The sequence below is a fragment of the Podarcis bocagei genome (assembly GCF_964188305.1).
Source record: "Podarcis bocagei genome assembly, chromosome: 1".
Lineage (NCBI taxonomy): Eukaryota > Metazoa > Chordata > Lepidosauria > Squamata > Lacertidae > Podarcis > Podarcis bocagei.
Window position 1 is genome coordinate 24,479,817 of NC_138125.1, and position 121,896 is coordinate 24,601,712.

At 43.9% G+C, this 121,896-nt stretch overlaps 3 protein-coding genes across 3 annotated transcripts; 1 reads left to right on the forward strand and 2 right to left on the reverse strand.

Annotated features, from left to right (window-relative positions):
* Window positions 1-766: 766 nt before the first annotated feature.
* Window positions 767-16,501, reverse strand: CALM1 (calmodulin 1). The gene is made up of 6 exons (XM_081174695.1): window positions 16,376-16,501; window positions 12,237-12,267; window positions 8,657-8,800; window positions 4,636-4,742; window positions 2,570-2,705; window positions 767-2,119 (listed from the first exon to the last, which is right to left on the reverse strand). Exons 1-6 carry the CDS (start codon window positions 16,376-16,378, stop codon window positions 2,091-2,093), a joined length of 450 nt encoding a protein of 149 aa, XP_081030821.1. The 5' UTR covers window positions 16,379-16,501; the 3' UTR covers window positions 767-2,090.
* A 41,789-nt stretch (window positions 16,502-58,290) lies between these two features.
* NRDE2 (NRDE-2, necessary for RNA interference, domain containing) lies at window positions 58,291-86,453 on the forward strand. Its single transcript, XM_081172516.1, has 14 exons — window positions 58,291-58,846; window positions 64,614-64,722; window positions 67,823-68,029; window positions 68,882-69,028; window positions 70,738-71,197; window positions 72,549-72,954; window positions 75,334-75,467; window positions 78,497-78,620; window positions 79,843-80,015; window positions 80,626-81,012; window positions 81,534-82,432; window positions 84,182-84,320; window positions 85,063-85,134; window positions 85,860-86,453. The coding sequence occupies exons 1-14, from the start codon at window positions 58,657-58,659 to the stop codon at window positions 85,983-85,985; spliced, it is 3,573 nt and encodes a 1,190-aa protein (XP_081028642.1). The 5' UTR covers window positions 58,291-58,656; the 3' UTR covers window positions 85,986-86,453.
* Window positions 86,454-91,439: 4,986 nt separating this feature from the next.
* PSMC1 (proteasome 26S subunit, ATPase 1) lies at window positions 91,440-104,740 on the reverse strand. Its single transcript, XM_081173957.1, has 11 exons — window positions 104,641-104,740; window positions 102,324-102,377; window positions 101,270-101,366; window positions 100,056-100,180; window positions 98,945-99,130; window positions 97,343-97,471; window positions 96,236-96,332; window positions 94,883-95,072; window positions 93,841-93,992; window positions 93,024-93,178; window positions 91,440-91,771 (listed from the first exon to the last, which is right to left on the reverse strand). The coding sequence occupies exons 1-11, from the start codon at window positions 104,641-104,643 to the stop codon at window positions 91,637-91,639; spliced, it is 1,323 nt and encodes a 440-aa protein (XP_081030083.1). The 5' UTR covers window positions 104,644-104,740; the 3' UTR covers window positions 91,440-91,636.
* Between the last annotated feature and the right edge of the window lie 17,156 nt (window positions 104,741-121,896).

Genomic DNA, 121,896 nt, shown 5'->3' on the forward strand with positions numbered 1-121,896 from the left:
CTTTAAAAATTAGTAGCTGAACAGGACATGCGGTGCTCAGGGTTTCAGTTCTCCCATCTCTTTCTGCCTCCCCAGGATTAGAAGTAGAAGACAAGACTGTGTGGCATAGTGGTTACAATGTCAGACTAGGGGTCTGGGAGACCAGGGTTCAAATCCCCACTTGGGTGTGACGTTGGCAGGGTGACCTTAGGCCAGTCAGCCTAACCTACCTCACAGGGTTGTTGTGAAGATAAAATGGGGGAAGGGAGAACCACGTACACCACTTTTAGCTCCTTGGAGAAGAGGGGTAAATGTAATAAATAAATAAAATGAGCAAGAAATCCTGGCAGCCCCAGAGTTCAGATTCTTTTTTGTTCAAGGTCCTTCAGTGTGTAATTTGGACCTCTCTCTTGAAACAATACTGCATGTAAGGAAATTTGTATTTAAAAATTGCTCCTAGCACACCTTTGTTGGACTCCCATGTTGAAAGCTGTTCTGCCTGTTCCCCATTTCTACCCTCACCCGAATTCTTAATCATGCTTGATAACTTGCTTCCATGCATCTCCCAACAGGAGTGGTTGTTAGTAATTTTTCATTTTATTTTTATTTTTGTGTGTGGAGGGGGGACACCCTCAAAAGTGCCCTTTTCTATATATACATATAAAGCCCAGCATCCCAGCTAAACACAGACAGGAGAAAAAACAGTGCCACTTCCCTGCAAACTACAGAACGCTGAGTTAGAATCAAGCCAGTTTTGTGAGCCACTGAATTAAGATTGTCATAAATATGAAAGGCAAGCACAAGTTCATTTATTTATAGCAAAGGTCTTGGGTTACAAGAGGTCAGTTCTTGCCATCTTGAAGAAACGTTAAACGGGTTAAGTTATTGCATACATGTGCATTATAATTTAGCAGCAAGTCATTCACAGAACACATTTATTTCCCCTTCCTACTGCCTTCTTTATTTAAATTTTTTGGTTTCGTCTCTCAAATTGTATATATATATTTATGTATTTATTTATATATATATATGTACGTATATAGATATATAGTTTCGGCTTTTACGAAGCATGTAACACCACCTTTAAGTTAATGGTCTTTTATTGGAAAAAAAGACTAGCATTTACAACTTGGAATGGACATAACTGTAATATCTTGAACAGCGATGTTGATAGTTGTGCTGAAGTCCACAGGCTACCCCGCCAGCTCCAAGTCTCATTACGGAAGGTTTTTTAAAAATGCAAAAGAGAGAGAGAGAGAGAGAGAGAGAGAGAGAGAGAGAGAGAGAGAGAGAGAAAGAAAGAGAGTTGTGTGTCCAAAAAATGCTCCCGCCCCTTCATGGAGGTTCTCTTTTTTTTAAATAAAAAATAAAAGTTTTGTGAACGGTAACAGCCCAACACCCGTTTCACAATAGTGCAATGCAGACAATATTAAAACCAATGTTAACACAGACATGCCACCCATAACCTCCGCTGCATTTGGGGGTGGGGGGTGGGGAGGACACTGCTTCTACATACAGGATAATCTTTTCCACCTTTGGGGGGGGGGATTCCTTCTAAACATTTTGCATCCTTCAACTATTTTTGCTGCATACCATCCTGAGGTATAGACCAATTTGAAAATAAACCAGCTATGACAATTTTATAACTACAAATTGAGCTTGAATCCACTTTTGGACAAAAGAGTGGATGATTTTTTTTTTTTTTTTAAGATTTGGTGTCTTTTTCCCCTCTCTTTTTTTTAAAACTGTTTTAATACAAACGTCTGACTGTGCTCAATTGTCAAGCTGCATGCATGAAAAACTGGCCAGCCCAAACAGTGTAATAGTCATTAGCAAATGGAACTTTGAGGAGTTCACTAAGTGCTTTCTTATTTTTAAAAGGTAGTACAATTATTTATATTGGAAAAAACTGATAAGTTTAACTCGATCTTTTTTGGGAACAGGACCACCAACCATTACATGCAGTTTGTGGACAGAAGGTATTTTGACATTCAGTTTTGCTATACAGAAACAGAATGAATAAATGAACATTATTATTTTTTTTGCAAGAGGTAAGTAAAAGATTCAATTTGATTCTTCTAGAGGAAAAAAAAAGGTGAAAGGAAGTCTCTTCATTTTGCAGTCATCATCTGTACGAATTCTGAAAAGAGACAAAAGAAATCCCACTACTTTTAATGCATTTTGAAAGCAAGTACTATAAATAGCTTTCAGCAAACACTGAAATTATGGGACAAGCAAGGAAAGTGAGCAACCTACAGCTTCTAGTAGGGCAGGGTTTCCCAAACCTGGGTCTCTAGCTGTTGTTGGACTACACCTCCCATCATCCTTAGCTAGCGGGACCAGTGGTTAGGGATGATGGGAATTGTAGTCCAAAATGATCTGGAGACCCAGGTTTGAGAAACACTGTTCTAGGGCATCGATGGGGAACGATTGATCCTCCAGCTGTTGCTTGTCCACAACTTCCCTCACCTCCAACTTGCCATGCTGGCTAAGGTAGACAAGAGTTGACGTCCCACAACATCTGAAAGGCCCTGTGTTCCTTATTCCTGCACAATGCTAATAAATAGCTACAGAGGAAACCACACCTCACCTTCATAGTTGACCTGTCCATCTCCATCAATATCTGCTTCTCTGATCATTTCGTCTACTTCTTCATCCGTTAGCTTCTCTCCTAAGTTTGTCATAACATGACGTAGTTCTGCCGCACTGATGTAACCATTGCCATCCTGGAAAGACAGGTGACAGGGGATTGAGATTACAGTAAAGATTTTTTTAAAACCCAGTAGAGGTTGTCATCCACTCTGAACTTCTCAAGCCAACCCAGAACCTATATCGTAGGTGGGATGGACACACAACCTGACCTGTGTAAGACAGCTGCCTAGGCTTTAGAGCAAGAATTTGATGGCTTTTGCATGTGCTGTGTATGCAAGTTCCACTTTGATTGCCCGTATTCCTAAGTAAGGTTTGCCCACTTAAGGCTGCACAACTATCTAGAGAAATGCAATTCTACCTTCTAAAATGATAGCCTGAGAAGAGGTAGATGGTGATTATGATTAATTGTTACTACTACTCCTACTACATTCCTATCCCACTTTTCATCCAAGGAACTAAGGAACTGAAGTCTGACTCAACAGGCTGTAGTCCTCAAGCCGCTTATTTTTGTTACCTTGATGGAACAGTTCTTTAAGAAACAAGATTTAACATCAATGATTCTTTTTTGTTTTTTTTATTTAATTTTATTTAATTTTATTTAATTTAAATTCTGTCCACAACCTCTCTGCCTGCCTTATGGAGCTATCTCTAGTATGGAACCACTTAAGAAATGTCAAGAAAGCCCTTGAATAATCATTTAACAAAACTCTTTGATGCAAGGGAAGCTGCTGGGATCATTGTTTTGCTTCATTTGGTGGGAGGTTCCCACCCCCCACTCCAATCTACAGGCAAGTCCGATAACTAGTAAAAGCTGGGAGCAGTGGAATATTCCCCACAACTCCCATTCACAGGGAACAAATCAAGAGTGTGACAGAATAAGATCATGGAAGCAAATAACACTGAAAATATTGGGGTCACATCACAATTTGGCTCACACAATCAGCTTCAGGATGTTCACAAAGATGTAATATTTTTCTTTCTGAATGTCAGCCACAAGCCAATGGCATCACTAACCACTTTTGAAATCCCCTGAACTGGTTTTTAAAACAGGATTCATGCAGCATGGGAAACTGCTATTAAAACATGATCCAGAATTCCTGCTGGGTATATATGGCACTAATCATGTAGTTCCTCAGATTTTGCCCTCTATTTAGCAGGGCATTTTATTTAAGCCAGAACCCTGCAATTGATGTTATCTGGTATACCAACAATACAAAGAAGTCCAGAGTGTTGGGGGCAAATTTGCATTGTTAAGTCATTGGCCTATTTCAGACATGAGATCATGGTTTGGGAGGAGCCTTTAACACATCGATACAGGGGAATTTGCTCCAGGAGAGGCACTACATGCAGTGGGGACCAGATGTTCAAATTTAGGCCAGGGAGACCAGGCCTCAGTTGTTTACATAGCCACAACCCTCCATGAGGCATCCATGGGGACATTACCCCCTCTCAAACTAACCTCATTCAACGGGATAAATACTGATGCAACAAGCTTTCCTCCTCCCTTACTTAGAATTCAGCTGAGTCTAAGTGGAAGAGTCATTTCACACATTACGGAGCAACAAACCAAACAATTTGCCACAAAGCATGCACTCATGAAACATCAGTCAATACTTGTTGTCTGACATTTGTCATGTTCTATATTTTTGTAGATGCCCATCTCAAAATGGTTGTGTGAAGAGGTCCTCCTTCAAGCTCTCCAGAATGCCTTTTGCCCTTGCAGTGGGAATTGTAATGTGTTTGGTACACAGTCATTTTATCATTCCCAAAAAAAGCTGGCTTGGTAAATTACACCAAGTAAGTGACCCAGTAGAAATTTGATTATGGCCTTCTACATAAAAAGCCATTGATGTATACTGAACCTTATGAGGGTGTGTGTGTGTGTGTGTGTGTGTGTGTGTATTTTTCAACTGTATTCAGCAACTGAGAAAACTCCTTATTTTTGCCGTAACCAAACCAACAACTCAGACATCCCAAACACCCAGTCAATGCCTCCAAATATACCTTGTCAAAGACTCTGAATGCCTCACGAATTTCTTCCTCGCTGTCTGTGTCCTTCATTTTTCGGGCCATCATGGTCAAGAACTCGGGGAAGTCAATAGTGCCATTGCCTTTAAAATAAAAAAGGAGTGGTGGTGAGAAGAGAATAAATTATAGCAAAACTTATTTTTTAAAAACTTTATTAAAAAAATGGCAAACACACTCCTTTTCCCTTTACGACAACAGAGTTTGCTTTCAAAGTTAACAAATCTCAACTTGTTTACCAGGAACAGGGGTGGGGAACATTTTTTCAGCCTGAACACAACATTCCCTATTACGCAGTCTTCCAGTGAGCCATGGACCAGAGGTGGGCAAGGCCAGAAGAAAAGTGGGCAGAGCAATGGGTGTTCATTTTACCTCTGTACCAAAGGCCTGTTGTCACACACACACACACACACACACACACACACACCTCTCTATCTTTCATCCGGGAAAGCAAGCAGAATTATCAGAGTCCAAGGACCCATTCTAGAAAAAGCACTCAAAGAGGGTGCAAAGGAAGGAGGGTGTGACCTGGAGAGAAGAGGCATGGCTAGGGAGAGACTTGAGGGACAGACAAAGAGGTCTAGAGAACTGGACTCAGCCCCCGGCCCTGAGGCTCCACATCCCTGTCCTAAAAGCATGGTTGTTCTGTTAATATATGTGAACGAGACCAGCCTAACTTGATTTAACATCCTTTGCAATTGGTTCACCTTCCAACAGGATTCTTCTCTGGACTGCCATTACAACCTGAAAGTCCAGCAAACTTGGAGCTACTCTTAATTCTTCTCCTTGAATCACTACTGCGGGTCAAGTTGGTAACTGGTGTATTTAATATACAGACACTACTTAGAAGTGCTGTGAGGGCTTTACAGCTTACAGTGTCCGTTGAAAGACCAGGTATTGATCTAGACATGTAAGAAGCTGGGCCTCCTCAGAAGGACTCTTTAAGATTGTTTAAGAGGTGTTACAATGCATTTTGAATTGAGCTATTGTTAGGAGAATACAATGCCAACAAATAAACTCTCTAGTATTGTCACCTCCTGCCCACTAGGGGCACTCCTGCAACTTCATACACTCAAATAGGTTTTTGAGCCAGAAGCGATAGCTTCCATCTCTACTATTAAAATCTTGAATTCAGGTCCTGCTTCCAGGTTTCCCACAGGCATCTGGTTGGCAACAGTGAGAACAGAATGCAGGACTAGATGGGGCACTGGCCTCACCAAGCAGGCTCTTATGATGTTCAACAGAACACAGAAGCGGGCAACAATTCTATTGCCAACCCCCAGAAACAGGCACATGTTCTTTGATTGCCCTTAAAAGGGGGCAATACTGCGACCATTTCGCTTAGCACCTGACTTAACATGTTCCATGCTTTCAACAGCAATTTGCTGAACACAAAAATCCCAATAAATTCCCTCAAATTATGCTCTACTCTTTTTAGTAGAATGGATGCCAACTGAACCATTTCTTAAATAATGGTTGTTGTTGAATCCCACTGGGGATAAGATGTGTTAGTCAAATGTTAGCGATGGGTAATCTGTTTATGGTGTCGATAGCAGGACGAAAAACCTCTTTAAAAATAAACTTTAAAATACGGTATGTGTAACACCAGCAGAATGTTTATATAATACACATACACACACACACACACACACACACACACACACACACACACACACATATTCACAAAATACATATACACAACAGATATAATACTTGGAACTGGAGTTGCTAACATATACTCTTGGGCATCATGTCACCCTCAGACACCCCCACTGCTACCCACAAGGCTGTCTATCCTGAGGGATAGCTCAGTTGTTAAGAGCATGAGACTCATTTCAGGGTCATGGGTTTGGAGACTCAATCTCAGGATCATGGGTTTGAGCCCCATGTTGAGTGAAATATTCCTGCACTGCTGAGGGTTGGACTAGATGATCCTCGTGGTCCCTTCCAACTCTAGAATTCTGTGATACCCCTCCAGCATTTTTGTTTTATTAGTTGGAAGTAGCAGGAGAGGAACTGCCTGCTTTTTGCCACTGTTTTATTTGTTTGGAGGAGGGGTATAACTGTATCGCAATGAGGTTCTGAATGCAGCCAGTTTTTCTCCTGTGAAATGGGTATTTGTGGTGCGCATTAACAGTCTTAGATTTTCCAGGCGGACCCCTGGCCCAGGAAGGTTGGGGACCCATGATTAAGAACATACAAAACATTAGCAAATAATAAGGCATCTGGGATCACCTCCAATTAGCCTATGTGATACCATCTGGGATCTCAGTCACTAAGTTCTTGCACAACACCCATGTGGTTTCAACATGGACTTGTTCAGGAGGAATTTCTCATATATAGTTTTGGTTCACCTCCTTCCAGGCGTTTCTTTTTAGGAGGCTGAGACTAGAGGATCATAGGGTAGGTGCCAGAAAGCATTGGAAGGGACATCAAGGGTAGTCTATAGTCTACAGCATTCCTCATAGGTAGTCATCCAGCCTCTGCTTAAAAAACTATTAGCAAAGGAGAGCCTGCCCCACTGTCATTCAACTCATACCGTTGGAGGAAGAGAACACAGGCTGAATAAAGAGCTGTGAGAGGAAGGGGGCTCTTTTCCCATTATTTGGACCTGCTGTACCTGAACTGAGCATGAAGAGTGCAGCTGAATGGGACATAGCTGCGGGCAGCCTGAGGAGGTACCATCCACTTTGGGCCTGCCCATAAAATGCAAATCTAGAGTGAGAGACCAGGATGTCGTCTGCTGTTTCCAGGAACCCTTCTCATTGTGAGACTTTTGTGGGTGAGCTGAGAGTTTGTTTGGGCCTTGAGTGAGAACTCGAAGGCTGAGAGGGAAGGTATGTCAGAAGGAGAATGAGTTGATTTATATATATTAGTAACTTTATATTAATGTAACATTTTATATGAAACTGCACATTTTTGTAATATTTTGTTTTAAATTTTCTGTTATTGCTTCAGTTTTTTGTACACCACTTAAGAGATATTTTTAATACACTAAGTGGTAGAGAAATTAACTAATAACATTGGAAAGTTATTCCTAATGTTTAACTGAAATCCTCTTTCTCGCCATCTGAATCCACAGGTTCAGTTCCAACCCTCTGGAGCAGCAGGAAACAAATTCGTTTCATCATTCATTTTGTCCTTTACTCTAGAGGAGGGGTGCCCAAACTTTTTTCAAAGAGGGCCAGATTTGATGAAGTGAACATGTGTGAAAGCCAAAGTTTTTGAGCTTTTTTTAAAGGATTTGACCGCAATAAATAAACTGCCATATGCCATAAGGGCCAGAGGAAATCAACCAGGGGGCCAAATTAGGCCCCCAAGATGGACATTGGGGGACCTTTGGCCCTCCCAATTTTGGCTGGACTGCAACTCCGATCATCCCTGGCAACTGGAGTCAAGCAACATTTGGAGAATCACAGGTTAACCACCACCCCCTGCTTTGGACCAAACAAATTCAACTCATTCCACCTTTCCTCACAGAACTTCTTATCCTGATGGATCAGGTCAATGGCCCATTTAGTTCAGCATCCTATTCTCACAGTAGCCAACCAGAACTTCCTCTCTAGGAAACTCAGCAACTTTGTTACTCTCCTCCAGGTAAATTATATTTAATATATATCCTTCTTAAATTGCAGGACCAAGAACTAGACGCAGAATTCTGGATGAGGTCTGACCAAAGAAGAATAGAGGAGTACTAATATGTCACCTGATCTGGACAGTATCAAGAAAAGTAATGGTACCACTATATTTTACTTTGAGCCAACCTAAAAAGAGAGAAATTCCCAGTGGATGTATATATATATATCCATATACCTGTTCACCTAAAATGCCACCATGATTTATGTACGAATAACCATTTATTAAGTCATGGTTGTACTTATCAGGAGCTTAAAAGCATTTTGAACAAGAAAGCCAATGTTTCATAGGATTTCTACAACTAAGCATTTCCAAAATTGTTCATGCAACAATGGTAAGAAGTTCACCTCTTCAAAATGCTTACCATCAGCATCTACCTCATTGATCATGTCTTGTAGCTCTGCTTCTGTTGGGTTTTGACCCAGCGACCTCATGACTGTCCCAAGTTCTTTTGTTGTGATGGTGCCATCACCATCTTTGTCAAATAGAGAGAAGGCTTCCTTGAACTCTGGAGGACAGAAAAAAGACCCGTCGCAATTTAGCACCATGACTGACATGAAGGGCATTATCAGCTGTAAACTGCTTAGTTCAAGCGATGATCCCCACAGACAAATTAAGACCACGTTCCACCTTGTTGATAATTTACATATGCAAATCTGATTGAGAATATACAGACCTACATTACTGGACACCAACACTGCATAAAACTGTTTTAATACCTTGCTTGGAAGTATCAATTTGCTTGTCCTAGGAATGCTGTTTGTTGTTGGGAGTAAATGAGAGCCAACATGGCAGCCTCCAGAGGTTTTGCAATACAATTCCAATCAGACAGCATGGCCAATGATGATGGTAGTCCAAAAAAAAAAAAAAAAAAAAAAAGAGGGCACCAGACTGGGCTTTCAAAAACCCCACTCAGCCATGAAGCTTACTTGGACCAATCTCCCTCTCTCAGCCTGACCTATGTTAGATGGGTGCTGTGCAACTAACTCCCATGTTCTGAGTAACTTGGGGAAGGTGGGATACAGGTGTGAAAAAAACAGTTATGGCATTACAGACTGCTAGGCAGAAGAGTAAATTTCCAATGGCAGTGTTTGCACATAACACTAACCCATGGTTTGTTTTAATCAAAGTTTATTCAACTGAAGTGGCTTCATAGATGACCAAAAAAACCTTGTCTTGTTTCTCTAAGGTTTGGTTTGTTTCTCAGCAGCTCATGTCTCATCCCTTTGTAGGTTGGTAAGGATCTGAGGTGGGGCAGCCAAAAAACAGAGTTAAACAAAGCTGCTGGGTCCAAACCAAAACTTAAAAACAAGCCATAGTTTGTAAGTCAACAACAAACCACTGTCATTTGTTGGCAGAAAGCAGATCATGGTTAGTCTGCTTGGCTGGCTCACACATTCAAACTGACTACAAGCCACAGCCTAGTGTTATGTGGTAACCAGGGCACGGTTATGCCAAACTCCTTCTGTAACCATTAGCAACCTCTGTTCAGAGTCAATGTCTCTCGGGTTAACATCTTTTTTTCCTCCCCTAGTTCATGTCAGTTGTTCAAATAATACAAGCTCCCCATTGTTATGAACTGCAGCACATTAACCACCATTTATTTCTTTAACCAGCCAGCATAATTCTTCAGCATACAATGCAGCACAGAGAGTGTGCGTTAAATGTAATTTCACAACACCCACCTCACAAACCCAAAGCCTGACAGGTTGAAAGACAGCGGAGAACCTTTTAAGCAATCATGGCCAAATGGAGATCTGAACCCAAAAAGTCTCTCACATCCCCAACCCATTCACTATAGCTCAAAATGTTCAAGTCAGTAAGTCCAGTTTTCTGTAACTGATGAACAGGAATTGTCTTTATGGTGAGACAAGCTGTCAATTAACACTGAGCTCTTAAGTCTTCAAACAAAACAAAAATCATCTTTCTTTCTTTTTTAAAAAACTAACGTTGTCTTTGATTAAGACCAGCTGTTGCACTCAAGATATGGTAGACATGATTATGTAAAGGCCTTTGCACCACGGATATTAAACAATAATACTTAACATTTTAAGAATGTTTTCATAGTACTCAGTACAACACAATCCTTAGAACAACCCAGCAAAATGGGTTTCTAATCTCTGTACGCTGCAGGACAGGGGATTGGGCACCGAGGAGGGAGAGGTATGCCCAAGTAGACTCATAGCAGGCTTCTGAGTTCAGCCACTATACTACATTACTTGGAGCAAATTGTACCAAGCTGGAGGGACTATTAAGTATATGTTAATAAGCATCTGTCTCACAAAACACACATCATCAAACCAGCAATGATTGGGTTCCGACCGCATGAACTACCATGTTTTAGTCCAGGGGTGAACAGACGTTATACGGTGGTCTACTAGTGAACCACTGGCCAATTTTTGTTGCTGGGGTTCTTGCAAAAAGTTCTGGACAGGATGGACTCTCGACTTGGTCCAGCAAGGTGCTTATGTTCTTTGGTAACAGTTCATCATCAGGTCTTTTAGAAAAGTGCCAAAGCCCATTAGCTGAACACATGCTCTGCATACAAAAAGGATCCACTCTAGATCCTTGGCATCTCAAAGCAGGGCTAAGAAAGACGCCAACCCCCGAATCTGAAAGAGAGCCACTACTGTTCTGAGCACTAGGCTAAAGTGACTAATTGTCTGATTTCATATTAAACAGTTTCCTATATAACTGTTTAAAAGATCCTGAATATGCATAGATGTTCTAACAATCTCAGCCTAACAGCATTGTCGTCGTCATCCAACAATGTTTCAAGTCAACTCAAGGCAGAGGTGAGGATTGAACCAAAGACATCCTAATTCATATCATAGCTCAGTCATCTAGCCACCGTGCTACATCAGCTTGTGGGGCTGACAAGAATAAAATGCATAGGGATGGAAAATGGATTAGAAGGGAGGAAAAGAAGTAGACAGCCCACACTTGGTCTAGTTCCGCCTCTGCCAACCAACTGCTATGCTGGTTGGGGCTGATGGGAGTTGTAGTCCGAAATGTTGGGAGGGTGGCAGGTTGATTGAGGCCGCTCTAGTCAGTGCAATTGCCCACAAGACTGTGCAATAGCCTTCCTCTAGTCCTAGTCCTGCACAAACAGAGCAGAAACTATGGTTTGATTAAGCCTCGAATTAAGTTCCATGTGGGAGGAGAAGGGAATTTGCAGTTCTCCAGTCCATGGTCTTGAGGATTGTCCAAATGCAGCCAACATCATGTGCTGTATTTAATATTGTGGGTTGCCAATTGGACTCAAGAACTGGCAAATTAGATCTGGGGAAAGCCAGTCTCCTGTACTCCACTGAGTGATCCTTATGCACTTTGAGCGATTTTGTGCTTGCTTTGTGTAGCTTCTACCTATCTGAACTTTCAAATTAGTACCTATTTCATGACTACCAACTGGCAAGAGTAACTGCCAGCTCCTGGGCATTTTATCTTCAAGTAAGTGATTCTTTTGTTATTTTCGTTATTGCACATTTACAGAAAGAGTCAAACAAATCCATCTATTTCTCTCCTTGGGTTGTATCCATGTAAATTCTACTCAGAGTAAACCCACTGACACTAATGGACCAAAGTTATTCACATCAAAGGGTTTACTCTTGTGTAGAACTAACATTGGCTGCAACCATTTTTCTTGATCCAGATATAATTGTATCGTGCACAAGAGGACAAGGGATGCATGATCAACCAGTATGTTTAAATGACAACGGTAATAAAGTGATATATTATGTTCAAGAAACATAGTACAAAGTGGGAAACATTTTCCTGCCCATTTTAAAAAAACAAAACAAAAAATCAACCTACTCAGATAGGAATGTACCATCCTGAGAAACAGCCAAGCGATAGCAGCCACCAAGAATGTTCTGCAATATTTTTGTATTCAGAATAGGTTGCTAGGCCAACAGAAACCATCTCCCTCCATTTAGGATACTTACCAGCAATCTGTTCTTCGGTCAGCTGATCGGCCTACGTAAAGAATAGAAAAGTATTTCAGAACATTGTTTTTACCTGTAGCTATGTCAGTCAAAACCACAAGATGCAATTGCAATTCAGAGGCAAGATGGCATAATGTTATGTTAACGTTTGGCACATCCAGAAGCGATTGGCAACAAATCATCGCTCTGTCCGCTAAAGGGAGAACAAACAGGATTGAGGCAGCACAGCAGGAGTGTGCACAGGGTGCCCAGCCAGAATGGTAGCTTGCCAAGACAGGGAAGCAAGAACCTGCTACATCAGTGATCAAGGAACAGATCCTACCCAGATTAATTTCGTATCACGGTTTCATTACAGCCAAGAGGCCACTAGTCTTAGCATGATGCAATGCATGATGTGGGCCATCTAGCAATGCTTAATCCTTCAGGTGCTCCCTCCAAAAACTGACCACAGTCAGACATATTCAGGACTAATTTAAAAGCTTGTTTTCCGTTTTTGGATAAAGTCTTAATTTTAAGGCAGCTGAGGCTGCCTTCGGCTGACATTAGCACTCTGCATACTCAGATATCACTACTTAAGACAAACACAGGACTGCGTTTTAGCAGGTCAGTGTGCTGAAGAGTACAGAGCACAACCCAAGCAGCATTTAGAATAACTACTGTGGGAAAATAATTTTTGTACATAAAAGCATGCAAAGTCTCTGTCAATTTCAATGGGACGTGCAAATTATGTACTGAACTCTGGCAAAAGCGGGAAAGAAAAGCTTAACTTGGGCAGATCACATCCATGCCCCCAAGAAATAAATTTGCCTTCCTGTAGTCTTGAAAACCTGCTTCCTCCACCTCACATAGGTGTCTTGACACTGCCAGGGTTAAACCCCACCAAGACAGGTCAGACAGACACAGCTAAATGGCTGCTGCGGGTGGGCTTTGAAGACGAACAAATGCGTCAAAAACACAGCTGCGGTTTGGAAGCCTTTGTTGGCAACCACCGATTTGCCAATGCAGTGGCTTGCCATTAAATTAAGGTCATCCCAAAGGAAGCTTTTCTATTATTATTATTTTTTAAAAAAGCAAGAAACAAAAAACTCACAGCATTTGTTGCTGGCACCTAAAAGTGAAACCCTGTCCTATCTCCACCCAGAACTCCAGCACTGGATTTCCCTCCAGTGAGGCAAGTTGACATAGTGATTTACATAACATATCAGAGCAATGCAGAACAGGAAACAGGGCCACACCTAATAGAGGGGGGAAATGATGCAAATCAACAGAAGCAAGAGTGTAGGAAACACTCTGCCTGACATGTGAAGGATAATAATCTAGGTTTTATACTTGCAAGTTGCTACATTATTCAGCATCCTTGTTTGCCAACCTTTTTTGGTTGGCAGGCACAAAACACAGAGTGCCGTGGCTATGGCCAGATAGCCAATATTGTCTTGAAGCAGCCACCCCACCCATTCAAGTAATTAAGGAGGAAAGGGGGGGGGACTGTCGGTTCTGGTGATGTCACCCTTCCTAAATAGGATGAAGGGGGAGCAGGAGATCCACCATGCGTGGCCCATATTCATATCTGGCCATGCAAAATCTTATCCTCTCCGTTCCAAGAAACCAAAGCAGAGATTTCCACCCAGAGCACATATACACCCCCCCAAGACATCACACTATTGAAGCAAATATCTGGTGTTTTGCTGTGGAAAGAAAAAGAGGGCCGAAGACTGAATGAAAAGGTCACAATCTAATAAATGCTCTTGGGGGGGGGAACCCTCAAGTCAGCATTGGATGAGGTTAAATCAAGTTGCACAGAAAAACAAAACAAAAATGGCAAAGAAAGTAGTCTGCTTCCATGGTGCAAAAGAGGAATAAAGGCTTCCTTTTAAACAGCTACTGCACAGGCAATAAATCTGTTTGTTTGACACTAACAGGAGTCCATCGGTAACCCATCCTTTTCTTGGCATCCCCATCTTGCCAATTATGCTTCTAACACACTTTCCTGTACGCAGATCATGCACCTTCCTTCTCACGCCCACCTAAACCTTATCTGAATCCTCCTCAGGTAGCAATTGCATTTCAGTGTCTTCCTTGAGGCTTACAGGAAACTGATTAATAGAGTCCCTATTAAAACCACCCCAGCTTTTCACCCGCTACTCTCGCTGCCTCTTGGGGTCAGGGTGGAGACCGGAGAGGAAGAAGAGGTGGAGAAATGATGTAATGCTGCCATCATCCAAGGCTTTTTAAGCACTGCTGCGTTTGAGGGGCTTGGGGAAAGGGGTGGGGGAGAAGGAGAAACAGCGCAATAACTGCAGATGTTCCCCCCTGCGCAGTGCAGCTGGTGGAGGAACCGGGATTGTTTCCACCTTCTGAACTGCCATCTCCTTCTAGCAAGCCTGGAAATTTTTCCAATTTCCCCACCCACCAAGGGGAAAGGGGTGATCTCTGTCTGCAATAGCCTCATCTATTCCAAAATCTTTGGATTTTTATATTTGTGTTAAGGTAGGGAGCCTTGCCCCTATCTGCAGCCACAGCTATGCCATGCACTGAAGATCACACCCTTGCCTAATGCACTTGGCATAGACCCTGGGAGGGAAAATAAAAAGTCGTCATTTCACTCATTAGCACAGGCAGAAAAGGAACCGGGAGAGAGGGCGCGCTAGAGGGGCTGCAGAGTCCAACCGAGGGGCGCCTTTTCTTTTTCTAAGGCAAGTGCTTTGGTGTCCCTGGTCTGCAATATGTGGTCTTGTGTCCCCAGGAAGTCAGACCGCGCCGGAATCTGTATTCCCCACTCTCCCCCTTGCGATTTTCCACGCGGGTGACAGCTTCTATGCCTTCTCAGCTCAGCTCCCCGATCCATCCTCAGCTGCAAAGAAGGAACCCTGCATCGACTCTTCTGGGACCCATCCAACTAACTACAAGCAAGCTATAAACATAAACACCCCTTTTCCCGTGCGGGGATGGAGGCTGGGGGGGTGGAAGAGAGACTCGCGCCCCAGGCAACCGCCTCCATCCTCGGGAGAGGCGGAGGCCCCACCGTGGGAACCCTCTGCCCACGGGCAAGGCGCGGGCGCAAACACTCCCTCACTCGTGGTGTGGGGTGTCGGCGGGGGCAGCGGCAGCAGGGCGCGCCTCCCGCGCACGCTGCCGCCCTCTCCGCCATCTGCCCCGGAGCGCATGCAAAGCGGAAAGAAAATAAACGAAGCCAAGCCGGTCTCGCTCTGCAGGCAGCAGCCTCCCTGCCCCGGCTGCTTCTCCGAGCCTTTCCCAACCGCGCGATCGGTGGCCTCTCCAGCATGCCCACCCAGCCTCCGGAGGCGCGAACTGCGAGGAACCCTGCTTGCAGTCATCATGCACCGGGGCAAAGCAGAGCGCGCCAGTTCCGGGCAAGCGGCTTCTCTGAAAGACAGGAACCGGCCGCAGCCCCGGGTTTTTATTCCCCTCCCTTCCTTTTGCTGCGGAGAGGAAGCGAGAACTGCAACGAGCCCCGGAGCTGGGAAGAGGGCGCGTGGGTGGCTGAGTTGGAGGGTGAAGATTTGGGTTGGGCAAGAAGGATCAAGGATCGGGAGCGAAAGCGCAAGTCAGGGCTCCCTCTCCACTCCCACCCCCCCTTAGGACATCCGAGCAGACCCCGCAGCGCAGGCAGCCGTGAATGGGGTGGGGGAAAGCAGGCGAGAGAGACCACCGATCCTGGCCAGCTGTGCCCAAAGAGGGTCGGCGATCCAGCTGCGCAGCAGCCGCCCGCCCGCCCCCCTTCTCCAACGCGAAGATCAGCCACACCAGCTCGCCAGCCGAGCTCCGGGACGCGGGCCTGACCGAGTCCCCGGCGCAGCCGCCGAAGCTAGCCAATGCACGGGAGCGGAAGGGTGAGAAGAAGCCGGGCTCCGGTTAGGCTCCCGCCAGCAGCAGCCCAGAGGATCCCGCCGCAACAGCAACTTCCGAGGAAGTAAAAGGGGGAAAGGAAGAAAGAAAAGACAAAAGCGCAAGGCGGCCACCTCCATCGCGCCCAAGCCGATCCAGATGCTCTTCGTCCATTTTTGCCAAACTGCGAAACGAAGCCAGCCCGCGCGTGCTCCAGACCAGCTCCAAAGCAACCCGGAAAGTTATCGATCGCCTAGATCAGCGCCTCTCCTCGCAGGTCCAAAGCTACCTACCATTGCGGCTGGTGATGGCGCTTGTCTGTGCACGGGCGAAGGTGCCGAAGGCGGGCGGCTGCTCTCAGCTCTCGCTGCCTCCTCGCTTCGCCAAAAATGCTGTAGGTGTGAGGCTGCGCGGCGCGCTTTTTATACGGCGCGCTGTATCCCTCCGCCGGAGCAGCGCCTTCTTTTTCCCTCTCCCTCCCGGGACTGGGGCATGTGGCAGCAGAGTGACTGCAGCAGGCAGCCCTGCCCCCCTCCCCTCCCCTCCCCTCCCCACACCCGCCCCGGCCCCTCCCCCGCTCCCTCCCAGCCGCCAGCCCAGCTGGCAGGCGGCGAGGAGGAGGAGGAGGAGGAGGAGAGGGGTCGCTGGGCGCGCGCTCCATCTCCCTCCAAGGAAACGGCGGGCAGCAGCAGCAGCAGCCGGCGCATTGGCTTCGGAGCGCCTGCCAGGGGTTGCAGCAGATGCTGCTCGCGGCTTAGGCGGCTTCCGTGTTCCTGCTTTGGTCCGAGAGGCCGAGCTGTTCCGCAGCAGGCAGGGAGAAGGGCAGGCTGTGTCTCTGCTGCTTCCCTCGGAAGCCCGGAGGTGCGGAAGCCTGGCAATAAAAACAAGAGCGAAAAGGGGCCTGGCGAGGATGCGTTTGGGGCCGGCCCTACCGTTAGGCAGAGTGAGGAGGAGAGATCTTGAGGCGACTGGTTTGGGGGTGGAGGGAGGGCAAGAAAAGGAAGCAAATTGTTGCCTAGTTCACTTATTGTTTCTGGAGTTTTGCTCCCAGGCAGGAGGAGAGGAGCCTGTGGGGATTTTGTTTCCTTTAAGTTAAGGTGCCAAAATGAACTTGGCAGACCTCGGGTTGTACTGTGCACCTTTGCACCTTGACGTGGAGGAGGAGGGTAGCTGTTCTGCCTCAGGTAGCAAAATGTATTGGGCCTGCCTTTGTGTAACTAGAATAATAACGATCATTATGATCATTTGTGTAATAAAACAATGCAAGGCTGCACACTAACTCAAAAGCCAGCCATTTTGAATCCATTTATGGGATTTCTGAGTAAACGTGCATAGGATTGGGCTGTATGCAATGGAAGGTTTAGAGTGGACATACGGCCCATTATCTCAGTAGAAAGAACCGGTCCTTCCTATTTCAGTGCTGGCGCTGGCCTAGTTCATTGTAAAGTTGCATAGTGAGAGAGAGATTTAGTTGTGGAATTTGTATTAACCCCTGGTTTAGTCTTGGTGGTGGCCAAGGAGAGGAAGGTTTTAAAGAATGAAGTTTCCATTTGCAATCCACATCTGCAAATACAAGTCTGATTATATTTTTGTACCCCACATTCAGGGAAACTATTTCCAAAAATTGGGAATATGACACAGAGGAATAGTTAATGCCCTTCCATGCCATTTTTCCTAATTACATGGGGTCTTTCAGCCTCAATTCAACTTTTTTTAAAAAAAAAAGTCAAGAGACCTGATCAAAGATTTCCCAGCATCAAACTTGCATCTTCGGTAGCCTTTCAGGCCTAAGCATTTTGGATGGGACCTTGAGTAAAATTGTGGGGATTACCTATGTGGGAGATCTCATTTTGCATTCTTACTGAGTTCAAAGGGATTCTACCAACAAGTTGTGCTTCAGATTGCAATGTTTGATACTGTTTTGAGTTGGGGATGTCTTTGATTATGGCAGGTGGATCCATATATTAAGTTTTATTTATTTCCTAGAGCTTATACTCCCTCCTTGGATATAAATTATACTCAGGGGGGTTCACAAGGGCTTACAGCAACAAAACAAATGTTTAGTTTTGCCTGAAGAGGTCAGGAATGATAAAAAGCTTACTATGCCTTGATGGCTGTGTAATCTTCAAAACAGTTATTGATCATCAAGCCCTTTGTAGAATTTAGGTACAATATGACGTTTAAAGCTTTTTTAATAACAATTGGCAAGCTGTTTTTTATACCATTTCTCTTCAAACAGGACCCCTCATGAGTGTTCAAGGAGTATGATCAGAAAACGTCTGGAGCAAATGGGTTAGTTCAGATTGGGAAGTGTGTGAGAGAAAAAGCTGCCATTTGGTGAAACTGAACCACAGGGACACTCTTTAGAAATCTGATGGGAGAACAGCAGATTTGTTTTCTGCTTATAGGAATCTCCTAGCTTCCACTGTGCTGTATTTGAACATTGTCAGTGAAGAAAATATTACAAAGACGATTGAGTTTCCAGTGCTCTCTCATTTGAAAGATATGAAACTCTATGACAGTGCTATGCACAAAGCCATGGCAGCAATCCTAACTCCACCTACCTAGGAGTAAATCCAGTTGCATTCAATAGGATTTACATCTGAGTATAGACATGGTTAGGATTGTATTGTTAGAAGGGCTATAACTCCCTGTTGCTTCTGCATGTCTGAACACATCTTTACCGTATTCCAGTGGGCTGTTGGAGAATGTCCAAAACATTTTATAGTAATGTTTTCAGCTCTGGGTGCTAGAACAATGCTCCCCTTTCAGATCCCCTCTTTCTTCCTCTTCCCCCTCCACCCCCCAGCAGATCTTGGAAGGTATCTCAAAAGTTTCCACCTGCAGATTTCCCTTGTTGGCCTTGATGACAGTCATTACTGAGAACAAAGCCCAGTTCTATTATGAAACAATTCACAATATCCGCTTCCCAGATATCATGTTACAGCAGACAGGGCCAATTTTTGTGCCTAACTTTCCCCCATTTTCTCTCTGGTGCTTCCTCACCAGTCTTTATCTGAGGCTATCAATACTCTCCATCTTTGTCTACCTTTCCCTCAAGACGTGTCTACATGTTGACTCTTAATGATGGAAGTACTGTATTTCTCTGTGTATAACACGCCCCCATGTATAAGACGACCCCTATTTTTTTGGACCACAACAAAAAAATGGGGGGGGGGAGATTGCCCAGAGTTGTTGAGCTTCTTGGGGGGGGGGGCCATCGCCGCTAATCACTCTCCAGCCTGCCCGCCAATGCAAATTGCACACATTTCTGCGGCCACCAATCGTCTGCACGCTCACCACCAAAAGCCCACCTGCACACTCGACACAACCACAGCCGATTGCACACATGCCTCGCCGCTGCCATAAATTGCCCACCCAATTGCTGCAGCAGCAGCCAGTCCTCAGCAGTCCTTGGCGCAGCAACCAATCACACGCCCAATCGCCGCTGCCAATCTCCTGCTGGTTGCTGCCACAAATCACCCGTCCCACCTCACTATCTGTGTATAAGACGACCTACAATTTTTACCTTTTATTTCTAAGGAAAAGATATCATCATATACGAGGAAAAATATGGTATTAGATTCCATGTAAAATATTATTATACATGTTATACCATCTATATCACTTTAGCTGCTTCTGATCTTCAATTCCCCAGATCCATGCATCATGCTGTGTGCTGTGGGACTGATTTGCATTCCCATAAGATTTACCACACAATCTATTTCCTGAAAAGGAAGAATTGATTTTTATTTTTTTTTAAAAAGGCACTTGCAAATTTCTCCTTTGACTTCAGTCGTCTTTTGGTGGCAAGTTTTATTGCAGTGCCAACAGACACAGCAGTTCCCCTCAAATTGCCTAGTGTTTTTCAAACAAATCAAAGCTGCAAAATGTTACTTCCCTAGTCAGCAACTTCCACATCCATGCCCACATTCCAGCATGAAAACCATATTCCATTCCAGTCTCTCCTATGTAACCTGCTTGCATAAACAGCTTTGTAGCAAGCATCCATTTCATTTCAGGTGCCTCTTTAAAGGCTAATTTGGAAGTCCTCATGACTTCCAAAGTCTGCTCTATATTGTTGTTCTATATTAATTTTATATTAAGATATCTTCTGGCATCTTGGTGGTGGTAGCAATGCCTCCAGGCTGTGCCAGCCATATCTTTTGTTGGAAGAGTTGCGAGTCAATGACTCAGGATGGAAGAGTGATGTTTCTTCAATAGGAGCTCATTTCTGGATTGTGGCAGACACCTAGGGAATATTTTCCACCCCAACACCACCGAGGGCGGAGGGGGGAGTGCATTTCATTTTAATCCCACAAGTTTTATTCATTATCTTTTTTGTTAATTTATTCCGTTTATGAATCACTTCCCATAAAATATCTTGAAGCAATTGCACTGTGAAAACATCGACAGAAATAGTTGGAAGTCGAACATGAATTAGCTTTTTCAAATATTTCAAGACAACAATCTGGATTTACACAATAAAGAATTAATAAGCTCTTTATCACAAGCAGCGAGACACAGCATAACCAGACACTGGAAGGATCTTTCTGGCACAACGATAGACAATTGGTACAAAACAGTTTGGGAAATAGTCCTCCTTTTGGAGATAAAGAAATAAACTCTGGTTAGCATGTGGATAGATGGCTTTCCCCCAGTGTGGTTTAATTTCATAACAGTATTCCAGAAAATGAACAATCCCTTCTATCAGCATTTGTCTCAAACTGACTGATCTAAATCTAAACCTAAATTATTATCTTCACTTTGAACCGCCTCCCACATTCATCAATATGGCAACACTTGATATTGTTTCATTGGTAACATAAGACGAAAGACGACTTATTACTCATGCTTAATCTAAGCACAACCACAAGGGTTCCTGATTGAACCTTTAGCTATGCGATGTTGAATGTTATCTGTTAACCCTGTTCTATCCTGTTTCCCCTTTGTTTTCGTTTAAATCAACTCACGAACCAAAAACTTCTACATTGACCATTAATAATGAACCATATGCTGTATGTATTACTGCAAATTTATTGTGCTGTTTTTGTGATACACAAATGACATGAGGAGACTTGGTCTATTTATTTGTACCTGCATTATTCTTACAATCCTTGTTCATAAAACCCAATAAAAGTTACCAAAAAATAAAATAAAAGGGAAGATCTTCAGTAGGTGCCAATAACACAATAGAGACAGCATTCCTGATGTCAAAGAAACTGTACTTCAGAGGTGTTCAGAGCGCTCTTCTTCCTTTCCTGTGAGACTCCTGAACAGAGTCCTGGATTGCATCTGCTGCTCCAAGCCACAGTCCTAAGGCTTGTACCAAGTCTGAAGAACTTTCCCTCTTTCCGTGGAGTGTTTTCTGCCCAACTATCGACTGGTCCAGTCAGATTGCTTACCCTGTTTCTGCCCAACATCCCAACTTCTTAAGGAGTTTACATCAAATTGGGAATGATTAAGTTTCCCAGGATATTTTCATAGAATCAGAGAATAGAACTTGTAGAGTTGGAAGGGTCGTGTAGGGTCATGTAGTTCAGACCCCTGCAATGCAGGAATCTCAACAGTCTTCTGTTTGAAGGTGTCCTTTACTTGAAGAGCTGCCTAGTTAAAGGTGAAGAACTGGAAGTATGTGGAACAGGGATCCCGAACACAATTCATTCAATCACAGTTTCCCCCACTATAGAGAAGAAGAAGAGTCTGGATTTGATATCCCGCTTTATCACTACCCAAAGGAGTCTCAAAGCAGCTAACATTCTCCTTTCCCTTCCTCCCCCACAACAAACACTCTGTGAGGTGAGTGGGGCTGAGAGACTTCAGAGAAGTGTGACTGGCCCAAGGTCACCCAGCAGCTGCATGTGGAGGAGCGGAGATGCGAACCCGGTTCACCAGATTACGAGTCTACCGCTCTTAACCACTACACCATACTGGATGTATTGTATTTCTATTTAAATTATAGTATTATTATTTTTAATCACAAGGAAGGTGTTTCAGATCCTTTTTTTCTGCACCATTTCTATTACAGTGGTACCTCAGGTTAAGAACTTAATTCATTCTGGAGGTCCGTTCTTAACCTGAAACTGTTCTTAACCTGAGGTAGCACTTTAGCTAAGGGGTTAAGATGGCACGGCCAGAATTGTACATAGCATTCCAAGAGTGGTCTAACCATAGAGTCATATAATACTCAGGAGCCAGAGGGGTTGAGGAATAAAATTTCCAGTGGAAGAGGGTGAGGCATCAGTGCCCCAATGTAGCTCTATGCGCTTCCCCAAAGACTACCAGAAGCAAAATTAATTATGCGAAATACCACAACTATGCACAGCAGTGCAATGGAAGAGAAACCATGCAAATTTTCCTGATTTATACAGGTCACAGAATTCATTCACCTTTTCTTTGCACAGAGTTGTGGTTACCTTGACAAATAATTCTGATTTATGTTTTCAGAGGGCAAATTACACCCAGATTATGGCATATTAATTACAAAGCACTAGAATAGGAAATCCATATCCAAACCAGAGGTTGAACTGCCAACTGGGCTTTTGGGTCCTGCAGAATAGAATGATGATAGGTTTCAACCACAGCATGCAGAGCTTCAGAGAAGCCAGTTATTTGTTTTTAGAGAGGGCATACACTGCAGTTTGACTGAGGTGAAAGGAGTCTTCAAAACTTCAACGTTCTATTTAAAGAAATGAAACTGTTATTTATTTATTTTTAATTTCCTCTGAACTGCCTGCCCTTCATCCAAGGATTCCAGGGCCATGCACAATAAGCATAAATAAAATTATATCCTTACACAATATAAATACAATAAACATGACCTTCATGACAACAAATTGAGAGGCAAAAAACCCACCCTCAAACACAGAACAAGAAACACTAAAGCAATGTAACTGTTTACAATGTTAGATTGGTGACCAAAATGTTTGCAGTTATATTCTAAGTATTTGTAGAACAATGGGGTTTACACAAATCTTTAATTAGATAAGAAGTCTAGGAAGTACCTTCAAAGATTAACTGGCTGGACAATAGGATCCTATTGTGAAGCAGTTTATAGTGATTTTCCACTAGATTAGGTTATGTCACCATTAAATATGGCGAATTATGCCAATTTGGATTCACATACCAACAAGAGCGGGCATTGATTCCATGAAGTCCTGATGATATATACTGTACTTGATATGCTTGACAACTTGGAATATATGAGTCTGCCTGTGAATTGGGTCAAACTTGGGTCTCCAGTTGTTTTTGGACTACAATTCCCATCATCCCTGACCAGGTCCTGCTAGCTAGGGATGATGGGAGTTGTAGCCCAAAAACAGCTGGAGACCCAAGTTTTGGCAAACAGTGGCATACATGCTGTATCATCCTTGGGAAACCTTTCTTCTCTCAAATCCACGGGAGGGCTGCAGTTCGGCAGAAGAAGAAGAAGAAGGAGGAGGAGGAGGAGGAGGAGGAGGAGGAATTTGGATTTGATATTCCACCTTTCACTCCCTTTAAGGAGTCTCAAAGCGGCTAACATTCTCCTTTCCCTTCCTCCCCCACAACAAACACTCTGTGAGGTGAGTGGGGCTGAGAGACTTCAGAGAAGTGTGACTAGCCCAAGGTCACCCAGCAGATGCATGTGGAGGAGCGGAGACGCGAACCCGGTTCCCCAGATTACGAGTCTATCGCTCTTAACCACTACACCACACTGGCTCCCAGCACCTGCTTTGCATGCTGAAGGTTTCAAGTTCAATCGCCAGTATCTTCAGGTAGGTATGGGAGAGATCGTCTCCATGAAATCCCAGCTCCAGTCAATATGGAGCAAGATGGACCAACTCAGTAGACCAACTCAGTAGAATGTGACTTCTCGTGTTATCTCAGGGGGAATTTGTTGGGGCTGGAGCCAGTGATGGGCAGGATCCGAGCCAAAAGTGAGAGTGGCACCATGCCTCTTCTCTTTCTGCCACCTCCCCCCACATCTTGCCCCAATGACAAAATTAGGAGGTCTACATGCAGCTCACCTTTGGCTTACATGGTGGTGTGTAATTGGCAAAATAGCCCGGAGTGGCAGTGTTGCCAGGGTGCTGCATCTTGAAGCACTGGTTAATATAACTTTTAACTGTTCTTTTGTTTCAAAATAGTAATTAAGCAAGCATTAAACTTGGAGCCAGGCCTCTCCCAGAGGTCCTTGCTGGCCAGCAATTTGTAGTTCCAGTTAATGTGTAACATTAAATAGCCCTCTAGATCTTCTCTGTAACCAACCTCCTTATCTTTTAGAAAAAGATTAGCCATTCGGCAGATAATATGCCTTTAAAAAAAAATCAGTACCTCTTGATTTTCTTCTCAGATTACCTTTTTGTGATCTGGGATGTATTTAACTTTTACTTCCCCCTTCCCCAACCCCCAGTTCTATATTGTGGATATTTAGTTAATATGTAACATTAAAGTTGATGTCTAGGTCTCTGCAGAATCAACGTTGTTCTCTTAAGAACTGAATGGAAGCTAGAATAGACTTCATGGATCAAGTGACCAAGCGGTTATAAAATTTATGTTCTAGGGAACCCCAGAATTCCTTGGAAGGTTACTGGATTTCTTAGCTTGGAAATGGAATCCTCAAACACTAGGTGCTCCCTTCTCCCAGTTCTACTTAAAAGCACAGGAACATGCAGAAGAGAATTAGGTGTGTTCACCGCTTCTCACTATCAGGCCTCATGAGCAGCAGAGGTCCCTTCAGACATTCTGGAAAAACAGGGAAGACAACAAATGAGAGGAGCCAGAGAGTTGACTATAGGACCGTGCTGTCCATGAGGCAGACTGAGGTACCTGCCTCAGGTGATGGAATCCCAGGAGCGCCTCTGCAACAATCTGGTCTGCTTTCGTATGTGGAACTGGGGAGAGTTCCATCTTGTCTTTCACTTCAAGCAACAAAATGTCTTGGGGCAGCCCTGGCTGAGTTCCTTTCACTTTAACCACTTTGTCTCGGTGCTTCGAAAGGCCGAAGGTCAGCCTTGCCATAAAGCTACTGTAAGATGTATAGAATACCCTGAACAAAGAGTTTTTCGAAAGCTGTTCACATGAGGAAATTGGGGGATTAAGTCCGAATCTCAGCTTTCACAGCTCACAAAAGCTCTGACAAATAAACTCCTCCGTACTACAAGTATATCAAGTTCCTTTTGTGTCATGTATTCTTGGATGGTTATTTACTGTTTTTCTTCCTCGTTAGGCCAGATGCCAAATAGCATTCATTACACGTTTCCCCCCCTTAATCCCAATCATGAGTAAGGGAAAACTATATATAGTTTCTAATGCCACAGTCTTGAAAAGCACTGAAACAGGCCCATGGAGTATTGCCGTGTAAACAGCTTCCAACTTCATTATACATTTCATGCACTCATACCTGTGAGCCATGGTGTTTTTAAGTGATTTTTTAAAAAAATGAATGACAGTTGTTACCAAGGTATCCAAGCAACTACAGTACAATCGCACCTTACTCAGGAGTTTGGTTCCAAGGCATGTGCCCAAACCCTTGGAACCTGTTGTAAATAAAAATATGCCCTTTTCCCTTATGGGGTATCCAAGAGCCCATATAGAGTCCTTGCATAGGTTCCCTATTGGTAGGAGAAAATAACAGAGGCCAACCAGAGAATATTGAGAAGCAAAGCAGCTAGTAAGCTTAATCTTTATTGATCTGTTGCAACAGGGTACTCCCCTCACACGCAGGAGAGGAAGAGGACCCAGAACAATGGCCTGCAAGGCCTTATAAAGACTTTTGAAATTTCCATTCTCTAGATCAAGACCACCCCCAGAAACATTATGCATACATCACAGAAGGGGTGTAACCTAAGACCACCCCTCAGATACATCCCACCTACATCACAGAAATTTAAATGTTGTTTTTCTCTTGTCCTTGTTTATCTCCTGTCTAGCAGGTTACTTGATTGGATTTCCTGGGGAGCCTGGCCATTCTTTTGTAGTGGTAAAATACTTATTTCCTGGGCCAGGTCACAGGCTCACACCTTATTCAAACACAGATTAAGACAGGATTTGTGAAGGAAGAGACAATGGGGAGGCTTTTCCATTTTTAACCTTGCAGAGAAAGGATTTGGTCAGTTTAGGAATCAAAATGGTTCCAGGTTGGCTTTCCTGTGCTGATCTATGTATGTGCAGTTATGAACATTACTATATATCTAAGACCATAAAATTCCTATCACAAACCAGTGAGCGGGAGAGAGATGCAGAGTGTGCTCTGCATGCCCAGAGCCTACACGACAAGCAGGCCTTGCCCAGCAAGCAAGGCTGAGAGGTTAAAAGCTCTTTCTGCAATGGGTAACCCAAGTGGACCTTACAAAGACAGCCTATAAAGGCTGAGTTAGGGGATCTATTTTCACTTGCAGGTCTGTTTTTCCCAAGCCACACCCTCCTGCCCCACCTCGAGCAGGTAAGGAGATCACTGGAACAATTGGGCTTCCGGACAGATCACATTCCTGCCAAAAGCAGAGCTTGGAGGCAACGCCGACCAGGTGGTTAGCATGTCCTTCTATGTCTGACCTTCACTCAGGAGTTTCCAATCAGGAACTTCACAAGCACAGCTTTCATTCAACCCATGCCTGCAAAGGAACATTTTTTTCCTTTGCCGCCTGGCTTGAACTCAAGGTGTATTGTGAAGGGAAAATGGGTTGACTGATGTCACAGCAATATCAGGTGACAGGCAGGTGTGTGGCAAAACCCACCTGTTCAGTGGCATGTAGGGAGTGGGGAAGTTCGGGATCTGGCCCACCAGTTGGATCCTGTTCTACATCCCTGATGCAGACTATCCAGAACTTGATAGAACAGTGATCTGGCTTTAGATGTAGATGTTAGAAGTAGTTGTGTTGGCACTGGAGAATAACCCTGCAATTACCCCTCTCCATACAGGTGTTTTTATTATTGGAATCTTTCTCACAGATATTTGCCCCATGTGCAGCTACTTGTATGCATCTCCATGTCGTGTCTCATTTGAAAAGGACAAAAAGAAGCTTGCGATGGCTGTGGTTTTGTATATGCTCATTTTTCCTTCTTTTTATTTTGAGCTAGTGGGAAGTCATTTTGGTTCTACATAATGGCAGTCTTTCAGGTCCCTTCAAAGTGGTCTCTCTCTCTCTCTCTCTGGATCAAGACTGACATCCAACCTGCTAATTTCTATATCCATGCACCTTTCAGGATCTTTATTGAATTCAGCACCCTTTGCAAGACACTCCACCTAGGTGCAAAGTGGATTCTCTGTCTCCTGCGGTCTAAGCCTTAGAAAGCTTAATGTGAATTGGACTCCCCTCTGAGTTCTCATTTGCAAAGGACATGGGAGCATGCATCTTAAAAATGAGATGCTAGGAACCTAAGACGGGTTTCTTAAACACAGTCTGTAGTCGGCTGTGATTGAGAATTACCCCGCATCACAGGGGAACGGAGGTCATGCTTTCCCCTGACCTGAAGATCTTTTCCTACATGAAGTGAGGTTGCAGTTGCTAGATTTTTGTCTTCCTGTTGGGTTTTTCTAGGACGATTATGTTACTTTCAGTCCCCAGGCTTTGTTCTCTGAATTTCTGTGTGCTTTTGGACAATGGGTCTTTCTCTTTTCTGTCTCTCTATTATTGATTTTTCTTTCCTCTTATTTTGGTTTTCCATTATTCTTCATCTTTAGACTAGTTTGACTTTTATTGTATTTTATGTTGAAAGCTTTTAATAAAAAAAGGGGGTTCCACTAGCCCAAATACCTGCAATGTGAACCCAGACTTTAAAACATATATTTGGCAACCGAATGATGTAACATAAAAGTTGAGCTTTGTTTTGTTTTTGCCCTGCTTTATTATCAACAACATGAACAGATAAAATAACTAACTAGAAATATATAATTTATATCGAAGATTGTTCTGCCACTTTCTTTTTAAATAAATCTGTTTTATTACATTTTGGATCTTAAAAGCAATTGGACCTAGAGGGACTACCAGATTGGCTCGTTTTATGAAAAAAGCTCCATGCTAAGCTAGGGCAGTTGATCCTATCTTGGATGGTAAACAAGAAGCAGAGCAGGTCCATGACAGGTGGCCCAGAGATAGCTATCCTGGCCAGAGTGATTTTCATCCACTTTGAATGGGCATCTATTACTGCCAGGGAAGGGAACTGATACAAGAAAAGAGCTCCAAACAAGTCAAAGGGCTGAACAGTCAGGTTCAGGATTCCCATTGCCATTCCCATGCTGGTGTTTCTGACCCATGGAATAACTTCTTAAGGTGTTGGAATAATGGACAGCTCAGCCCTTGCTGTTCTACATCTATATTTCATCAAGGCCACCAGAAGGAGAGGAACCCACACCCAAGCACCCTCTATCGTATCTGGAAGCAGCTCTGGCTGTGAGCCCTTTTCTCTCACTCTGCCACGCCAGTGCAAGTAGATGACTAGGTACCACTGCAGCGGGAAGGTAAACGGCGTTTCCATGTGCTCTGGTTCCCGTCACAGTGTCCCGATGCACCAGAAGAGGTTTCGTCATGCTGGCCACATGACCCGGAAAGCTGTCTGCGGACAAACACCGGCTCCCTCGGACTGAAAGTGAGATGAGCGCCGTAACCTCATAGTTGCCTTTGACTGGACTTGACCGTCCATGGATCCTTTACCTTTTTACCTTTACAGTGGTACCTCAGGTTACGTACTTAATTCATTCCGGAGGTCTGTACTTAACCTGAAACTGTTCTTAACCTGAAGCACCACTTTAGCTAATGGGGCCTCCTGCTGCTGCCACGCCGCTGGAGCACGATTTCTGTTCTCATCCTGAAGCAAAGTTCTTAACCTGAGGTAATATTTCTGGGTTAGCGGAGTCTGTAACCTGAAGCGTATGTAACCTGAAGCGTATGTAACCCGAGGTACCACTGTACTGTAATGAGCATTACAGCGTTAGTTTGTAACAAATAACCGGAGCCAGGGTTTACTTTTTCTTCCTCCCTTCCAAACCCTTTTCCTTTTGTGTCGTATCTTCTAGGGACTCATCCACCCTTCTGCTTTCTCTGCTGCTTTCCCCCAGGGAAAACCCTCTGTTTACTGCTGAACCAGAGCAAATATTAACCGTTTTTTTTCTGGATGGTCGTTTGCTTCCATTTAGTGCTAAAGAGTGGGTTTTCTGCAGGAAGGAGGAAGGGCGAAATAAAAACTGCTTGGATCCATGCCTAGAAAGCACAGAGCAGAAGTGTGGATGAGCCCTAAGATTGTGAGCCTGGTGCCGGAAGCTTCTTTATTTCTTATCTAAGTTGCTCTGGAAGCCATTTTTGCCTCTAAAGGTAAAGGGACCCCTGACCATTAGGTCCAGTTGTGGCCGACTCTGGGCTTGCGGCGCTCATCTCACTTTATTGGCCGAGGGAGCCGGCGTACAGCTTCTGGGTCATGTGACCAGCATGACTAAGCCGCTTCTGGCAAACCAGAGCAGCGCACGGAAACGCCGTTTGCCTTCCCGCTGGAGCGGTACCTATTTATCTACTTGCACTTTGATGTGCTTTCGAACTGCTAGGTTGGCAGGAGCAGGGACCGAGCAATGGGAGCTCACCCCGTCGCGGGGTTTTGAATCGCCGACCTTCTGATTGGCAAGTCCTAGCCTCTGTGGTTTAACCCACAGCGCCACCGTGTCCCTATTTTTTCTAGAAAGGGGCAAAAATGCTATAAATCAGGAGTAGCTAAACTCTGCCCCAAGGCGACTGCTCCTCCTAGCCAATTTTTCTAGCCCTGCACCCGACTCCAAACCCAAGTGATTTTGATCGCAGTGGTGGCAAAGAGAACAACAACAAAAAAGAAAATTAAGCAGAGACAATGCTGGGATTTAAACCTCTCTACCCAGCCCAGCACCTAGATGGGGATGCAAATTGCCCTCTCCCTGGTCATCACATTGATCATCTGATATGTGGGGAGGGAGTAATAACCCTCCTCCTCCAATGATCTACATAGTTCAGTGGAGAAGGGGAACTGCATACCCCCCATGTATGCATGTGAGTGTGTGGAATGGCTACACTCACTGCTGGCAGAAGGACCCCCAAACGGCTGGCCAGGATGAATGTAGCCCTCTTGTCAGCAAAGGTAAGCCACCTTTGTTTTCGCTAAAACAATAATAAATAAATGCATTCATACCTAGCAAATATGTCGCTCCTGCCCAGCAGTCTTATTCAAGCCAAACCGGGAACAGGCTGCATTCAGTTTCTCCATTAACAGATTTCTTGCCAAAAGGGAACTCCCCTTTGGAGACTTAATTCCTAAATACCTGTGATTGTGCGTTCAAGTGTCCAGATGCTACTTTGAGATTATCCATCCTGAACAACCAGAAAAGTCCTTGGCTAAATGCTGCCGAATCCAGACAGCAATTTGCATAGGTGTTGGAGAGGCTTCTCCTACTTTGTTTACAGTCAACACAATTTCCTGGGGCACCGGTGTTTTCTGGTGCCCTTCCGCTTGGTAAGAACTGTGGATGCATGTAAACACACGTCTATCAGGACTCAGCACGTTTATTTTGTCGTCCCCTCATAATGCAAGCTTGCCTTTTCTTTCCAGCCCCAGCTCCCCACATCCCTTGCATGCTACAAGCAGGATATCTGCCTCCAAAAATATTTTTTAATGATGAGCCTAGGACTTGCCGATCAGAAGCTTGGCAGTTCGAATCCCCGCGACCGGGTGAGCTCCCGTTGCTCGGTCCCTGCTCCTGCCAACCCAGCAGTTCGAAAGCACGTCAAAGTGCAAGTAGATAAATAGGTACCGCTCTGGCGGGAAGGTAAATGGCATTTCCGTGCACTGCTCTGGTTTGCCAGAAGGGGCTTAGTCATGCTGGCCACATGACCTGGAAGCTGTACGCCGGCTCCCTCGGCCAATAAAGCAAGATGAGCACCGCAACCCCAGAGTCGTCCACGACTGGACCTAACGGTCAGGGGTCCCTTTACCTTTTTACTAACTTCTTAGAGGGAAAGGGGGGGTGGCGGGGAAGCAACCAAGTGTTTATATATGGAATTACTAGAGAGACTACTTAATCTGTTTTTAAGAGATCCAATTGCATCCTTGTTACATAGTGTAGCAATGATGCCTTGTCCAGGTGCAAGAGGAACAGAATTCCTTTGTGACCCGGAAGCTGTACGCCGGCTCCCTCGGCCAATAAACCAAGATGAGCGCCACAACCCCAGAGTCGTCCGCAACTGGACCTAACGGTCAGGGGTCCCTTTACCTTTACAGGCATTATATTAAATGTGCCTTTTTCAAAAAAAGGGCTTTTTTGGCTGTGGCTCCGATCTGGTGGAACACTCTGTCACAAGAGACCAGGGCCCTGTGGGACTTGACATCTTTCCGCAGGGCCTGCAAGACAGAGCTATTCCACCAGGCCTTTGGCCAGGGCATAGCCTGACTCCCTCCCTCGGCAATCTTCGTGGAGCTCTGGCCCAATGGTTGCCAGTGGCTTGAATTAATTAATTTTATAATGAATGATTTTAGAGTGTTGTTTATGCTGTACTTTTGTACTGTTTTATTGTTGTTAGCTGCCCTGAGCCCGGCTTCGGCTGGGGAGGGCGGGATATAAATAAAATTTATTATTATTATTATTAAATTTTACAATAAACAACGTATGTCACAGGGCTCTTTTAATTTTCATTTGTCTATATAGCAAACAGAGAACAAATCTGGACATTCAACGCCAGCAGGTTCATAGTATTAAGGAGGCCTCCCAAGATAAGGCCTATCTCCAAAATGGATATTGAGCAAATGGTAACTTGCTACTACCCCCCCCCCCGCTCCTGTTTACATATGCAGGGATGGAAAGGCAGAATAGGTTTTTACAACTTTGAAAAATGGCTTTGGGGAGGGGAGGAGATGGTTTAGTGATGTCAGATGGGTTTCTAGCCAATCATTGCTGTTAAAAGCCAGCTGCTTGTTGGAAACACACATAGCTGGCTTTCTTGAGCTTGTTACAGGAAAGAGGTGCTTGTCCAACTCTAAAATTCCATGATTCTAAGATGCAGGACATGCAAAATTTTGCAAAACGTATGAAGGCAATTTGGTTTCCTGGAGGAAGGCTCCTGATCCAGCCACAAGTTTGTGTCCTTCAATAATTAATGAAAAGACGTCAATATAACTTCCAAACATTGCATTTAATAGTTTAAAAGCCTGGTGTGTCCTCGTCTCCTTTTTCGAATAAGCTTTTATTTTTATTTATTTTTACTATGTTTCCATATGTGATGGAAGCCACCCAGAGTGGTTGGGGCAACCCAGCTAGGTGGGCGGGGTATAAATAATAAAATTGTTGTTGTTATTATTAATTTCACAAACCATACATTCAGGTTCCTCATGCAGGAACTCTAACAGGGAAACCTGGCATTCTGGGATTGGAAAATTCTTACCCTACAATACATATTTCGGGAGCATCTTAGCCTAACCTTTTATTCCAAAGGACCAGTGAGAATATTCCCAACTTTCTTTTTCTTTTTACATGGAATTAAAGAAGGTAGTACAGACATTTATAAAGCAGGAGCTGGGCTTGTTGAAGAAGCGCCATGTTGGCTGGTGCAATGGTTGAACAACCACCCACAGAAAAAGCAGGCAGGTGACTGGACGGTCACCCCTCTGGACTGCAGGAGTAATTCAAGAGCATATTCAACATTTAGGTTTGCATAACTGAGTGCCAACAAATGTCCGTATAGTTAAAACTATGGTTTTCCCAGTAGTGATGTATGGAAGTGAGAGCTGGACCATCAAGAAGGCCAATCACCAAAGAATTGCTGCTTTTGAATTATGGTGCTGGAGGAGACTCTTAAGAGTCCCATGGGCTGCAAGAAGATCAAACCTATCCATTCTTAAGGAAATCAGCCCTGAGTGCTCACTGGAAGGACAGATCCTGAAGCTGAGGCTCCAATACTTTGGCCACCTCATGAGAAGAGAAAACTCCCTGGAAAAGACCCTGATGTTGGGAAAGATGGAAGGCACAAGGAGAAGGGGACAACAGAGGATGAGATGGTTGGATATTGTTCTTGAAGCTACCAGCATGAGTTTGAACAAACTGCGGGAGGCAGCGGAAGACAGGAGTGCCTGGCGTGCTTTGGTCCATGAAGTCACGAAGAGTCGGACATGACTAAACAAGAAAAAAACTGGATGCATAGAAACACCACAAGCAAACCAAGATGAATGTTCATTATCGTATAACTTCTTCGCAATACAAATCAGAATGAATACTCAATAAATATAGCACAGTCTAACCTCTGTGTAAGCAAGCCAGCATTAATGCTCAATAAATGGGTTGTCTGGAAGAGCCAGAAGAACAATGAGCTGTGGGTTTGCACACGAAGTTCTTGCATTTTTATTTTAAGAATTTTTATTAAGTGGTGCTAATAATGTACAATTTCCTCCAGTTTATCATCAAATTAGTTTCCTCATATTTTGTGATGGCTTTTTCAAATACTGTATTTTTTGCACCATAACACTCACTTTTTTCCTCCTAGAAAGTAAGGGGAAATGTCTGTGCGTGTTATGGAGGGAATGCCTACGGGTGGCGGGGGGATCTGCTGCAGTCGTGAGCAGAGGATCCATGGTTCCCCTTCCTTCCCTCCTCCGTGGCTCGCTTTGAAACAGCAAAGCGGGAGAAGAGCCGCTGAGTGGGGAGGAGAGAGGGACAGAGAGCCTGCTTCTTTAAAGGAGCAAAGCAGGAGAGGAGAGGAGCCGCTTACACGAGTGTAAGCGGCTCCTGTCCGGTTGGTTCCTTTAAAGCAAGCAGGCTCTCTGTCCCCCTCTCCTCCCCACTCAGCTCGCTACATAGCAGCAAAGTTTTTCAGCTCGCTAAGCCGGGGATGAGCGGGGAGGAGGAAGAAAAGCAGAGCTTGCTTGCTTTAAAGGAGCAAAGCGGGAGAGAAGAGGAGCCTTCTCCCCTTAAACGCCTCTTCTGCATTATTAGCAGCATCCTTCTCCACCCACCACACGCGTGCTCCTTGTCTCTTGAGTGCTTTTCCTTTCCTCCCCACTTAAAACGTGGTTACAAAGCATGGATCCACATGGATCCTCAGGATTTTTGCATTGGGCTACTCCAAACTCACTGTCAGATGACATGTCTGTGGCCACAGCATGAACTACAAAAATCATACATCCACTGTTTCGTTTAGAATATTTTTTTTCTTGTTTTCCTCCTCTAAAAACTATGTGCGTGTTATGGTCGGGTGCGTGTTATAGAGCGAAAAATATGGTAGTTTACTGAACTAAGCAACAAACCACCATCCAGTGCTCAGCTTATACAAGACTGATGGTAGTCGGTGGGATATATACCGTATTTTTCTGTGTATAAGACAAGGGTTTTATATTTTAAAATAAGAAAGAAAAATTGGGGTCGTCTTCTATATGATTAGTGCAGAGGGGGGACGGGCGACTGTTGGCAGCTGTGAGTAGGAGATATCGGGCAGACGATTGGTGTCTTCTGCGAGGCATGCGATTGGCAGCTGCGGTCAGGTGGGTGAACGATTGTTGGCAATCCCCCCAAAAACGCTCAACAACCCTAGGCAATTTCCCCCCAAAGAAAGCTTAACAACTCTGGGCAACCCCCCCCCCCCATTTTCTTAATTTGGAGTCCCCAAAAATAGGGGGCGCGTTATACACGGAAAAATACGGTATATCACTGATAGATCTATCTATCTCACTGGTTCACGTTCATGGCTTCCAGGAAGGTAATAAAAAATCTTTATTATCAGACCGCATGTACCTGACTTTACACTTTGTACTATTAGATTTTGTATCCTCAATATTATTCTGAGAGGACTAAGGGCGAGTTAAGAAACCAGTAGACCAAAGTGCTAAATCTTTTCCTGCATTGTACTACTTCAAGTTGCTAGTTGGTCATTATCATTTTATCATATATACCCTGTGCTAATCATACTAGTCCAGAAACAAGAAAGCTCAGCGATCAACAACAGAAACAAAAGGTGCTTCAGATCTGTTTTATTTTTAAATTCCCAATATGCTTAGAGCTTTAATTACTCTATTTTATAGGCATTTTTTTAAAAAAAAAACTATTTAGGGGTCACTGTAGAGAATAAAACTACAGACCGAAAACATCTTTGAGAATTTTCCTTTTATTTGATTATTGCTAATGACGTGAATCACCCTCAATCTCACGGGTTTCAATAGTAGCTAACATAGTGCCCTCCAGTCTTGTTGGACTCCAACTCCCATCAGCCCCAGGCAGCGTGGCTGAAGGTCAAGCATCACTATTATTTAACACATCGATAAGATGGAAAAAATGAATAAATCTAAAAACTTTCTCTCAAACTGTGATTTCAGGGTTGCCAAGAGTATCATACTTCAGCCATCAAATGCCTTGGATAAACAAGAATGTTTTAAGATTATTCCTGTCAATACCGAGGGAGGCACACCTCACGAGGGAGGGCATTGTACAAACAGGGAGCCATCACTAAAAAGGCCCTGTCATGGGTCAATGCCAACTCAGCAGCCACGAGTGGCAGCACCAGCAAGGCCATCAAACATCTGGCGGGAACCATACGGGCGATGCCAGAACTAAAGCGTACTTGTTTGGATGTCCCATTCTGTGGTAGAATCTGCAGCACCTGATATGCTTTTAACTTGTACCTGAGTGTTCACAGGTCACATACATACTTGCCATACGTGGACACCAGGGCAGCAGCTTGCAGCACAAGTCCAGGACCCCACACATGAGAATAAGCAAGAAGGGAGTTATTTCCTTACTTAATAATTATACTCAACTTTCACTCCAGTGCCACTGTCCCATTTAACTTACTTCCTCTGGATGGTTAATTTACTATTAACCTGGTAGCTGAGAAAGGGGGCGGTGGTTTAGGAGGAAAACTATTATTTTTTATTAACTGGTACCTGATTTGCTTTTGAAATACTGTTGTTTTATTGCACTATCATTCGCCCTATGCACCATGAGGCTAAAAGGTGGGAAACAAAATTCACAAACAAGTAATTTCCCAAACACATCTCCCCCTTATCCGTCCTTTCCGGTGTGATTGGGTTTTTTATAAGGCTGAAACCAAGGAGATGAAACCTGGGTCCCAAATGCTAATCCTAGGCCGGCTGAAGGAGCTGTGGGGCATCCATTCTATTTCACGGAGCTATGAGGTCTGGGAATAAGGGGTCATTCTTCGCTCGAGGGGGATGGGGGGGTCAACACTTTTCTTCCCATCTTAGCGCTCTTCTCCGCTTTCCCCCCAGGAGACCCAAACTGTTGCAGGAGCCCAAACCTCCCTTAAGCATATCCAATTGGCATCCAAAGAAAAAAAAGCTTGCTGCAGAGTTTTTAAATGGATCTGCAGGAAAGGAAGTCTGTTGGCTCTCTTGTGTCCCCCCCCCTCTTTCTTTTTTACAATACGATCCCACAATTTTCTGCTGCTTTGCCGCTGCAACCAAAAACAAAGCGAAACAGGAGCCGCATTTGAAACGGTTGTAAAAAGCCCGTTTCAACTTCAGATGCGCCCAAAGCAGCTCGCCGTGCCGTTAGCTCCCCAAGACCAGATCCGTGCTGTGCAAAAGCGCCTGGGCTGGAGCAGGAGCGGCTTGCAAGGCGAGGCGCGCGCTCAGCAGCAGCCGTGCAACGAATCCCCAAAGCGAGGCGCGCACAGCGCCTGCCTCCGACGACGACGAGCCCAGCCCCGGGCAGCTGGAGCAAGAGCGGAGAAGCGCTTGCATGCGAATTAATCGGGGAGGGATTACATCTCCTCGCGGAGGGTTACCAAGCGCGCTCCATCTCTTGGCCCAGCCCCTTAACGCTCCGGATCTGCCGAGGCGTCTTCGCCGGAGGTTTTGTGAGGAGCTCTCCGATTGGCCGAAGGGACCCTGCAATGGTTGGTGGGCAAGAGCCGGGCGCCCGGATTGGCGGCCTCGTACCTGCAATGCGTCAAGCAGTGATGCTGGAGTGAATGTGCCGGAGAAGGGGTTTTGTGTGAATGGCGGGGGGAGGGAATGGAGGGCGACTCCTTTGCGCCGGTTTTTTCGCCGCCGCCGCCCGCATCTGCTAGGTTGGCCCGGTGGGTGCAATCGGGGCTTGTCTTTGCGATTTGCAGCAGGGGCGGCTGAAGGCGCGCGGGATTTGGATGGCCAAACGCGTGTCAGGGCTTCTGGCTTTCTCCTGGCTCCCGCGTGGAAACGCGGTCGTGGGGATGCTGTCAGAAGCGTGACCAGCGCGTCGCCACCCATCTCTCTCTCTCTTTCTTCCACCCTCCCTCCTGAGTAGGACACACACCCCGAGAGCAGATCCTGGCTGGGCAGGTGGTTTTGCAACACGCCCCAAACCCGGACCTTCCCCCTCCGATGCTTGCAACACAGACCCGCATCGTGGCGGCGGCGGCGACCGTCCGAACAGCGCCGTGCCCTCGCGGGCGCAGGCAACCCAGAGGCTGCTGGGCCGAGGGGAAGCCGCGAGGGCGGGACGCGCGGTAACCGCATCCCCAAGTATCGATGTCGCTGGCCTCGCCCGGAGATCGTAGGGACGCGCTGCTCAGTTTCCAAGCAGGGCTGGGACTCGGTGACACTTGAGAGAGGAATCTGTAAAGAGCAAGCTTTAAATAGGTAGAAGTAGGGCGAAGGCTCTCGATCGTCCTTTCGCGCTCCGATGCGAAAGAGGCGCGTCGCCATAATATATATGTGTGTTTCATATGTCTCAACTAGCATTTAAAGGGGGACGAGGAGAGAAAACGCACGCTAGGGAAGGGGGGGAAGAGTCGGATTCTTCTCCGTATGTTTAAAAACGCTTGAATATTTATCTATCTATTGCTATCGCGGTTTTTAAAAAAATTTATTTCCCCCTTCAAGAGCTGCGTTAAAGGTGACTCAGCAATAAGCCTCTGAATGCAAGGCATTCAATTCGTTGAGGCTTCGACACCGAATAGTTTTTGGAAATAATAATACTTAATACTCGGAATACTTCTCATAAATAGTAGGAAAAGTTCAAGTGCAAAGCTGCCTGAGCCAAATGCCCAGAGTCTTTATAGAGTACAGCTTTTAAAAAGATTTTCATAATTAGGTTTATTATTTTAAATAATTTCAAGTTTGTTTGTTTACCCTTTGATAAATGACGTTTGTACATTTTTAGTTTTCTTCCAAACCAACGATGACCATCCAGTTTTAAATATGTCATCTTTTAAAAAGTAAACTATTGCAATACACTAAGTCATTTGACTTTTCCATGCCTGTATAATTCCATTTTTAGTATTTGTGATTTGAGGGTTTGTAATTTGTCTGAACTGAGCAAAGGAAGATTGGATACTCCAGTTCCTTCTCCTCTTTCCTTGTTCTGTGGTGGGTTTATCTGTCTGTCTGTTGGTTTTTTTGGTAATTTAACCCAGGGTAAGCTAAAAGCAATACCAAGTTTGAAAAAGTTAAGTGCAACGTTTGTGTGGCTTCTGACTATTTTGAGCAAAATAATTTGAAGTATACCAAAACACATTTTTAACTCATTTAAAAAAGGGTATTACATATTTCTCGTATGTATAGGATTAACCAGTAATGATTTAATACACGCATATTCAAAACTTAGTCTGCTGCAGTTTGTAGGAGGACCAAATGCAAAAGAGAACAGAGCTCTTGTACCTTTAGAAGTTGTGCACCAGAGGAAATTTCAGGAGATGACAAAGCTGCACATGGCCAAATTGCCTCTTTCTCGCTGTATTAAAGCACCTGTTCTCCTTTGTGTCTGGTTGCTTTAGTACATTTGCTTGACACGCCCACGCCCCCCCCCCCGCCAAGATCCTAATGAATGGAAATCAGTACACAGGCAAAAAAAAAAAGTCTGTGTGCATGTGTGTTTGGTAATTACTTGTGGAACCTGCAGTCAAATGTTGCAGTGTGAAGTGCTCCTGTTCAGTGTTTCAACTTGAGAGCTGAGCCATTTTCCAGGACACTCCACTCAATTTCTCTCCTCTGGGTTTTCTCCTCCTCATCCTCCAACAGACATTCAGCATTCTGTAGCTACTGAGCATGCTTAGTTCTCGTTGGGCTGTTTGGGAGTGCCCCCCCCCCCCAGTTCCCCTATTTCCCCCAAAATACCTTTTTTGCAGTTTTGCAAACCTGGTAAACTTCCTCTTGCTTCTCAGAGGCCCTGTTTGGGCTACAGATAAGAGTTCACTATCATAGAAAGTGATAAAGTCCTAGCATCTACTTGAAAAGTAAATTATTGCTTTGCTGTTTGTGTGGGTCTCAAGGTAAATGACATTTTGTTGTTACCTCTTGCTACAGTGATGAAAACATTGTTGCTTGTCCAAACTCTACTGTTAATAAAGAACTTGGTGTTTTGGAGCTGGATGGAACTGGGACTCATAATATTTGGCATATAACAGTAGCCCGCTTACCTAGTTTATGCTTCGTTAAGAATATATGTAAGTGTACACACAAATTTGTTGAAACAGGTTGTAAGTTGATTTTAGACTTGCTATATTAATAATTATGGATGATATCCCACATTTGTTCTACTGCAGGTAGATGCATTGAAATAAAGGACCTTCAGCAACGTAACTGCTTTCATTGGGTATACCCTGAGTGTCATTTAGTTAGATATCACTCTATATATTCAGTGAAGGGTACCTTTAGGGCAGTGTTTCCCAGACTTCCCCCTGCCCCATGAATCACTTGAAAATTGCTTAATGGTTTTTCTGCCAGTCGTAGCAATTGTGCTGTGCTGTGCTAGAAGCTGTACGATTTATACTTGCACCTTATTCCTTATTTTATTTCTTATATATTGCATTTTATTGTGTTTCAATTTGAATTCCACAGAATTCAAATTTTAACACAATACAATGCAACATAAGAAATAAAAGAAGCAATGGAAAATACAGTTGAAAATCAAATTGAATATTTAATGCGATGGATGTGCCATCTTCCAAGCACAAATCCACAGGCGCTCTGTAGACCCCTGAATAAAGCGTGTAGACCACAATTTGGCAACTCTTATTCTAGAGAAAAACGGAGCAGAATATTAAAAAAATTATTGTGCATGTTTTTAATGGGTCACAGTTTAAATCCTTCAGATTTGTTTCTTGAAAAAGTTATATAATTAGACAAGTGGTGTGATAAAATAGCACTCATTTCAAAACATACTAGCATATTTTTATAAAACGGCACAATTACAACTAAAATCAATTCAAAATATGCAGCTCTGCCATCTCATGGATCCTGGCTGGTATTACCAAAATAGATAAAATGTAGAAGGTAGTCATTAGTATCAAGAGAATGATCTGTTTACATTTTCTTTTTTCTTTTATCATTCTTCCTACTGGAGTTTACTTGCTTGTTTCCTTCCCTGCCCCCCAATTCCCCCCCCCCGAGACCCCCATTTTACAATTCTAGCAAATATTTTGTAGGATCAGAGCCTGAGTTCTTTAACAGATGTTTGGGAGGTATCTCTCTGAATAAATACTCGCATTGTTGCTTCTGTTTTGCATATGCAAATATGATGGTACTTCTTTAAGTAAATTCAGTGTAAATTTTTGAAATTCAAACAATGTTTATTTATCTCAGAAGAAATTGCTAAGCTCTTTGGAAGCTTTGGAATGACATTGTAGAATCAGTGTTGGCACGAAGTTGACAGAATTAGAATCAGGCCCATTCTACAACAAGCCAGTTAACTGAAGTACTACAGTTTAATCCCATTACTTTTAGCAGGGCCAGATAAGTGATTGGGTGGGCAGTTGACGGTGCTGAGCAGCACTTTATTATAATTAATGACATCAGCATCTTTGTCCCTTCAGAAAGTTGAAGCAAGGGCAATCTCTTTCCCCCCTCCTACACTTGGGTTTAATTGACAAGCTTTTAACTTCCAGCGTTGGAATACCTCTTTGATATCATTTAATAACATAGTGAAATTGTTTGTGAGATGTTGACCCTGATCAGTGAATATATTTATTTTGTCCTTCTCTAGCTGAAGGGAAATCTTTCGAGCACCAAGGTTGTCAGGTGTGCCTTATTTTATAATGCAGTGCTTTGCAAATAAGCTCAAAAGTTAGTAACTTGCCAAGTTTTGTTTTGTTTTTTCCACTAGCCTTCTGAACATTCTCTCTTTTCACCCAACTCCTATCGTCTGCTAAACCACTATATGCAATTCCTTATAATCTATGGCAGGGATAGACAAACTAAGGCCCAGGGGCTGGATGTGGCCCAATCGCCTTCTTAATCTGGCCGACGGACGGTCCGGGAATCAGCGTGTTTCTACATGTGTCCTTTTATTTAAAATGCATCTCTGGGTTATTTGTGCGGCCTGCCTGGTGTTTTTACATTAGTAGAATGTGTGCTTTTATTTAAAATGCATCTCTGGGTTATTTGTGGGGCATAGGAATTTGTTCATTTTTTTTCCTCTTCAAAATATAGTCCGGCTATCTGAAAAAAGATGGAACCCCAACTGCGCGTGAATAAACACGAGATTTTACAGATGGTAGGAAGAAACTGTTTCTAGTCATTCCTGCTAAGTGGTTTAGAGCACCGCATTCTACAGATTGCCTTTGAACCTGAAAGATGCCAGCTGTGTTGTAATTAACATGGAGTGAGTGGTACAGAAAATATGGCTGTTGTTTGTTGCCTTTGTCCCTCCCGAGATGGAAGGGGCCAGCAGAAACTAGACAGTCAAATTTTAAACGTTTCACAATTAAGGTTTTTTGGCAAGAAGATTCAAGGATGATCAAATAAACATTTAAACTTCTCTCTCTATATATATACAGTTTGGCCCACCACATGGTCTGAACCCACGTGGTCCAGCCCACAGCTGAAGAAGGATGCTGACGCCTGATCCATGGTTACCAGAAAGAGTCCTTAAATACAGTCTGTGTTCCATATTCCAGAACATTAGAACACCACAGAATATAAAGCATCCCTCCTTCCCCACCCCCCAATTTTTAGAATGCTGCATACAGTTTTGAAGATCTGTTGCTGCAGAATGCTTCTGTCTTGCATGAGCAAGGCTCATGTTTTTTCAAATCATCGCCCACAGCCATTTGCCTGATGGCCAACTAGTTTTGAAACTGCTTTCAAAGGCAGGTTTTAATGTGGTGTTGGGTACTTCCTGTTCAGAGAAATAAAAGTGCCGATGGTGGCTACTGCTATTGAATCAACTTTTGCAGTTCAATGTGATTTGCAGACATACAAGAAAAACAGATAAAGAGGTTTTAAAACAAATTGAAAATAGGTTTAAAACGCTACAGATGAACACCCGTGGCAGAGATTTTTTCATCCAGCTGGAAAGACTTGTAGAAAAAAATATGTATTCGATTGTTTACGGAAAGTACAAATAGTGGACTGCTGTTGTATCTCAGCTGGGATGCTCTTCCATGGAGAACTAACCTTAAAAAGGTAAAGGGACCCCTGACCATTAGGCCCAGTTGTGACCGACTCTGGGGTTGCGGCACTCATCTCACTTTATTGGTCCCCTAGTCCCCTAACTAACCTTGCCTCTGAAATGTTTTGAAGTGGGACTTCCTGTAAGCTTACCCAGGCTTTGGGGACTAGCTCCACCTTTCAAGTCCTACTTTCCCCTTCTGCAACAGAATTTGAACTCTGGTCTCCCAGGTCCTAGACCAAAACTATAACCGCTTCATCACACTGTCACCCACCAGCCTGACTCCTATCAGTAATGCTATACAGTTCCTTTGTATGCAACCCAACCAGGGACCAAGTGGGATCCCTGTTTGAGAAGTTGTGAGCTAGACCCTCGGGTGATTTTGAGTGTTTCTTGCTTGCATCTTCCTGGTTTTTTTTGCGTAGTCATTGAAATGTCTTGGCTGGAATAGTATAGTTCTACATTATTTTGTATATTCAGGAAGATCCTGGGCAGACTCGCATTGTAATTTGACACACGTCCTTGACAAGCAGATTGAAATGTCTTCCAACTGGGTTTTGATAAAAAAAATAAGTTGCTTATATGAAATAGGGTATGGCTTCCTGTATGGCTGGGGAGGGAATTTTTATTTTTTTGCAGAAAGGTTTTTTAAAGTACACATAGGAACAAGGCCTTGTATTGTGAATCATCTATAGCTATCTATTATCTATCTAAAGAATGCAAACAAGAAAAACAGCAACTTTAGCTTCTGAATACTATAGAAGAAGAAGAAGAAGAAGAAGAAGAAGAGGAGGAGTTTGGATTTGATATCCCGCCTTTCACTCCCTTTAAGGAGTCTCAAAGCGGCTAACATTCTCCTTTCCCTTCCTCCCCCACAACAAACACTCTGTGAGGTGAGTGGGGCTGAGAGACTTCAAAGAAGTGTGACTGGCCCAAGGTCACCCAGCAGCTGCATGTGGAGGAGCGGAGATGCGAACCCGGTTCCCCAGATTACGAGACTACCGCTCTTAACCACTACACCACACAACCCAGTGATGATGATCATTCCCCGAGGAGCTGGTTCTTGTTACCATCTTTTCAAAAACACAGTTGGAGAATATTCATAGTACAACAATTAAAATAAATTTGGGGGGTGAGGGGAAGGAGCGTGATTACTCTTGCTTGCAAGGGGCTGCATCCTTGGTGGATGCACGGGAATTAATTTATTCAGATAACAGTAGGAAGCACTCAGTTCCCATAAAAAATGGAAATGGATGTTGTGATGGCTGAAAGTGTATATGCCATTTTTTTTTAAAAAAAAGATGCGTTTGTGGAGGACAGATCTATCAGCAGCTCTTAGCCATGATAATGAAACTTCAGCAGCCTTTTCCAGTTTGGTGTCTTCAAATGCTGTATTAGAACATTCATCCCTGATCATTAGCAATGCTGGCTGGGACAGATAGGAAGAGTTTGGATTTGATATCCCGCTTTATCACTACCCAAAGGAGTCTCAAAGCGGCTAACATTCTCCTTTCCCTTCCTCCCCCACAACAAACACCCAAGGTCACCCAGCAGCTGCATGTGGAGGAGCGGGGACGCGAACCCGGTTCACCAGATTACAAGTCTACCGCTCTTAACCACTACACCACACTGAGTTCAAAACCACCCCCATAGGAACTTGTGGAAGAGCTAGGGTGTCCAGAACTGGGAGTGAGTTGAGGAGCGGACTTGACCTTTATTGCCTAGACCAGGGATGAGGAGTCTCTGACCTTTCAAATGTTGAATTACAACTCCCATGATCTTAGATCTTTAGCAATGCTGGATGGGAGTTGGGGGTCTAACATCGGGAGGGCACCAGAAGGTGCCTATGGGGAAGGGGTGGGAACCTATGGCCTTCTAGATGTTGTGGGACTCCAAACTCCAGTCATCCCCAGCCAGCCTAGAGAGTGGAGAGCTCTCTGCTTTAATGAAAACAAAAGCAGATAGCTTTCCTTCTGTTGCCCTCAGCAGCTGTGTTTCAGTTATTATGAAAACATCAAAATAAAAAAATTCCTTCCAGTAGCACCTTAAAGACCAACTAAGTTAGTTCTTGGTATGAGCTTTCGTGTACATGCACACTTCTTCAGATACACTGAAACAGAAGTTGCCAGACTTCAGTGTATCTGAAGAAGTGTGCATGCACACGAAAGCTCATACCAAGAACTAACTTAGTTGGTCTTTAAGGTGCTACTGGAAGGAATTTTTTTATTTTGACTATGGCAGACCAACACAGCTACCTATCTGTATATGAAAACATCAACAGCGATGCTCCAGCAAGTACTCCTGTCTGCACAGCCAACAAGGTGGGAGTAAATACTCTTGTCCGTTTTAGGGTATTGATGCCTACCAAGGAAATTACTACTATTTGAAAGACTAGGTGAAAACACACCTATCTCTCTAATTTACAATGTGAAGTGTCTTCTGAGATATGGATCTCACATCTTTTATGTTTTGTAAGGATAAAGCATCAGTGGTTTATGAATGAAATAATATTTTGATGTAATGTGACTCACAGTGATTTCTAAATGCATTAAGGTCACAATAACCTCTTTGTACATTAGCAAGATCATTCAATAGTTTACAACTGCAGTGTATTCCAGTTCAATGCACTGCAGAGGCTCTTTTACTGCATATGTATTGACTTCCTCCAAACCTCTGTCATATTGATTGTTCAAGAACTGCAGAGAGCTTTCTGCTGAGATATAACATCTAATTCCACCAACTGTCCAGTGTAATAATAAATCATTTTTATAATTTCAATACCAATAAAAGATACCTTGGTGATATAATTTACTGAGGTTGGCTTCTTCAACATGTCAAATCCATCATCTTGTTTATAGCTGCATTATCAGAATTTGGTAGGGCCAAAGACGAGGGAAGCGTTAATCTTCTCCTTGCATTACATATCAAAGCGGAGAGGTGCTCTGATGGTGAATGAAATGAATGGGTACCAGTCCTGATAGCTTTGGCAGCGTGACACTAGAGCAAGTGGCACTTAGGAGGTTTATCCTTTTTACATTATTTATAGCTTGAAAAAACAACAACACATGACTCTGCAGTTAAACGGAACTCTGTGCCAAAGAGAAAAGCAATTTACAACATATCAAAACAACATTTCGGTTCAAGTTTGTTAAAAACAATCACACTAAGAACTGAATCTCCGATTTTCAGTTAAGAACATAAGAAGCGCCCTGCTGGATCGAGCTTGCCTAGCATCCTATTCTCACAGTGGCCAATGGGAAGCCTGCAAACAGGACCTGGGGGAAGAGCACTCTCCCCAAATGTGATTCTCAGCAACTGGCTCCATCGTTTATGTGCTGTGTGCTTTCATTTATCTGTCCTGAATCTTGTAACATTCAACTTCTTTGGCTGGCTCTGAGTTCCAGCATGACGAGCAGATCTGTGACACACATTTAAAACACATCCAACGCACATCACTTCTCCCAAAGAATCCTGGGAACTGTAGTTCCCCCACAGTGGCATAATTCCCACCATACTTAACAAACGACAGTTCCCTGGATTATGTGGGGAAAGTCATGTACTTTAAATGTGCGTTGGAATCTTATTTTGCTTACTCATTGGTCCATACTTTTTTCACATCTGTTGCACACTGGGCTGACATCTTTAATGAACCATCTGTTACAACCCCAAAGTGTTGTTCCTGATCAGTCACCGTCAGTTCAAATCTCATTAGTGTGCATGTTAAATTATGATTTTTTGCCCCAGTGTGCACTGTACACTTGCCTTACATTAAATTGCATTTTCTATTCCGTATCTGGAGTCCCCCTGCATGTCTAGATGATATTTTTTTTACTTGATGTATCCCTAATACATTTTTCTAATAATAACTTTTAAATCACCTTTCATCGTTATATTTTATAAGCATACATTTGAAATGCATCCAGTTGATCAGTAAGTGAGACTGTGGACTCATTTCAAATCAAAATTTCAACAAACCATTACAAAATAGCTTGAGGGGAAATCCTTTATCAAATACATGTTCAAAGTGCTGTTAGGAGCTCTCTCTAGACTCTCTGTAATAGTACTCATTACCATACCCGAAGTACTTTGTCTGCATTATATCTTTCCATCACAAAAATATTGGCTGCATTTTATCTAAATAGGTCTAATGTACTAAGGAATAAAGTTTTAGTGTAATTGAAAATGTAATCGATAGCACCCAGAGCAGTAAATAAATCACTGGGATTGTTAATTCAAAGTACAGTAATGTAATTTGTTGAGCACTGTAACAGCAAGTGTAAAATCATATTAGCAATGGTAAAGGAATGAAAGGGAGCTATAATTTCATTATTTCAGCTGCCTGCAGGAAATATTTTTGTATCCTTAAGGGGTGTGTGTGTATGTTTTACTGAAAGGCATATTAAGCCACTGTGGGTTTTTTGAATAACATATTAAACGGAACTTATAAATGTATAACAATATTGCACATTAAGCTATAAGTATGTACATAGAAACGAGGAAACTATATAGCTCAGAAGTGAACCCAAACAATAACAAAAATATGTTATGATAAGATCTTTCCAATTTAGCAGGACTGGAGAGGTCTCGCAGAGCCTAGCTGTGTTTCAGACCATTTGAGATTATTCTCCAGAAGCAGCTAAATAAATCTCTGTCCAACCCACCTGTTCCACACACCGAGGGCACATCTAGATTGTCACTATTTTGGGGAGGAATTCAGTCACATTCTGGCACATTCAGGTTACGCAATAAAAATTGATTTGGAGCTATTATGCAACAGATTCCCTCCCCCAATTGGACTTTTTGCTTTAAGAAAAGAGATGAGGAAATGCACTGGAAAGTGTGTTATAACATTTGCTTGGTGCAACATTGTCCAATCTTCTTGTAAACAAAGCAGAATGAATGCTTAATAAATAGCTGGCTTCATTTAATCTCCTCACGAATTAGGAACAATGCTCAAGAAACAAGTTTTCCAGAAGTGACCTGAATAACTACTGTTCTAAACCAGGTTTGGGTAACCTGAGGCCTTCCAGATGTGGCTGGACTTCAACTCCCATCAGCCCCAGCCGGCATGGCTAATGGTCAGGGATAATGGGGGTTGTAGTCCAGTTGCATCTGGAGGTCTCCTGGTTCCTCATCCATATCCCCCGCCCCCAAACGATGTGCGTGCCAAATGCCCAAATCTCTTTGAGAGGTACTCTGAAAATGTGCTGCTTTTTAGCAGTCTTTTTTTGAATCACATTTGTGGTTTTGAAGTATCTGACACCGATTGAAGGAGCTGGTGGTAATGATCCCTTTGCACATGGAACAATGCTGTCAGAATGTTCTTAGAAAGGCAGGGAACTGAATCAAGAAAGAGCTCTGCCTGACCAGCTCTAGGTTGAGGAGGCCCTGTGTACCGTGTCCTCTGGGTTTCTTTCCACTGTCAGAGAGCCCTGACAGGTTTATCTAGCTGTGTTGGAAGCATTCAAAACTGTGCTGGGTGGCTGTGTCTAGACACCCATTTAATTTCTCACAAAGCCATGCCCTCCAACATTTCTCTGATGAAAATAGTGATGTCCTATTCCATAAGGATAATAATGATATAATAATAATAATAATAATAATAATAATAATAATAATAATAATAATAGTAATATAATAATAATAATAATATCCTGCCCATCTGACTGGGTCATCCCAGCCACTCTGGGTAGCTTCCAACATATATAAAAACATCATAAAACATTAACCCATTAAAAAACTTCCCCATACAATGCTGCCTTCAGATGTCTTCTAAAGGTTATACAGTACACTTATACCTCATGTTATGTCCGCTTCATCTTACGTTCTTTCAGGTTACGTCCTGCGGCAACCCGGAAGTACCTGAAAGGGTTACTTCCGGGTTTCGACGCTTGCACATGCGCAGAAGCGCAAAATGACATCATGCGCATGTGCAGAAGCAGCAAATCGCAACCCATGCGTGCACAGAGACGCCGCTGCAGGTTGCGCTCTTTTCATGTTGCGAACGGGCCTCCAGAACGGATCCCATTCACAACCAGAGGTACCACTGTATAGTTAGGGTTTTTTTTTTTGCATAACTCCATACCCGCTAAAATTTCTCCAATGAAAATAGGGACAAAAACCGGGACATTCTGGGATCAAATCAGAAACTTGGATGGCTTCTGTAAATCTGGGGCTGTCCCTGGAGAATAGGGACACTTGGAGGGTCTTCAATGCCCTAGGATGATGGTACATCAGAGGCACTGTGGGAAATCAAAAGCTGACAAGGATCAGTCACTGGTGCTGATTTTAAAAGGGGGTCCCACAACAGGCACCAACAGGGCTATAGCATCTGATCAAGGATACCAGGTGAAGACAAGTAGTATCCCATGTGGATCTGCCTTCCCAATCCCAGTGTTGCTGTAGCTGGGTGAAGTCTGGACTGTCTGCATGTTCTTGCAGGACCAATTCAATGCACCTGCTGGTATACCCACAAGGCTCTGACCTTGCTGCCAAGCTGCCCTACTCTGTTCTGGTACACTGCCTTGGTGCCAGAAAGGCCACTCCTCCTGCCACATGGCCCACTACTATTGAAAGCGCTTGTCCTTGCTCTGACCGTGCTTAAGAGTTAGAAAGGCAGGATGCATTGGGAAGAAACAGGAAGTAGGACAAACTAGATGGCAAACTATAACAATGGGGTCTGCTGAGGAAATGATAGTGTTTGGTAGGCATATATTGTAGAACCGGAAGCAAACGGAAAGTGAGTACCTGGAGTACTGTGTCCAGTTCTGGGCACCACAGTTCAAGAAGGACACTGACAAACTGGAACGTGTCCAGAGGAGGGCAACCAAAATGGTCAAAGGCCTGGAAACGATGCCTTATGAGGAACGGCTAAGGGAGCTGGGCATGTTTAGCCTGGAGAAGAGGAGGTTAAGGGGTGATATATAAAAGGATGTCACATAGAGGAGGGAGAAAGGTTGTTTTCTGCTGCTCCAGAGAAGCGGACACGGAGCAATGGATCCAAACTACAAGAAAGAAGATTCTACCTAAACATTAGGAAGAACTTCCTGACAGTTAAGAGCTGTTTGACAGTGGAATTTGCTGCCAAGGAGTGTGGTGGAGTCTCCTTCTTTGGAGGTCTTTAAGCAGAGACTTGACAACCAAATGTCAGGAGTGCTCTGATGGTGTTTCCTGCTTGGCAGGGGGTTGGACTCGATGGCCCTTGTGGTCTATTCCAACTCTATGATTCTATGATTCTGTGAGGACAGGAAGAGGAAAGGATCGATAAGTGGAACGTGTTCAGTTAAGTCATTTTGTAACGTAAAGTTCTAAACACTTGTTCATCAGTAATAACTGGCAAATAAGTGAAAGGAAAAAGGGACCTAGAAACAGACCAAAAAAGACAAACAAACAAGGTTGGCCTTGTTTTAAGTAGAGTGACTTTCCCATTGTAAAATGGCTGAACAAAGCCAATCATTGTTCCCACAGTTTGAAGTGCAGGGGGAGGGAAGGGAGGGGGAGAGAATGGCCAGAAACTTCAAAGATTATCTCTGGCACTTGGTGTTATTGATAGTAACAGGAAAAGAGCTTTGCTCTTCCTTCAAACAGGACAAGGCATTTGTGATATATTTGACACACGCCTAGTGGATGAAAATGACTTCCAAACAGACCTAAAATGATTCTCAGATTATTTTGACTCTAAAGCAAACACTGACTTGTTTTATATGGAACGGCTTATTATGAATCAGTGACATCATATAGCACTGCTGTTCAACCTGAGTGAAAAAGGAGTTCAGTGCTAGATCTAGAATGAATTGGCTATAGATGACACAGTTGTCCTATAATATTAGATGTTTTTTTCTGTAATTCTAAGCATTACATTGTTGTTCTGCCATAGGCGCGCGTCACCTCTCCAGCCGGGGGAGGGTCGCAGGGGGCTGCTTTAGCCCCCCGCGCGCTCTCCCAGCTGGAGAGGTGACACGCGCCTATGGAGGCTCCTGCCATAGGCGCGTGTCACCTCTCCAGCCGGGGGAGGGTCGCAGGGGGCTGCTTTAGCCCCCCGCGCGCTCTCCCAGCTGGAGAGGTGACGCGCGCCTATGGAGGCTCCTGCCATAGGCGCGTGTCACCTCTCCAGCCGGGGGAGGGTCGCAGGGGGCTGCTTTAGCCCCCTGTGCGCTCTCCCAGCTGGAGAGGTGACGCGCACCTATGGAGGCTCCTGCCATAGGCGCGTGTCACCTCTCCAGCCGGGGGAGGGTCGCAGGGGGCTGCTTCTCTGCTCCCGCCCGCCAGCATTTTAAAATCGCCCCGGGACAGCAGCGGCTTTTAAAATGCTGGAGGTCGGCAGCAAAGCCCTCCTGTCCCCGGAGCTTGCGGGGCGGGAGGTGGGAAGAAGGGCTTTTCTTCCCACCACCAGCCTTCAGAACAGCTTTCTGAAGGCTGGGGGTGGGAAGAAAAGCCCTTGTTCCCCCCCCCCTCAGCCTTCAGAAGAGGTCAGGGGACAGACTGTCCCCGGACCTGGTCTGAAGGCTGTTTCCCTAGGAACGCATTAATTGATTTTCAATGCATTCCTATGGGAAACCGTGCATCGCAAGACAAAAAACTCGCAAGAAGAAAAAACTTGCGGAACGAATTAATTTCGTCTTGCGAGGCACCACTGTATTTACATTTTAACTTCTCCATGCAGGGCATGGTTAAACTATAAAACTTGCTCCCAGATGGAGGCAGCGATGCCCACTCACTTGGATGTCTTTAACAGGATTAGACAAATTCATGGAGGACAAAGCTATCAATGACTACTAGCCTTAATGGCTATATTTTATTTTATTTTTTTAAAAAAAATTATTGGTTTTTCCACTTTTATAAAGACAAAACACACACAGAAAAAGACACAGACAAGAACATGTATAAATTCCGAAAATCCTAGTTTCCTAACCCTATTTCCAGACTTCCCCCCACCCCCCCTCGTGCATCCCAATTCCCAAGATTGTGTCAGCAATTTGGTGTTTCTCCTCTTAACTATCTTATCACCTTTTTATAAAGAAATATAGATTTTTCCTAAGTTGGACTCAAATTCTCTTCCGTCGATTTCTCATTTTCTCTTAATTAAAAGTCATATTAACTAAACCTAAAGGTCTTGAGTGTTTTTAAGATTCTCCTCTTCCCTCCCTCCCATCCCCGGTTTTTGTCCCTTCCAATACATATCCAAAATAGCAGTTCTTAGCCTGGGTTCCTCACGTCCGAGGCTTTCAAGTCTCTTTCAGTCCCTCTCCGCCGATCTTGTTGGTAGTCCTTTATGTCGGTCATCAAGTCTGGAAAAAGCTCTTTCGCCATCAAACCATATTCTCTTCCCACAAGGACATTTGAAAGCCACTGCTGACAGGTTTCCACAAATCCTGCATCCTCAAAGTCAAAGTCGGGATGGAGGCCCCCATCATATTTCTTTGTTTTAAGTTCCTGTGTTCCATAAACTCCCGGGGCCTCCTCCTTCATCTTCTTCATCTTTCGCAGACTTGTGGTAGGTGTAATCCAAAAATCTCCTTGCTTGTGTTCCACAGATGTCGGCTTTTGGTTATTACTTCCCAGCTTTACTTTCTCTTTTTCTTGTTTAGTCTCTTCCACCTTTTCAGATATCAGTTCCCATTCAGCTGTGGATTCTTTCTCATTCAGGTCCTCAATACAAACAGCAGAGCTGCCTGTTCCAGAAGTCAAGGTCATAAGTTGTTTATTCATAGCTAAGCTCTGCTCTTGTAGAATTCCCACCAATTGAAACATCCTTTCGATTTCCACTAGTAACTTTCCATCCACAGCCATTGTATCCATTGTAGTTTCACAGAATTCCCCCTAGGGGGAATCTGGTTACTTATTAGTCTTTTCTCCAACAATCGTTTAACTTATTTTTATTACTTTGTTTCCAACAATCTTGATTCAATTGTAACTCATCTTAGTCCAGAAGGATCTTAAATAGCAATTTTTCCACTCTAAACTGCCCGCTTGACAGCTTTGACAGCTGTCAAACTCCGCAGCTCTTACACAGGCACAGAGACAGGACGCTCCCGGGCCCGGGAGGGGGGGTTGTTTAAATCAAAAGAAGGCTTCCCAGTCTCCACTCTCCAGCTCAAAATTACCATTAACTAAATCTTGGAAGTTAGTGTCCTTTTTAACTCACCCCTCCAAGGGTAGGCTCTCCAGCTTAGCACTTTGTCGTTGCTTAGATCGTCTGCAAGGGGGGGGGGTGCGGACTTCCTTTTAGCACACCCCCCGGTCGTCTCCAATTCAGGGCAATGTTTTTAAAATCCAATTCCGTCTTACTCACGGGTTCTTTCTTTTCAGTCCAAATTTCAAGGAAGGAAGTCAGCGCTCTCTGGTCATGGCTCGCGGCTTCACTCCACCGAGGTAGCGATCGACTCTCAGTGCCACGCCGCCCTCCGTATCCTCTCCGCAGCCTTTAAAAAGGCTCTTCGTGGATCGGGGGGGCGCTTAAGGCACCCGCCGAGTCTTCAGTCCGCAGGCTTCCGCGCCTGCGGTTTTTAAGGGTCCCCGCGTCGCCGGTGCGGCAAAGACCCGTCCTCGGTTGAGCCGATTCCCTCCGCAGCTCGGAGGGAATCCGCCATTTCCGAATCGCGCCAACCCGGAAGTCTCTTAATGGCTATATTTTACCTCCATAGTCAAAGTTAGTATGCCTCTAAATACCAGATAATAAAAAAAATCCTTCCAGCTCATACCAATAACAAACTTAGTTGGTCTCTAAGGTACTACCGGAAGGAATTTTTTATTTTGTTTCTACTACGGCAGACCAACACGGCTACCTACCTGTAAGTCTGAATACCAGGTGAGCAGTACTGTTGCATTCATGTCCTCCTCCCACAGGCATCTGTGGGCCACTGTGAGAACAAAACGTTGGATTAGATGGGCGATGGGCCTGATCCTGCAAGCCTCTTCTTATGTATTGATTTTGGCAACCATATTGGATTTTAACATTTCTCTTTTCTCAGCATTCTAGTGATACAGAAGACTGAATCATAGAATCATAGAGTTGGAGGAGACCACAAGGGCCATCGAGTCCAACCCCCTGCCAAGCAGGAAACGCCATCAGAGCACTCCTGACATATGGTTGTCAAGCCTCTGCTTAAAGACCTCCAAAGTAGGAGACTCCACCACACTCCTTGGCAGCAAATTCCACTGTCGAACAGCTCTTACTGTCAGGAAGTTCTTCCTAATGTTTAGGTGGAATCTTCTTTCTTGTAGTTTGGATCCATTGCTCCGTGCCCGCTTCTCTGGAGCAGCAGAAAACAACCTTTCTCCCTCCTCTATGTGACATCCTTTTATATATTTGAACATGGCTATCATATCACCCCTTAACCTGCTCTTCTCCAGGCTAAACATGCCCAGCTCCCTTAGCCGTTCCTCATAAGGCATCGTTTCCAGGCATTTGACCATTTTGGTTGCCCTCCTCTGGACACGTTCCAGTTTGTCAGTGTCCTTCTTGAACTGTGGTGCCCAGAACTGGACACAGTACTCCAGGTGAGGTCTGACCAGAGCAGAATACAGTGGCACTATTGCTTCCCTTGATCTAGATGCTATACTCCTATTGATGCAGCCCAGAATTGCATTGGCTTTTTTAGCTGCCGCGTCACACTGTTGGCTCATGTCAAGTTTGTGGTCAACCAAGACTCCTAGATCCTTTTCACATGTACTGCTCTCAAGCCAGGTGTCACCCATCTTGTATTTGTGCCTCTCATTTTTTTTTGCCCAAGTGCAATACTTTACATTTCTCCCTGTTAAAATTCATCTTGTTTGCTTTTGCCCAGTTCTCTAATCTGTCATGGTCGTTTTGAAGTGTGATCCTGTCCTCTGGGGTGTTAGCCACCCCTCCCAGTTTGGTGTCATCTGCAAATTTGATCAGGATGCCCTTGAGTCCATCATCCAAGTCGTTGATAAAGATGTTGAATAAGACCGGGCCCAAGACAGAACCCTGTGGCACCCCACTAGTCACTCTTCTCCAGGATGAAGAGGAACCATTGATGAGCACCCTTTGGGTTCGGTCAGTCAGCCAGTTACAAATCCACTGAGTGGTAGCATAGTCAAGACCACATTTTACCAGCTTCTTTACAAGAATATCATGGGGCACCTTGTCAAATGCCTTGCTGAAATCAAGGTAGGCTACATCCACTGTGTTCCCTTCATCTACCAGGCTTGTAATTCTGTCAAAAAACGAGATCAGGTTAGTCTGACATGACTTATTTTTCAGAAATCCATGCTGACTATTGGTGATCACAGCATTCCTTTCTAGGTGCTCACAGACTGTTTGTTTAATGATCTGCTCCAGAATCTTCCCTGGTATTGATGTCAGACTGACTGGGCGGTAATTATTTGGGTCCTCTCTTTCCCCCTTTTTGAAAATAGGGACAACATTTGCCCTCCTCCAGTCTGCCGGGACTTTGCCTGTTCTCCAGGAATTCTCAAAGATGACTGCCAGTGGTTCTGAGATCACATCTGCCAGTTCTTTTAATACTCTTGGATGCAGTTCATCTGGCCCTGGAGCCTTGAATACATCTAAACTAGCCAAGTATTTTTGTACTATCTCCTTAATTATTCTGGGCTGTGTTTCCTTTGCTGAATCATTTGCTCCAAATTCTTCAGGTCGGGCATTGTTTTCTTTATCGGAGGAGACTGAAGCAAAGAAGGCATTGAGGAGTTCAGCCCTTTCTGTGTCCCCTGTTTGCATTTCACCATCTTCTCCTCTGAGTGACCCCACTGTTTCTTTGTTCTTCCTTTTGTTACGAACATACCCATAAAAGCCTTTTTTTGTTGCTTTTAACCTCTCTAGCAAGCCTGAGTTCATTCTGTGCTTTAGCTTTTCTGACTTTGTGTCTACACGTGCTGGCTATTCGTTTGAATTCCTCTTTGGTGGTTTCCCCCCTTTTCCATTTTTTGTACACATCCTTTTTTAATCTTAGCTCAATTAAAAGTTCTTTAGATAGTCACCCTGGCTTCTTTAGGCACCTTCCATGTTTCCGTCTCATTGGTATTGCCTGAAGTTGTGCTTTTACTATCTCCCTCTTAACAAACTCCCAGCCATCATGAACTCCCTTTCCTTTTAGTGTTACTGTCCATGGGATCTCACCCAGCACTTCCCTAAGTTTCATGAAGTCAGCTTTCTTAAAGTCAAGAAATTGAGTCCTAGTATGCTTGGCTGCTCCTTTCCGCTGTATAGTAAACTTCAGAAGAGCATGATCACTCGCGCCTAATGATCCTTCCACTTCTACCCCACTAACCAGGTCATCAACATTAGTTAGGACCAGATCTAAAATGGCTGTTCCTCTTGTTGCTTCTCCCACTTTCTGGACAATGAAGTTGTCTGCAAGGCCAGTGAGGAATCTGTTTGACCTTATGCTCTTGGCTGAGTTTGACATCCAACAAATATCCGGGTAATTGAAGTCCCCCATTACTACTATCTCCCTTCCTTTTGCATGCTTGGCCATCTGTTCCAGGAAGGCATCATCTATGTCCTCCGTTTGGCTTGGGGATCTATAGTAAACTCCCACAATGAGGTCACTGTTATTCTTCTCTCCCTTAATTTTGACCCAAATGCTCTCACTTTGGCTTTGAGGTTCTAAATCATGGCTCTCTTCACAGGTATACACATCCCTGATATATAACGCCACTCCTCCTCCTTTCTTGTCTGGTCTGTTTCTCTGAAATAGATTGTATCCCTCCATTATTACATTCCAATCATGGGACTTATCCCACCAGGTTTCAGTGATGCCTATTATGTCATATTTAGTTTGCTGTACCAAGAGCTCAAGCTCATCTTGTTTATTTCCCATGCTTTGCGCATTAGTGTACAGACATTGAAGTCCATTAATCATTCCATGTCTCTTATTTAAGGATTTTTTCCTCCCACCACTAGGTCTGCGTGCTGCTTGCTCCATTTGGTCTATGACATTTGGATGATCATCTTCATCAATTGATAGATTCCTACCTTCAGGAGCACTGTCTCCCTCCCCCACATTAGTCAGTTTAAAGCCCTCCTGATGAGGTTTCTGAGATTTTTGGCAAAAACATTTCTCCCAACCGTTGTGAGGTGCAGCCCATCACTTGCCAGAAGTCCATCTTCAAGAAACTGCAGTCCATGATCTAAGAATCCAAACCGTTCCTGTTTACACCATTTGCGAAGCCAGCTGTTCACTTCCACTATTTTTCCCTCTCTCCCTGGGCCACGTCGTTCAACTGGGAGGACAGATGAGATGACAATTTGTGCATTTAGTTGCTTCAATTTCCTGCCAAGAGCCTCGTAGTCTCTTTTGATCTTCTGGAGGCTATTGCTTGCAGTGTCATTGGTTCCCACATGAACCAAGAGGAAGGGGTATTTGTCAGTGGGTTTTATGATTCCTTGCAGTCGTTCAGTTACATCTTGGATCTTAGCCCCGGAGAGACAGCACACTTCCCGAGACATCTTGTCAGGCCCACAGATCACTGCTTCTGTTCCCCTCAGCAGGGAATCCCCTATCACCACTACACGCCTCCTCTTAGGTATGGTCGGGGTTCTTCCATGAGCTGTCCGTTCCAAGGTCGCCTGCACATTCCCTGAGGCCTGACTTTGCTGCTCGTCTTCATATACCTGATTTACTGTAATGAGGGAGAGATCCTCAAATGGAGTCTGCTCTTCGTCTTCCATGCTAGGGGAGAGGACCTCAAAGCGATTGTGTATTTCTAAACAATCAGAACGAACCCTGGGCCTCTTACTTCTTTGAGTCACGTTTCTCCATATATCTGGCTCCTGTGTTGGTGAACTAGCCTCCTTCTCAGGGGAGTCCCCTGTCTCCTCCTTGGTGGAGACGGTATGCTCTGTTGCTTCCAAGAAGAGCTCCAGCTCTCTAATTCTTTGGAGCGTAGCTACACGTTCCTCCAGTTGCTGGACTTTGTCTTTTAAGAGGGCAATCAACATGCAATTGCTGCAGGTAAAGCTGCCTGCAACCTTTGGCAAGATGGCAAACATTGCGCAGGAACCGCAGGCGACTGCAGCTGTTCCCTCCCCCTCCATCTTGAGAATGTGTCGTTGGGGGTGGCTAGCAGGGCAGCACTGGTTTAGACACCATCAAACTTTGTGTCATTTAACAGCTAACACAGTTGATCCTCTAACGTATTTAGTGCAGAGTATGTGTGATAGCAAAAAAAGAAGAGGAAAAGAAGAACTCTTAATTGTCTATCATTTTGTAACTTTTCAACTTAATTTCTAAAAACCTTTAGGATAAATGTTAGGTCTAATATTAGCTTGCCTTCACTATTTCATCAAAATTGGTTAAACATCATGGCTGCAAGGGCATATTTACCCTACTAAGCAGGAGTTGGCATCAGCACTATGAGTGTCATCTAAAAGTCAAACATAAAAGTTATCACTTAGCCTTAGTTACCAAAAGATTTGGATTCACGTGTTAAAATAAAAAAGAAAATACTAAAGCAAACAAATTCCCTTCAAATAGTCTCAAAATTTGAGAAATCTCCTTAGAGATTTAGAAGTTTATTGTGGCATAAGCTTTTATGGTCTACCGTCCATCAGATACACAAAAAATAATTAAACTGGCAGGCATTTTTGCACACTAGCAAATATTTATGTGTGTGTGTGAAAGAGAGAGAGAGAGAGAGAGTGTAATTTGTGAGTTTGGTGTCACCACACCAAAAAATGGGCAGTCTCATTTTGGTCATCCATCTTCAATCAAAATGGCACCTGCAATGAGCACCAACAATGAGTATAGCTCCTAGCTTGGGCACTCTCATGCTGAGTTTGGCAACGATATATCAAAAGGCGGCCAAACCTATGGTAAAATACACATGAAGTCATACCAAAGTCATGTTTTGGTCTGCCATTTCGATTCAAAATGGCACCCGGCATGAAAATGCCGACGCGTTGCCATTCCCACCTCGGGAACCCTTATGCTGAGTTCGGCAATGATGTATTAAGAGGCAGCTGAACCTACACATAACAGATGGACCAAAAAAACCCAAAAACACCACTTTCCATAACATACCTTATCACAGATATTTGGGGAGGTGGGTGGAATGGGGAGGAGTGAAATCAAGAGAAAAATAAAGATGCATGGAGAAGAGACAGCGACAATAGTAGCTGCAGCAACACAATTACAGCGACCAGGAACAAGGCGGTGTTTGCTGAGACTGCAGCCACCTTAATCCTAGCCATTCGCCCACATTATAACCAGTGTGGCTTCTTCGCCTTAGCATCTTGTAGCCGGCGCCATTTTGGAGCTGAAACCGGGCGAAACTACATTTCCCGGCATGCTCGGGCAAAGGCGCTGCGCTGCCGCCATCTTGTCTCGGCCCACGCGATTTCTTCCGTGGGAACGGCATCCGGGAAGCGCCGCCGATGCTTCCGTGAGCAGGGAAGGGATGGCTCTTTTCCCGGCTTTCGCGGGCGCTGCTAAACCCGGGGAGGCGCCAGCGGGCGAGACCGAGGGCTCCAAGAGAGGTAAATGGACTCTTCCTTCCCCCCCCTCCGTCTGCCCTGATGGGCTCGTCCTGTTCATTGAAGTCACTCGCCCTTCAAAGCGGGTCCCTGCTTTACCTCCGCGCGCCGAGACCTAAAGTGGTTTCTGCAGGGATATCCTGCCCCTTCACCTCTGAAAAGTATGGGATTCTTGCATTTTGCGTGCGTGTGTGTGTGTATATATATATATATATATATATATATATACACATACATACATACACACACACATGCATGCACACACACAAAATAGGCTCATTCCCCATACAGGCAAATGCACATTTCCCTTAGTTTTGAGCAAAAGGACGGGATGGACGGGTGGCTCGTAAAACGATGGCAGCGGGGAAACTACCTCTGATCATCGCCCTCTTTCCAAGCATCTCCTTTTTCTCCGTCTTCTCCGTTCTGATTTCTTGTGCTCAGAGCCTTGTTGAAGAAGTCCAGCAACATCAGGACAGAACTGGGCCACAGGTTCTGTTGGTTTTTGCGGGATTTGCTTCTAAATAAGTTGGCTTAGATTACTGTCCAGCTCTCATTCTTTTGACTGGTCTTCTGAGTCTCAAACTTTCTGGCCAAGTAACATGATAGAGAACTGTAGATAACATGGCTGATTAAAATGGACGACATGCGTTAACACCTCTTCTCCGTGACAGCCATGCACCTCGGTCTGCTTACATGCATTTGATATCCTGAACTGTCATGCAACTAATTGTTAAGAGGATTCATTCTCTCTGAGAGATCCTAATATGGTGTAAAGGTGGAGATGGCCTTTTTGAAGGCATGTTGTGCTCAAGCAGTTTGAAATTATCCTGCTGAAATTTAGAAACTGGCAAAGAACTATGGGATCCACATTTGTATGAGATGCACGTGCTTGAGGTAATGTTTTAGGGATGTCACACTATTAAAAATATTTACGTTTCTAGCCCTCATGGTGGATCATCGTGGCTGTGAGTCCTGGAAGACCAGCTCCCTGCCTGTCAGGTGGGGCCCTGTCTGACTCCAGTTACAAAAGCTGAGGTTGCTAAACAGACTTTTGTATCGTTTAGGGGTTTGTGGGAGGCGGGGAGGGGGTGTTTGTTGCTATTATTGACATTTTTTTTGGTAAATTAATTTTAGATCCTATTATTTTTGTGGAAAGTGGTTCGATTTGGTTGTGTATTTTTTGATGTTTCATTGTTTATGACTACTTTTGCTAAGTTTGCAATTATGTAATTTTTTTAATGTTCTAAGCCACCTTGAGTATGGTTTTAATTATGGAAAGGCAGCATACAAATAAAATTATGTACGTACTCAGCGCCTGGCAGCCTATGCTGAAGCAAATAATTATGTATGTACAACAGTTAAAATACAATAAGGACAACACTGGTGGCACCTTGCTCGAAAACTCCTAATGACGGCTCCCAAAAGCCATGTTCATATAGGTGTTAAATAGCATTGGAGTGAGGATATTACTCATAGCACTAGTGCCTGAGTGTTGAGGTACACTTATAGAGTCTTACTGTCTGATCACAGATCTGAAGGTAAGACTGGAACTACCCTAATTTGGTGCCTCTGGTACCTACCCTTCTGAGTTGGTCCAAGAGGATAGCGTGGTAAATGGTATCAAAAGCCCCTGAGAGACTGATCAAAAGTAGCATGGTCACACTCCCCATGTCTCTCACAATAGAGGTCATCCATCAAGGCAACCAGACTGATTTAGTTCTGAGCCCAGATTGTTGTGGATCTAGATAATCAGTTACAACTGATTATCATCTAGATAATTCCCCATATTGGGGGTCAAGTGATGGGGTTATGGCGGGATGCCCACTACCCTCTTAATACTTTATGTCCTCACGTGTTCTTTGAATGCTTGAACAGGATTACCATCTGTCTGATGTCTGGTTTCTCTAAACCCTCTCAGTTGCTATCAAAATGCTGCAAGTACATAGTTTCCTGTCAGGCATGTGTTTTTGTGGGTGGGTTAAAAATGTAATTTTCTTTTAAATTCACAAAAATACATACTTATGCATCTGTAGAGTGCTCCCCAAGACTTTTAGCTTTCAAGCAATAAGGTACCTCCGAAGTTGCTGTTTAAAGGAACAATACTTTTGCATCTCTGCGTTGTGAACTGATTTCATACTTTATTTGGACTAAAGCCATACAGTTTCTTTTCTAAAGCTCAACAGAGTTTGAGCCTGACCTACACCTGGATAGCTAATTTGGAAATCCCAGGTAGTCTTTAGAGTCTTATAAGAAGAAAGGAGCACAAATTTTAGCTAAAGAAAGAATGGCTCTGGAAATAAAGTTTTGTATCCATAGAGGTAGCAAAGAAACAGCAACACTTCCAAGCATCTGGTTGACCACTGTGAGAACAGGATACTACCAGCAGGATTCTTCTTATGTCATCAAATGTTATGATCCCATCAAAATTCATTCAAATTACCACAAAATGGGCAACTAGTTCCTGCAGCAAATGGTATTGAGTTGTCTTTCCTTTGGGGGCCTTTACTGAGTCTACATTGCCCTCATAATTTCTGGGCCATAATGTTGCCACTTACCCTCTTTTCAAATAAAAGCTACAATAGATACTATTGTTTCCACACTGGTATCTGGTTTCATACATTTTCTGCGCAATTCATTTTCACATTCACCGCATCATTCTTCCTGGTGTCTTTCAGGCAGGTGACTTCCTTGAGGCCACATAGTAGGTGGTGCTGGCTTTCAAAATTGTTTTCACTAGACCCTGATTATCCCCGCACGAAATTTGTCTAAGCCACTGTAATCATTTTAGAAAACAGATGGCGCTGACTGCTGCTGTCAGCTGAAGATCTCTTTTTCTGAAAACTGATTTAATTCTTGAGTCCTCATTTGATTCTACGAAGTTATACGATTTGCTCTGCAGACAAATTAAGGAGCTTTTTTACACTGCCAGTTATTTAGGAGTAATGACCCATGAACTCACTTCAGCTTCTGATTTGTTTACATTATGAGTTGTCAGCTGGCGGCATTAGCAGTGGGAATGGTTGGCATTCTTGAAATGGAGCGTTCCCATCTTGCTACAAAATATTCCAGATTCAATTCTGTAAGCTGCCCACTAATAACTCAGAACTCTAATCCCAGAAGCTGCTCGCTGTGTGGTACAATGGTGGCATGGTGCAAGCGCATGGCCGGGACTGGTGGATTGGCTCTGCTGGTGTGTTTGCTCCGCACTAACCTCCCTGCTGCCTTGCCCCTCTCCCAGTAAGCAACAGTGACCGTCCTGCCTGGAAGTTAGCATAGCAGCTCCAGCCTACCTGGTGAGCCACATCTGTCTGATCCTAAACCATTATTCCAGCCTTAAAGGTGGAATAAGGCTGCCAGATTAAGGCTGCCAGCTGAGAGCCAAATGCCTAGGCAACTGTGCAATACAGAGATTGGAAACTTCAGGCCTGGGGGGATGAATATGGTTCTCCAGATGTCTCTGTATAGCCCCCGAGACTCTCTGCGGGCCTCGTCACTCACCAGTTCTGTTTTGTACCCTCTTTGAGGGCTGGAATGTACCCTTGACCTCTGATAATGCCTCTTGCTTGCCTATAAGAGGGTAGATAGGGATGTATGTGTGTGTGTGGAAATTAACCTACTGTTCAGAGGTAAATTTTACATTAATTGCTCCACCCACTGGGTCTCCCCATCACTAGAATGTGGTTCTCATAAGAGAATGCAGACCTCGGGCAGAAAAAGGTTCCCTACCCAGATTTGATGTACTAGAAAGGCCAAATGTCTTACTCAGTTTTGAATAGATAAATGTGATACTGTTTCCCCCTCATAATTCTAGATGAACCAGCTGGACAAACTGTTGGCCCTTGCTGTGGCTCAAACTAGCTTTCCATAGAAAACGTGACAGTATACTTCACGCAGCCCCCACACGAATATTCTTCCTACTGTGAAGGACAAAAGAAAAATTACCAGAATGTTCTTGGTGATAATGCAAACATCATCTCTTAAACCTTCATAGGGCTTCTCAACGAGATGAGCAGATATTAAATCTTATCCCGTTGTGATTTATAGGACTTCATGCTAAGTGCTGCGCAAAGATATATGGAAATAAATTCTTGGGGGATTTTTATGTCTTGGACAACTGATGGGAAAAGAGGAGGAATGGATTTAATTTAAAAAGCCAAAGTGATAACCATGAAATATGTGACTCATTTCAAATATTTTCTCCTGACCCACTGTGCAATGGCATTATAGCCAAGCGCCTGAATAATAAAAAATAATTTAGTTCTCCTAAAGGTAGCAGATGAGCATGACTTGCGGGCAAGCTAAGCCACATTTAAGCCCTCATAATTTCAGTGCATCTTCATTTCATGTAGATATTTACATTGAGAGTTGCCTTATACCAAGTCAGATCATTAGTATTGGCTACACTGATTGGCAATAACTCTTCAGGGTTCTAGACAGGGCTCTTCTCCAACATTACCCAGAGATGTTAGGGATCAAGTCTAGGACCTTCTATGTGCTCTGCCATTGAACCATGGCTGCTCTCCAACTACAGCCTACAAACATTAAAGGTGGAACTGGAGGTTCCTCTACCAGCCTTTCTCAACCTTGGGTCCCCAGATGTTGCTGGACCACAACTCCCATCATCCCTAGCTCACAGGACCAGTGGCCAGGGATGATGGGAGTTGTAGTCCAGCAGCACCTGGGGACCCAAGGTTGAGAAAGGCTGCTCCAGACACAGGCTTGCAATCCAACGTCTCCCCCCCACTTTAGTTCCAGAAATACGTAATGTGATGCTGTCATATCATAGGGTTGCCAGAAAAGTTGTTGAGCTTTTTTGGCAAAGTTGTTAAGCTTGTTTTGTTTTGTTTTGTTTTGTTTTATGGCACAGCCAACATGGGCTGCCATATAGCTGGACATTTTTCTGGTGTCCACCTGAACACTGCTAGAGACAGCTGGATTCTGGATATGTCTGGGAAATCCCAGAAATATTGTATGCTTCTCTGCCCTTCCACCTTATTGGCTGTTGGGTGGGAGGCGGTTGGGAAAGCACAAATTTGAAGACATCAGGAGTATTACAGGGAAAAGAAGGATATTGGGACATGGCATGTGGAATTCCATCTAGTTCCCACTGTTATTTGTGCAGGTGACAACCATTTTGCATGGAGGTTCCCTTCCTGGTCCCCACACGTGTTGGTTGAGCGTACATACGCCCACCCCTGTTCCACCCGCTCCTGTTCTGCCCACGTATTGGCGGTCGTGTGTCAGTCGCACATGCTCACTATGGTTGCCACCTGTCTAGCATTGTCAAAGTGTTTTTTAGCACCATTCTTACAGTTCCATTTTTATTATCCGGTGGAAGGCATTTACCTTGGAATACAGTTATACCTTGGGTTGAAGTAGCTTCGGGATAAGTGTTTTCGGGTAGCGCGCTGCAGCGACCTTGAAGTAATGGAGCGCGTTACTTCCGGGTTTTGCTGCTTGCGCATGCGCAGATGGTCAAAATGACGTCACGCGCATGCAGACGCGGGTTGCGTTCACTTCTGGATGCGAACGGGGTTCCGGAACGGATCCCGTTCACATCCAGAGGTACCACTGTATTACACAATATGTGAAAGCCATGCCTTTACTTTATTAAACTTTCAAGGACTGTAATTGATGATGATTATTTATTTCCTCATTATGTCTGTTGTAAGCTGCATTGTCTGCTGACAAGGTAAACCCACAGCTTAAAAACAACAACACAGTGAGGACTTTTCTTGAACAATTGACCTGTCTTTTGTATCTGCAGAATTGAACTGGCTCACCAACCCGAGCTTCTGCAGTGAAGATGCTCTGAGATTACACCAGCATGCTTTAAAGGCCACAGACCTTGCCTCAGACAAATCCCTGCTCCAAAGGTAGTGTGTTCTTTGGGACCTTGCCTTCCCACGATACATTGTTATTCATTGATTTCATTTAATTGCAAGAACAACATATAACTACGGCAACTTGTCCAGTGATACATTCTTATTTAGTCTCGCATGCAGTACATAGTACACAAGCAATATGATTATTTATGTATTTATCAATTCCAAGTAGCCTCTCCCCAGAGATTCTTGTTTTGAAGGTGGATTGAAAGTATCTCCCTTCCCATTTATAAAGAAAAAGAATGGAAGACAAGTCTCACCCAAAGTGTCCATCTTTGAAGGGCCCGTAATTACCTTGCTGTGGCGAGTAAGGTGTTCTGATGAATCCATGTTCAAAATATTATTTAACCCGACTTAAATGGGGATTTCTGTAGATTATTTTGAATATTGGGCTGCCGATAACAAGAAAAAATGCTAAATGTTGTTGATGATGATGATGATATATAATACCCCGCCCATCTGGTTGGGTTTCCCTAGCCACTCTGGGCGGCTTCCAACAATGATTAAAAATACATTAAAACATCAGCAATTAAAAACTTCCCTAAGGAAGGCTGCCTATCTTTTCATTTAAGGTTCTTGTTTGAATTTGGATCTAATGATAAGACAAGACCCAAATTGGGTCGGAGGGGGTTGCTTGCTGTGTCATTTTGGCAATAACGTGAAATGCCTTTTTCCCAAAGGACTATACCAATGTCCAGCTCCAACATGCATGAAAATAGGAGACTCTCTCGCCACAGCCTTTCCAGCAAAGGGCAGAGAGATACTGGTGTTTATTTTGTGTACTTTGGCGCTTTTGAGCAACCCCCCTTGTAATATACTGAAAGCAAGCGGAAGCATGTGGCCAGCTTTACAGTGCAAACTTGGTTGCTTATATACAGTAGTAGTAGCATCCTGTGTTTATATTCATTAGGGCACAAAAGTAATGATTGAACCCCCCTTTAATAGATGCATCAATTAATTTGTTCTTCAGTGAACTTTGAATTTTTTTTGCAGAATGTTTTTGAGGACCTTTTAAAAAAAATTACGGTTCAGCATTATCATTACAGGGTTGGTGTATTAGAATCATCGAATTGTAGAGTTAGAAGGGACCCTAGCGATTATCTAGTCCAACCCCCTGCAATGCAGGGATCTCAACAAGCGGGCCTCCATCCAGTTTGAAACCATACTGCCACTAATTAATTGCCATAAAAAATAACATTATTGTCTAGAAATCTTTTTGATTAATATACAGCTTTGCTCTTACACAGTTGACTGCACCTAAACCTTAGATGGGTTTAGCCATGCCTAAATATGTTTAGGCTAGTCTGCCAGTTCCTTGATGCAAAGTTTATTTTGAGTTCTGTCCTGCTGAACCCCAATGCACCTAGAATTTGGTGTACTTTGATGTCCACCCACCATGTTTAAAATGCTATCTACCTGAAGCAAATTAAGATTTACACTGCTTGGGAGCGTCCTTTGCTTTCAGGAAAGAGCATTTGAGAATACAGTGGTGCCCCGCAAGACGAATACCTCGCAAGACGGAAAACTCGCTAGATGAAAGAGTTTTCCGTTTTGGAGGTGCTTCGCAAAACGAATTTCCTATGGGCTTGCTTTGCAAGACGACAATGTCTTGCGAGTTCCTGCTGGTTTTTTTCCCTTCCCCCCCTTTTTCTAAGCCGCTAAGCCGCTTATCAGCTGATCCGATCAGCAGATAAGCCGCTAAAAGCCGCTAATAGTGCTAACCCGCTAATCCGTCAATGGGCTTGCTTCGCAAGACAAAAAAACCGCTAGATGAAGAGAATCACAGAACAGATTCTTTTCGTCTTGCGAGGCACCACTGTACAGGGAAAGGGTATTAGGAAAAGGGAACTCTGAAAAACCTTGGCATACAAGCACATACATTCCCCACTGCACGTGGCTCTTCAGATCACAGCCATTACGTTTAGGTTAATGCTTACTTTATAAATAGTAAGTGATTGTCTTCATAGATGAAACATAGGTTTAGGCCGCTGGGAACAATGCTTCATACTTAATTTCTGTGGCTGTTGAATTTCGCATTGATTCAAGAATCATCCTGTCATGACCACTAAGATGCTCTGCTACCATTGATGTAATGCTCTGTTCAGTATAGCAAAAACTTACTGGATTCTTCCCAGTAATCAATCTGTGTTAGAAAAGGTGATGGCTTTGGCTCAGCTGCCTGGAAGGGACAGTTCTGTGATTCTTCCTCATGATAATGATCGTTAGAAACTGAACTCAGGTGCAAAGGAGGAGACTGTTCAGTCTTTCTCCTCTCAGCTCAAAATCACCTCCCAGCTACTTAACTCCCCTGTATCTTTTCCCTGTGGATGAGGATGTTGTTGTTGTTGGGTGAAAAAAAAGGCTGGCATAGGTAAGGCAAGGAGCCCCTACCCAGCAACATCCTCTGCTCTGTTTTCATTTTTTTTGGGGGGGGACACGTTAGGAGGAATAATGCAAGTCCTGTACAGCCTGGGTTCAGATTACCTTAAGGACTGCTCTCTCCTACACACACTTGTCTGGTTTTTAAAATCCTCCTCACAGTCATTTCCTTCGTGGGTTCCCATTCACCTGCTGATGTCTCAGCTTATCACATGGAATTCTTTTCCCAAGGATGCTCACCTGACTATGAGCCTGATAATTTTTTGGCGTCTTAATTTCCCAGGCCTGTAAAGGTATGGAATTCCATATTGCTTTAATCTAGCCTTTTTGGTTTGTTTTTTTAAAACTCATGGCTATGTTTTATATCGTTTTTATATTTTTAAAATCTTTTGTTAGCTGTTTCTGAAATGTTTTAGCTGAAGAGCACCCTATGAATAAATAAATGAAGCTGCCCGTTGTGTAGCTTTTGCCCTTCAACAACACACTAGCTACAAAGGGTGACTTTTAAAATGCCCTGGAATAAATTAACCTTTTGGTTAATATCTCTTTAGTACTTTAAGTTTATGCATGTATTTCATCCATTTTTTTTAAAGAAGTTTTTCTAGCATTCCCCGCCAGCTCTTTATGTTTTTGCATAGTTTGAAGTATTGGATTGTGAATATTATCAACAGTGCGGTTTTTGTTCTTAGATTTTTGTACATTTTATAAACAGAACAAGCTCCAGCTTAGAGACACTGGGAGAAAGTGAAGTCAGCGAAAGTGTCCAAAAACCGGCCAAGAAAAGAAAGAAAAAGAAAAAACAGCGAGACCACAAGAAAGTAAAAAAGAGAAGTAGAAAGCATCAGGGAACAAGTGAATCGGAATCAGATGCTGATGATGTGGAAGACGATAGAAATAATGAAAAAGAAGCAGAACTGAAGTACGTAAGTACCCTTTATTTCTGAATTTATATGTGCCATGATCATCTCTTTGTTCCATATACCAGGGATGGGAATGGGGAACCTGTGCCCCCCCAATTGTTAGAGTCTCATAACCCCCCACCAGCATGTTAATTGGTCAGGTATGATAAGAACTGTAGTCTAACAACACCTGCAAGTTCCAAGGTTCCCCATCTCCAATATATGCTAACACCAAACTCATTTCCTTGGTTGAGAATGACAACCCCTGCTTCAGGAACCCTGTGATTTATAAACCAGATGTTTAGAAAGGTGATCCGAGTTTTAATTTGTTTTTAGTTTGTTGTTGTTTTAACTTTTTGAAGGAATTAAATCATTGTTGTTCTTGGTTCTAATTTTATTCTTTTATCTTGCTGTAAACCACTTTGAGGGTTTTTTTATTTAAAAAACGGTCAAGCAGCGTATACATTTTATGAAATAATAAATAATTAAACTGACCACGGAATACTCTCACTAAGGAGGCTCACCTCATGCTGACACAGGAAGTTTTTCAGTGCCAGGCGAACACCTTCCTGTTTGCCCAGGCATATTAAAATAACAGTTAAGGAAAGTTAGCTCTGCTCCCAGCACAATAGCGCAATGCTCCAAAAGAAAAAATTAAGAAGGCATACTTAAACTTGTATGTCCATTTGAAAATTAGGGAGAAAATTAGGGCTTAACCACCATCCATGATTCCCGAAATTGGCTTTGGGACTGTAAATGAAAGCTAAATTTTTCATTCACAACGGCATGCTGGCTTTCCTGGGATGTTTTGGAATATATGATGGAAACTAGAAATCTTGAATCTCTCCCCCGTTTTTTTTTTTCCTTTGCAGTTTAGGAGACAAAGCTTCAAATGTGAGCATTCACTCCATCTGGCTAGATGATGTTCAAGGTGTGACAGCAGAAGTATTCAGAACAGATAAGAAACCAGATCCTGCCAACTGGCAGTATAAGTCTCTGTATCGAGGGAACATTGCAAGGTAATGAAATTTACAGGTATGAAATCTGATAGCAGTAACGGTTTTTGATAAATAAAAAAAAACTGAATATGTGGCAAGAGGAAATCTTTGGGCCCGATCCACATTTTTCTGTGTATAGCTGCATGCGTACAGTCTGCATGGAGTCCTTGCTCAGGGGCTCTGTGCTAGAAACACCATTTTGCTGTTGCCCTTTTAGGTCACAGGGTCTTCTCTTCTGCTTGCTCTACATTGTGAAGCAAAATTGCTTCGGTATTTAAAGAGTAGGAGATTAGGATTTGCAAACTTGCTTTGCGCTCATGATTCCGTACCTAATTGGCTGTGCTGTCTCTGTACTTGTTTGTTCTATTTATAGAGGAGAAAACATTTTGTCACATTGGTGTTGTGATCAGCTGCAACAAAGGAAAAACCCAAGATAAACTGCTGATCGTTTTTTTACCGTTAAAATAAAATGTGGCTTTTAATAGGCAACGCTTCCTGTACGTAGCTCGACCCCTCGAGAATCTCTCATAATTTTTAATGTGTGCTACAAGGATGCTTTGAATCCAGCTGGCAAGTGGAAAGAAATTTGCTCCCAAATGTCATACTTGCACTCAATGAGCTGCATTCACTATTCACCACCTGAGTCCCATTTTAATTCCTGAAGTTCCCACGGTGGCAGATCCATCGCTGTCAACGTTTCCCTTTTTTAAAGGGAAATTCCCTCATTCCGAATAGGATTCCTCGCAAGAAAAGGGAAAAGTTGACAGCTATGGGCAGATCCAACAGCCTGATGGGATAGCATCCGATGATTGTGGCCACATAGGGTTCGTTGAGTTCAGTGAGCTTAAACTGTTCTTTCTCCCTCGTCCTAGCCTGGAAGAGTTAGTCATATGCCATTTATCATTGCACATATACACATTTGCTGAGTTGCCCAGAGATCTTGCTCTGTACCTTGAAAACTCCTGATTCATCGCAAGAGTGGTCAGTTGCTGCTTCCCCCTGTTTCTGTCCTTGTCTTGATGTCTGTCTGCCTCGCCTGCAGCACAGATGGAGTCTGGCTTGTTAGAGCCGGCAAGGGAGCAGGGTGCATGATCGGAGGCCGATACATCTGGAATCGTAATGACCTGGGACAGATCTCCATTGGCAAGACAGATCAGCCTAGGCTGCGGTGCCCATTTGTAATAATTACTTTAAAAGCATTTTTAGTTGAGCATCTCTGAAGTACACTCTTGCTCATTTGTTCTGTTCCAAACATAATTTAAAAAAACAAACACAGCTGCCTCTCAGGTTGCTTTTTTTTTTTTTTTGGCATTCTCAGACCTCAGTCTCTTCACCCATAACTTTTTAATGAGGCACATAAGGCGCTCAGAAAGGTTCAGGAACTGGCCTCTGGCAAAAATAAGCGCAAGGTCTCAGCTCTGACCTCTGAGACTGCAATCCCAAGATGCACTAATTTGGTCGTCAGCGTCCTTGAACTCGGGGGGACTTTGAGTTAATATTCTCGGATCATGCTGTGTGTCTGGGGGCTGCGAAGGAAGCAATATCTATAGACGGCTATTCCAAACACTTAATGAAGCAAGCGCTAAGTAATACTGTATTTGCCCAGTTCAGGAAAAAAGTTTTGAAGCCTGTGATGATACCATGATCTGGGGGTTTGGCTGAGAAATGCTTGTCCCCTTCCTCCTTTGCCCTTTGGGAAAGACTCACAGTTTCCACTATTTCTTTTAAAGATACAGGAGAAGAAGCAACTTCTGTCTGGGCGTTGATCCAAGGAGGCAACATATTGCCTGGGAGAGTTCCTCAGCAGAGAAAAAGGCCCCCCGTAAGCAGCCTGAGCGTTACTTTGCCAAAGGTGGCCGGAAGCTGTTGAATGCGGATGGCATTCCCGTCAGCACAAAAAGTCAAGGCTCTTTGTCTGGCCCAACTGCTTGGATACCCATTTCGGAGCAGGACTCAGCTGATGTTCTGGCCACAAGCTGGGAGAATCCTCTTGGGATTTATGATCCAGGGACCACATTGTGGCTGCAAGGGAAGGGGCCCCCTCAGCACGATTCACGAAAGCCACAGGAAGCGCAAGAGAGCTCTGAGAATGGGGACTCCCGCCTCCTGGCCAAAGTGGAGGACTATAACAGGAAGGTCAGAGAGGACCCTGGAGATATCAAAGCATGGATGGATTTTGTTTCTTTTCAGGTAGGTGTCTCTTTAAAATGTAAAGTTGCAGTACGATTTTCTAAGGACACTGGGATTCACCCAATGTGCTCCATCAGCAGAAGCCCTGAACAAGGACTTCCAGTTGTGCAGCAAGGCTTTCTGTCGCCCCACCCGCTGCATGGCCCTCCAGTTGGCTCTGGGCAGATGAGTGGGTGTCAGGAGAACAGCAGGGGGAAGGGAGGGGTGATCGTTCCATCTGCCAAGCTGAAAATTTGGTGCAGATGGAATATTTGTAGTAGTGTGATGTTGGATTTGACCCTATAGATGAAGACAAAAAGCTGGTGTTCAACAAAATTTAACTCAAAAGTTGGTTAGAACATGGTGCTTATAATACCAAGGTTGCAGATTCTATCACTGTATGGGACAGTTGCATGTTCCTGCATCGTGGGTTGTTGTTGTTATTTATTGAATTTATATACCACCCTATACCTGGGGGTCTCAGGGTGGCTCACAGAGTAAAATCAAGATACAAAACCACAAAATACACAGTAAAAATAAAAACAACAACCTTATACAGTGGTACCTCTAGATGCGAATGGGATCCGTTCCAGACCCCCGTTCACATCTAGAAGCAAATGTAACTAGCGATGGCACGTCTGTGCACGTGTGCGTCGCTTTTTTCTGCTTCTGCGCATGCGTGCGACGTCATTTTGAGCGTCTGCGCAAGCGGCGAAACCCGGAAGTAATGTGCTCCATTACTTTCGGGTTGTCACGGAGCGCAACTCGGAACGCACTCATCCCAAAGGACATTCAACCCGAGGTGTGACTGTATCTCCCCCAACCACATTTTTAAAGGGCATAGGATGTCAATCAGATCAACCAAAGGCCTGGTTAAAAAGGAACGTTTTTGCCTGGCACCTAAAGGTGTATAATGAAGGCACCAGGAGAACTTCCCTGGGGAGAGCATTCCAAAGACAGGGAGCCACTGCAGAGAAAGCCTGTTCTTGTGTTGCCACCCTCCGGACCTCTCGAGGAGACGCCACACGAAGGAGGGCCTCAGAAGATGATCTCAGGGTCCGGGTAGGTTCATATGGAAAGAGGTGGTCCTTGAGGTATTGAGGTCCTGAGCCGTTGGACTAGATGATCCTCAGGGTCCCTTCCAACTCTACAATTCTGTGATTCTAAGTTAGGTCCAGTACCTTGGTCCTCAGAGTGGCCAACCACATGCCTAAGGGGAGGCTGCAACACAGACCCCATCCCAGTTTTATGGGACGCTTGAGTCCCCTTTAAGCCATTTCTCCCATCCGAACTGCAACAGAGGCTTTTGGCGGAGATTTCTTGCTGCCAGTTTGCTTTCTACCACTCCTTTTATTTTACTTTTTTTTGAAAGGATGAAGTCATGAGAGGCCCCAGCTGCTATGCCATCAGCGAGGGAGAACGGGAAACGAGGAAGGTGTCCCTCAAGCTCGTCTTGGAGAAGAAGCTGGCCATTCTGGAAAGAGCTATTGAGAGCAACCCAAACAACGCCGACCTGAAACTGGCCAGGCTTAAGCTTTGCACGGAGTTTTGGGAGCCGTCGGCTGTGATCAAGGAATGGCAGAAATTGGTGTTCTTGCATCCAAACAACCCGGCCCTGTGGCAGAAATATCTCCTGTTCTGCCAGAGTCAGTTCAGCACCTTTGCCGTTTCCAAAGTTCACAGTCTGTACGGGAAATGCCTGAGTACTTTGTCGGCGGTGCATGATGGCAGCATGGTGTCTCATCCAGCCCTGCCACACACAGAGGAAGCCATGCTAGGTGAGAGCACAACAACAACAACAACAAAAACAACAATTTTATTATTTATACCCCCCGTCCATCTGGCTGCGTTTCCCCAGCCACTCTGGGCAGCTTACAGCACATAAAAATTGTAAAACATGAGACATTAATTATTTTCCAATACAAGGTTGCCTTCAGATGTCTTCTAAAAGTCAGATAGTTGTTTATTTCCTTGACATCTGATGGGAAGGTGTTCCACAGGGTGGGTGCCACTACCGAGGAGGCCCTCTGCCTGGTTCCCATCTCTTGCCTTGCCCGTCTGTTGTCTCTTAAAGACCACCACTCACTTCCCCTCTTTTTGACATGGAAACAGTGATATTCTTCAGCAACCTGCTAAAGCAAATACTGTTGTGAGAGGTACATTACGTGACAAAGAGAGAGAGAGAGCCTTCTCTGTGATGGCATCTCTATTGTGGGATTTCCCTCCGCACAGAGCAGAGGCAGCGAATCTTTTCCAATCCAAGGTCACATGACAGTGAGGCCAGAAGCAAAAATGGGTGGAACAATGAATGTATCTATCTTTATGCAGTAGGTTTTGCTTCTGTATGCACTTACACAACCCTCTTGGGCTCCAACCTTCCTCCTGTTTACCTTAGAATCATAGAATTGTAGAGTTGGAAGGGATCCTGAGGGTCATTCAGTCCAATTCTCCAATGCAGGAATCCAAACACACAGTGGTCTCCCATCCAATTTGAAACCAGACCAGACCCTGCTTAGCTTTGCAAACACGCCACCAGGGTCTGCGGTGGTGCTAAATGCTACAGTGTTTGCAAGCAGCGGAGCCAATTACTTTTGACACGGCTGTAAAAAAGAATGCCGCTGTGGGGAAGGATCGCCGTCGGGTTGAGGATTTCTGAATGCTCCTTCTTAACCACACTGCTAACTTCGACTAGATTTGACTTGACAGGGTCCCATTTACTTATTAAGGAAATTACACAATTGTCAGTCATTTATGGCTATATCAAATGTCTAGCCCTGTTACGAAGATCCTGTTGGATAAAGCCAGCTTCAGATGACAGTCTCTGATCAGCGCTGGCAATGTCTGCGAACCAAGATATGCTGAAGGCCTCTGCCCCCTAGCGTTCGGCTCGTTGCACTGCTTGCCGTGACGGAATTCGTCAAACAAATGTGGATCCTGGTCATTTTAGACCCATCTGTGCGCTCAGAGAGGGCCTTCAGCATCCAGAGGTTCTTAAGAGTTTAGTTTATGGAGTGCAGTTACCGGTTGGCATAGCACAGTGCCGAGCACGTGCATTGGATCCCCGGTTCAAGACACCTGTCGGAAACCCAGGATTGCTGCTGCCAGTCAGAATAGACAGTGTTGAGCTAGGTAGGCCCATGGTCTGTATAAGGCAGCTTTCTACATCCCTAAGCTTTAATTTGTCCCGCCTCCTGTCCAGAGATGAATAGCATTTTAGTTCAGTCCCTCCATTGCCAGTTGCTTCCTTTTCTGTTCCTAATGTAGTTATCCAGCTTTTAAGGGCACAATATATTTTCATTAAAAAAAAATAATTAAACACCTCTTCCTCATGAAACACATTTACGCACTCCTGCCATGTTCTTCCCTGTTTCTCACTCAGCTCCCAATGACGCTTTGCTTGCTATTTCCTCCTTCATAAGGAGACCCCTGCTGGTGCTCCCAAGTGCAGGAATGCTGGTGGCACTGTGGTCTAAACCACTGAGCCTCTTGGACTTGCCAGTCAGAAGGTCGGCGGCTCAATTCTCCCTGATGGTGGTGAGCATTCATTGCTCTGTCCCAGCTCCTGCCCACCTAGCAGTTCGAAAGCACACAAGTGCAAGTAGATATATAGGTACCGCTGTGGCGGGAAGGTAAATGGCATTTCCGTGTGCTCTGACTTCCATCACTGTGTTCTGTTGCACCAGAAGCGGTTTAGTCATGCTGGCCACATGACCTAGAAAGCTATCTGTGGACAAACGCTGGCTCCCTCGGCCTTAAATCAAGATGAGCGCCACACCCCATAGTCGCCTTTGACTGGACTTGACCGTCCAGGGGGGCCCTTTCCCTTTCCCTTTCCTTGCTCCCAAGAGCAGCCAGCCAGCTGCTTCTGGGTGCCTCCAAGTTACAGTTCGTTCACCTACACTGAGATTTTGGTAAAATGCAGATTTGTTTAAATGATTGGTTAATCTCATTAACGGGTGGTTTACTTTTAATATGAAATTAAGAATTCAGTTGGCCCCAACCTTTTATTCCTTCAAACGGAAGTATAAAAGGCATAACATTTATTCTTATTTAATGCGATCGCCGTAATGCAGCCTCTTGTGTGACTCGCTGAAACGCGGACCCAAATCTCTTGGCGCCCTCTGTGTGAAATGTTGCCTCTCTTTCCTTCCTTCCAGCCATCTTCCTTCAGCAGTGCCATTTCCTCCGGCAGGCCGGCCATTCGGAGAAAGCAATATCGTTGTTCCAGGCCCTGATTGACTTCACCTTCCTGAAACCAGATAGCGTAAGGGAACTGCCAACAAGGCGGCAGGTAAGAGGAGGCAATTGTATTTTCCACCGCCTGCTCTAACCCTGCTCTGTATCTTTTCATCTGCCCTGCTTTGTTCCCCCCATCTCCCCCCCCCCCCAAGTTGTTTCCTCTTGTTCTCCTCCTTCCCTCCTACATAAGAAAGCAAAATAGAACAGTTCAGGAATAAATCTGGGTTTCTGTAACTGTAAAAAAAAAACCTCTGCAGAATGCACAAACGTTCATCACCTGATTGAATCATTTTAATAATAAAAACTTAACACTTGTGCAGTGCTTCCCAATGTTCACGTGTACTGCCTACTTGCCACCCCTTGCAACAATCCTGTAAGGTAATCCAGTATTATCATCTCCCATGCTGCAAATGAGGGTACTGAGAGAGCCTGAGAGAGAACGGTTTGCCTGCAGCTACCAAGTGAGTTCGTGGCAAAGGCAAGATTCGAACTGTGAACGTGCCGATCCACAGCCCAGTCTCTTTAGTCAGCATGTTACACCAGTGTTGTGGGATTGTTTTGTGCAGAGACGCTTCTTTTGGCCATGAGGACTGAAACGCAGCATGATCAAGGAAATGATATTGTTTTCAGGGGGCAGGGGGGTTTGCCATTCTTTTGCCTTCCAACAAGAGGAGGGGGGAAATAACAAAACAGCAACACTACAATACTACGGGTCCATAGGTGTTTAGAAGCAGAGAAACAGCTACTGGTTTTCAAGAAAAGAATTATTAGCTGGTTTATGGGAGATACAGTGGTACCTCGGGTTAAGTACTTAATTTGTTCTGGAGGTCTGTTCTTAACCTGAAACTGTTCTTAATCTGAAGCACCACTTTAGCTAATGGGGCCTCCTGCTGCTGCCACGCCGCCGGAGCACGATTTCTGTTCTCATCCTGAGGTAAAGTTCTTAACCCGAGGTACTACTTCTGGGTTAGCGGAGTCTGTAACCTAAGCGTATGTAACCCAAGGTACCACTGCAGTTCCCAAACTACCAGGGTTTCTATCTTCAAACCCAAATCTTAGGGCTTGGTAGCAGAGGGGCTCGGGAGCGGTGGTGGTTTCACTTGCGATATACCGTTGGGTGAAGCTGCCATCACAGTCTGGCCATCATACTGGTCCTGGGTGATGTATCGATACACCACCCAGGCCTAGTCCTATCAGTGCAAAGAAGAACCCCCTGGCTGTTTCAGCTCCGACCTCTTTACCGTGACTATTTGGGTTATTCAAAGGCCACCATGACACCCATGCCTCCCAAAATAACAGCATTTTCTTTGTTTTGTGTTCCCCCCTGTATCATGATGGGATCAATGACTTGCCTAGGAAGCTGTCAATCTTGCTGGAGATGACTACCTCTCTTTTGGCTTGCTTCTATCTCTGACTCACCCTTTGAATGTGTGAATAAGCTAGAAGTTGAAATGAGTTCAGAGGTTGTTATCCCAGGGTAGTAACCCATTGTTCAGAGATACCTTTGCTCTGCGACAGCAGTTAGTCGCGTGTGGCTTAGCGAGTGTTCAAGCAGCACAGGCAGCCCGTAGCATGTGGCCTCTCAGCTCACGAAGGGGTCGCGACTCATAATTTCAAGGATTTGGCACCGTATCCTAATCTGCAGCCCCTGAACACAGAGAAGGGAGGCTTTCCTTAGCAATAAATAGCATAATAATTGAATTCAGCTTGGAACATCTTTTGTGCATATTAGGACTGCTTTGTTATTTATAGTTTTGAATTCCAACGAGGCTAAATTTAAAATATATTGGTAGTAAGTATAGTTCCTCTCCAAGTTAGAGCAACGAACTGGAGACCGAAAAAGGAAATGTCACAGGGATGCCTGCCTTTAACCAGATCCATCCCTACCATTTCATCACTGGTTTCCCAGCTTAGGTTGAACTTGATGTTTAGTGTGCCCATGCCACTAGGACTGAAAAACAGAAATACTGCCTTTTCTGTTTTGTGCTAAGCAAGTTTACATATAAGTCACCACCACCACTGGTTGGCTCTAGTCTTCAGTTAAACCCACTAGTATTTTCCTTTCAGCAAGAAGAAATAGTGCAGCTATAACCCAGATTATGCCTCAGAATGAAAGGTTTCTTTCCCGTAATATAAAAAATTGTAAAACATCAGACATTAAAAATTCCCCTTTACAGGGCTGCCTTCAGATGTCTTCTAAAAGTTAAGATAGTTGTTTATTTCCTTGACATCTGATGGGAGGGCATTCCACAGTGTGGGTGCCACTACTGAAAAGGCCCTCTGCCTGATTCCCTGTAACTTCGCTTCTTGCAGTGAGGGAACTACTAGAAGACCCTCGGAGCTGGACCTCAGTATCCAAGCTGAACAATGGGGGTGGAGATGCTCCTTTGGGCCAAGGACCTGGGCCAAGGTCGTTTAGGGATTTCAAGGTCAGCACCAACACTTTGAATTGTGCTTGGAAACGTACTGGGAGCCAATGTAGGTCTTTCAAGACCGGTGTTATATGGTCTCGGCAACCACTCCCAGTTACCAGTCGAGCTGCCGCTTTCTGGATTAGTTGTAGTTTCTGGGTCACGTAGAGCACATTGTAGTAGTCCCAAGTGGGAGATAACCAGAGCATGCACCACTCTGGTAAGACAATCTGCGGACAGGTAGGGTCTCAGCCTGTGTAACAGATGGAGCTGGTAGACAGCTGTCCTGGACACAGAATTGACCTGCGCCTCCATGGACAGCGGTGATTCTAAAATGGTTCTTCAAAAGCTGTGAGGTCCACGTTTTAAAGTTTGTTGTAGACATGAACTTGGCAGCCCAGGTTGGATGAAAAACTAGCCTTCCAGTAGACTCATGCTTCCCTCCTGTCCCTTTTAAAGAAGTACTTACATTTAATTTTGTGATTTTTTTAAAAAAAATGTGGAACCATGAATTGGCAACACTGCTCTTAAGTCAGCCAGAAACTTATAAAATTGACTTATCAGTTGAACTAGCGAAACATGTCTCCAGATTCTTTTGCACATATAACTGCAGTTGTACATGCTGTGTATCAGACTGAAGAATGTGTGTGTCTTTATCCTCAAACTTTAGGTGGAGTTCTTCGAGCCGTTTTGGGACAGTGGCGAGCCTCGGATTGGAGAAAAAGGAGCGAAAGGCTGGAAGGCCTGGATGCACCAACAAGAAAAGGGTGGTTGGGTTGCCATCAACCCACCTGGTAAGAACATAAGGAGAACTCTGCAGGATCAGGCCAGCAGCCCATCTTGTCTAGCATCCTCTTCTTATGATTGCCAACCAGATGCCTATGGGGAGCCTGCAAGCTTGCTCCCCACTTACCGTGCTCGGAAATGGGTGTTCCGGGTCACACTGCTTCTGACAGTATGGAGGTAGACTGTAGGTATCATGGCTGAGAGCCGTTGATAACCATTAACGTATCTGTGCCCATTCTAAAAGCATCCAAGTTGGTGGCCATCAGCGCATCTAGGACCTAATTCTATAGTTTGTGCTGTGCGAAGAAGTGCTTTCTTATTTTCTCTTTCCTTAATCTCTCAACATTTCTGCTTCGTTGGACATCCCTAGGCTCTAATATTGTGAGAGGAGCAAGCAGGAGCTCACTTTATGCTCCCGGCTGTTTCTTTGTAGCTGTCTCCTCACATAGCCCCCATTCATGCACTAGGAGTTCCCCCACCTTTGCCTTATTGCAACTTAAGCTGAGGTATGTTCAATTCAGCCCTGAGCGCTCACTGGAAGGACAGATCGTGAAGCTGAGGCTCCAATACTTTGGCCACCTCATGAGAAGAGAAGACTCCCTGGAAAAGACCCTGATGTTGGGAAAGATGGAGGGCACAAGGAGAAGGGGACGACAGAGAATGAGATGGTTGGATGGTGTTCTTGAAGCTACCAGCATGAGTTTGATCAAACTGCGGGAGGCAGTGGAGGACAGAAGTGCCTGGCGTGCTCTGGTCCATGGGGTCACGAAGAGTCGGACACGACTAAATGACTAAACAACAACAACATGTTCAATTCACATAATCAGATGCTCTTTCTCTCCATACTTCTGTGTCCTCCCACCCCACAACGTCTCTGTAATTTTCTGGTGTCTGTTATAGATTGGGATCTCTGCCATACCATATATTTGTTAAGCATCACATACATAGATGGTGCTGTATTAAATTATAATAATAAATTTGTAAGCCTTTGTGGCACCAGAAGACTCCTTGTTGTCTTTGCTGCAACATGGTACCGCGGGTACTGCCACCCTGCAAAATTGCCACGCCGGTCTAAAGAAATTGGCAGAAATTCAGCGAGGCTACTTGAATTTTATGAGCTTTTTTTGGGGGGGGGATTGCTGCCCTTTAGCAGCTTGCAAGCCTGGAGTTGATGGGATTGAACAGGCCAGATTTTGAAAACCTGCTGGTGTGTTTTTGGCTTCTCGACAGATGAAGACGAGGAAGACGCGGAGGAGGAGGAAGAAATAAAGGATAGATCTCTACCCAAGTGGCAAAACTGGCTTCACGTTGAACGTTCTCGTGAAGGAAGGCACTGGCTGCCTTGGCGGCCGGACAAAACCAAGAAGGAGACAGTAGATGATTGTGAAGATCCAGAGAGACAGGTGGGTGTCATAGGGGTGTTGTTCCGCCCCCTTGATCATTGTTGTTGGCCTGTTCTGTTCTGTTGTGCTCATGCTTTTTTGGGAGGCATCTGGGTGGCCACTGTTGGAACAGGAAAATAGACTAGATAGGCTTGATCCCGCAGGCTCTTCTTATGCTTTTATGACATGACAGAAGTTTGTACAATAATGCATAACGTGGAGGGAAAGTGGTCCTGTGCCCCTCCGGATGTGCTGGACTGCAACGCCTTCCATCCTCTTGACCATTGGTCTTGCTCACTGGGGCTGATGGGAGTTGGAATCCAGCAACATCTTGAAGGCCAGTGGTCCTTCCTTCCTGGCATATTGCTTTCCTTCTTCGCCCTGCCTCTACTTCCACATCCTTCTCCTGTTCTTTTCCCCATTTTCAAATTTTAGATTGTAAGCTCCTCGGGACAGGGACCTGGCCTCTTCCACTCTGTAAAGCACCAAGTAACATTGTAGGGTTGTTTTACGCTTGCATTTTTTCTTGCCCTCTGAATTCCACTTCTTGAATGGTTTCTAGGATTATTCCGTTTTCTTTCTAAAATTCCTTCCCTTCGTATCTAACTGCATTTTTATGTGTGTTTAACAGGTCCTATTTGATGACCTTGGTCCATCGCTAATACAAATTTCCAGCCCAGATCTTCAGTTTCAGCTGCTCTGCTCGTTTCTGCAATTCTTAGGCGTGCCGTGTGAGTGCAGCCTCCTTCCTTCCTTCCTCTACACAGCAATGGATGAGAACAACATCTTTGAGGATCGGCAGCATGGCCAAGGACCCCTGACTTCTTTTGACCTGTCACTTCCCGGAGTCAGTAGAATTGGCCAGATGGACTCGATGCTCCAAGGAGTTAGACATATTGGCCACCCCAAAGAAGGGGAGGAGTTCATACAGAATTTCTTCCATATGATTCTGCCTCTGCTTTCAGGAAAAGAAAAATCTAATCTATCCAACTTTTGGCTTCAGTATGAAGTCTCTAAGGTAAGTTGGGATTTTATTTTTAAATTCTTCCGCCGCCTTGTACAAACAGCAAATGTACAAATATCAGCTTGGCTGAAGCTAAGCCAGTCTTGAGTCTGGTGAGTGACTGGTTCGGTGATCATCCGGGAGCTGTCTTGGGTTCTGTGATGGAACAAGGCAAGATGTACTTGTAAAATAATTAATCATCTCTGTAACAAACACCAGACACTCTGGAGTGGCTTGCCCGGGCTAGCTGAGAATCCCCATGGAATTCTAGGATCTGGGGACTAATAGAAAAATACATTTGGGTAAAATTATCCCTAAAGCACTCCAAAAACACGAAGCCATTGTGTAGGTTAACCCTTCCTTTCCTGCCCCCACCCCCTGCTCCAGTTCCACCCCCCAGAGCTTCTACTTCCCAAATGGGGTAAAGGTCCCTTGGCCAGCTATGTGGAACTGCTTACAAATAAGCAAAACAATGAACCTGGTTTTGTTTTTTCTTGGCTGCTTCATCGTTGTTATTATTATTGATTAACATGCAGGTTATTCAGTGTTTGGAAACAGGCAACAAAAAGAAACTGAAATGGCAAGGGAAGAGAAGTAAGAAATTAGCCAAGAACCTTCTTAAGACGCATGAGAACAGAAACGATGTGTCCCTTTGGCGACTCTACGCCTACCTGGAATGGTTGCTTGGCAACGTGGAAGATGCTAGGAAAGTTTTTGATATGTCTCTGAGCACGGTGGGAACGGCTGGGATCCAGAACCCCCAGCTCTGTAATCTGGGCCTGCTTTATGCCGAACTGGAAGCAGAGTTGCTGGGGAGCCAGGAGGGAACGCTCGAGTCTCGCGCCGTTCACATCTTGACCAGGCTGGCCGAGCAAGGACCTTACACGCCGTACAGTGGACAGACATCATCCGTGAACATTTTGAGAGCTCGGAAAACATATGAGCATCTTCTCCAGGATTACTTGAGCAAGAGAGCCTCCTCTAAACAAGAACAGACCTGTGGCTCCGGCCACCTTGTTGGCTTGGTTGGTTGCTACACCCTTTTCCAGTATTTGACTCTTGGGATTGATTCTGCAGTGTCGATATACAGGCAGGTTTTTGAGAAGCTGGAAGGCGAAAGCTCTGGCGGTCAGAACTGCACTGCCAGCCTTGAAGCTGTCGCACTGATGCATGTGCATTTGCTCAGATACCACATGAGAACGAGCGTCTATCCTTTGGCTCCTCTCCGCGAAGCACTGCTGGAGGCTTTGAAGAGGTATCCTAGCAACCAGCCTCTCTGGAGGGCATATATCCAGATCCAACGCAAGTCGCACAATGCTAGCAAAGCGCGGCGGTTTTTTGACAGCGTTGCAAGGGCTGCGAAGTCGCTGGAGCCGTGGCTGTTTGCAATCATAGCTGAGCAGATGAGGAAAAAGCTTGTGGAAAGTGTCCAAAGGTAATACTGCAGCTTACAGATGATGCATTTCTCTGCCTCGCTTGCTTATTAATTGGCACAGGCCTATTCCCCTTTGCAAAAGTTAATTTCATTTCTACGTGACATTTGTATCCTGCCCCTCCTCCAGGGAGCTCTGGCCAGTCTTTTAAATCTCCTGAACAGCCCTCTAAGATTTGATTTGCCCTGGGATACAAGGTGAGCTTCATGGCCAAGTGGAGATTCAAGCAGAAATTTTCCACATCAAACATAGGCTGTTGCCTTATATTGAGTCAGACCACTAACTGATAGCAACCTTCCAGGGTTTTGGGCAAGAGAAATTCCCAGCCCTTCCTGGAGCTGCTGGGTTTTGAACCTGGGATGCTATACCAATGAGCTATGCTTAAAGCACTGCTATATTGCATTGTTAATTTCTGCAGGGTTACATCCACTTACATTTCTTCTGTTGTCACATACATGCCTTCCCCAGCCCTCCAGATTATTTATTTTGCATTCCTCTACATCACCTTTTGCAAAAAAACCAAACAAAAAAACCCCTGACTTCCCAAAAGGTTGCACCAGAACAAAACATATTAATAGGAATTACAGAAAGCAGATAAAAATGCAATTAAAATCCAATTTCATACTGGCAGTAGGTATAAAACATAGAAGGACTAAAGGCTGGGAAAAGTGAAATTAAACTAAAAATGACCTAAGGAAGGTTGGGAGTGCAAGTAAGTCTTCACCATGTAGCAGAAATCAGCTATCCGCGTATCCATGGGAAGGGAGTTCCATGACTAGGTGCCACCACGAAGAATGCCTTGCTGTGCACACAATCAAGGTTGTCGGACTACAGTTCTCGTTATTCCTGACCATTGGTCAACCTGGATGGGGCTAATGGAAGTTGGGAGGCCAGAATAATCTGGTGAGCCTGAGGCTGGGGAGGGCTGCTCTACGGTATAACAATAATTTAAGAGAGCACTATGGCGGGGTGTGAGCTTGGACTGGAAACTGGGATGTTGAGAGGACAAGATGCAGAGAAGGAGGAGGATGCTCTGTATGCTGCTGTGAGCTTGCTGGAGGATTAAAAAAGAAGCAGCATAGGATTGCATGCAAACATTAACATGTCTGGTCATGCCCCATGACTTTCCTACCCTCTTCTCCCCGGTGCAGCTCCTTACACACGAGGCCTTGGAGTTGTAGTGTGAGGGGAGATTTCTAAAACTCAGGGAGCCAGTGTGGTGTAGTGGTTAAGACTCGTAATCTGGTGAACCGGGTTCGCTTCCCCGCTCCTCCACTTGCAGCTGCTGGGTGACCTTGGGCTAGTCACACTTCTCTCTGAAGTCTCTCAGCCTCACTCACCTCACAGAGTGTTTGTTGTGGGGGAGGAAGGGAAAAGGAGATTGTTAGTGGCTTTGAGACTCCTTTGGGTAGTGATAAAGCGGGATATCAAATCCAAACTCCTCCTCCTCCTCCTCCTCTTCTTCTTCCTCCTCCACTCATACATTTGGATGCAACCAAGGGGTCACCTCTCGGTTGGGTAGAGCACATCCTTTGCATGCCGAGGATCCAGAGGTCATTCCTGGGCATCTCCACCTCCATCAGGTAACAGGAAAGACTCAGCACCACATGTAGGTTTTGGGGGGAAAAAGGTTGCCCATCTCTGCTCTCAAAATCTCCAGTGTGAGTTTGTATTGGAAAGAAGAACCGTGTTCATTCCTGGACCTGGACCACCGAAAACACTGTTCATGCTCTTGTTTTTCTTTGTTTCAGAGTAGCCACTGGCGATGTGTACGCAACCATCCCCGAAACCGGGATAACCAATCGAATCAAAGCTTTATTTGAACATGCCATTGAGACTGAAAACGGTGCTCATTGTCCATTGCTTTGGAGGCTATATATAAACTTTATGGTGAGAGACTGCAGCCCCCTCTTAATTTTATTAAGTGATTCTTGGATGCTGTTGTGTAGATCAAAGGTATAGAAAAATTAACATTTAAAAATGCACCGTAGGGATGTTAATGCAAATCTTAACATAGATTATTAGAAAACCTTTTTGTGTAAAAAATATATGGCTCAGATCCCATGTTGATCCTCTCTTCATTTAAGGAGGAGGGTAGTAATTTTTGACAGCTCCCCCTCCTGACCATTGCCAGTTGAGTTAGGATATAGACAGCCTAAATATGCATAGATGTTGTATCACATCATATAATATTAATACAGTGGTACCTTGCAAGACGAATGCCTTGCAAGACGAAAGAGTTTTCCATTTTTTGAGTCGTTCCGCAAGACGAATTTCCCTATGGGCTTGCTTCGCAAGACGAAACGTCTTGCGAGTTCGTTTCCTTTTTCTTAAAGCCGCTAAGCCGTTAATAGCCGCTAAGCCGCTAATAGCCGTGCTTCGTAAGACGAAAAAACCGTAGGGATGTAAGACGAAGAGACTCGCGGAATGGGTTAATTTCGTCTTGCGAGGCACCACTGTATACAGTTCTTTAGAGTTAGATTTCTCCCCTGAGAAATTCTCAGTCTGAATATTTAATGGTTCTTTCTTCAATTCTAAATGAAAATAACATTGTTTATGTACATAGAGTTCTGCATTATTATTATTTTTAAATGTATGTTTGAAATGCAAAACTTTGTCTTATTCTTTTCAGGTTTCTTTAGGAGATAAAGGAAAAAGTAAAGGAGTGTTTTACAGAGCGCTTCAAAACTGCCCCTGGACAAAAGTAGGTTTCTTTTTAAAAAATAAATGTATGTATGTACGTTCAAGAATACAGTGACAACGCAATAGAACATGTGTCTCTGGTAGGGTCAAACCAGATTCCTGATTATTTGCATAGCTGGTAAAATGGAACTATTGTTTATAATTGACAGTAGGTTGCAACAGGTTCTGCAACAGTATGGTGGTGTTGTTTTTTTAAAAAGAAACTGCCCAGAAAGCAGGGAAACTGAAGTCCAAATCTATGAAATATGTAATCAAAGGAATAGAGACTTAAAAGGTTACATGACCGGTGTCTAATATACTGTGAATTATTCCTGATTCTTGACAAGTTTGGTTTTAACTGGACTTGGTGGGGATTTCCCCAAGCATTTCTTCATGACCTATAGCACAGATAGCAAATTCTTGCGTTTAATTTCTTTCGATGGTTTTTTATAGACCAGATTCAAGAAGGTCAGAGTGTGCAGACTTGGAGGATGGGAGCACTGGAAGCATAGTGTAGTTTGGAGCAAGGACGCGAGATCTCACCTATCCTAAACAGCTTAGTTGCCTTGATTGTTTTTTATTTCATTAGAGCTGGGTTTGTCTTTTTCTTTTTCTTCTCTGCATTTCATGACCACCCCCTCTTTGGCCATGAATTTGCTCTCTTGTCAAATTGATTCCTGGCCCGACTTGTGCTGTTCCACAAGCATGGCAGATTGATTATTTTCAATGTAATACTTGTATTTGTAGGTGCTGTATATGGATGCTATAAGCTATTTTCCAGATGAGCTGCAAGAGATCCTTGATCTAATGACCGAGAAAGAGCTGAGAGTGCGGGTACCAATTGAAGAGCTGGAGCTACTCCTGGAAGACTAGAGAATGATGTGAAGACAGCAAGTGGGCCTTGGCTTGAGCCTTCAGTCTCTATCCCGGGGAGAAAATAATTCTACACTTCCTTTAACAGATGAGAAACAATTATTTCCCTTATATGTTTTTCAGCACAGCTATCTTGTGGTTGGTTTTCCCAGTGCTGTTAAGTGCTCTTGTGCATCAAAGTGCCAAGATGGGTGACTCAGTCTGTTGCTGTCATCGGACATCGTCACATGCATTTGTGCGACTATGCAATAGCCAAAGGACAAGCCATTCTCTCTCAGCTGATTAATGCACGAACACATGATCAGAATAGTTTTATAGGTTGTACGGAACACGAAAATTTGCACTTGCGTGACGACTCACGTGATGTTTTAGGCAGAGAAGCCTCATGTAACCAAATTTTTATTGCTTTGTAAATGGCAGAGGATGTAAATATGCTTGTAAAGGTACATAAAATATTTTTGAACTGGATTGTCTTTATCTCTATATCTCTCCCTTCCTCCAAAAAGGTGGAAACACTTAAGCTCTGCTTTTAGTGATTCTTTTGTTGTTGCGTCTGTGGAATTTAACATGGTTGCACAGCTGCCAACTCATATGCCACACTCAACAGTGATTTTGAACTCTCCCAGGATATGCATTTTACGAAATTGTTTTCTATTTAGTTCGGAAGTTTGGGCTACCCACTACTGAAATCAAGAGTTGCTAATGAGGATGCACACAGGTTGGCAGATAAGATTTTGAAAAAGTAAATGCTAAGGCAGGCTGTGGAATAGAGCTGCATATCCAAGCAGTGTCAGTTGTAAAACAAGTGAGCTGTGTGTGCTCTCTAGGGCACTCTCCTGTGATGCCGCGGGGGCATCCTAGATCCAGAGGAGTTTGTGGATCTGCCCCTCTGATTAGGGGAGATTTCTCCTGGGGCAGCCCCTTCCCAGCTGACATTACTGCCCCTCTGGCCAGCAGCACTCCTGTGGTGAAGAGGCCAAAAGGGTGACAGGGACAGCTTTGGATTCAGCAGATACTCTCCCATCGTGAGGGAACGAGGAAGTACACCAGCCGTGAAACTGGCATATTCTTTCCTCTCCACCCTCCCCATCTTGCCTTAGTTGGCACCAGACAGGCAGGTCTTGGCATCTGTTGGGTGGAAGGCATCAGAGTCCTCCTCGTTGCTCTGTCTGGCTTCTAAAAATACCTGGATAGAGATGACTTGGCTGCTGAACCCTTGATTTCTTCAAGATTAGATTATTGCAATGCACTCTAGGTGGAGCTGCCCTTGAAGACAACTCAGAAACTTCAGTTGGTCCAAAACGCAGCAGACCCGGATACTGGCCTGCGTTCAGTTTATAAATCCCGTTTAAAACAGCTGCACTGGTTGCCAGTTTGTTTTTGGGCCCAATTCAAGGTGCTCACGTTGGTGTTTAAAGCCCTAAACCACTCAGGTCCCAAATATCTGAAAGACCGCCTCCTCCCGCACAGACCTTCTCAGGTGCAAAGGGGGTCTTCCTGGTAGTTCCTCCATCCTCAGAGGTTCAGGGGAAGAAGGAGGCAGCCTCAGTAGTGGCCCCTAAACTGTGGAATCCCTTTCCCCCAGAGGTGCCTCTTGCACCACTGTGATACAGCTTTCAGAGATTGCTGAAGACGCACCTCTTTACCCTGGCTTTTGACACTTGACAAGTACGATTTCAGGGCCCCATATTTTTATGGTTATAAATTGTTTTTAATACTGTGTTTTAATGCTGCAACCCACCTTGGAACCTTATAAAGGGCAGGCAATAAATGAGTAAATAATAACAAAAGCACAGGAAGCACTCTGGGATTGAAAGCAAGGAGCGAAGAGCAGCTTACTTTATGTTTGCACTGGGACTTCTATCGCTATTACTGGATGTGTTTAACAAGAGAGGGACGTGAAGCCTCTGTTTATATGATTGGAAACCTAGGTAACAATTACAGGGATGCCTCTGAATATCACAATACTTTTGTGATATTCAGACATTCAATGTTTTGCCTTTGGGCAAAACAGCTAGTGTTTCCTATAGGAAGCAGAGAGGGCAGTTGCTTTCATGCTGCTAGAATCCGAATGGAAGCAGCAGAGAGCACAACTCACAGCTATGAAAGCTTTTAATTATTTATCCTTTATTCCATAAGCAATGCCTTGCAACACTTGCTGCAAGGTGCAATTAACTAAATAAAGCTTTGGACTGTCCTGAAATCTAATATAGGCTGTCAACAACTAGGCTGCTCAAGTATTCAGCAGGGGTGTTATGAGCTCTGGCCACAAATCATGCCATTAACCGGATCCCAGAGGAGCCAAAATAGTATTCTCAGACAGAGGTATGTTCTCTTCAGCAGAGGTAATTCAGTGGTGGGCAGGGGATTTTGTTTCACCACTGCCTTTCTCCAAAGGGAGTGTTGTGCAAAGCAGACTCTTAGAGTAGTTGCAAAAGTTTTACTTCCTTTTCCGAAAGCCTTCTTCAGATAACAAGGTGGGGACAAAAAAGGTATTTGTATAGTTGAATTCCTGGTCTGTGCTGGTAGCCACATTTCTTTGCAAATAAATCCCACCATAATCAATGTGAGATACCATCAAAGCTAAGATCAAGCTCACAGTTACATCGGCATCTAAATCTTTTTGGCTTTATGGGTTGGGGGCATCTGCCTGTGTCAAAAACCTAAAACCTGTTAAAATTGTCCTGGCTACAAGCCAGGGGAATCTGGCCACTAGTTCTTTGGAGCTGAACAGGACCTGGATAAGTGAAGACTCTTGGCATTACTTTAAAAAGCCAAGATTCTTTGGGGAAAGCCAAGGCACTTAACCCATTTTCCAAACTGACTTAAACTTGCAGTGAAAAAATGTACCCAACGTATTAACTGTGAAGACATGCAAAACTAGAGCTTCCATTCAGGAGACTTGCCCCTGCTGGCTATTAGCTTTCCTGTTATGTGAGTTTCTAAACAAGAGCATATGGAGCTTAAGACAGAAAAAGACATGGGCTGCTCTTCTGTGGAACAGGATAAAGTGCCTTTCTCTTAGAAAGTCTCCTACCAGCTTACCTGGTTAAAACTTCTGCTGGCAGAAACCTTAACCCACATTTGCTGTTAACCAGCATTTGGATATGGGTTCCAAATACTGCTGAATGGTGAAATCTGGTTCACATCTATCATGGCCAAGATCAGTACCTTAACCACAGCTGACATAACCAGGAGCATGCAACTGCAGTTAAGATCCTGGGAATATTTATGGGTGAAACCCAGTGGTGTCCCTGTTAGAATTCCTGTTCCATGATTGCAGTCATGGGATTGTTGTCTTTCACATGATGGTATATGTTTTGACTCCACAGAGTGGGAAGTGACGGAGACAGGATGTTTGTGTTACTGTGTTCTGTGAAGTGGGACTATGTCCTTTGTTCATTCTCTTTGCTGTCTGATGCTAGAAAGAGAGGGAGCCAATCAGACAGCAAAGAGAATGAACAAAGGACAATAGTTCTGTGTTCATGGAACACAGTAACACAAACATCCTGTCTCTGTCACTTCCCACTCTGTGGAGTGAAAACATATACCATCATGTGAAAGACAACAATCCCATGACTGAAATCATGGAGCAGGAATTCTAACAGTCCCACCAGCAGAACTACTTCCCTTCCCTCTGCCCCACTTTGATCCAGAGGATTGGGGGATTGGAGAGCAGAATGGCAGGGGGAGGGGGAATTGCAAGGAAGAGGAGAGGAAGGAGTTGTTGCATTCATAAGAAGTCCACTCACACAACACTGGATGTCCCCCTAAGTGTTCTCATCATAGCCACAGAATGACATGTACAAAGAACAGTGGTTGCTCTGGCAACAGAGCAAACAAGCTTAATTAATCCACACCGTTGTCAAACTGAATAAACAGTACATGGATGGACGGAGAAATCTGTTGCTCTGGAGTGTCCCGAGTATTTGTAAGCACAGCTCACCTACAACTAGTGACGAAGAGAGGAGATGGCCCTGTCAGTGAAATACAATCTGCAGGCGGCCACCTGCTCATGGCAGCTCCTTTGTGATTATACTCCTCTAGCAACATCTATTTCTAGCGCTTAGCGTTGTCACAGCCTGTCTTGTTCAGCTTGAGATAATACGAGAGCAATTTGCTTTCGACGTGGTTTAAATTGTTCACCGGAGCCATGAGAAACCCCCTCAGGCTCAGAACACATGCTTCATAATTCAGAAGGAGAGGGAATCTGCTAGCAGTTAATGGTGCACCTTGGAGTGCAGCAGAGAGGTAAAAATACGGCCCCAGTTGTTTTGAATAATACACATACACATAAACGCAATTCAAACCCCTTTCAGTTTTCCTGCTGCTTTTTGCTTTCGCAGGAGGAAAGAAGTGCCTGTAGGCTTGTTACCTGTAGGAACTCTCCCCATACCTGCATGCCAACAACAGCTGTGGGTTAACTTCCCTCACTCCATGAATGCACGACCCAACCTGGAGAATCTCTGTAGGACCCCAAAGCCTGTAATTCCAACAGCGGTTTGACCATGGAAGTTATGTTTATGTCTCTGTGGTTGACATAGTTATTCAGACTTTGACTGCCCTGTACCCACAGACAGCCTTGGCCGTGACATCTGACTCTCAATCCATATTACCATTTTGTGAATCTGGCACATTCTTGGAACCAGGCAGGAAGTGATGAAAGATGCAGGGTGTTCTGTTCAGCCCTCCAAGTCATTGTGCTGCTTCTAGTGCACCTTACTTCCACTGAGCATCTGTTACCACACGTTGTCTAACTGCTTATCTGGATGGATTTTCCAATAATGTGGGCTTTTGAAAGCAATCCCAGCAGAATGTTTTTCAACATTATTTTGGCATTCTTTCTCAGTCTCTGTGCAATCACATAAATGTCTGTGCAGCTAGGCTGGATTTTTGGCAGGCTTCCCACAACCACCCTTAAGAGCACATACCAAAGGACATGGTTCTCACTCACGTTTTTTTCCACTACAGTGGTAGCCTCCAAGCCTTTTTTTATTATCATCCAATTTCTACCCAGCGCTTCCTTCAGATTCTCTTGCTAGAGTGTTTTTTTCTGTTGCAATTACCACACTTAAGTACCCATTTCTTCAGCTTTTATCCACCCTTTCGCTTTTACAGTTTTATCTGCCTCTCTCTTTTTGTACATTTAGTGCTGTTTCTTTCCTCAATCGTCTTTTTGTGCATCCCCACCTAGACTGGGCTTATGGCTCGACATGGGGCTTTCCCCATAAGTGCCTGTCCTGTGACAGCAAAAAACGTAACACCTGAAATTCTGGAGATTCATATTGTGACTTAAGCTATTTACTTTTAGTTGCACCCAGGACTAAATGTAACCACCAGCTGTGGAAAAGTTATGGAGTCAATTGGTTTGCAGACCAAGAGGCAGGCAGACAGGCCAAGATAAACATCAGAAACCACCATTGCTTAAAATCTTAACCCATTCCTTCCAATCCATTTGGAAACCAAGGTTTTAATGGCAAATAAAGTGTTTAAAACTACAATGTGGAGGAATTCACTTAAACAATGCTTCAAGCAGCAAAAGCTTTTTCTTTCCGCCCAAGGCATTTAATTTCTCATGCTTTTCCTGTACTCTGAAAGGAAGGTTCCAATAATTTCTCTTGCCCCAGGACAAACAAACAAAAGGTAAAAAGTTACAGATAGAGGCCCTCTGGGGTGCCTTCTTGTTTCTTATAAAGAACATTCTCTTTTGATTTTTTGAAGTCTTCGTTTGTTACTTTCATTCTCCGTTCCCGCAGAGCCATCAAGCCAGCCTCTGTGCAAATAGCCTGCCAGAGATGGAAGCCTCTGGTTAGAAAATTATGAGTCTCACTTTTATTCAATGCAGTGAAAAAATAATTTTCAGTAAGCAATACTTGCAATATTGTCCAGCTAGGGCAGCAATCCTATGCATACTTACTTAGGAGTAAGCAGCACAGCACTGACTGAGACTTACTTTTAAATAAACCTGCACAAGATCGGGGCATAAGTCTGTTAAGGTTGGTTCATCTCTTAACTAAACAAAAAGGCAATTGGATGTAACACACAGTAATCTTTACATACTTTTTTTTGTTCTTTCCCTCTCCATACTCTGCTCTCGCAGAAGCAGAGCCCAATGAATCTTTTCAGCATTTGAGTGAAATGCCAAAATCGAAGTTTTTACAATGAAGTGTCATGGGTTTAAGCAAGAAAATGGAGGAGATATCTTGTGAGTCGGCCATGGTGCACCCACCAGTGAAAGACAAGGAAGCAAAACAGGCCAGAGCCTTTTCAACTCTGCAACTCATCTCTTATCAAGACATATGAGCAAGTGTCTCCATACCTCCCTGTCGGAGCATCATACTCAACTGCAGAGGTCCTCTTAGTTTTCCTGCATTCGGGGTTAGCACCCTTCCTATCAATTCCTCCAACCCGTGTCAATGCTGGCAATATTTCAGCTCTTGTTAAAGCATGCCTCATGAAACACACTCAAGCCTTTTCTGTTGGTTAATGTTAGGAATTAATTAATGGGGCCCTTTTGATTATCAGTTGCATTTTATCTATCGTATTGTGATTTTAATGTTCTATCATTTTAACTTGAATACTTGAGATGGATTACAATGAATGCAAGGCCTTAGCTGCTCCCTTCTTCCCCACGAAAGGCATTCTGCAAGTGTCACTGATTCCTACAAGCTTCTAGCAAAATTTTGGCAAAATATTCAAGCATTTCTTACCCTCATTTCATGAGTTTTGGCCCCTCATACCAAAGACAGGCCCACTTCCAAATATCAATGTCTTTCTAACTCAGTAGGAGGCAAAATAGCTGACTAACCTGGGAAATACTTCCATGACACGGGAAATTTGTTATCAGGCAAACTGGAAGATGCCAGTTCATATTTTTTTAAAAACTAACCCTTTCAAAAATCAAGAATGTTCAGGTAACAGTTCCTCTAAAATTTGATAAAAATAATGGTGTTTGTGAGAAGGGATGAAACATATGAGGAAAGGAGGCTGAGATGATTTACTGTTAAGAGGAGAAACTTCGTTTATCAAGCATCTTACCTTAATATCTGCACCAGAAAGATCATCTTTAGCCATAATCAGCTCATCCAGTGTGACATCATCTGCCAAAGTCATTCTGCTGGTATGAATCTGAAAGATGCGCTTCTTTGTTTTCTCGTCGGGCAGAGGGAATTCAATCTTCCTATCGATACGTCCTGGTGATTGAAAAACAAAAACCAGGCAGCTTAGATTTTTACTGAGATGGAAGGATTTCCTTGGGTGATGCCTTCACACTGTGACTAAACAGTTTACTTCTTTAAAAAAAGTTTTATCCAGCAAATGATGGCATGCCATCTGAAAAGCAAATAAGCAACTGCAGCATAAACAATTTTTGACACTTTCTACTCCACAGCTAATATGTTCCCCTGACTAACGGAGATAAGCATCCCCTGAAGTTAGATTTCATAAACTACATATTTCTCTTACATTTACACCCTGCCTTTCTTCCATGGAACTCAAGGTGGCCCATTGAGGGTTTCCAGGCCATCTCCCATCTAGGTACTGACCACACCCTGATTTGCTCAGCTCCAACAAGTTTGTTGTACTATTTGTCTTCAGACCATATCCTGGGATCTAGCATGCAGAACTGTAACTGCTCACATCCCTCATTTTTCACGCCTCTCTCTCCCCAGGTTCTAAATCTAGATTATGAGCCACTGAGGGAGAGGAACTTGCCCATTTTTGCTTGGATAAAAGTGTCATGTCCCGTAATAACATCAATAAAGGAAGCACTTAGCTTATTTATTGAGAAACTGCAACATAGTCAGTAGTCAAATACAAAAAAACAAGTGGAAATAATTTGCAACACAATGATCACCTGGCCTGATTAAAGCTGGATCCAGTGTTTCTATTCTGTTAGTGGCCATGATCACTTTTACATCTCCACGTGAGTCGAACCCATCTAATTGGTTCAGCAGCTCCAGCATTGTTCGTTGGATTTCCCTTTCGCCCCCCGAATTTGAATCGTACCTTTGGAGGAGAGAATAACATCAAAGTAAGTTGCATGCAGCAGTCTCCACAGAAGATCGCATTTCCCTTTATCTCTAAATAAAAATCAATGAGCAATCACAGGCAAATAAGTTATGGCACAAGCAATGGCTACACAGAGATCTCCCCCAACCTCTTTTTTTAAATTTCCAAACCCAGTGGATGAGATACCCCATTCAGCTGGATGGATAAGAGGCTGGACTCAAAGCTGGTCTACAAATGGCACTGCTTTGCTTGAACTTGCTTGCTTGGCACCACATAGCTGCTGCAAGTCTTTTCTGCCCCTTCTCATTCCCCCTGCCCTCAGTTGAAATAGCACAAAAAGCCTTCAAGATGGGGAACAGGTGCTTTTACAATACCATCAGATTTCACACGTATAATTTGCTCTGTTTCAGCAACTTCTATCTGGTCTTCCTTTGAAATTTTAAGCGACTGCTTTAGCCTCCAGTAATTATTACAACAGGTGTTACAAATGGCTCAGTTAGAGTATAGTCTGAGAGTGCTCTTGGCACCTATATTACATGAGATGTTAGCTTCATAGCATCTTCAAACTTACTCCTACAATGTGGGGTAGAATTTTTTAAAAAATGCAAGATGGGATTATCAGGATTATAGGCAACTTATGGTTTAGGCACAGCTGAACTGACCAATGGATGCAGGGGTCCATAACGGAACCCTCACACGAAACAAGCATTGGCTCTGTAGCAAAAACACCTGTGAGCAAAAGCAAAGTAACCTTTGGGGAGCGCAGAATGCAACACAGCTCCTGTGTCCCAACTCCTATCATTGATTGACTGGAAAGAAAGGAAAAAATGAAACCAATTCATAGAATTGCATTTGTTACATCCCACATTAAAGTGGGAACGTCCTACCTTTTGGTACCTATAGCATCGATTTCATCGATGAAGACGATTGACGGGGCATGTTCCTCAGCCACTCGAAACAGTTCTCGAACAAGCTTTGGACCATCTCCCAGGTACTTCTGTATGAGTTCAGAACCAACCACTCTCAGGAAGGTGGCAGAGGTTTGGTTTGCGACTGCTTTGGCTAGTAATGTTTTACCTGTTTGATTTCCAAAACACAGTTGAATTTAGAGCTTGCAGAAACAGTGACTAATCTGCATTACAATGCTATGCATGCATGCAGTTTGGAACTATCCACAAGGTACCCATATTGTCTATGAGAAATTAACCTCTGAGGTTAGCCAGTGTGGTGTAGTGGTTAAGAGCGGTAGTCTCGTAATTTGGGGAACCGGGTTCGTGTCTCCGCTCCTCCACATGCAGCTGCTGAGTGACCTTGGGCCAGTCACACTTCTCTGAAGTCTCTCAGCCCCACTCACCTCACAGAGTGTTTGTTGTGGGGGAGGAAGGGAAAGGAGAATGTTAGCCGCTTTGAGACTCCTTAAAGGGAGTGAAAGGTGGGATATGAAATCCAAACTCTTCTTCTTCTTACAATTCAGCTACAGCCTTGGAAGTACTTCAAAAAGGTTCCTACAACTTGAACTCATGCTTCCTGGGGGAGAGGTATGCTTTATATTTATATTTTGCTGGAAGCTGCCTAGAGTGGCTGGAGAAACCCAGCCAGATGGGTGGGGTATAAGTAAAATAATAATAATAATAATAATAATAATAATAATAATAATAATAATAATATGCTTGACTGGAATGTTGGTGCAGAGAATGCAATTAAAGGAATGTCTGGAAAACATGGCCATATTTGGTGAAGATGTTTTCTAAAAAAATAACAATATCAATACAAAAAAAACCAAATCAATACATAAATTATCCAAGTCAGTTTAAACCCCAAGGCAATATAAAATAAAAACTAATAAGTAGACAAAGAGCTGGAAAAACATTTTGCAAACTCAACTTACAAAGGCACAACCTGCCTTAACCTGCCAAGCAGGTAGCAGCCTTGGGCTTCCTTGCAGAAAAAGCTTTCCAGAGTTTCAGCACTGCAGCAGAAAAGGCAATGTGTCTTGTGGAGCCAATCCAGCCTCCACAGAAGATGGCATTTTCAGCAGCACCTCATGGGTAAATATTAGCTTATCACATCCCACATTTCAGAACCACACTGTTATAAAGAACAATGCCAGAGATACTAGCAAGACCTTATTGCTCCAGCCTCCAGGCAGAATATCTATGAGCTGTGTACCAATCATGAGGTGCAGCCAGGAGTGTCAACATTTAGAGACATATAGAACCAGAAAGACAGAAGAGTAGTACCTGTGCCAGGTGGTCCATACAGAATGACTCCTTTGGGTGGCTTGATACCCATCTCTTCATAATATTCAGGATGGGTCAAAGGGAGCTCCACAGACTCCTATAGGAAGAAGCAACAACATATCTATCTGTATATTAGCTCTTCCTAGCTGGAAAAAAAATCACAGACTGGACAGTGAATTAATGATCAAAATTAGAATTTTCAAAAGTGAATGTTAACACTGAGCATTTTAAAGCAACAAATGCTGTTAACTCCAATGTTTCCGACAGACCCCAGTGTGATGAAAGAGCTGGAGTTTCAAGCTGAGAAACAAGAACCCTGAGAAACAGAGATTTGAAGCGTCTCTGAGCTTGGATAGTCCTAGGCAATTCTCTGTAAGCCTAATTCCTCTTATAGGATTAAAGTGCACAATTTCTTTGCAAGGTGCTATAATACATACCAGTACATACATACATACATACATACATACATACATACATACATATGAATGTTTTTCACCATCATCTGGGTCTCAAAGTGGCTTACAATGATAGAAACATGAAATATTACAATATACAAAAACAATGCAGCTCGCACATGCGCAGAAGCTCTAAATCGCACTTCGTGCATGCACAGAAGTGCAAATCGCTCTGCGTGCGTATGCAGATGCAGCGCTTTGCCCTGTGTCCTTTTCGGCTAGTGGCTGGGGCTCCCGAACGGATCCCGGCCGCAAAACAAGGTACGACTGCAAACAGTATTTTTTAAAAATGAACAAGGATTAAAAACTGCAGAAATAAAATAGACTCGTTTTGAAAGGCTTGGGACAGAAAAAGATGATTTTTCAACAAACACTGAAAAACAGAACAGGAGGTTGCTTCATTTCTAAAGGAAGAGAATTGTAGTGGACTGGAGCCTCAGCACTACAATCACACTCTCAAGCCACAGGGACATGTGACACCATCAAGAGAGATCATTACCTGACCGCCTCTCTGCTAAGCAAAATACAGTTGAAGTTCCAGCAGTAGTTGCTGAGCAATAGAATCAAGTAAATACCAGCACTTTTTTTATTACTTTTTAAAAAATTGTGACATCAGTGCTCCTTCTTTCATCAGTGCTGAAAGTATAAATACCTTAATTTCTTGAATCTGGTTATCTAAGCCTCCAATATCGGCATATGTCTCTTGAGGGGCTTTCTCCACCTTCATCACTGTCACTAAAGGATCTGTGTCATCCATGAGGACTCCTATCACAGCGTGGACCTAATCAAAACAGGCAGCAGCACCAATAAATAATATTGCATGTAATTCACTTGGGTCTGGGTTGGAGAGAAACAACACGTTTATCTGAGTGTTTGTCCCATTCCTAGCAAGGAGGCAAAGCATAAATGTCATTGACATAGGTCTGTGGGCCAGCTCTCTTGGTCAAAATCACCACCAGAAAAGGATGCCCAGAACCACCCCAAATCAGCAGAGACCTCTGCTGCTTCTGCCTGCTCCAAAATACAGTGCTATCTGGCAGATTTCTACACCACAGCCAAAGTTTGTTTGTTTACTTATAAGAAACTTATTGGTTGCTTGTCACCCAAAGGGTGCATAAATACACTGTACCATAGAAAAAGAAGAGGGGAATCAAATAAAACATATGCCATATTGGGAAAACAAAAAATGAAACACCAGCCGCCAGTTACAGCAACAAAATACAGTAGTAGCACACAAGCAATAAAGTTCTCTGACTAGCTCGGAAGAGTCAACAGCAAACACAAGAAACACAAGTTACTGAGTCAAGGTTTTGGTTGCTGCACATTGGGCCCTAAACATGTCTACAAATACAAATGCATGCAAGATGAATAGTGTGATCTACGTTACGCACAGGTACAATTATAGCATTCCAGCAGTAACTTCAATGAAAATGTCAACTGAATTTCAGACAAACTGCTGCAGCTCTATCGGACAACAGGGCAAGTTTGCTACATATCCAATTAAGCATGGCTCAGGCTACATCATTACACCATGCTGCAACACCAGCAACAAAAATTAAAAGAAACTGGTGTTGTCTGCCACTTTGCATTGACTAAGCTGTCCAAGGGAAGTGACAGGGCAGATGACAAGTAATTATCCTCTCATGAAAATGATTTCACAGCTGATCAAAAGAGGCACTTTTCTTTTCTTTTTGCTTTTCTTCATACCTTTCCATTCTAATCCAAAGAAGCAACAACCGGGTGCTGTTCAAATCAATAGGAATCTAGTGTCTCATAACTAGTTGACTTCATGTGATCAGCTCTCGCTACACAGGGCTGTTTACTATCTCTGTTGCCCTCCTCCGAGTTCTCCACTAAGTTTGAATCCTTTTCAAATTTGTCATGCCCAGACTACAGCAGGTCGTCAAAATGTGCATGGTGCAAACTCAAGACTGCAGCAGAGGGAAAGGCAAGAGGCAGGCTGGGCTGAGAACTAGCTCCATTGGGTTCCTTCTCTCTCTGAACTGTTTCTATTCCATTTTCAATATTGGTGCCCAAGTTTGTTTTCTTCTTCCTCCTCAACCTTTTTTTCCCTTTTGTGCCATGTATTTTAGATTGAAAAATGGCACGTAGGGATTGTCTTACTTGCTCCTGGCAGCTCTGGGAGATTTTTGAGCTTCAGAGTGGGGCACAATTTTTTAAGATAAATAAATATTAGTAAATGTTACGCACTTTCAGAGGCAGGCTACTCATCTTTAAATATGACAATAATTACCTTATGATTAAGCAGAACTGAACACCCTGGCTCCAGCAAATCCTTGTCTACAAAGGAGAGAATGCTGACATAGTGCTCTGATCCCACCGACGTAGACACGATAGCATGATTATCATCAATAATCTCCTCCAGTGTCCCTACAGACATCGGGGTCCCTCTCAGATCATCCACCTTTGATCTCTCTTCCTGCAAACAAAAATAAAATGTAAGTATGCATGGATTGACCATCACCCTGCCAACCTTCTATGTCTACAGTAGAGAAAGGACTGATAGGGCCACTTTTGGTGGCACTCCCTACCTGCAAACAAGGGCCTCAAGCTAATTCCATTATGTTAGAACAGAAAGTCTGCAAATAGGCAAGATAGCAAGAATGTAAAACTGACCATAGGTTCTGCTTAAGTTTGTGCTTCTTAAAGTCCTAAGTAATCAAGCTTGTTTTATGCCACCCTATCTTTACCTAGAGCAGGTGAATCCTGTGCATCCTTCTCAATATACATCTATATTGTATTGAGAACCTCGGATGTCATTTTAAATAGCTTTGTTTGTGAACCTTATAAATAGAAGAGCAAGCTAAAAATGTGATGTATTGGATTTTCCTTCCTTCCTTCCTTCCTTCCTTCCTTCCTTCCTTCCTTCCTTCCTCTCTTTCTTTATCTTTATTTGCCAGACCAATAGCTACTATGGTATACTAAACCTGCAATGTAGTTTCTTTAACACACTACCTAAGAACACCTATAGGGCTTATTCTCTTACGGTTCAAACAGAAAAATGATTATTCTGCTTCATAGCATAGCTTGAGCCAATAGGACAGGGGAAAACTGTGGCCCTCCTAACGTTGCTGGACTACAGTGGATTTTCAAAGTGCAGAAATAACCCACGTCCATTTTGTTCTCTATATAATAAGCACAGTTTCAGAAACATGGCAAGGTCATTCACGATTCTGAACAATTTATTGTGGAATGAGATTTCCTCAGGCAACGCCTGTTTCACTAAATGAATAGAAGAGGCAGAAGGTGGAAAGTATACAAACAAATGGCTTGAGATACAGACTGGAGCAAGTTAATAACTGGAGATGGATAAGCAGAGAGAATATTTGCCTCTCAACATATACCTCTTGCTTTTCTTCCAAAGGTTTCATCTGTTCCTGGTTCCTGATGAATTCTTCCTCCATCAAAAGGTAATCTTTTATTCTTTCCAATTTCAACAGTTTGAGTCTGCACTGGGTGTGAGGGGTTACTATAAAGAAAAAGGCAAAGAATAAAATTATTCAAATTTTGTGAGTGAAGCTCTGGGGAGAACACTGGTATCTTCATTCTTTGGGATTGCCAACTAAATGGGATTTTTAAGCTCTTAAAATTTGCCTTGGGTTTCCTGCTTTCTACCCTTAGCTACTACTTTCCTGTGAATGTAGGGGGAGCTATCTTATTCTGAACTGCAGTGAGAAGGAAGATTTCATGTCAAAACTCTTGTGTGGAGAGGTTATACGGCATTATAGAGGAGCCATTATTATTTATTTATTTTTGAGGGATAAATGTGTTCATTATTTACTTATGTTAGTATATTGCCCAACATCTTAATGTTCTCACACAAATCCCATAAGAGATTTTAAAAACATATAATAACAATAAAATTAGAAGAAATAAAACCAGAGGCAGCAACTCATATAAAAGAGCATTAAAAAGCACTAAGAGCACAACTCTAACTCTGTCTAACTCAGAAGTCCTACTGAATTTGAATTTAGGACTGCAGCCTAAAAGATTTAATTTCAAAGCAAAAGGATTATAATACAGGGTGCCAGGGAAGCCTCTCTGGAGAGGGAGTTCCACAACCAGTACAGTACCACTGAAAATGCCCCCTCTCCAGTAATCACCCACCACCACACCTCATTTGGTGATCACACTCAGAGAAAGGCCTCTGAAAATGACCTCAGAGTCAAGGTAGGTGTATTTTAAAGGTTATTTTAATATGGCTAAAATCTGCTCTGTGCTTCCAGTATTTGGACAGTAATCAGATTATAAAATAAATTCTAAAAGTTGAAAATGACTAGACACCTACAGGCTCAAAGTTCTGGATTCCATGACACAGTAGTAAGCAGATGTTATAAATATAAATGGTTGCCTCATGCCAAATCAAACCGTTGATCCATCTAGCTTTCACTCGGCTTGACAATAGCTCTCTGAAGTTTCAAACAAAGAGGCCTCTTCCGGCCTTGCTATCTGAGCTTTATAAGCAGAGATGCCCAGGACTGAACTGGGGCTCTTCTATATGTAACACGTACTCTGTGATGGTCCCTTCCTGAAATATGCACAAACCAGCTGCGCTTACCCAGTGGGAGTTTGCTGGCAGCATCTGGTCCCTTTGTCTTCTTCTTCTTTTTCCCCACTCGAGTTGGAACTGGAGGCTCATATTTCTTCTTCTTATCCTTTTTTATTTCAAGAATCAGGTAGAAAGAGTCAGAATGATGAAAGAATTGACCCCAATGAAACCTGTGCAAGAGTTAGCACTGCAGTGTGAAGAAATATGATTGCTGACCAGGGATGGAGACCCATGGTCCTTCAGATATTGTTGAACTACTGCTGCTTTCAAAATCTTTGCCCACTATTCATGCTGGATAGGGCTGATGAGAGTTGGAGTGCCACAGGTTTCCGACCCCTGGCCTAGACCAGTACAAGGAGAAACACTGAATCAACTCCAACCCGCAACTCTTACCAAAAATCTGGGAAGCAAGTTATTAATACAGAGCTCTCTGATCAATAAACTACAACCACAGGTTCCTGACTGTGTCCTAAGTGACCTCCAAAGGTCCACTATATACAATTTCAAGTCCAGCAAACAGGCTGAGATAACACATCCTCCTCCATGCAACTGGAGCTAATGCTTCACATCTTACTATGTATGGCCTTAGAAATCAAGATCCAGGTGGCTGGAGAAACATAGTGTGCCTCCGAAACAAATCAGCGCATACAATGCTCACAATTTGTCCAAGAGGACTGCTACTGAGTTGGCTCCAAACAACAGAAGGCACAAAATGAGATGTATTAGTTATGCGGTTGGTAAGATTACTTAAATGCTGCTATGGAAAGGACAGAGGAAGTTTATGTTGGTGAAAAACGTGTGTTTAAAAGTTTCTGATTACAAACTCTTGATAATCACTGTAGTACTAACGAATTCTAGATTATTAAGTTCAGTATTTTCCTGTGTGTCAATGTAACACAATGGTGACTGATAATGTTTTATGATTAAGTACAAATTCAATTACACAATGATACACCCGAGGAAATGCTGCCCAATTAGCACAGAACAGATTTTCTAAACAAAATTGTATTGCTGCATTTCTCAAGGAATTACAGCTGATAAAAACATTTTTACATTTTCTTACTTTGTCATCCTTCTTGCCACCTCCAGGACCATGTCCACCACTCTGACTTTGACCCTAATAATGGGAACAAACAGAAGATCAAGTGGCATACTAAAAGTCAGTCTACTTCACATGCTTGAAATATACAGGAACCTCCCCTCCTCCCCTTACACACATCCCACTCACGCAGAATCACATTTACGCGAGTCGCTGCATCATAAACAAATAAATTGCCCTTCCCTCGACCAGTGGCGCAGGAGGCACTTTCTCCTTGCCTCCGCCATCCTGGCACCAGTTCTGCTGGGCGCCATTCTCAACCCATGCCCTCCATGGCCAGCTGCTGCAGCTGCACACACTAGCTCACCTCAGGCAGGCAGTCCAGGTAGTGGCCCCAGCAATTTCCAGGGTGAATCTGTCTCTCTCCTCTCTGCACACTCTCCCTATTACAATGGGGGTTCTCACCACATTACATGATTTCATTTATGTACAGAGGGGCCCGGAACATAAGTTGGGGGGGGGACCTGTACTAAACATATTGATATTCAAATATTTACACCATGAACCAAGTCCCATTCTACCACCCAAGTAAGGTTGTAATCCTATCCACACATTTGAGGGAGCAAGTCTCAATGAATTCAGCAGAAATGACTTTTGAGATATTTAGGATCATACTGCATGCATGTTTAGGACTGCAGCTTAAGATGTGCAAAACAGATGTAAACTTCCAGCATCTTAATGAAACTGGAAGTACAGACTACGATCTGCCACACTGGAAAAGAATGTAACTTTTAGTTTCAACAAAAATTCTTCACAGTGAAGTGCTTTTAAACAGCAGTAGTTTAAAACCAAACTGACAAAAAAATTCTCATTTGTGTTTGGAGAGCTAATCACACTAGCATAGTGATGTGCAGTCCAATCCTACGAATGTTTACTTGGAAGCTTTATAATGTTCGGTGGGGTTGCTTCCAGGTAAGCATGTACACAACTGCACTAAGGGCCAAAAGCAGGATGTCCTCAATTCAAATCACTCCACTACATAACTAAGTAAATGGGCTTTCACTAGGGCAGCTTACGATAAAAGCAATGCGACTGCCCTGCACAACCAACCTGCCAATGAGAAGCTTTGTGGGCTTTTATAAGTTAAAAGCTACTGCTGCGTTTTTTATTTTATTTTTTAGATCTGCCAAGTGGTTAAAGAGTTTTACCCTTTGACTCAACGGTCTCTTGGAATCACAGCTTTACTGGGGTAAACAGGACACAAAAACCTCCGTAAACAAACAATTCACACACAGAGACCTGTACGTGTGAGCCGTGATTCACAGAGACCTATACATGTGAGGCATGAATACAGTGGATGCTCGGGTTGCGAACGTGATACGTGCGGGAAGCACATCTGCAACCCGCAGCGTCCGCAACCAGCAGCGCTGTGTCTGCACACACGCGGATCGCGCTTTGGCACTTCTGCGCATGCACCGAAACCCAGCCGTAACCCATTCCGGTACTTCCAGGTTCGGCGCGGTGCACAACCCGAAATAGGGCAACCCGAAGTGTCTGTAACCTGAGGTATGACTGTATATTTGTGTGCATAAGGCTCGTGAGTTACACAAACAAAAACAATTATTATTATTTCATTGTTTGTACCCTCCCACCTGACAGGATTGACCTAGCCACTCTGGGGCACAAAAGTCTGTGCAGTACAGTGGTACCTCTGGTTACGTACTTAATTCGTTCTGGAGGTCCGTTCTTAACCTGAAACTGTTCTTAACCTGAAGCACCACTTTAGCTAATGGGGCCTCCTGCTGCCGCCACATGATTTCTGTTCTCATCCTGAGGTAAAGTTCTTAACCCGAGGTACTATTTCTGGGTTAGCGGGCAGGTGTTTGTGTGTGTGTGTTTTCCACACCAGAGGCTGACATTGGCAGATGCGACTAGTGGCCACATAAGTCTCACTTTAGGCGTCACCACAACCGACGAGCGCCAAGGCCGTCACAACCTAACTCTTGACAGCGAGCTCCCAGAAGGGGCCCGGATTCCTCCGCGACCACCTTCGCCGCCGCAGTGGGCCCTCGAGGCCTTTAGCCCCGCTCTTCCTTGCTCTCTGGTCCCCCCCCCGCCCCGTCTCCATCGCACGGCATCCACCCCGCCTCGGGTAGGGGGCGGGCCATGACACCGCATTAAATCTGCGAAGCCCACGCAGAGAGACGGAAGCGGCAGGATCCTGGTCCACCTCTCCCTCCTCCTCCTCCTCGCCGCCTCTCGGTTTCTCCAGGCGAGGCCCAGCTGCGGCGCCTGCAGACCGAAAAACCCCGGAATCTCCGGCCTCCCCAACCCGGCTCACCATTCTGCTCACTCACAGCCGGCCGCCGGAAACTGAGCGGACCCTTGAAGAGACGGAAGCGGAAGCGGGCTCCCTACGGACCCCCGCGAGGACCAAAAAGCATGCGCGAAGCAAGAGCGACGCCGATAGGGGGCGGAGCCAAGGATTGGCAGGAGCCTATCAAAAAGAAGACTCCGGGAAAAGGACGCCCGCTTGTTTCTATGGGAACGGGAGAAAGGGCGCCGTCGTAGATGTTTTGGTTCCCTGGGGGTGGAGGACGGGTTGTGTGTGTTGCAGTGTGCCCCCAAAGAGGGTATATTTAGAAAAGAAAAATGCTTTAAATGAGTTGATCTTGGAAGGGACAGGAAACGTTTTGGAAGAGAGGGGTTGCAATGGAAAAGCTCTTGGCGTTGGTTTGGGAAGAGAAAGGGAATTAACATTTTGATAAATAAAGGATCGACGCGTGCTGATTTATGTGCAAAAGCTCCGTTGTTTCGGTTTAAAAAAAAGGGATTTATGTTAAGTGCATGTTCATATTAAACGTCCTGCTGATGACCTGAAGAAAAATGTGTGCGTGCTGCTGCCAGCACGGTTGAAGGCGATACGATTGGAACATGCAATAGTTTTTTTCTGATGCAAAGACAGGAGTAACCTCAGATCTGAGTCGCTTTCCACGGCCCTGGAGCGAAGTGATCTCTGGTGGGTCCCCTCCTGCATTGGTGCCCACCACAGAGTGGGTGTGGAAAACACACACACACACACACACACTCTCAGAGAGAGAGTTTTAATTACATAAAATGCCTCATCTCGGAGCAAAACTATATTAGGGGAAACTTGATAATTAAAATGGTGAATAATTTGCAGATATTATCTGCAGATATACAAGTAGGTTTAGAATTCTGTTAGACAGAGCTTTGAGGTTAAGGATAGGAGAAGCAGAGGGAACACTATGCTTTCCTCCTCCTTTCCCTGAGCGTGACCCATACACCCACCCCCAATCCAGAAATCCCTAGAACAGCAGGTATGCGAGGTGCATGGGGAGAGGAAAGATGGAGAACAGTTGCACAAGCAGAAATCTTTGCACTGATGAAATCTTTGCCTTAGTGCTATGTTAGTCGCCGCCAGGGGACTCTAAAATTAGTTATACTCCCGGTGGAGTAAGGACTTCCCGGTGTCCTGATCTTGCCGGAGAGAAATAATTTGTCAAGTTTACTGAAATGTGTGTCCTTTAGCCTTCTGTGACACCGATGTTGATTCATACATTATACTGTAATATTGAATTCCTATTAGTTTTCTCTATTGCCTAGTTTTCTTAGTTGCTACTTAATTAAACCATTATTTTTTCTTTTTAAGATTTATACTTCGTTTACCACAACTTGTCTTCCTGGGTTCTTCTTACAGTCTCCCATGGAATTTAAGGAGAAAATAATAATAGTAATTTTATTATTTGTATATATGAAAAACAAGCCTTTTTTGTCTGCTTTAAACCATGGGTAGGCAAACTAAGGATCCGACCCAATCACCTTCTAAATCCGGCTCCCGGACGGTCCGGGAATCAGTGTGTTTTTACATGAGTAGAATGTGCCCTTTTATTTAAAATGCATCTCTGGGTTATTTGTGAGGCCTGCCTGGTGTTTTTACATCAGTAGAATGTGTGCTTTTATTTAAAATGCATCTCTGGGTTATGTGTGGGGCATAGGAATTGGTTCATTATTATTTTTTCAAAATATAGTCCGACCCCCCCCCACAAGGTCTGAGGGACACTGGACCAGCCCCCTGCTGAAAAAGTTTGCTGACCCCTGATCTAAACTCTCTGTACTTGCAATACTACAAACTGCTTTCAAAAATGTAGGAGGAGAAAAAAATAAGCCAGCAGAGGGCTCTGCATAACTAAATTTCATAAAGTTGATACATTGCAAGCAGAGGCCAAATTCAGGATGGATTTTCACCAACCAAGTGCTTCCTCCCCCTAAAAAAAATGTTTAGGGGTACTCTCACTTTCCTACTCATATTGAAATACTGCCCCTCAATGAGGCCAAACTTAGATTCACAAAATGTTTAGGGGTATGCGTACCCCTGCTCCCCCCCCAGAAAAAAGCACTACTCAAACCTATTGATTGGTTGCATTGCCACAGTAGTTAATAAAGATCACTCCTGCTTCGCTCCGTTGTAACCCAAGAAATATTATGCCTCTGCCACAAATGTTATGTAAGTAGGAGGATTTGTGCCTTTCATGATATGTCAGAATGGCCTCAGACTAGTTTAGTCAAGAACCTAAACTCTACCAATATTACATAAATGGGTGCACAGGACTTGCTCACGCCCCTATTTTGATGGAGATAAGCATGATCTGCAGCCTAATTCTATGAATTTACTTGGAAGTATTTATATGGTGCCATCAGTGTACAACTTTCTACCTGGCGTAGCTGATTAATAAAGGATAGCAAATGTAAACTGCGAGGCTACAATTCCATAAAATCATGGAATTATAAAGTTGGAAGGAACTTGAAAGTCATCTAATCCAACAGCCTGCAACGTGCTGGATCTGCAATGTCAGATGCATCTGCATCATCTCTTGCAGATGGCTGTCCAATCTTTGGTTAAATGTCACTCCAAAGAGAGCCTCCCAAGGCAATTACTTCCATTGTTGGGCAGCTCTTACCATTAGGAAGACATACCACTTTAAAAGAATATTTTGTTTCCTCTGGAAATTGGTCCTTGTGTGTAACTTCATTCAGTATCTCTAAAGTGCACCTGTACTGAAGCTTTGCACTTACATCCTGACATTCCTGCTTCTTGTGAACATCCAAACTCTCTTCCAAAGGAGAGTTATCAGGGCAATTATGCTAAAGCTCTGGGGACAGCTACACATGCTCACACACAACCATTTGCATTTAGAGCACATGCTAGAGAAGTTGTATTTTGCCTTTTCAGAGTGACCATGTTACTCAGCATGCTTACTTGAAAGTACACATTCCTCTGAGATCAACAGGACTTACCTCCAAGTACATGTGCTTAGACAAGGCAAGGCATGATTTGCACCATGCTCCTCTTTACTGAAGAACAGAGATTTCCTGTTTAATCTGCCAATTTTTGCTGGTAAAAAGTATATATGCCAACTTCAGGGTTGGTGTGGAAGCCCTGCATCATCATCATCATCATCATCATCATCATCATCATCATCATCATCATCATCATTATTTTGCAGTATCTGCTAAATCTGAAAATGGCATGAAAATATTTGCTTACTGGCTAGGTGGCCGTAAGGAAATATAGCCAGGCAGTAACTATTTTTATATCTGAAGAAACAGTTTAAATACTGTGTGAAGGATAAGGAAAAACAGTTTTGATTCCTTATGACTACAGGAAGACAAAGCTAATAGGATATTGTGTGACTAAGCAGATCTCTTGCTGAGAGTCATGTTTAGTCGGACTTCCTGGGTGGCGCCATCGGTAATGGCGGATTCCCTCTGATCCGGAGGGACTGGCTCCATGGAAAACGGGTCTGTTCTGCTACGGCGAAGCGGGGACCCTTTAAAAAAATCACAGGCGGATGAAGCCTGTGACCATGGGACTCGGCGGGCACCTTTCGCGCGCCCCCCAATTCGTAAAGGAACCCAATTACGGGCTCTGGAGCGAAGAGGGGCTAGTGGCGCGGTGCTGAGAGTCAACTGCTTCTTCTGTGGAGCGAAGCCGCACAGCCGTTGCCGGAGAGCGCTACCTTTTTCCTGGGACAATTTGGCTACAAAAACAACTACCCGTGAGCAGATCAAATTTGGACAATTGGACTTTAAACAACGATCTGTGAGTAGAACGGAAAATTGGATTAAGAAATTCCTCTTAATTTGGCACTGAAGCGGGAAGGTCCAAACAGGAAGTCAGCCTTTCGTTTCTTGTAGATAGATTAAAGCAAAGACATGGCAAACTAGAGTTTAGAAAATCGTTTCTAAAGGATCAACTTTCATCATCTAAAACTACTGAACCCCCTTCGGAAGCAGGAGAAGAGGGGGGATTTTTTCCGGACTGTTTAAACCTGCAGAAGAGAGTGTAAAGAAAAGTAATTTTCCACCGTCTTGAACCTGGGAGCCGGGGTATCAGGACAGACGTTTTTGGGAAGTTCATTGACTATAGACAAATGTTTTTGACAGACAGTTAAAAGAAGAGAAACAGTGATTCCATTGTTCTCTTTCGCATTTTAAAGGAACAAATTTTGACAAAATATCTGAAAAAGGAAACTTTGTTGTTAGATCTGCTGTTAAAAAAAAGAAAAGAAAGAAAAGAGATTGATACAAATAGAAGTTCTTCCCCTAGAGGGAGCTTGTGAAACTGTTATTACATTTGAACTGGGGAGCTTCACAGCTGCAAACAGATTAAGATCGTGGGAACAGACTTCTGACCTTGCATAACAATGTATTCAGAGGCTCTGGTGCGTGCTTTCTGCAAGACAAGTGCTTTATTGGAACAGTTACATGAGAAGACAGATTTGATGACTGTTGCGATTAGAAATTTTGGACAGGTAGTGGGTATCTATATAGAGCCCACCCAGGAATCAACTCAGGAGTGTGCTCTGACAGATCAGATGAGGGAGGAGGTTCTTGCTGGACCTCGGGTGGCAGAGATGGAGGGAGCTGTGGCCCAGCAGGAACATGAGTTGTTGGATCTGACAAATGAACTTGGAAGGGGCCAGATTTGGAGAGATAGAGTTTTGTTTGGCTTGGAGATGGGGGGCTGGATAGACCCCCCCCCCATGCAGGGATGTCTTGACTTTTCAAGTCTGGCAATGGGCCGTGAGGAGTTTGGGGTTGTGGGGGTCCTCAACCCTGGAGTGACCTTGAAACATGCTTTTAAATACCACATGGAGCTCAGTGTGGACTATGGAAAAGGGGCTGATCTGTCGAGAAGGGACAAAAATACTGTCAAGTTGGAGTTTCCACGAGTGAAAGGACCAGGAGACAAAGTAAAGTACAGGTATAAATATGAAGAAGATCTGCGGAAGGGACATGGAAGAGACTTAAGGGCCTCGGACATAAGATTACCAGGTTAATGAACTAGATGGATGGGATAGAAAGGACTGACAAAACCCAGGACCAGGAGGAAGAGACGTTGGATGAAGATTGGAAGAAAGTTTTTAAAAATTTTTATTTAGGATTGTTTTGTAAAATTAATGAGTGTTAGAAAAATGTTGGAAAAAATTATTTGGCTTTAGCAGAAATGTTAAAAAGAACTATGCAAGAATATGTTATGGTTATGAGAAATTGGTATAAATAAGATTTAAGTTTTGAGTTTTAGGGTTTTTTATAGTAAGATAAGGTTAAAATAGATTAAGGTAATTTAATGACAGAATATTATGAAAAATGGGAAGGATTTGCTGTGATAATTACCGTATTTTTCGCACTATAGGACGCACTTTTTCCCCTCCAAAAATGAAGGGGAAATGTGTGTGCGTCCTATGGTGCGAATGCAGGCTTTTGCTGAAGCCTGGAGAGCGAGAGGGGTCGGTGCGCACTGACCCCTCTCGCTCTCCAGGCTTCAGGAGAGCCCCACCGCCAGCCCCACAAGCTCGGGGGACAGCGGGAGAGGCGCAGCGCGCCATTCCCGCTGTCCCCCGACTTGGCTAGAAGGCTGGCGGGGGGAGAAGCCTGCTCCTCCCCGTCGCCAGCCCCGCAAACTCGGGAGACAGCGGGAGAGGCGCAGCGCGCCATTCCCGCTGTCCCCCGACTTGGCTAGAAGGCTGGCGGGGGGAGAAGCCTGCTCCTCCCCGTCGCCAGCCCCGCAAACTCGGGAGACAGCGGCAGGGGCGCAGCGCGCCCTTCCCGCTGTCCCCCGACTTGGTTAGAAGGCTGGCGGGGGGGGAGCCTGGTTTTGCGGGAGGCGGGGGAATCCCCCCGCCTCCCAGGAAAGCCAGGAGAAGCCGTGCAGCCCTTTTAAAAGGCGCGCGGCTTCTGCCGGTTTCGCGGGAGGTGGGGGAATCCCCCCGCCTCCCAGGAAATCCAGGAGAAGCCGTGCAGCCCTTTTAAAAGGTGCGCGGCTTCTGCCGGTTTCGCGGGAGGTGGGGGAATCCCCCCGCCTCCCAGGAAATCCAGGAGAAGCCGTGCAGCCCTTTTAAAAGGCGCGCGGCTTCTGCCGGTTTCGCGGGAAGTGGGGGAATCCCCCCGCCTCCCAGGAAATCCAGGAGAAGCCGTGCAGCTCTTTTAAAAGGTGCGCGGCTTCTGCCGGTTTCGCGGGAGGTGGGGGAATCCCCCCGCCTCCCAGGAAATCCAGGAGAAGCCGTGCAGCCCTTTTAAAAGGCGCGCGGCTTCTGCCGGTTTTGCGGGAGGCGGGGGAATCCCCCCACCTCCCAGTAAAGCCAGGAAAGCCCTGTGCAGCCCCTCCGCCAAGGAGAGGCTGCACGGGGCTAAAGGGGAAGCCAAAACAGCGAGCGGGATCCATCCCGCTCGCTGCCTTGGCTTCCTCCATAGCTGCGTGCAACCCCTCTGCCAAGGAGAGGCTGCACGGGGCTATGGATTCTTTAGCCCCACGCAGCCTCTCCCGGGAGGGAGAGGCTGCACGGGGCTAGGGGAAGCCAAAACAGCGAGCGGGATCCATCCCGCTCGCTGCCTTGGCTTGATCCATAGCTGCACGCAACCCCTCCGGCAGGGAGAGGTTGTGTGCAGCCTGTACGCTGCTCTTTGGGGCTGCGGGGGGAAAAAAGATTTTTTTCTTGAATTCCCCCCCTAAAAACTGGGTGCGCCCTATGGTCCGGTGCGCCCTATGGTGCGAAAAATACGGTAATAACTAGAATACAAAAAAGGGAGGTGTGAGGAGGTCGATGAAATAAGGTAATGACAGTTAAAGATTTGAGAATATTGGATCTGTTTTTAAATTTTTGTGGTTTACTTTTGTTTTTTGATTTTGATGTGTTATGTGTTTTGGTTTTGCTTTTTGCTTTTGATTTTTATCGATTTGTATTGTTTAATTGCTGTTTGTTTTTCCCTTGTTTTTTTTCTTCTTTGTCTTTTTGTTTTTTCTGTAATTTTAAAATGCTTAATAAATATCATTTTTTTTTTAAAAAAAGAGAAGGCTGGAAGTAGAAGAAAAAAAAGAGAGAGTCATGTTTAGTCTTGCCCTGCAGGGACACCACAAGGGCACTGAACACTACAAGGGACTGTTGATGAAGACGGGCATGCTCTTTGGTTCATGATTTTAAAAAATGTTGCTTCCTGTCTAATTAGCTTAGCCTTCCAACAAAGCTCTGATGGCCAACCTATGATATTGACTAGGGCCAGCACTACCAATAGGCAAATTGAGGGAGCCACCTGATTCACCAACACCAATGTTGAATTATGATTCATCTGCCAGTCTAGTTGTCTTCTGTATGTGAAATGGGGAGGGACACTGTTATGTACTGAAGTTCTCACCCTGAGCCAGCAGGGGGATAGTGTAGATAGTTTTCACTCAGGTCTGCATATGCAAATAAGGAATTGAAAGTGACTTTCAGTGATTGGATAGTTACAGAAAGTTGTTACTGTTGCTTTGTAGTTGAGCTCCATATAAGCAGGTTGGCTGAACCCTTCAGCCCAGTTCTGTTCTAGTCTGTGAATAAACAAGAGCTGTCTGAAGAATCGCTGTGTCGTCTGAGAGGTTCACCCACAGCTTAACAGGCACCATCTTGTCCTTCGTCAGTTGTTTGGCCCTCCAGATGTTGTTGAGCTATAGCTCCCACCATCCCTGGTCATACTTGCTAGGGCTGAGAAGAGCTATAGTTCAGTAATATCTGGAGACCCAAAGGTTCCCTACACCTGTCCTTCACCTTAGCCAGCCAAATATCTTGGGCTGTTAACCACATCATTTGCCCTTAAATATGTTGTATATCTTTCAGAAACAGCTATCATAGGGGCCCCTTTCTCCTTGCTATGTGATCCTGATCCTGATCAGTCTTCCTGTGCCTGCAATTTGTCCTTAGGCATTCTTCCCACAGGTTGGACTTCATTTGCAGTACTTACCAGCAAATACAAGCATACATGGACAGAGATGGTATATTAAAATATAAAACGAGGGGTGAAACCTAACCTTTAAAGAGTCAAGCATTTTCTTAAGGTCTTACATGTGAAATTTATTTAAGCTGCCAACAAAAAAGGAGCGTGCCGATAACCTTTCTGCTGTGACCTCTTACTGCCGGTCGATCAGTGTGGGGATGCAAAGCCAGAGCGGCAATTAATTATCCTTGAGAGTTGTGCTAAAAGTGTGGTTCTCAAACTTCTTTTTCTGGGCCACACTTTCAGGAGAAAAATTTGCTCACACCACACCGATTTCCCTCCCTTAAGAAATACATTGGAAAACAAAAAAAAACAACTCCTAGCAGTGCTTGATTTAGAACACAGCTACTTTATAATATGATCGTGGGACATCCCAAAAGCATAAAACAACCACTTGAGAACATGAATCATTCTCAAAATATAATTATAAACAAGCCTCTTGCATATGTACCTTAAATATTTATACAAACTCAATGTGACCTTGCTTTTGCTGGGTAATCTCTTTTATATTAGGTCTAATTTGAGACAAACAAATTCTCATCTGCTCATCAACACAAAGAAGCCTTTCCTTTTCTGATCGTTCATATTTTTCAGAGTTGAAAATTTCCCTTCACAATATGTCTGTACTATACTACACGGAAATGTTTAAATGTTCCTTTGATTGTCTTTGTCCTTGAATCTTCCAGCCACACTTGCCATCCTTTCGTGGCGGTGTGGCATCCCAGACCCACTGTGCTAAATGGCCTCTTGTTTTAATACTATGGTATCAGGAGTTGCAACTTGAATAAAATATGGGGGGGGGGGAGAGAGATAAGCCCCACCCCGCATAATCGATCTCATGATGTGGTTCACACACACCATTTGAATGGCAATGCCCATCAATTTGGGGGGCATTCCTCTCTCAAATATTTTAGTGGGGTGCAATGACTCCTCAGCCCCTAGGAGTTGGCTCCTATGTATGGTATAATAACTTCTCTCTTAGGTAGAGGTGTAGTGGTCTGGGGTCAAAGATCCCTTACTACTCCCTTACTCCAGTGTCTTAGAGCCCAATCGGCATGATGTTAGCCACTGAGAAGTTCTTTGTGCTGATTGGAGCCAATCAGAGAAAAAGGAAGTGAGGACTGGTTCCTAGGCTCACTGAAGTAGGCATGCGGGAAGAATATCGAGGAGGATTTGTTCTGTATGCTCCAAAGCTAAACGTTTAGGAACTCTGAAAACAGAAGTTGCTTCTGTTTCAAGAGAATGGTGTACAAATTTTGTTGTGCGCAATGGAACTTATTTATTTATTAAGTTTATATATCACCCTTCATCTGAGGAACTTCAAGGAAAACACAGAAGGCTAGAAGAACAAAGCTGCAATCCCTTGGATTCATAGGATGCTATCCTTAAGAAAGGAGCTTCAGAGGAATGTTATGCCAACAGAAATTCATCAGGTGCCTTCTGTTTTAGTCTTTAAACATCAGCTGAAAACCATTCTGTCACTAAGTTTATCCAGGCAATTAAGAAACTATCTGTAGTAGTTAATTGATCCCTAATTTTATTTTATTTTTAATTTCACCATTTAAATTTTATACATGGTTTTTATTGTACATACATGGGATTGTTGTAAACTGAAGGTGTGTGAAATAAAGATATAAAAATACAAGAATGCAATGAAGGCAGACAAACTTTTAGATCTGACAACAGAACACAGTACAGGAAAGCAAGATGAGATCTGAAATAAGCAAAGAAAGTCCCCTGGAATCAAACAAAGTCAAGCCAAAGTAAATGATCAAGATTCTAAGCCCTCCTTTTTGCTGTGCCAAAGGCACATAAATATTTCATAAAAACAACCCTTTGCTGAAAAAAGAGTCAATTCAAAGAAAATGCGAAAAACAAAAGATGCAAGAACATCAAAGCAAACAGTAAAAACAGGCGCTGTAGCATTGCTCTGTAGCAAGGTAAAATATTCATCTGCTTTATACATTAGAAATACAGCAGCAGGGAAAACAAATGATGCTCAAAGTTGAAAATATAATGCTGATTGACAATGATAGTGGATGCTTCCCACCTATATTGAATATTATGCTTGTGGTGGTGAAGCCTCTCAGCATAAGGCTAGCAACAGCAGCTTTGCAAGAAAAAATTGAACCCCCCCCCGAACATTCGTGATATAAAAAGGTACAGGATTTCAGCAGGACATTGCAGGCTATGTACAGAAAGAAACAGTGTGACATCTCCAAAACTCTTGCTGAAAGTTGGAATCCAACAACATCTGGGAGGCCACAGGTTTCTCATCCCTGAGGCAGACAGAAAGAGGGATGTTATGCATTAAAGTTCTCACCCTGGCCACCAGGGGTATTGTGTATATAGTTTTCACTCAGGTCCACATAAGTTAATTTAGGTCAGGAAACCCTGGGGTGTTGCTGTTACAATGTTGACAGCCGGCTGCCTATAAAAGCAGGCCGGCTGAGCTGTTTGCTGTTCAGTTCAGTTCCAGCTTACTATAAAGAACCACTTGGAGAAATCTCTGTGTCGACTGCTATGTCCACCCACAACTTAATAAGGGACTTGAGCTTTCTATAGGTGTCTGCCCAGGGGCATAGTGTAGAAAGGGCCAGGAGGGCCGTAGTCCCGGGAGCATGATTTTGTTTTTTCCCCCCAAGTGAATTTTTATTGTTTTCCTTACATATTCTTTTCCAACAAATTGTAATAGCACCATACATTTCCTTTGACTCTGCTGAGTCGCGACCCCCCTCCCTCCCCACAACTGGTATATTTATCCTCTTTCCATCACACACATCATTCTCAAATTAGTACTATTATACATTGGAGGTATTATGTCAATCCTGCTAGTGTCTTGACCTCTTTACAATTCTTCTTTAAATATTCAATAAGTTTACTCCAGTTATTTTGGTATCTTTGATCTCCCTGGTCCCGGATCCTCCCTGACAGTTTGGCAAGTTCTGCATATTCTGTCAACTTCGCCTGCCACTCCTGTATAGTTGGTATATCTTGTACTTTCCATCTTTGGGCCAGAAGGGTCCTCGCGGCAGCTGTAGCATACATGAACAAATTTTGATCTTCTGTTTTAATTTCTGTTCCTATTAAGCCTAATAGACATGCTTCCGGTCTTTTGGGGAAAGTATATCTAAATATTTTTTTGAGTTCATTATAAATTGATTCCCAATTTTTTTTTTACCTTATCGCAGGTCCACCACATATGGAAATAGTCCCCATCTGCCTTTTTGCATTTCCAACACTTTCTTTCTTTTTTCCTATACATTTTAGCTAATTTTACTGGTGTCAAATGCCATCTATACATCATTTTTAGCAAGTTTTCCTTTAAAGCCATGCATCCTGTGAATCTCAAACCCTCCTTCCATAATCTTTTCCACGCATCCGATTCAATGTTATGCCCAATATCAATTGCCCATTTTATCATTGATTCCTTTACATCTTCATCTTTTGTATACAATTCTAGCAATAAACTATACATTCTTGATAAAATTTTATCTTTACAGTCTATTAACTCGATTTGGAATTTCAATTTTTTATCATCGAACCCATTTCTCTTTTTGTCTTCCTTTAATAAATCACTGATCTGATGGTATTGCAGCCACCCTGTTAACATCTTTTCAATTTGGTCATATGGTTTGAGCTTTATCCCTTGGGCTGTTTTCCTAGTAATATCCTCATATGTTACTCTTTCCCCTTCCATGTTTACTTTTTTTGTTGTCAGCACCTCAATTGGTGATATCCACCACGGTGTCTTTCTTTCCAGGAGGTTTTTATTCCGATCCCATACGACATATAAAGATTTCCTAATCACATGGTTTAGAAAACCTTTATGTACCTTTACTTTGTTGTACCATAGGTACGAATGCCAACCATATCTATTGTTGTGGCCCTCTAGATCTAATAGGTCAGTGTTTTCTAAGGTCAGCCAGTCTTTTAACCATACCAAGCACGAAGCTTCATAATATAAAGTCAGGTCTGGTAAATCAAAACCTCCTCTCTCTTTCTTATCTACTAGTATCTTCATTTTTATCCTTGGCCTTTTCCCCTACCAGACAAACTTCACTAAGTTTTTTTTGCCAATCCTTAAATTGTCTTATCCCTTTTACCACTGGTATTGCTTGAAATAAAAATAACAGTCTAGGTAGTATATTCATTTTTATCACAGAGATTCTGCCTAATAATGACAATTTTCGTCTACTCCATATATCCATATCTTTCTTAATTTCTTTCCATACCACCTCATAGTTGTCCTTGTACAGGTTTATATTTTTTGTTGTCATCCAGATTCCTAAATATTTTATTTTTTTAGCTATCGCGATTCCTGAGTCTACTTGTAATTCTTCCATCTCTTCTTTCTTCAAATTTTTTGCTAGCATTTTCGTCTTGTTTTTGTTAAGTTTAAACCCTGATACCTTCCCAAACTCTTCCATTCTTTTTATTGCCTCTTTCACACTTTGTCTTGGTTCTTCCAACGTCAAGACTAGATCATCTGCGAAGGCTCTTAACTTAAATTCTTTTCGTCCCACCTTAATGCCTCTGACTTCTGATGATTCTCTTAGCTTCTTATTCAAGACCTCTAGGACTGTAATAAATAGCAAAGGGAGACAAAGGGCATCCCTGCCTAGTACCTTTAGTTATCTCAAAGTTATCTGATATGTTGTTATTAATTATTAACTTTGCTTTTTGGTCCGAATAAATCGTGTCAATACCTCTCAAAAAAATTTCACCAATTCCTAGTACTTTTAAGTTTTCTTTCATGAAATGCCAAGAAACATTATTGAACGCTTTTTCCGCGTCTATGAACAATAGTACTGCCTGTTTCTCATTTCTGACTTCAAGATATTCAATTATATTTATCAGGTTTCTTACGTTGTCCCTTAGTTGCCTCCCCGGCAGAAAGCCTGTTTGGTCCTTGTGTATCACCTTATTTAACACCATTTTTAGTCTATTCGCTAGTATATCCACAAATAGCTTATAGTCGTTATTCAATAACGAAATTGGTCTGAATTTTTTTACATCTAATATATCCCCCTCTTTCTTCGGGATCAGTGTAATATAAGCTTCTTTCCAGGTGTTTGGCATCTTTCCTTCTCTTAAGACTTTATTCATTACTTCACTTAGAACAGGTGTCAGGTATTGCGATAGTGTTTTATAATACTTTGCTGAGATACCGCCGGGAGCATGATTTTGAGGGGGCGTAGCCAAGTGCCGACACGTAGGGATCCCCGCCCTAACTGCCGCCAGGGGTCTCTGGGCCCTGAAGCCTGGCCTTGCCACTGCACCCCCAACATCCTCACTGAATGGCTGCTTGGTCAGTGTTGGGGCGATGTGCCTGTCAAGGGCCAGGTCAGCTGGCTGGCCGGGCTCCCCCCGGTGCGGGTGGGCAGGTTGCGCAATGTGGCATGGTCCTGTCAACCCTCCCCATTCATTTCAATATAATTACCGTATATTCCAAAAGGGATAATTAAGACCACAGCCTCAGAGCTAAATGCTGTGGAGCTGCTACAAGAACGCCATATCTGATTCTTGGGAAAGGAAGCAGAGCTACTCAGCAGAACTACCTTTCCTCCCTAATAATAATAATAATAATAATAATAATAATAATAATAATAATAATTTATTATTTATACCCCGCCCATCTGGCTGGGTTTCCCCAGCCACTCTGGGCGGCTTCCAACAAAACACTAAAATACTACAACCTATTAAACATTAAAAGCTTCCCTAAACAGGGCTGCCTTCAGATGTCTTCTAAAAGTTTGATAGTTATTTTTCTCTTTGACATCTCTTGGGAGGGCGTTCCACAGGGCGGGTGCCACTACCAAGAAGGCCCTCTGTCTGGTTCCCTGTAACTTGGCTTTTTGCAGCGAGGGAACCGCCAGAAGGTCCTCGGCGCTGGACCTACCCTTGATCCAAAGTCCCATTGAACTAATGCATAGGATTGCAACACCCACCTATGATACTAGACTTTCAAGAGTCTCCTGGAACTCAATGAGACTTATTTCAAAGTGAGCATTGACAGAATTTCACTGTAAATGTCTTAATAGTGAAAAATAGTGTGCTCAGTTGAATCTCTTTCACTTCACACACAATTATGCCCCTGAGCATATTTGCTTGTAATTTGGCAGGAAGGGATTTCATACATCTTGGCCAAAAGAAGGGAAAGTTAAAGCTTTATTTTACACAGAGCAGCTCAGAACCCAGAATAGGTATTGGAAAGAGCACAGAGCAACTCAGAAATAGTTAAGATTTTTTTAAAAAAATGCACAGCTAGTCAATATTAGGTGTATTATCTTTAATGACATGCTTTAATGCTCTGTAACATGTCTTGATTCACAGCTCTATTAAGACAATGTGCAAATGCGTCTGATGACAAGAATTCAGTTTGTTAGGATTTCATGAATATTTCATTGCCACATGTCAGGATACTGAACAGGCTAAATAAAGTTTAATTTCTACCTTTATTTCTTCAAGCACATTATTATAAGCACTGAGGTGTTTTTCTTTAATAAAAAAATGACATAGTCAAATCTTGTGTGCATTGCAAGGGTGTTTTGTTCCTCTGATCAGGGGCAGACTTAGGGGTTGTTCAGGTTGGCCCCCCCACCAAGGGTGCAGGCCAAGGGAGGGGGCACAAAAATCTTGCCTTTCCACTCTGGGTCTGAGTAGTTAGGAGCTCACCCGTCCATCTGTGCAATCCCCTGGGCTTCTCCTCCGAAGAGTCTCTGAGACCTTTAAGGAACATAGACCTATCTGGAGATGCCAGGGACTGAACCTGTGGCATTCAAAATAAATGCTCTATCACCAAGCTACAGCCCTTCTAGTGTCAGCAATCCTGCATTTCCCTTGTTCCCTAAAGGGCTCGGAGACTCTGCTCTGCTCAAGGATTCAGGCAACGATTTCATCCACCAAGTTCCTGCAACATCAACTCCCGGTTGTCATTCCACCCCCATCATTCGGCCTGGACACTGAGGTCCTTCTGGCGGTTCCCTCACTGTGAGAAGCAAAGTTACAGGGAATCAGGCAGAAGGCCTTCTCGTTAGTGGCTCCCGCCCTGTGGAATGCCCTCCCATCAGATGTCAAAGAGATAAACAACTATCTGACATTTAGAAGACATCTGAAGGAAACCCTGTTTAGGGAAGATTTTTTTTAATGACTGATGTTTTGATGTATTTTTAATCTCCTGTTGGAAGCCGCTCAGAGTGGCTGGGGAAACCCAGCCAGATGGGCGGGGTATAAGTAATAACTTCAACTTCTTCTTCTTCTTCTTCTTCTTCTTCTTCCTCTTCTTCTTCTTCTTCTTCTTCTTCTTCTTCTTCTTCTTCTTCTTCTTCTTCTTTTTCTTCTTCCTCTTCCTCTGTTGTGCATCTTCCAGCTTCCCATACTTTACCAATCTTCCCAGGGCCGTCGCACGCAGCACAACAACAACTACATTCTGTTTAATAATATATTGGGGGGCTGATTTCAATCTCACGCATATACTGCAAACACCAGCTCTAATTGTTTCAGAGAGTCGAAGTTAAAGAGTGTACTGTTGTCAATCAGCGCATCCCAAAATTTGAGGCTGTGGGCGTTGATGGCTTTGCAAAAGGGGTTGGCACGCCCCAACTAAGATGAGCTTGCAGTATGCTACAAAATTAAAATTCATACCCAAATGCTGTTCTGTTGCCAAATTCAGCAGGATAAAAAGATAATCAGAAAGCTGCAGAGACAAACACGCAAGCAGTTCTCAAGGGGCAAGAGATGTAACTGAGTGAGATATCCCTGGGGAGAAACAATTGTGAAAGTGCCTATAAAACTTTATATTGACTAGTGCAGGAATGTTACAGCTAATAGAGTGTGTGACGTGATCTTCATTTAATTACTACTGATAGCTCATGATATGTATGTGTGTTTTTCTTCCAGATGAAAAGCAAAGTTGCAATTAGGAATTATTTTGTACTGCAAGCGAATGAGTAAGAGTCATTTCTTGCTCTAGAGAGCTTTTATGTGAACAAAGTAACAATGTCTATTATGAAGAGTTAGGGCGTCAAGAACATAACAATTCACTGAGAAGAGAGGTTTTATCCTCTGGTCCCTGGGCTGGTGACCCAGGCCTCCCTCTGGCCTCTGTGTTGTCCAATCCAGAGAGGTTGATCTGATGTTGGATTTCTCCTCTCTACTACTGTAGAAACCAGTGGTGACTGGTACCTATTGGGACAGGGAGGGTGGAAGGCTGCAAGGGCAACAGAAGGCGGAGTCGAAGCCAATCTCAGGCCCAATCTGATGCCTGATCCCTCCTCTCCGCCGCTGCAGAAAGGTCTGTAGCCCTTGCTCTAGCAACATCAGAGCTCTGGTGCAGTAGACCTGGGACGGATCAGGAATGCAGAAAGTGTGGACTGGAGCGGAGCATGAATCCACAGGGCCTGTAGCCTCCAAAGCACTCCCTGCAACCAGGGAGATAGCTGCACCAGCCCCAGAGCTGGCAGAGAGAATTTCCTTCTCATCATTTGTAATGGGAGAGAAATGGTTAAAGAAAAGCCCAGAAAAGGGCAAAGGAGCACAAAGGCATTGGATGAGGTGATTTGTCTTCCTTCCCCACCACTTTAGGATTGCAACCTTAATTACTTGATTCAAGCCAAAGATATTATCTGAAGCCACTTGATGTCGTTTTGTGCCTGAGTCTCTGCAGAAAGTTTGGGTCTTGTCCTTTTTTGGATGGGAGACTGCCTTGGAAACATGTGCGCTCTGCTCTGAACTTAGAATTAAACTTGCTATAAGGATTGTGCTATAAGGCCCAGACCATGCACACAGTTACACTGAGGCCAATTCATGGACCGCCATCAATGTTCTTTCTGCCACAGGGATAGGAAGCAATGACTGCTGTTATACCACATCCCAAAGCATTATAAATTAAGTTAATGTTGCATGTGTATCTTTCTACATTCACATCCATTATTGAATAACTACGTCTTTAGTTTCAATCAGCCTCTGATTGCAGTGCTATCACGAGGTAGCGGGGTTGACATAACTGGTGTAATGATGTTTACTGTTGATAATGCAAAATGAATTGACTTAATTACTCAAATCAGACATCACCTCCCTTAGCCACAAATCCTCTCTACACCTGTTTTGGCAGCTGTTGGTGAAATGCCATGCTCATGGGTGACACTTCTGCCACTGCTCGCACAAAGGAACTGCTTATGAAGGAGTTCTAGGTACATGAAGCTAGAGCCAAAGATTTATTGTAATTTGTTTGACTGTTAAGCAAAGTGCTTTGGATCCT

Excerpts from the sequence above, each read along its gene's own strand:
- CALM1 (XM_081174695.1), bottom strand. Across the intron at positions 4,743-8,656 it reads CAATGAGGTAGATGCTGATG|GCAATGGCACTATTGACTTC; the intron begins GTAAGCATTTTG and ends TTTATTTTAAAG. Across the intron at positions 2,706-4,635 it reads CATTCAGAGTCTTTGACAAG|GATGGCAATGGTTACATCAG; the intron begins GTATATTTGGAG and ends CTGTCTTTCCAG.
- NRDE2 (XM_081172516.1), top strand. The coding sequence starts at position 58,657 with ATGCTCGGGCAAAGGCGCTGCGCTGCCGCCATCTTGTCTCGGCCCACG. Across the intron at positions 80,016-80,625 it reads GTGAAGATCCAGAGAGACAG|GTCCTATTTGATGACCTTGG; the intron begins GTGGGTGTCATA and ends TGTGTTTAACAG. Across the intron at positions 82,433-84,181 it reads CTTGTGGAAAGTGTCCAAAG|AGTAGCCACTGGCGATGTGT; the intron begins GTAATACTGCAG and ends TCTTTGTTTCAG.
- PSMC1 (XM_081173957.1), bottom strand. Across the intron at positions 100,181-101,269 it reads TGCCAGCAAACTCCCACTGG|TAACCCCTCACACCCAGTGC; the intron begins GTAAGCGCAGCT and ends TTTTCTTTATAG. Across the intron at positions 93,179-93,840 it reads TCCAGCTTTAATCAGGCCAG|GACGTATCGATAGGAAGATT; the intron begins GTGATCATTGTG and ends TTCAATCACCAG.